Source organism: Sardina pilchardus, chromosome 1 (assembly GCF_963854185.1).
Source record: "Sardina pilchardus chromosome 1, fSarPil1.1, whole genome shotgun sequence".
Classification (NCBI taxonomy): domain Eukaryota; kingdom Metazoa; phylum Chordata; class Actinopteri; order Clupeiformes; family Clupeidae; genus Sardina; species Sardina pilchardus.
Window position 1 is genome coordinate 9,204,487 of NC_084994.1, and position 140,269 is coordinate 9,344,755.

A 140,269-nucleotide genomic window follows, 5' to 3' on the forward strand; every position below is an offset into this window, starting at 1 on the left:
ACTCGCTTGCCGCCCCGTTCTGGCTGAAGCAGGAGGCTATATGCCTACGACATTTAAACACAATTGGAGGCATTCCAGCCTACGAATTCAATTAAAAGTAGCCTAGGCTAAATCATCCATACCTTAAAAAATAACTGAATTTAGGCTACTTGGCTACTGGATAAGGTTTCCATCACAGCGTAGCCATACATTCAATGAATGAATGAAAGCGGCGCTCTGTCTCGTAATAAACAGCAGGTGGAAATACCGACACCCTTTTCAACTACATGAAACGTAATCGTGATCCATCAAATACCCCCCAGCTTTCAGTGGTCATCAGTCCTAACATTTAGCAATATATTTAGCTATTAAACTGTCCAAAATGTATTAAATCCCAAGCCAAATTGAAAATCTTTTGATTTTGATAGCCTACCGGTAGGCCTACATGTCTCACAATAAAACACGAGTGCAAGTGTGCCCCAAATAAAGCCCTCTGCTTTGTGCAGCCTAAGCAAATAAAATAATCTGGCCATCATTTGAGGATATACCTTAGTTAAGCATAGACTTTTGGTTTAGCATAGTACCTACTTTTAAACAAACACTTTTAAAATGTTTTATGTTAGTGCCATTTGCCTAGTTGTAAAACCTGCTATTTAACAGTTAACATTAAATGAAAGTTGCCTTCTCATGCATTTCATTTAGAAGATGACTGGCTCAGAGGCTGGCAGTAGGCCTACATGTCTTATCTACCCCTAGCCTCTCTTTTCACTTCTGAACTGAACTAAAGTTGATGCTAATTGATCGTTTTGTTATTTTCTCCAAATGAGAGAATCGATAAGAGAATCGATAAAGAACCGAATCGTTTCGCAGAATCGAAAATGGAATCGGAACCGGAAAAATCTTATCAATTCCCATCCCTAGTCCTCTTCCAGGTTTGTTTACCACTGTTCCAGTTGTTTTAAACAATTCCTCTGACCGTAGATATGGGCAGGTGTAGGCGAGTGGCTATTTTCTTGTAGCCGTTGCCTGACTTGTGAAGGTCAACACACATCTGCCTTACTTAAACGGTGTGTTCCTTTGTCTTTCCCATGTTGAAGAGAATTAGCCTCTGTGTCACATCATATTTATACCCCAGGGAAACAGGATGTTAAGAATTACTAATTAAATGTCCATGTACATACTCTAATCAACTTTGTAAACTACTGTAGAAATGACAGAAATACTTAAATGACATTTATTTCCTAGGAATTGTTAGGGGTGCCAATAATTGTGGAACAGGTAATTTTATGAAGAATAATTGTTTCTTAGTCAGGGATTTCTTTTTTCCCCTTACAATTCACTTCAGTTGAAGGTTGCATTTTTCTACAATTTTCAGTGTGAGAGTATGCTTCTACAATAAAAACTGAATTGATTTTATTTAGGCTTTTAACACATCTTAGCCAGGGGTGGAGGGCACTGTATAAGGTGCTTTCACACTGCACAACAAGCTGCAAATTTGTTGTCATTTTTGTGGCTCAGCCCGAGCTTTCACACCGGAGGCTGCATAACGAGTAGTACCACCCCTCCTCCGAGAGAGCTTCTGCTCCGGATGCAAGTTTCTCATTAATGTCTCCCATTGACGTCTGGAAAAATCGGTACGTAAAGAGTTTTAGACCATGCCTTAGGCCAGTGGTTGTCAAACTGGGGTACGCGTACCCCCTGGGGTACGTGGACCGATTTCAGGGGGTACTTGAAAAAATATCAAAATCCTATGCTTTCCAAACGTTTTTTATATCCCACGGAGGTAACTTAACTTCCGCATTTGCACTGCACATTAAAAACGTATTTTCTCCGCATTAACTAAATATTGGAGAGTGGAGACAGAGATGGTAAAGTAGAGCTTTACAGCAGCCTGTTGCAGCGCTGATTACAGCTCGGCGTCATAATAAATGTTGCTATTTGTCGCACGTAAACTACGACTAGCCTATTTGACAAAGAAAATTGCAATCGATGGATAAATGGCTGAAACGCAATGGGTTCACGCAGCAACAACAGAAACGTCAAAGGAGCTGCTGTCACCTGCTGTCGGGACAAGCTTTTCAGGTCAAGACACTATCATAGCAAACTAAAACTATCAGAGTTCGGTCAGAAGACAGTGACAGATGTCTGGGTTAGTTTGCGGGCATAGCCTATCCGGTCAAGGCAAACCAAGCTATTAAGACGTTGATGCCATTTGCTACAACGTATTTATTATGCGAGACTGGATTCTCAGCGTTGGTCTGCCTTAAGAGTACAGACTGTTTGTTGAAAATTATCGAAGACTGAAACTGTTGCTATCACATCTGATGTAGCCAGTTGCACTGATCATAGAGGAAGGTGGTTGATGTTGCCTCCCTGTCAGTCTCACATGCGTGCATTGTATTGCGGTGTATTGCCTATACGCAAAAACTGTATCGTAGTGTTGTCACGATACCAAAATTATGACTCCGATTCGATACCTGCCATAAATACCTCGATAGTCGATACTGAACCGATACCACGGTGAAATTCTAAAATATCTGAAAAAAAGATCAATAATGGTCTGGTTCGGTTTCACTTTAACCAGCTTGTTCCTGTCCGGGTTTTTTTTTTTAGCAAAAAAATTACACTAATAAAATTAATTATTATTATTCCCCAATATAGTATGAGCATAATCTCTTGTTTGTTAACATATTTGCCGGCCACTTTTCTTTAACATTTCCTGTAAAGGGAGTGGACAAGTTAGCCTACTTTAATATTTCATGAGTTTGATTGTCTGACTTTCAGAGACCATAATTTATAATTGTTATATCCAGACAATATGCTCAGTAGGACGCAAACCTCCACCAGGTGTAGAGAAATGTGAGTTTAATTTAATACACTAGAGTGCAGGTCAATTCTGGGCTCATCATAAAGTCACCGCACGTTCATTATTTTTTAGTCCATAGTTTTTTTATTGTTTGTTACAAATTACAAGTGTTAAAATTATAAGCAAGTTAGCCTACTACTCAGTGGGCCATCTGATGACGCCAACATGAGGTCTAGCTTGCTGAAATTAATGTTTGTAGCCTAGCCTAGTTTGTAGCCTAGCTCATATCTAAGAAATAATAAAAAAGGCAGACTACATGCCATGATAAATATTACCAGAACTGATTGAATGTTAAATAGATCGTTTGCAAGTTATACTAAAGTTACAAAATATCAGCGTGAACATTGAGTCATCTTGCAAACAGACAGACAAACAGCAAACCCCAATGAAAACATTAGCCTACCTCCGTCAAGGAGGTTTCTGCTTATGGTCGTTATGCCTCGTCAAAATTCAGTGTTGAAAAAATAGTTTTCCAACTAGCCTACAGGATACACCACACTCGTTTCACTTAGGCTATAGTTTGTGGATACGATTGGGGCTGATCATGGTGTTTTCAAATCACATTCGCTGACCTCTCGGTCTTTGAATTCGTTGTAAAGGTCGGGATGTCTGTCCGCAAGGTGCTGTGCGAAGTTGGACGTTGCCTGCATGCTTTTGTTTACATCTCTTGTGTCTTTGGGCTTGCCTTCACTGTCGACACATGCGAAATAGCTCCAGACTTCAGTTCGCCCGTCTATTTGATCAGCAAGCCGAGGACGGTCGGCAGGCGCTCCTGAACCTGTAGCCATCTCTCTCCCTCTCACTCACTCACAGCCTGCTGCGTGCACACACTGTGGCTGCGTGTGAGAGGAGAAAGTTAGCCACGCCCACTAGCCTCTGCGTTCAAGGAGCATGACTGATAGTTGGAGCAGCTTCTTGCAGAGACACGGAAAGTTATTTTTAATAAAGTATCGATACTAAAAACGTCAGAAATCGTATCGTTTTTTGCGTTAAGGCATCGTGATACCTTTCTAGTATTGGTATATCGTGCAACACTACTGTATCGGACCTTTTAAGCTCTCGCGGGCCACATACTGTATCAGACCCTTAAAGCTCTCGCGGGCCATATGAAATGATGTGGCGGGCCGCATCTGGCCCGCGGGCCTTGAGTTTGACACCTGTGTGTTAAATAGATGGGTACATTTTGTCAGTGCATGTGATAATTTCTGTGTTAGACATACTGTATCTGTTTGTCATTAAATCTGTCATTCTAAGTTTCTGTGGGATCTCTTCTAGGTGTTTCTGAACATCAACATGTAATGCAACAGAAGCTCCATGGAGACAACGATGACCTCAACCTAGAGACAGGAGACAAGCCTCATGGATGCACTCAGTGTGGAAAAGCTTTTTCATACAGAAACCATCTTTCACGCCACATGCTTGTACACACAGAAAAGAAGAGTCATAAATGTACTCTGTGTGGAAAAGGTTTTTCAGGCAGATACCGTCTTACACGCCACATGCTTGTACACACAGGAGAGAAGCCGCATAAATGTATCCAGTGTGGGAAAGGTTTTAAACGCAAGACCAGTCTTTCACGCCACATGCTTGTACACAAAGGAGTGAACATGCTACCCACACAGACAGAAGAGATGGCTCATAAATGCAGTGAATGTGGACAATCATTTTCGCTCCTTTCAAATCTTGAATCCCACATGCTGATTCACACAAAAGAGGAGCCTCACGAATGTGCCCAGTGTGGAGAAGCTCTAAGAACGTTCGCTCAGCTCCAGTGCCACACGGTGGTGCACATTCGTGCGGAGACGGACTTAAGCGCCGCCGGCTGTGCTGAAACTTACCCAGTGGGCCCTCGACCGCTGGTGCAAGGAGACAAGGAATGTGGTCATATGATTGATGAAGATGAAGAAAAGCCTTTTGCAGAGCTTCACTGTAGAACTGAAACAGACGCCACAGACCCCACCAATGACTCACTACAGACAACAGTGAAGACTGACTTGGCAGGTCCTTGGTCCGATGAGAACATGAGTCAACCGTTAAGTGCCTCCGGCTGGGCTGAAACCAACCCAGTTGGCCCGAGACCGCTGGTGAAAGAAGGAGATACAAACGACGAGGAATATGGACGTATGATTGGTGAAGATAAAGATGAAGAAAAGCCTTTTGCAGAGTTTCACTGTATAACTGAAACAGACGTCACAGACTCTATCGATGACACGCTACAGATAGTGAAGATTGAAGTGAAGAAAGAGGAGGATGAGCACGATTATCTGCTGGAAAGTAAGTCCTCTCAGATCCCCCTTTTTAGATGTGAATCCCATGTTTTAACCATGTTTAAGAGAAACAGCATGTTATCCATATCAACCACAGGAAACCGTGTTTGTTGCTACATCTGTTGCAAAGTTTCAGACCGTTCAGTGTGGACGCTTTTTATCGTTATAGTTGTAGTTATCGTTCCTGGTACGAATGCTCTTCAAGTGTATGTTTGGCGGAAATTGAAAAAAAATATGTTTTTCTGAATGAAAATACATCAACTAAGCCACGGAAAATATAAGGTGCTTTCACACTGCACAGCAAGCTGAAAATGTCATCTTTTTTGGGGCTCAGCCCGAGCTTTCACACTGGAGGCGGCATATCGGCAGTTTGTTGTATGCCGGGAATAGTCCTCCTCTGGGGGTACACTTATTGCCTGCTCTACTGCAGTTTCTGTTTTGACTGGAACAACGGCCATCATCTTGGTTTTCACGATGATTCACAATGAGATGAGCTCTTCTAAAACCTTGCAACTGCAACAAGCTAATGAATGCTTTGCGACGGCTTGCATTTGCGGGCAATGATGTGCAACATTTAGTTCACACCTCTGCAACAGTTTTGTCTCGTCGCAGATCTTTGGTGTGAATTGGATGTTACCTTTTTGATGTGCGATGGCTACAGTAGTTCTAATAGGTTGCAATATAATCCCTAACTCTAACTCCACAACAAATAAATAACTATCAGATATTCTTTGTCTTTATCACTGTAACAGTTCAATAAATCAACATACATGTTAAATAGATGTTCTAAAGTTGGGTACAACATTTGTCAGTGCATTTAATAATATCTGTGTTAGTCATACTGTATCTGTCTGTCATTGTAAGTTTCTATGGTTACTCTTCCAGGTGTATCTGAACATCCACATGTAACGCAACAGAAGCTCCATGGAGACAACGATGACCTCAGCCTGCAACTCAATGGAAGACCGCACCACTGCAGTTTCACCACCCTGACAGAACTTGAGAAACACCAGCAAACACACTCGGTGTGGGTGAATGGGAAGAAGTTTTGCGAAAAGCCACGTAAATATTCTCATTGTGAACAAACATTTACAACACCCTCACTAGTCAACAACAACATGCTTACACATACAGCAGACAGGCCTCATAGATGTACTCAGTGTGGAAAAGGTTTTTCATACAGGTCCAATCTTTCACAGCACATGCTTGTACACAGAGGAGAGAAGAATCATAAATGTACCCGGTGTGGAAAAGGTTTTTTACGCAAGTCCTGTCTGTCACGCCACATGACTGTATGCAAAGGGCTATGCACACTTACAGGAGACAGGCCTCATAGATGTACTCAGTGTGGAAAAGGTTTTTCATACAGGTCCATTCTTTCACAGCACATGCTTGTACACACAGGAGAGAAGAGTCATAAATGTACTGTGTGTGGGAAAGCTTTTTCATGCAGGTCCAATCTTTCAAGTCACATGCGTGTGCACACAGAAGAGAAGAGTCATAGATGTACTCAATGTGGAAAAGGTTTTTCACACAAGTCCAGTCTTTCAAGTCACATGCTTGTACACACAGAAGAGAAGAGTCATAAATGTACCCGGTGTGGAAAAGGTTTTTTACGCAAGTCCTGTCTTTCACGCCACATGACAGTATGCAAAGGCCTATGCACACTTACAGGAGACAGGCCTCATAAATGTACTCAGTGTGGGAAAGGTTTTTCACTCATTGCAGCTCTTAAAATCCACATGGTTGTACACACTGGAGATAAACCTCATAAATGTGCCCACTGTGGAAAAGGTTTTTCACATACTCAACATCTGAAAAGACATATGCTAGTACACACTGGACAGAAGCCTTATAAATGTGCTCATTGTGGGAAAGGATTTCTATACCCTTCAAGGCTTAAAGTCCACGAGAGACGGCGATGTTTTTCACACAAGTCCAGTCTTTCACAGCACATGGTTTTACACAAAGGAATGAACATGCTATCCACACAGACAGAACAGACAGCTCATAAATGTACTCATTGTGGGAAAGCATTTCGATACCTTTCAAGGCTTAAAGTCCACGAGCGGCTGCATACTGGAGACAGGCCTCATAAATGTGCCCACTGTGGAAAAGTTTTTTCACAAATTCGACATCTTAAAAAACATATGCTAGAACACACTGGAGAGAAGACTTATAAATGTACTCATTGTGGAAAAGCATTTCGATACCTTTCGAGCCTTAAAGTCCACGAGAGACTGCATACAGGAGACAGGCCTCATAAATGTACTAAGTGTGGAAAAGGTTTTTCACGCAGATCTAGTCTTTCACAGCACATGCGTCTGTTCGAAGGAATGAAGTGTCGTCCAAGAACAGGAACTCCTCCTGTATGTCACCAATGTGGAAGAAGTTTTTCAAACGGTTCAGCTCTTAAATGTCACATGCTAATACACACTGGAGAGAAGCCTCACAAATGTGCCCAGTGTGAAAGACCTTTCAGAAGATCCAGAGAGCTTAAATATCACATGCTTACCCACACTGGAGAGAGGCCTCATAAATGTGTTCAGTGTGGAAAAGCTTATACACAACGGTCGACTCTTAATAAACATATGTTAACACACTCTGGAGAGAAGCCTCATAAATGTGTTAAGTGTGGAAAAGCTTATACACAACGGTCATCTCTTAATAAACATATATTAACACACACTGGAGAGAGGCTTCATAAATGTGTCCAGTGTGGAAAGGCCTTTTCTATAATCTCTTGTCTCAAAACGCATATGCTCATACACACTGGAGAGAAGCCTCATAAATGTGACCTTTGCGGAAAGACATTCAGAGCATCCTCAAGCCTTAGATACCACATGATGACACATACTGACAAGAGTCTTCTTGAATGTGCTCAGTGTGGAAGAGCATTTAGGTCCCCTGAAATGCTTAGAAAACATATGCTAATACACAACAGGAAGTTGAAGTGTTATACATGTGTCCAGTGTGGAAAAGCATTTTCACACCCTTCAGTGCTTAAAATCCACATGATATCGCATACGGGAGAGAGCCCTCATCAATGTGTCCAGTGTGGAAAAGCATTTTCAACTCCTGCCACGCTTAAATACCACATGTTTACCCACACTGGAGAGAAGCCTTATGAATGTGTCCAGTGTGGAAAAGCATTTGTGCAACCTTCAAGGCTTAAAGCCCATATGGTAATACACACTGGAGAGACTCATAAATGTGTTCAGTGCGGAAAACGTTTTTCAGTAAGGAGTAATCTTAGACGTCATATGCTAATACATGCGGAAGAGAAGCCTCATGAATCTGTGCAGTGTGGAAAAGCATTTCTGACCCGTTCAAAGCTTTAAAAACGTGTGCAGTGTGGAAAAGCATTCAGAACAGACCGGACCCTAAGAAGCCAAATGGTCACAGATACTGGCAATAAATGTGTCCAGTGTGGAAAAGCATATCTGACACCTTCAATGCTTAAAACCCACATGCTAACTCACACTGAAGAGACGCGTCATCAATGTGTTCAGTGTGGAAAAGCATTTCTGACCCTTTCAAAGCTTAAAAAACATGTGCCGTGTGGAAAAGCATTCAGAACAGACCGGACCCTAAGAAGCCAAATGGTCACAGATACTGGCAATAAATGTGTCCAGTCTGAAACCTTCAAAGCTTAAAACCCACATGCTAACTCACACTGGAGAGAAGTTTGTTTTCATTTCTTTATGATGCATTCTTGTTTCATGTGGTTTATTAGCCATCTATAATCTAGGTTAGATTTACTGTGTTCAACTGGCATTTAACTTATTGTAGTTTACTTGCCTATTTGGTTTTACTTTGATGACATGTAAATGTATCATTTAAATTGATGACATGTAAGTGTATCATTTACTGTTTAATCAATGTAGTTTACTTGGCTATTTGGTTTTACGTGGCATTTAATTAAATTGATCACATTTAATTGTATACTTCACTGTTTAATAAATGTACAGTTATTTCACCATATCCCCCCCTCCCAGTCTCTGTCTCACACACATTTTTTTCATTATTGTTTTCATCAATTTATCTTTAGAAGGGACAGAATTACAGTATCATCCCATTGTATGGCGTTCGAGGCGGTTGGCTTGTCATCACCATATTAGGGGCACAATACTTTGTTTTCTCAGCTACTTGAATGTGGAAAGGGCATAATACTTTGTTTTCTCAGCTTGAATGTCATGATATCATGTTGTTGTAGTCTATGGCGTTAGTGGTAGCCACCCAGACAATTCAAGCAATATAAACTACATCTTCAGAGAGTTGATGATGTGGGGAAGTCATTTCACCTCCATTTTGAGGGGGAAGATTGTTGTTTCAGCTCAACCCCTCACAGAGGTGTATTAAAGGAACCGTAAGAAATGTATTTCAATTAATCATAAAATGGCCCTGATATGTCGCTAGACATTAAAGGTCTACTATGCAGGATTGGCGATTTCATCGCCGGTTTCGCTTTCACTTTTCATTTTCGCTAGTTTTATGCTTGCATATTTCTCTGCAGAGCTTCCCCTACAGCTTTAGCATGTATATTTGACAAAACTCCTCAATCGGTCAGTCTGCCGTGCCTTTTCATGAGACTTTACATGACACTTCCTGGAGTAGAGCATGGGTGCGTGCCCGGTGTCTCCTGAAGTTGCAAGTGTGGTTTTACCGCTACAGACCACTAGAGCGGCCAAAAAAAACACAGTTCGACCGGTAATGACCCATTTAATCATATATAACAGTATGGAACGAATTGATTAACTGAAAAACGTTGCATAGTATACCTTTAAGAGATTATGCTTGTTTCAAATAGAGATGTATTAAAGGAACACTCCACCGTTTGTTACCTATTAAACTACATTATTCCCTTAGCTAAGATAAGTTGATACACACCTCTCGTGTTTCAATGCGCGCACTCAATGGCTGGTGTGCGGCGCTAATTTGATAGCACTTAGCTAGCCCAGTTCATTCATTAGGATCCAAACAAAGATGAACTTAGAAGCGACCAAACACCTCCACGTTTTCCCTATTAAAAAAACAGTTAGGCCTACATGAGTAAGCGGAATAGCACTTGGTAGCACCTCGACTCGGCACAGTAATATCCTCCAAAGTGAAACTGAAACTCCAAGAGTGACTCGGCGCAGTACTTAATTAGTTAATATCATCAAAGTGCTCCCAAGTGCTATTCAGCCATAGTTATCCTTTAACCGCTTAGAAAAGCGCCACATTTTATTTCGTGTCACCATTGGTCGTGTAAGTAGCCTACTCTGTGTAATTATGTAACTCGTGAAAATTATTAATGTTGGGGATTTTTTTTGTATTACTTACTTACCTCTAGGTAATGTGTCACCTTATCATACAGTAGGCTACCATAGACTAGCTTTTTCACTGATCTTGCTCGTGAGTTTTTGTGCAGGCTGGACTGAGCTTGTTAACCAAACATTACATTACTTTTCAAATAAATACCACGCAGCTATACCAGCGATCTTACCCACCAAAAATATGTTTCAGTCTGCATTCTGTAATAATCTACTAACTGTGAAAATAGCAGACCCTATTTCGCCTTATTTAAAAAAAACGTATTTGCTCGTTTTATTTCATAAATGGACTACAACTACAAGTGACGTGACACCCTTCGACGACGTTACTCACCTAGCATGGTTTGTTTATTAGCCTGTTAGCTAGTTGTTTAGTTAGTAGACAATTACACTTACTGCCAGCTCTTGTGTGAGTAGGAGCACAACACAAGTTATCCCAACATAAAGGTAATTACCACGCGGTTACATCGATGCTTTGAGCGTGACTGTCACGCAATTTGACCCATTCGCACACCACATGCCATACTTGACATTTCTCACGCAAAATATTTCCCCATTCAGTGCGATATATATATTTTTTTTCATGATGATAAACTTTGGTCATTGCCTTGCCGTAGTTCGAGCTCTGATTGACTGACAGCAATAACCAATCCATCAGTCCTTTGTGTCTAAATCTCACCAACCACTGAAGACATCACGCAATATAAACCAATCAGAAGCAACGTAAGGCGGGTCTTGGCGCCTCTAACTTGTCTTTCAACACAACAGCGCCGACTCCGACAATTAGATTTAAAACGTTCTCCTTGCTAGTTTTTGTTCACAGTTGATTCGCTGTGTCTCCTTGATTTTCCAAGTTAACGTTAAGGCTGCTAAGTCTATCATTGTCCTATACTTGTTGCAGATTTGTGTAACATTTATTTGCCTCTTTCTTGATAAGTTCACACTTGAAAAATCGACTCTAATCTGAGCTGCCAAATGTCACGCTTTTGAGTGTGACAGTCAAAAAAATGTTCACGCTTGCCATTTTCTGAAACTTGGCAGCCCTGGTTATCACCATGTTACAAACAAACTCAAAACAATTAAACTGATCCTAAAAAAAAAAGTATGACCAGAAGCAATAGAGCTGACCTAAATGCATAGCATATTGAAGGCATTTAACTAAGTTCCCATGGTAGGCCGAGATATATTTTTTCTAAAAGAAAATTCCCTCCACTCCCGCTAGCCTCTAGGAATGCAACCACTAGATGGCGATGAGATTACTTTCCCTCCCTATGGTGCGACAGAAAGACGTAGGCATAATTACCTCGAAAGATAGCTTCTCTACAACCGAACATGCTAACTATGTATGTCCAACTTTGTTTTGCGCATATTTCATATTTGCCGTTTTAAACAGGGAAATTCACTAGACTACTACAGAAATCCCATTGAAATCTGCTGCGTTCCCTTGACAACAGGAAGTAAACAACGTGGGATGGCACTTGTGTACCGCTCTCTTGAGCATGGATCTACGCCGTCAACTTCTAAATGTGACTGTTTTTAGACTCCAGAGGGTTAATACCACCATCTACAGGCCGATGGGTATGCAGTCCTGAATGTACACATAAATCCATTTACTTTATAGCCCCCCCATGGATGAAATTCCACAGGGGGTGTCAGGTTAATCATACACATGAAATTTGGTGCAGTTCACAACATCTCATCTGAAGATAGGGGCAATTAAAGCAATATTACATTGCATTTTCAATTTTTACCATGGGGGTGCAAATCACAAATGACTGGTCATAAGCTAAGTTGATGCAAGCTCTTGAGACCAACATACCATAAACATTTTGTCATCCTCAGCGCCACGGTTCAGGTAGTTATGTAGGAAAAACTGTTATTTTTGGGCTTCGGGCGGGGGCAGCGCGGGGGTGGAGTGACCCCCGGGGACGAAACAAAATTTTTCCACAGAAGTCTACTGGGGCTACATGCCCACCAAGTTTCATGTGCTCCGGTGTTACGGTGTTCTGGGAATCGTTGACGAAAAATTCAGGATCGATGACGGGGAAAAAAGAATAATAATTATTTAAAAAAACTTTGACAACAACTATATGACCGCTTCGCTAGCTACGCTAGCGGCGGTCATAATTATTTATACAGTCGAAATGTTTTAAATGAGCTACACACCTTGTAGGAAATCATAAACTCAAAAACGAAGGGAGACTCGGCCCACCGCCTATGCTTCTTACGGAACCAGTCAAACTATCTGCTTTCCACCAGCAGGTCCTTCTACTGTATATTGGTGTAACCCACCTTAAAAGTGGTCTGAGTACAACAGTGAAATAAATATGAATAATAAATATAATGAATATTTCATATGAGTTTACATGATTTACATAAAAAAAAGACAATCATTCTCTTTTTGGTCAGCTCGAAAATGAATGCATTCTGAAAGACTTTTATTTTGACATACTGTAGTCATCCCCCATCTCCTAGGTGACGGGTTTGTTTTCGTAGAGACTTCATCTGCTTCACCAGAGAGAGACCAGCCAGACACCGAATTTGACTGCATCTTTCTGAATAACTCTCTTCTGAAAATAATAGTCTTTGCTCTATTCTACCTCTTTCCTTGACAAATTGTACTGGATCAGCTACCTTTTCCTTCTACATCTTTTTTCCATATCTCTTGAGGACCTTTTTGATATTTCCCAGTGAACTCCGGTGAGTTGAGGTACTCCGCTAGCATTTTGCTAGCGAGTGATCAGCACCGTTAGCAGCTAGCTGCTAGTACATAGGATGATTAGCATGCTAGACTCGCTGAGCTATTAAAAACCAGTTGGACATGTACTTTTACTTTATTGTTTTCTGTTACTGTAAGGATATTGTATTTATATATGTTAAGGATTACAATAGAAGTTATTAATGCATATATTGAATTATATGATTGTAGACTTAGCCTATGACCGTTGGTTGGTAAGAGATAGACGTTATTATTAGAATTTCTATAACGGATAGTTCCGGTCCTTGATTATGATTGGCTGAATCGCGTTCGATGCCGTTGTATATAGGACGATAAACACACACCTTGACCGCATTTCGTTCTATAGTAATGCGCTAGCACAAAACTAGCAGTGGCTGAGTCATAGATATAAAAGCTAGATACCGCATTGGCCGAGGAGTTCTATTAGTGGAATACGTAAACGCGGCGGCCATCTTGGTGGGGGCAAAACGCGTCATAATTGGAACGAACAGCTGGTGTTTCCACAGAGACGGTAAAAGGAAGGTGTTTCTCCCTCGCGGCATTTCAACAACGTGGGCTGTGCGGTCGATTGGTAAGTATTCAAGTCATATCTCTTGTCCTGAGGTCTAGTTTATGAATTAAATTATGTCTAGATTCCACCCTAATGTATAGTCTGCCGAAGTTCTCGTACAAGAACAATATGTCGAAATTTGTCAAACTAGCAACGGATTGAACAGGCTACATCAAGTGTAGTAGGCTAGGCTATAGTGTGTGAGTGTGTGTATGTTTAGCCTACAACAGCTAGTAGGCTAATGCCATGACAATGCTGACATGTGGTATTATTAACATCAGCTTGACTTGACTTGACTTGGCGAACTCCTATGATGATAGGCAACAGACATTTCTTAGGTAGGTCTATTTACAGTTTTTTACAATCACTTTGCTACTATTTTCAGAACCTTGATGTCATTTTTCACAACTCTAGACACAAAACTCACAACCAATGATCAAAATGCACATTTTTCAAAACTCTAACTCTTTTCTCAATTGCTTGGATACAATACACATACAACTTAGATCATTTGTTCATTCAACAAAACTCACCTGTTCAATATGATACAACTTAACATCAAAGTACTACTATTTCAAAACGCAATTCACACATTACATTTCAAATAAACGTCTATTCCTTTCCTTACAATGATCTAACTATCAATTGATACAACTGCTCAAAATGATAAGTAACTGTTGCATTACTCTTATGCAGTAGTATGGAAACACGAAACAGACACACAATCTTCCATGTTTACTGCAAATCCATGAAAGTTTCAAGATACTGTAACGAGATTCACTGTCACCAATTAGCGTGGATCATGAACCAATTAGACTACAATATCCATGGATGTAGCCTAATATTTTATATTGTGTCTGTAGTATTCTCTCTACTACTGCAGTACTTTTACAGAGATGTGTTAACTGTACTGTTCCTGTAGTACCATAATGAAACCTGTATCACCTATTTTGTTCTACAATATCTAATGATTGTACGAACAATGACACAATGAAACTATCGGTTGCTTGTGTACGGGTGATCTATAGTTATGTTTCAGTGGTATTTCACAGTAAATTTGTTTTTTGAACCAATGATTGTGCAATTGCAAGATTTCTTTGAAGATGTGAATGAACAATCCAATGTTTTGAACATTAGAGGGCCTGTGTTACAAGTGATAACCGTTTTGAGTTTTGTGTCTAGAGTTTTGAAAAATGACATCAAGGTTCTGAAAATAGTAGCAAAGTGATTGTAAAAAACTCTTTATCACATGTTTATATCGCTTTGATATCGCTTATGTATCTGTCAAGCAAGCACCAGAAAGGCATACTTTACATAACAGATGTAGCGGTAGCCTATTAAGTCCTAAACTACAGACAATTACGATAGTGGTTGATCATGTGGCATACAAAGCAGAAAAGAAGTATTTGTGAAATAGACAAATTTATTCCAGTCCCCCCCCCTCCCTCCCTCCAATAAAATTAAATAAATAAATAATATAAACAACAGAAATAAATAATATAATCAATAGAAGTAAATAAATAAAACATTCACTCCAACAAACGCACTCAATCACACATGTGTCTAAAACACACACACACACACACACACTCATTAGACTTGTAATTTGTACTGTTCACAATCATGCATCCACAAAACTCACTCACTCAGTCACTTACTCTCTCACTCAAACACACACACACACACACACACACTTTTAATCAATATCCTTGAAAAATAATTGTTTTACATAATTTCTTTCTTGTGTTGTTGCTTTGTAATTTGATCGTGTCCAATTTTGCAATATGATGCATGCGTAATTTGTAAAATGTTGTCACAATTAATTCAAGCAGCACAAAGTGGTGGTTGTCAATTCCGTGCTGACTTTCTGTTATGTGTTCTCCTAGGTGGAAGATGTCAGTGACCCCAAGATCAGCTCTCACCCACTGGTTTAAACACTGCTTGGTTTTTACTTCTGACAGAGTAATTGTCGAAAGGTTGTGCCGAAGAAAACGCTCTGCTGATCGAACCACAGTGACTGTGCCTGCAGAAGGGACCATGAGGCCACCTCTATTCCTCAGATTAAGGAGGTGGTAGCTAGAGTCAAATGATGAGGGTACAGCATCAGTGACTAAGCTTGTGCGGCACACATGGCAGTTAAGTTTCTTAAGCACTTGTCGGACAACAAAGCCAGAGATATAGACTAGGGCATTGTCTATGAGACTGCCGAAACGAGTGGGAAAGTAGCAATGGTCGGAAACAAGTGCAGTGAGGTTGACAAAAGGAGATGGTATGTCCTCAGTGTCCTCTGCTTCCACAGGAGAAGACATGTCTACTGCAGCGAGAGACACGGTGTCATCCTGCGCCGTGACATTGCCAGAGGTACCAGGAGACACCCCACATCGGACCATCAGGTGGCGGAAAATGCCTCTCAAGTGCGCTGCTGATGGATTGTTATTCCAGCCACCTAAACAAGGAAAGAGAGGTATACATGGGGGTACAGAGAGATTAATGCTGGTCAAGTCATTGTAAATAACACTGAGACATAGGCCTTAATTTAAAAAGTGAAAACACTTGTAGAGTTTTTTGGATAAAACGACCTCAAAGAAAATAGATTGGTAAACATTGCTTACCTGCTGCCCTGATGGAATTGAAAAGAAGTTCTAGGTGATCCTGGCTGAATCTATATGTGCAGATATACAGTTGGCTTTGAAGTAGTTCTGGAATCATCAGCATTATGGTGTCGATGTTGATGATGAATCCCAGGACAGATAAGCACCTTGCCAAGACAAATAATTGAAATTGAAAGTGTAACTAGAAACCAAAGGAAATCGAATGAGTTTTGCTATACAATATTATGTGGTTAGGCCTAAAGATTAATAGCAGTCCTTGAACTTGTATAACGAGTGAACAGGACATCACATCATGTAAGATGAACATTATACATTTAATTAAAAGCAATGTCATGACTTTCAAACACCTCTTCGTCCTGTGTAGGGGTTTCCCGTCAGTCAGTGACAATCTGATTAGAAATTGTCTGCAGTTTAGTAGGTACTGCACCCTCTCTGTCCAGTTCTGGGAGCCCAGAGGAGCTTTGTAGCCCTTGCCACGGGGATTGCGGCTGTTCATGATGTCAAACAACCTATCAAATATCTGAAGACAAACCCATAATAGTCAATTTTTAAATTTGTATATATATATATTTTATTAATATTAATATTGTATATTTATATATTTATGTATTTATGTATTTACATATTTATATATTTATATAATGTTTATATATTTATTTATTTATTTATTTATTCATATTTTCAATATTGTCACCTACGAAAGGGCCCCCATGTAACAATAGTTTGTGAACCACTGTAGTAAACAAGACATTACCTCTATAAATTCGGCTGTTGCCTCACAGTTCCGGAACTGTGGGTAGCCAAGGTCCCTCACTGTTCGCAGAGCCACTGCAACAGAGGAGCTCAGCGTTTGTGCTGCCAGGGCCACCTTCATTTTTTGACTCTCAAAATGTATATGTTTCTCTGTTATTTTGTTAGCCAGATGTAAACCAGATGATGACTGAAGGGTATTTAGGTGATTGATGTAGGTCCAGTTGATCTGCCCATTGCTGCTGTTAAGCGGACTGTATACTTTCAGCATGTTCCTGGCAATTTTGAGCATGTGGCATGCATCAAGTAATACAAACACCCTTTCCCCAGTCACTGGGTGACTGAAGTAACTTTTGATTGGTTGATAAGGGTCAGATTTGAGTTGGCATCCTAGCAAGTCACACATTTTCAGATTAGAGGCATGGCCATCCATGGTGAGACAAGTCACCTTTATGCCACAGCGATGCAGCTCTCTCATTGCGTGCTCTACCAATGGCTTTTGTGCATCGGGGGTAAGTACACTAGTGAGGTAGTAGGCAATTGGGGCCTTCCAGTGACTTCTCAGGCCAACTACCATCACAAAAAGAGCCTCAGTGGCAAGTTCACCTTCACAAGGCCCATTGCCCATATCCACAAAGCCACTCTTAGTGTTGGCAGAGTAATGATGGTACTGCTGTTGTTTCTTAATGGACATGGCATCCAACATTAAGCACACAGAGCCGTATTTTGCTGGGTCCTGCTCTTTCCTGCTTTTCAGCATTTCCAGCATTGGCATGTTAAGACCAGGGTTGGCATTAACAGATTGGAGCCATCTTAAAAAAAAAATAAATAGGAAAAGGAAAGAAAGATACAGTAATTTTCTGTGTATTGGCTACATTGTGTATAAGCAACTGGACTGTTTTATGTTAAGTTAAAAGAAACAAATTAATTGACACAATATTAGCTCTACCTTTGCAGTGTATGTGGATGTGGGAGGGAAAGATGTAAGTCTTTTCTCAGATAGTGATATGCTTTAGGGCCATGGAGGTAGAGGGTGAGGGCAAACTCTCTTTGTTTGTTTGTGTATGTGTGACCTGTTTTGGCCAAAAGGTCCACTGGGATATCTGAAAATCAGTTAGGACATGGTAGTTAACAGGTGCTTAAGGTGGATTTAAATTGAACCTAGATCATTCAGCCATTGCCTATTTTACCTGTATAGGCATCAAGTTTGTGCTTTAGATCCTCATTGATAAGACGTTTGTCCTCCAGTTCTTGTAGAAGCCCCTCTAGTGTACTCTTAGATCTTTTGTTTTGATCCTTGAGGTTTCTAACTTGTCTCTCCAGACACTGCACTCTGGAAAGAGCCTGATTGAGCCGGTCCTTTATGGCAGTAGGTGAGGATGGCAAGGCATACAAGTGGTCCTTGTAGGGGAAAAAATGGCTATAGTTGCAATAATGTTGTCATGCATGGATTTTCACTGTACATTTGCTTGGCACATGGGTGTACCAATACCTACGTTTACTGGTGAATGCTCCATTGTTGACATTTCTACGCCAGTGTGCATTTCTGGGATGACATGAAGGGAATCCACAGAGGTTTCAGCTGTGGTTGTTGTCACCAGCTATAGTGTTAAAAAAGTAAGAGCATTCTTATAGATTCTTAATAATTCTTATTATTAGTGTTACTATTATTGTTAGTAGTTTGTGTTCTCATTATTGATACTATATTGTTGACAGTACCAGTAGTATGAGTAGTAGTGGTATATGATCACAGTACTACGTTAACATGGGCAGGGATTAAACAACTATCAGATGGCCAGGCATATACAGCGGGGAAAATACACACTGGATGCTAGATGGTGACTGTGTGTGCAACCTTAAATTGTGGGGGTGAGACAGGACTGAATTGGGGTGATCACCATGGTTTGCTGTGAGCCATTCATTACAGCAGGCCGGGGTTGGGCCACCAGTGGTACTGGACTATAACACACACCTACTGGTACAGTTAGTCTCACTGGTTACCCACTGACTGGAGTGACCTCTCTGCTGTCTTTGTGTCTCAAAGTGCTAGTAGAGTTTTGCCTGACCTTATTTATTGAACTGTTTTGAAGTGATTGTTAATAAAAACCTATATTTTGGTACTACGTCGTTGTGTTGTGGTGTGTTTAGAGGGAATAGTAGCCATTAACCTGCCTCCGTTGCAATAGCAATACTAAAACAGATAGTCTTTCAATACTAAAACTCTAATCCTGATTGCCTAAGGTAATACCAATGTCTGGTGAAAATTTCATGCGAATAGCATCACTGAAAGTACACTTACTGAAAAACATGTTGGCGTGTTCAATAAATACTTTCCCCGCTGTATGAATTCATATTGTAGGCCATTTATCTTACCTAATTGAAAGTGTAATGTTTAACTAACTCATTTCAGTTCAAACTTTACCCTGTGATGGTGAGCTGGGAAAAAAAAAACTGATGGAACCGTTCCATCTCTGAGTCGGATAGTGTGTCCGGTTCTGTCAAAATCATCTTTTGAGAAATGATGACTGCACAGATATGAGTTCATATTGGCCTCAAAGCCTTCTATCCTCACAGCAACCTCCCATTGCCTCTTCACTTGCGGTTCTTTGGGAAACCTTGAATATGGGTTATGAAAACATCTGTGAGCAGTTCAAAAGGAAGTCTGAAATTGTGCAGTTAAACCCCTAGTGCTTCTCTACGTCAATCATATAGATAACTGAACTATGACTACTCATAATCAGAATCAGTTTTATTAGCCAGGTTTGCATTTAAACAAACAAGGAATTTCACTCCGGTTAATCTTTGCTCTCAAGTGCAACACTCAACAATAACATAAAAAAACCCCAGTAAGAATAGAATAAGGGCAGCAAGGCTATGTATAAGAATAAGAATAAATACAGTGTGTATGTTTAAAAATAAATAGATGCTATGGGTGGGATAGCAATTGTCCTGAGGGGGAGTGAGGCCTTGTGAGGCCTTGTTGTCTCTGTCAAGGTTGCCATGGTCATGGACACCCCAACAGGCACAAGCAGGACGCATGATGCAATATACATTTGAAAGAGGGTGGGAATAGTGCAGTATCAGTATAGACTGAGGTTTAAGATACAATATAAATATAATGCAAGGCAGTTCAGTGCAATGATAATGTATTAATAACAATAGCTTGGGCAGACAAACACACAGTACATAGGCCATACACTGCAGTTGTATGCACATTTCACATTTCTGCCATGAAACCCCGCCCCGCCCACACACACAATGTAATGCAATGTTCAGCATGATCGAGATAGATTACTTTATTTCATATACATACAAGTAAAAATAAATAAATGCATTTATACAACTGGATGTAAAGTCTCTTTACAAGTGTTTATAAACTGTAAACTGTGCATGGTCTCTCAGAATAAAACTCCTCTCACAGCACACGTGGGGCAGTTATTGTAAATAGTTATGGCAGTGCACAGGAATTATTTTCTAGTGGTCCTTGTTACAGTGAAGTTGAAGCAACCTCTGGCAGAGAACACTCTGTTGTCTGACCAGTAGCTCGTTGAGCAGTCTTGAGGCGTTATCCATATTGTTAAAAAGTTTTTGTAACATCTTCTCTCAACAACCAACTCTTGGGGCTCAAGTGTACTTCCAAGCAGAGCCAGCAAGTCTTCATCAAGGAGTCTTTTAATCAACTTGCCCTTCATCCAGTCCAGTTTGTTATCCAGATGTACACCCAGATATTTGTAGTTTGTAGCTAAGCATAAAAGTACATTCGAAATATCTCTATCACATAGTCCGACACAGTTAAATTTAAAGCAAAATGGTTGGTGTGATGCTGTCAACACAAGGCATTTAAAAAAAAAAAGTTCAAAGTGTAACATCCTGAGAAGGACATGAGCGAGTGTCCATCCAGTGTCCACAAGTGTCCAGACAAACAGTCCAGTGTACAATACACAATATACAAACATGCATGTATGAAGTCGATAGGTGTGTGTGCCTATGATTGTGTGAGTGTGAATGAGCATATCTGCACGCATACAGTATGTGGGATAATAAAGACGGACAACTGTCCTGGTTGAGAATCCTTATGTCCAGAGGAAGCAACCATAGTCCATTCTGTTAGTGTTGACCTTAAGGAAGTGAAACACTTTTCCAGACCTCAGTGGTGCAAACAGTCCTTGTTCCTGTCAAAAGTCATCTTCCTCAGGTCTGGCACAGCTTGATGAACATGGCCTGCAGGTCAGATAGGTCTGTGTGGGTGATACGCTCCGCTGAACAAACCAAACTCTGCAGTGCTCCTCTGTCCTGCATGCTGTTGATGTTGAGATGTTTCTTTAGGATGCTATCGACGAGGCCAGGGTAGATAGCGGGTAAGCCAACCCAGGCTACATTTCTTTACTCTTTTACAGAAAAGGCCACGTACCCCTTTATGTAATAGGTGAAGAAATGAAGAATAAAATGTTGAAATGTAACCTGCCTTCCTTAAACGATGGCCTCACTCGTACTCACATACCATCATGCCAGCTCGAACAACGTCGTGAAAGAAGCTTCCCTGGAAGAAAACAAACACACTGTTAGTATTTACCCTGGCTGAGTAAAGTCCTAGCAGCTCTGTGTTAACAACGCGCACAAAAGCCGCCCTATTACCCGGATCAACATTAAAATAAGCATAATTTTACAACTCATTATGACGGGTTTATTGTCCGAATGTGATCACTATTTTTAAAATATCAGAACGCATGATTAACGTTAACAAGGGCTAAGTTGCTAGTGACATCTAATGTTAGCATTTCAGTCACTCGTTTAGCAGTCAATAATTAATGTTACTACCTTATACCTTACATTTCAACTAAGCCTTACTCTGAAAAGCGTTCCTCCTCTTCACAAAGATAATTTCATCCTGTAGGCCTACATGTGTTTTTCTCAGACTTCAGAAGCTCCTCTGCTAAACGCTGCTCCATCGCTTGGTGGTGATTGAAAAGTTATGTTAACGTTAAGTAAATAAAAAAAATAACGGTTGATCCCGAATCTCCTCCTCCAACAACGTTTTGAGTGGCATGGTCCTTATGTGCTATATGCCTTAAAATCATTTGTATTATTATTATCATCATCATCATCATTATCATTATTATGATTATTATTATGATTATTAATAAAATATATATATTTTTTATTTTATCAGCACATTGGGGCTCACTTTTGATCCCTGCGAGATAACTTTTTGTCAAAACGATTTGTGATCTTTGGGACAAAAACGGACCTCCAACCGTATTATTTTTCAGAGAGGGTAGAATATCACTCTACCTGTGGAAAGTGATGCCCTTTGACCGGTTTTCTACTGTTCTTCGATTACTGCAACCGAGTGCTGTACACGTTTTAGTCATTTTGTTACTTTCTAGGAAAAGTTCTCCGTTCGTTGTAGCCAACTGATCTGGATGACGTATTCTACAGCTGCTGGCTCATTTCCCTTATATGGCTAATCCGGTGTTCGACCGTTACTATGCGACGTCGATTCATTTCCGATTCCGGTCGAATGCGCGCCCCGCGAATTTTTTTTTTACAGGATGGTAGTACATTTATAGACAAATACATAATAAATACATTGAGCAGATAGGCCTAATAAAAGTAAAATGAAATGCAACCATAAATAGTGTCAAACATTTTTATTATTAATTAATATTTAGGACATGCTTCAAAACACAGATAATCTTCAAACCAGACCATTTTTTTTCTTAGTTGGAAATAACAGTAGCCTGATCTTTTTGGGTAGGGATGCTGACAGTTAAAACACATTTAACTGTTTTTCCTGTTTGCTGGGCTGATTGAACTGCTGTACTGAATCAGAAGCCGCTGCACAGGGCATGACTCTCACAGCATCTGTAATCATACAAGCATAACAAAATGAGTTACGTTTTGGAAGCACATTAAGTACATAACTACCTACTTTAACTGAATGTCAGCAACATGAATATCAAGGTACTGCCACCAGCAGGCTGCTGTACTGGTGACACAATCCACCACCTGTAACAAGACAGCTACACTGGCTCCGCTTCGCGTCGTGCCTAACAACGCCCCTTAGCTGTTCGATTATACAGTATAACGCACGGCCTCTCGGGGCTTATTGCTTAAGTTTAGAGGTGCGCGCACACTAGCCTAGCCTGTGTGTGTGTGTGAGTGAGAACGGCACCTCTTCTCTCTCATTACCAGCGACGCTAATGTCGTAGTTTGATAGCTGATGAATTGTCCGGGTAGTCTGCCATACTCGTAAGCTTATTTGTTTGGTTACAATATTAATACTGATCCCCGTAGTGTATTACAACAATTTAATGTGATTTAGTATATAGAATTATATTTATAGGTATTTTCAAATGCAGATTGTTTTTTTAGATAGTAAATCAGATTTTGTTACTCTGTTCCAGCCTTGCATAGCATTCTTAGATTTCATAACTTTCAGGGCTTTTGAATAATAAAGGAAATAATTGTGAACCCCACTAAAAGTGGGCTTCACTTTTAATTAAAGGGTCACTGCACCCTAAAATAGGTTTTTTGAGCTGTTAATTGATTGAAAATACTCATAAGTGGTGAACTGTACTATTACCAGGGTTAATATTGACAAAAATCGTGTTTCTCGACAAAAGTAACATTTCGTCTGATTTTGTATTGGAGATATTGCTCTCTCGCGCATACTACCGTTTGAAAACATGCCATGGCATGTTGGTCCAAAATACTATTGGAATGATGACGTTGTCCTGCACTTCTAGTCCGACACTACGTCACCGGGTCGTTACAAATTAGGGAGAGGGGCTTAAATGATTAATCGACATGTGACACGTGCCAGTGGCATGTAAAATACATGTCACTGGATCATCGACATGTGCCACGTTCCAATGACATGTCACTGGCATCGGCATTTGACATGCCACTTCGGCATGCTCAGAGCGGTAGATTCAAGGAAACATTGGCGGACGTTTTCCAGGCTACTTCCATTGGCGTCTGCCTAACTTTATCAGCGGTAAGTAAACAAAAGCACGAAGATTTTTTTATTCTTCTTATATATATTTTATATATCAACTGTACCAGTATATACTGGTTGTGTTATTTGAGTTGTTTGTGTTGCTCGTTTAACTGTTATTTTGTATCTTAGTTGTGACCGAAATTTCAGAGCCATAACGTTACGTTAGCCTACAAAGCTAACCTTAGACGTGGAGGGAGGCTATCTTAAATGTTCCTATGTCAATAAGGAACGTCAGACAAATCACACTTAGTTAGAGCAACGTTAGATAATATATGGGGTTATCAAGGAGTTTGTATGAAATGTATAATCCTATTTACTGAACCTGATGGCGTTAGCTAATGTTAGCTAGTCAGCTCACGCACATTCGAAATGAGGGGGGAACCGTAACGTGATCTTAATCCATGCAATACATGGATACATCTTAATACATGTAATTCAGCATCAGATGTGCTCGTTATCAACGAGTTTGTGATTAAGTTATTGTTCTTCAGGTGAACAGTGGAACTAATTAATGGGATGACATTTGCTTTAGACCTGATGTAGCTTGTTAGCTTGCTAGATGGAAAGTTTCATGGCACAGCTGAACTTGTGATCTGAACATGACATGAACTTAATTCACAACGGAAATTTCTGTTATGAACTTCAGGCCAGGGAAGGTGTAGAAGCAAAAACTGTACTGTAGGTAGGCAACACTTGCGTGTCACTTGCCTATACTGTCCAGTCCTGTCCTGTGCCACTACCACTGTTCCAACTCGGGACAGTGAGACGAGAGCGTGGGATAGGGGCGCGTGTACAGTGCAGTACTACTTTTTGCTTCAACTGCTGTTGGATGTCAGGTTGCAGTCAATTTATTCTACATTGAATGTACACTGAGGTATGTATCACCACAGCAGGTCGATGTATTTGATGGAGTTATGTTGATTGCAATGATTATCTTGCAGATGCTTGATGCTGAAAGTGACGTGACAAGAGGACATTGCCTTTCATTAGGTAAGTGGTCCTTCTATGTTTCTTTCTTTTTCTTTTTTTTACCTTGTATGGATAACTGATGTGATGTGATGTGTGTCAGGTTAATGATGCTCTAAGGGCAGAATTTGGTCCATCCATAGAATAAGAACAATGTTTGCAATGATGTAGTCTAGTTAGCTGTAGTGAGTATGCTTTGATGTAGCTTGTTAGCTGTAGTTGGTATACTGTAATCTACCCCAAATGTTAATATTTTAAGTGGGTAGAGATGGTAATGCTTTTAAGTGGATATATCATCTCTCTCTGTAGCAGTGCCACTGCATTGGTTGACACCATAAGGGAATCGGTCGTCCTTGCCCGGAACAACTGCTCCACTTTACTGATGATATTGAAGGCCTGCGATGGACGGTAAAGGGTACCCCTCTTGAACTTCTTCAGTTGTAGCAGTACACTACATTTACTGTTAGCACAGTCATTGCTATTGTCTGTAACAGCATGCTGGCATTCCCCACAAAGTGAGTTACTGATTATTCTCAGTATTGTTCTCATTACAATAAGAAAAGTCTCTCCTTGTGTTGGTGAATGCAATGGCTAAAGTTCAATGATTTCTTATAGCCTGTCAGCAAATATCCTCAAAATAACTCAGAGATATTGTTGGGAATCACATTGTTAGTGTTGTTATTGTTATAGTTCATGTGTGGATAAGGTGTGGCACCCCCAACCAAACTTGAAGGGGTCGTCCGTGTATGGGTATGTAAAACTCTTGCTGGCCTTTTGCTTTGGTTTATGCTAATAACTTGATGTGGCATCTCTGAATGTGTTGTACCACACTGACTTTTACCTGCTCTCTCCATTTTCCACTGTGCCTGTACTTGCCTAGGACCAAGGATGCAGAGGACAAGAAGGGTGTGTAGTATGTAGTATGTAGTATGTGTAGTTTATGGTTTAGGTCCAAATGAAGGGACCCTCCAACATCTCCAACACCTCCTGTCACACCTCCTGTCACACCTGTTGACACACAGTTGTTGTTCAGACTTGGGAATCTGAAATGTTTTTCAGAATGTCTTTGCAAATCTAAATGGGTCTAAGCCCTCCTTTTTTGTAGTGAAAACCCAAAATGTATCATCCTTTATATCCTACTGTTAAGTGCTTTCTTGAAACAGTTGATTGAGTTACACGTGTGTTATCGAAACAGTGGGTGTCCTGAACAAACTGTTGAACAAACAAACTTTTAATATTTTGGCCGTTATTGATTGTTATTTCGTTATGTATTTTTGACATGTTTATGGCTAGTCTTAAAATTTTAGCCAACTAAAGCTGTGTAGTGGCCATTAGGCCTTCTTCAAAAGAAACTAATTAATAGATTGAATGCATTGATCTAACTTACTTTTAACGTATTAGCTGTTACTGGTTGCCATTGATATACTTATTTGCTAGATGTTTATGGCTTACTGTGTGTTCACACCGCGGGCGACTTGAGCTTCCAAAGATTCCGGAAGTCATTCATTTTCAATGGAAGCCAGCTTCTCTCAGCTGCCATCAGCGACCAATCCGTCGGCGTCGCGTTTTGGGCGTCTTGAGCGACCAGAGAAAGTTGAAAGTGGTTTAACTTTATGGTAATGAGCTATGACGCGGTTCAGCGACCAAACGACTTTCAACGAACATAGAATGCTACTACGTCAGAGCGGCCAGGAGCGGCCGAAGCTTCCCAGCTTCCCACGGCAACCCGGTCTCCTGGTGGAATTGTAACCCCTCTACAAAATATCGCGGCCGAGAATGTAAGCCTCTTGCATTATTTCAGCCAATCAGGGCCAGCGATGTGAAATATCGTATGTCGTCATGATTTGCCACCACAATTTGACTATAATACCAGGAGAGAGGTAGGTGTTTTGCTAGTAATTGTTTTACATATTTAAATTACATATGTATTTTTGTTGAAATATCATACGATCCACATAATGTTTTTGCAACTGATCAGGGCATGTAGAAAATTTGACAACCACGTTGCAAAATATTTTCTGAGCTAGTTTATGTCAAGTTAGCAAGCTAATACAGCAATAGATTTGGTTAGAATGGGCAGCTAGGCAAACGTATTAAAGTCCTTTGCTCTGTTTACAATAGACATTTGGTTTGCTTAAAATCAGAAAAGTGCTTCATAAGTCAACAGCAGAAGACTGTTTTAGGAAAGAAGTTATATAAACTAGTAGCCTAATGTTTACTTTATTTTGAAACCTTGCATTGGTGAACTATGAGCTACTTGATTGCTAGCACTCGACAAAGTTATACTGCTAGCATGATTGAAGTAGCCTAATAAGTAAATTAATTATTATCTTTATTACCACAAGTTTGTATGTGGCTTGTAGAAATTGCTGCCTTCAGTTAGCCTAATTAAGGCTTTTTCCAAGTATGAACAGTAATAGTCTGGGCTCTGTTTTCTTCTCCCATACAATGTTAAGTCTATGGGGGAAATGGTGATAGTTTTTAACTAATAGTTTAAAAAGTATAAAAGTTACAAAGTTGAAAAATATAAAGCACATATGGCATAAGCAAGACCTACGCAACAAAGTTTGAATGAAGTTTCTACGTTAAACGGTTGAAGCTGAATTGCGAGCGTTAGAAGAAGAAGTTTAATAATAACTAGAAATGCAATTCCAAGGAATTACCAGTGCATGAAAATGCAAAAATAGATAGATAATGTGGATATGGTTACTAAGGTGTAGCTAGGGTAAACATGGTGGTTGCATAGTTTACAGAGAGTTGATAGTGTGAAGGTAGACAGTTTAGAGCTGAAACATTCCAGTTCTAATGATTCCAGTGACTCCAGTTCTAACTAATGATTTCTATTCCTGTTAAAATGATAACTATGGTAACAATGATAACCAGGTTGATTGTTAACTTAGCTACTGATTTCATGCAGTTATGGTAAAAATGTTAACTATGTTAACTATGCTCACAGTGCTAACCAGGTTGCTTAGCTAACTTAACTGATGATTTCTAGCAATAATGCTAAAAATGCTAACTATGCTAACAATGCTACAATTGCTAACAACGCTAACCAGGTTGATTATCTAACTTAGGTGATGATTTTTTGCAGTTTTGCTAAAAATGCTAACTATGCTAACTATGCTAAAATGCTAACCAGGTTGATTAGCTAACTTAGTTAATCATTTCTAGCAGTTATGCTAAAAATGCTAACTATGCTAACATTTGCTGTTCTTTATTTTTCTCTTCCCATTCAAATGTTTCACTCTCATCTCTGAACTTTCTCCATCTTCCTCATCCATTTTTGTCTACATGAAGATGCCCGGATCTAGTTTCAAGATTTGTGTTGGTTGCCAGGCCAGGATGGCTGTGGCACAAAAGAAGTGTCCTTCGTGTGCCGTACAACAGCCGCACAAGCAACAAAAAAAAAATAAAATAAAAAAAATTATTGAAAAGCCCCCATCGGCCCAGAATGCAGGGAAGGTGCTGGATGGTGTCATTGTCGGTGTAAGTATATTTATTATTTTAATAATGCCTGTAAATAAATTCCAGAACAGTGGTCCCATCTCTTTTTGCTATATATTTAACATGTTTTATATTGATCAACTGTCTATCATAATTTGATAAGTTATTGAATTATTGCTCAGGCCTAACATAGGCTGACACACACACACACACACACACACACACACACACACACACACACACACACACGTAATAATAATATGTAATAACAAAGTTTAAACTGGGAGGGTAGTCCCCTGAGGGTGCTGCTGTTCCCTGTCTAGGCTTTCCATGGAGCTCATGGAAAGACATAGTCTGGTTTTCACCATACTAAACTCAATCTTTTAAGATTGAACATTAGTCTGGGGAGGCTGCGCCTTGTTTCTACTGCACAAGAGGCGTGATCAAGGACATCGTTCAAATGACTCCATTCGCAATTGCCATGAGCGGGGCTAGTTGGTAAATTAAACTTTTAGACGGTAGAATCGCAAAGATGTCCTTCTTCTGTTCCAGGGCAAGTTTTTGTTCTGTTTTAAAAGAAAACTTGCCTTTAAAATCTTCCAAAACAGAAGCGACAGCGGCATTGAGTGTGTACACAACTGCTGCTTTACGTCGCTTAAGTTTCATTATCGTCATGTCATCGGCCAGGACTAGAGTATGGCTGTTTCTGATTGGAGCCAAAGGTTCTGGCAGTAAACAGGGGAGATAGATCTGCTGGTTTCCAGCCTGAGCTTCCGGGCGAAATTCAAATTCCCCGGAAGTTCAGGCAGGGTTCACCCAGCCTAGGAAAGACAGGGAACTTCCTCTGAACAGAGTCATACTGCCAAATACAAATATGATTGGTTCTGAAGATATTTCTCTTGTGTATTTTTGACGGTCCTGACAGAACCATCAGTGCTTGAGAGCATCATGAAAGCACAAAACAATTGCACTAGGGTGTACTAAGTGAACACTCAAAATGATGTGTGCTGCAGAGACCCCTTTTCCTACTGTCAGAGTAAAAAAAATATATGTATTCTGTCCTCCCAAATCTGATTATCCAATGATTTGTTCTTGTTTTTTTACAGTTGCACAAACTAAAAGCCGTTGGATTTTACCCCCTGCTGCTCGTGGGCAAGAAAAGCAAGACAGGGTTCAAGGCGCAGCTCTTACACCTTGATGAGCAGCTGAATGCGGACAAGATGGAGGCCTTCAACGCAATGAAGGAGGTCTTTGAAAAACTCCTGAATTGTAAGTATGCTTTAAATTTCCTATTGTGATGCGCTATTTGGAACGTGCATTATTTTTCTATATACCGCACGGCTATGAAGTAGTTCCCTTCTTTTGGGCTTATAACACTTGAATATCAATTCGCCTATGTGAATGTAACGTTAAAAACAGCAATGTTGTATCTAAGACAGCGGCAATATAAACGAAAATGATAGTAGCAGTGGCTGGTGGTTGCACGAGAGTCGCCTGTATGAGTGAAGTGCATGGGCAAGCTTCCTGAAGGGGAGGGCAGTGTGACAGAGTACCATCACTACAGTTGAGTATGCACTATGACTGCCATACCAACAGGCCTGGCTTTTTGGCGTTGTGATCAAGCTGGAGACCCGAGTTCAAGACTGGGTGGGGTCACTGCTCTGTCCCTTCGCTACAGTCCTCCTGTGCTCCTCTCTCAGTCTCAATTAAAGATGAGGGGTGGGTTAAAAGCCAAGGCTGGATGATTTTCAGTACACCTAAAGTCTTTCCACACCAGTGGCAGCCCTCCGCTCGCCTTCAGCTCATCTGGACTCGCGCCAGTGGTGCTGCTGGGAACTCGCGGCTGCTTGGTGGGTTGCCTCACTTTCATTCCTTTCATTCCTTTCATACGGAACTAGCACAAAAAGACAGAAACACACTAAGTTCCAGCTGTACAGTGCAATAAATTTGGACTTTGGTTACTCATTCATTCATTCATTCGTTATCTGCTTAAAAGACATGATGTTACGATATCAACCTGGAGCTGTATTCTCAAAAAATGTTAGGGCTAAAAGTAGCTCATAACTGGTGAAATGAGGAGAAATAGGAGAATAATGGGTGTGTCAGTCCTAGAAAAATAGCTTTGAGAATACGGCCCTATACAGTGGGACCTTTCTTACACACTTTATATACAAACAACACACACACACACACACGCACGCACGCACGCACGCACATGCGTGCGTTTCTGAATTAGAGAGGTAATCTCATTCTATATATTATATATATATATATATATATATATATATCATTTGCCTTTTCTATCAAACTGTAATACATCCTTACTACCTTACTATTGTCAGTCTATAATACATATACTATACAAAATACTTTACATGTTTTATAATCAGTTGCAAGGCTATACCCAACTTTAACAAACCATTACCACTATTACCAGAGACTATATGATAGGAAGACACAATGCTTTTGGGGCCCATGTAAATTAGTGAGCATAAAGCCCCACTAGACGGACAGGAAATGAAATATTTTGCATACAGAAGATGTTACACTAACTCTCTTACATCTTCCCCACAAAATCATGGATACAACTTTTCTTCGGCTCAACCTCCCTGCCTTGTGAATGTTCTGTACAGTATGTACCCTATGTCTTGGAGTGTGCCCTTTGTCTGTCGCTACATAATGCTTAAAATGTCAAAACAGATCAACAACTTGTAAAATTGGTTAACATAGTGGTAGTTGTTCTAAAACTATTCGACTGTGAGTGCTCAATATACCCCCATCTACACGCCCTACCCTCCTCCCTTCCCTACCCAATACTCTCCATGCCCTCGTCATCTCCAGCCATCACCTTCTCCATCCTATATTTCTTATCATCCAAAACCTTGTCAAAAGTTCTGCATGATCAAATCACTATTGTCCACCTGCTAACCTCCCATCATCACTACATCACTCCAGTTCTTCATAACATTTGCTGTCAAATTCACAATAATTATCAAAACACTTCTTCTCACAGACAAAGCCTTCAATAATCAAAACCTTATCTTTCTTCATGACTTACTCATGCGTCCCACTCACTTCCGCGTGACATCCAGAAACAACCTTGACCTGGGTTGACAGTGACTTCACAGCTGCTGCCCTCACCCCATCTATATCATCCCTCAAGCAGGCTATCAAAACCAATCTATTCTGATTAACCAACCCTGCATTAGTGGCAAGTATGTTATAGCATTGACTCAGAATTTAATGTGCTGATGTTGGCCCAAGCCAGCTTTTTATTTTTTATGTACAGTATACCCACTAATTTCAATTAAACAGTCTATGACGAAGTGATGAAAGAAATATTGTGAATGATTTCCAGAAATTCATATCTTACCTGCCATAACTATTCAGGGTCAGTCTCCGGTCAGTTCTGTTGAAAAAGTGCAACTTTTATGACAATCTTCCTAACATTACTGAGCTGATTCACTCATGCTAGAAATATTTGCAATTAAACCATAGAGATATAGTTAATCTTGTTCATTAGAAGATAAATTACTGACTGCTAACAACAACGCTATGCTTGGTTTAAATACATGCTAATGATACGTATCTTTAAACGTGTGCAATAACTAGCTTAGCTAGCTTAGTTATAGCAAGCTATATTTACTAACAAATTATAGATTATGAGCTAGCAGTTTAACAGTTGTAAACTTTCAGGGTTGTACAGCAAACATTTATAGTTACTATAGCATAGATAGACGGTATTTTAAACATAATAAAAATAAGTATGTAAGCTTTTTGTTGAATACTTACTTTAAAATCAATGGATCAGCATGCAGCAATGCTCTTGGACCGTGCCTGCGGGGAAACATCTCGTGAGAAACGATATTTCACATCGCTGGCCCTGATTGGCTGAAATAATGCAAGAGGCTTACATTCTCGGCCGCGATATTTTGTAGAGGGGTTACAATTCCACCAGGAGACCGGGTTGCCCACGGCGTCCTTTACAGGGCGTCCTGAGCGATTTTGGAAGCTCAAGTCGCTCTTGGTCTGAACACACAGTTAGGCCTACTCTTAAAATTGTGAAGGCTGTGTGGTAGGCCTATATTTAGGGTGGCCACCTTCATCTCATCAAAAGAGCTGCAGAGGACACTGAACATCTCAAATACCTACGGTAACATAGTTGTCGAAATGTATGTGGTTTTTTTTATCTTATATTAATTATACAAGTCATACAGACATGAAAATTGCGGAGCCCAATAATGTACGTGATGCCCAGTAAGTAGCCTAGGTTAAGCGGCAATGTTAGAACTAGCCTACCAAAGAAGAATGGGCTACTATATTTCAGAACGATGTTTGTAGAGCAATTAAACTTGCAATATGTCATGGGCACTAATGTAAACATGCTAACCCACGTCATAGCACTTAAAATTGAACTCGTATTTGGTTTGTTTCGATGTTTCCCGTGTGTGACATGCCGTTACATGTCATTGGAACATGCCACATGTCGATTGATCCAGTGACATGTTTTTACATGCCACTGGCACGTGTCACATGTCGATTAATCATCTAAGCCCTACTGAAATTAGGACTGAAACGCCCCAACACCTGCTGCCCTGATTAGCCTACCTGTGATAAGCCATGTCTGCAGCACTCATTCCCAGATTGACACGAAATCACCATGGTTGATTGGTTGCAACAGTGCTGCACTTTCTCTCCAAATTTCAGAACGTCTCGCCCATTTTGAAAGCTGTTTTCAGAAATGTGAAGTGGGTGGAGTTATGGGGTGAAGTGACTCTTTAAGTATCAGCATTTTTTTTTTTTTTTTTAAAAAAGACTTTTGCAGATAACTGGATTTTCCAACGTATGCAGTCTAACTCCTTTCCAGGAGGTGGCAGTATTGAATTGTGTGCTTGGTCTGCCAACCAAGAGGAATTGCATTTACAAACATGTAGGCCTACTGGAACTACATGAGACTAGGGTAACAGAAACCGCTAGCTATAGGCGCAAAGTTCTCACGTAGCAGTCTTGTAAACTCCCAACTAGATTCGACTGGAACTTCACAAGTGGTGCTACGTGAGAACTTTGCGCCTAGCTAGCGGTGCTTCGTCGGCGATGAGGCTGAAAATAGTTCCAAGTAAAGATCTGCCCAGGTAATAGTCTCGTTCGATTTTGCATTATGATTTGTACTCGTTTTGAACACACGGCTCCCAAGATATATTTAGAAAAAAATGTAGACGTCTCGGTCACTTTTTGGAGGACGTGCTCACTGACACCCTTCATCTACAGCAACTGTTCTAAGCTAAAGCTAACATCGCTGCTCCCAAAGCAGGAGAATGCCCGGACGGATTTTAACCGGGTTTTTTTCACTGTTCTAACTCTGGGGGTGACCGAGACTAGCTTAATTTCATTTTTGGGTGGCGTATTCCTTTAACTAGGGTAATTACGGTAATTATGTTTCCAAGTGTTGAATTTTGTGGCCAAAGTTAAATCATTTGTCTCAATGTTAATAATTTAAAATGAATTATTATTTATTCAGATTTTTTAATAAGAACAAGATTTGCACTTAAATCCCAATGGGGAAATTATTTCCAAAATGTTCAATAAAAAACAGCATATTTGAAATAATTTCATGCCTTTTGACATTTCACAAAATAATCGTAATCAAAAATCGGATTTTGAGAAAAGAAAACATTTTATTTTTGGGCAAAATCGAGAACAGCCCTGCTCCAACATGTGCACTGGAATCCTCAGCTCCTAAACTGACCTGTTCCCTACAGACCCCGTGTCTCTGGCCCAGATGAAGAGGCTATCAGTGGTGCTGGTGAACTGCTGCAGACCACAAGGACGACGAGGGAAGGAGTGGGAGATGCAGACGCAGACCGACGGAGATGCAGAACAACCCGAGACTAGTAAGAAACCAGAAACCACACACACACACCAGGGTGGCCGCGGGTCCTTAAAACGTCTTAAAAAGTCGTATATAAATTTTCTTAAAAATAAGGCCTTTAAAAGTATTAAATTGTCTTAAATTCAGATTGCATGGGTCTTAAATATTTGTATCTCATGTCAGCGAGAAAATGCGGGCAATCTGTTCTGCTAGGTAGGTCGAACATTTTTCTTCCGGAAGCCTATGCGCTGCGTTGTCTATGGTAAGTAGAGTGTGGATTGGGCCGATTTTTCCTGTCCGCGATCAACCCGCGCCCGACAGAAGTGATCAAATCCGAACCGAACCCGACAGGCATTAAGATATTTTTGTCTGAGTCCGACCAAGCTCAACACACTTAAAATCACACTATTTTCACAGGCATACTTATGACACATGTGGATATTGCTTGTGTGTAAAGTCCGATTGTATCAATCTGGGTTTCAATCACGTGATTATTATGACGCGCCACGGCGGGACGATTTGAGATGGAGGGCAGGAAGTAAACAATCGACCACCGTCTACCGTTGCAGACAGTCTGTATTGTACTGATATAGACCCAATAAAAGAAGGCAATGAAGCCAAATTGGCCAGAGGACGAAAAAATAATCCTGCTAGAGGAATACAACAAATGAAAAACTATATTGAAAAGCAAATTTGGCTCACATATAATGGTAAAACAAAGAAATTGGGAGGAAATCGCCGCAAAAGTGCAAGACGTACGGTGGTGAGATGGTGGCTAGCTACACGAAGTAGGCTACAACAAAGTCAGAAAATCTAACGGTTATGGCCAAGAAGGAGATGTCCTGCCTTGGGAGTGAATCAAATGGAAAAGGTACGTTTTTTTAAAAAAAAAACGCTTACGCTATGTTCATTAGCTGCATAGGCTACAAAAGATGACGTTAACTATCTAGGCCTAACTCATGCTTAGGTTGCCCATAAAAGTTATTGTTATACAGACTTGGTAGGCCTAATTGACATAGATCATTCTCTTCTTAATTTGTCTTTTGTAATCAGTAATGGCGATTACATTTTTCTCTAACGAACTTTTAACCTGATATTGCTTTCATTCTTTATGCTATGGATATGAATTATAATAATAGCCTATGATCAGCCGTTAACGTTAGCTAGTCAACGTTAGCTAACTGACGTCCGTTTAAAACTTGCTGGCTTATAACCCGATTCTGGTTACCTAATGTTGGGCCTGCTAACGACGTTTATTCCATAATTATGAATATATTTTATTCAGGGGGTGTCCTAGCTCCAGCTGCAATGGTCGCTGACATGCATTGGACGCACCCAGTGATGGGGAGTGCTGGTGGACAGGATCTGCGCGTCCTATCAGAAAGGTAGCCAATATATTTTCAGTTGAGTCTAGCAGCTAATTAAATGCGTTAGTGACCGTAGTGTTATGACTAACCATCAAAACCTTCTGCAGTGAGTCAGACCTTCGGCAGTGAGCCAGTCAAAGAAATGAGTGAAGCGATAGTGCCCGTCATCCTGTCTATCCTCCGCCAGCCCAGCGTAAAAGAGACGGAGAGCGGAAAAGTAAGTTATTGATGCTACTGTGTTTCCTATTAAAATGTTAAGCCTACATATTATAATCCTAAACATATTGTATCAAATACAGATGTTCTCACTAAGTCGGCATATGCGATTTAGGCTTGGGTGGACTGGGTAGACCCAGGCCTAACTTTTGTGCTCACACATAATGTCAAACAAACTTATACCCCGCTGGCCCCTTCGCACATTTCTACATCTCGTTGCAGTGCAGCTACAAGCTAAGGTCACCAGACCTAATTAGGCTCTTGTTTCCTTTTCTTTTCATTACAGGAACAACGACGAACCATTGAATCAACAGAGGACGTGTTGGCTCTCCAATAAGAAGTTTTGCTGTATCAGAGATGTAGAAATAGATACATTGCTTCAGAAAATTAGAAATAGATAAATTCGAAATAGAAGTTACATTGACATTGACTGACGAGGTCCTTCCATTTAATAAATACTATTCGTCATTAAATGTGTATTGCCATTTCATTTATGACATGCAATCAAATGAGTCGGACTGACTGTGATTCATAATAGTGATTTAATCATCTTCTGCAATTTAGTTGTTGACCATGGCGTAGCGCTCAGTGGATAGCCTAGGCTTGCAGTACTGTAGCCTACGTCGTTCATTGACTGCACGAGTTTTGCACAGACTGCAGTTATAGCTCTCCTGTTGTATGGAATTGAAGATTAACACAATGATATCACTCACAACTAATAGGCTAGCCTACATATTTAAGTCAAACAGCCTCAGGCCTACAATTTAGACAACTTGCCTGAGGTCTGTCCCCGTTCCTGAAAGGTGTTTCTTTCATCCAGAAGAGGCGCGTCATGCGTGCTTTCAGGCCACTGTGCCACAACGTTGATTATCTTGCTTTCGTGATAACAAATGAACTGTATTGATGTATTTATTATTTATAAATTAATGATCGCCAACAGGCGTTTGAGACGGTGCATAGACGTTATGAATTATTACGCTGCAGACTGTGTGGAAGACGTCTGCCACCACAGACTGATCCTGTTGCATTAAAAACAGATAGTAGCCTATACGTCTGGTAGCGCACAGTTGCGGAAAGTACGGTGGTCCAACTCGAGACGGTAAGATAACTCACAAATTGACTGCCGGTGAAATCAGTAGCCTGACCGCGCATCAATGTATCAACGGGGGAATATACGGGTCAGTGTCGGCTGAATAGGCTGTAGGCCTATACGTTCGTTATGATGAATTGGACTCGGACATATTTTGATTACGCCCTAACTGATAGCCCCAAACTGTTTGTGCAAACGATTTAATGGTCCTTAAATCAGATTTTAAGGGAACATGTTAACTGAAGGTGCTTTGTGCAACCGGCCCCTGATCCAGCTATTTCAGTCCCTGCCCTCCATTTGAATTTCGAACGCTATTTTCGAATTTTGAAGTAGCATTGTGACACAGAGTGAAACCAAGCTATTGAAAGGCATTCGGAACGTCAGCACAGATAAGCGGAGCCATGAGCGCACACAGAAGGAGCAAGAAGTGCACGTTAGAACAATAGGCCGGACACGTGTAATGTGTAATTATTTACATTATAGGCTACTGACATTTCTGATATCCATAACAGCAAACTTTATGCAGATTATGGCCTACTATTCATATTACAACTCCACTTCTTAAATTCAGCTGTCTGGTTGAAGCCTCAAAATATTGTAAACAAAGTAGCAGGCTAAGCTTATCATACTCTACTGGTTGGACTGTTCAGTTTCCCCACATGTGTTTAAGTTTCAAGGTAAGCTAATACTTTTTCTCCTTGGGACAGGCCCTTTTAAGTCTTGGAGTTGAAAAACATTGGTATTGGTCAGTCAACTTGAATGCAAGAGTTTTAATCAAATGTCTGCAGCATAGCCCACTAATGATGCTAACCGAATTTAACAGTAGGCCTAATTTAGCTAGTAGTCTTCTGTGCGTCAATGCGTTCACGATTGTGAATATTTTATTTGGATTAAATGTGCATGTGGAGGGCGGGTGTCCATTGAGCGCGCACGAGAGCGGGCCAAGGAGAATGAGTTTACTACTGTTTGGTAATTAAGTTGCACGCATAGTCTACAAAAGTTGCAGGAGAAGTTGATGCTTCTACCCGAGCAGCGTCAGGTGCATCAGTGCGACCACCGACCGTGCTTCCAGAGATGATCTCGTTGGTTTTCATGGAGTCAGACAGCCGCGGTGTGCACGGAGGGGAGGGGGTGTGTGTGTGTGTGTGTGTGTGTGTGTGTGTGTGTGTGTGTGTGTGTGTGTGTGTGTGTGAGAGAGAGACAGACGCGTGAGTGACAGCATTTCAAAATAAATAAATAAAAGAATAACGAAACGCAATATTACTGCCACAAATTTGTCTATGTGTGGGAAACACTGAAGGCAAAACATGAGTGTTTGAGTTTGTCAAGTTGTTCTTCAAGTTTGCGTGACATTTCAACTATGTGTTTAGCAATTGTGTCGTTGGACAAAGGGATAGCCTTCAATTTAACTGTGCTCGTCTCGTCGAACATGTTTTGTTCCGCTACAATTGAAGTTCCGAAAGTTCCGATCTTTTTTTTTTAATGGACTATGGCAGATGAACATTTTCATCTGATTGATGATACAAGCGTTTAGATGACCTTGTTTGAGTGTGTTTTGTGAGATGGAGGTGCATTCTTGTAATTATCAATAAGGAAATCTCACGTTTTTCACGTCAGCTCGTGCCCCACCTGGCATGTCTCTGCACCCTAGAGTTTGAGAACCGCTAACTTAGATTAATTTAGGAACTGTGGTAACTTGCTTACTCATGTTGTGTTTCTTCCTCCTCTGCCACACCAGCATTCCAAAGAAAACAGTGCACTACAATAAACAGCTCCTAAACCGACCTGTTCCCTACAGACCCCGTGTCTCTGGCCCAGATGAAGAGGGTATCAGTGGTGCTGGTGGACTGCTGCAGGCCACAAGGACGACGAGGGAAGGAGGAGGAGATGCAGACGCAGACCAACGGAGATGCACAACATCAGACTGAGACGAGTAAGAGGCCAGAAACCATGAATGATGTGAAGAAAGACGAGTTTGTCCCGAGTGTGATGGTGAAAGAGAAGAAATATGGTCATAAGATGCCATGTCAAGATGAAGAAGAAAAGCAGTTTGCAGAGCTTCACTGTAGAACTGAAACAGACGTCACAGAGTCCAACGTCACCTGCAATGAAACGCAGACAAAACTGGAGAAGAAAGTGGAGGATGTAACAGATTATCAACTGGAAAGTAAGTTCCTTCTGGTACCCCTATCTCACAAATCTTAAAAGTGATATATTCAGAGATTTTTGGTGGGCTATTTTCTGTGTGCATAGGTGTGTGTGTGTTGTGAGGTTTATTATGTGTGTATTTTGTATGCAGAGGATGCAGAGTATCCTGGATCCATTAAATAACCGGCCTTTAAAAATGCCTGCCTGCCTCTATGGGAATTTAACATGGTGGTTTAAGAACATTTATTTATTTCCGATACATTGCAAAAATTAGTGTCCTTAAAGCAGTGGTTCTCAAACTTTTTTTTTCATTCCCCACTTTGATCAAGGGGGCTTTCTCGAGCCCCACCTGTCCATCATCGCTCTATAGAAAGTATAGGTCAAGCTCAAAATTGTCATATTTATAACGTCACTTGCTAAATATACATCAGTAGGCCTAACAAATAACAGTTAGGCTACTAAAGATAAATATCAGTTAAAAAATAGAGAAAATAAAAATCTAAATCAATGACCAATAACGTCAGTTTTTTGTCATTGACAAGGTGTCAATCCTTGCTTAAAAAAAAAAACTGATTTCCAATAATACAGCAAAAGGGCCAACTATATGCTACCATTGTGTTATAAATGCAAGTTCAACACTCTCACAACCTCGTTCAAAATCTTATTCAGGTCAAGCCTTGACGCGAGCGCTTCCCTGAATGAAACAGTCCGTCTGTTGCGCATCGGGCACTACCCTCTTTATCACGACGATAGCATTTCTTTTACCTGCTATCGTCTGTGCGCCAACCGAGCAAAGTCCCTCACAGTTTTCCCATTTGATGTCATGTTCTGCCAGGTAGACTAATTGTTGAGATCAATGTTGAATAGTTCATCTGCAGTGGCCCTACTTCTGACATACTCGCAGAATAGAATATCTTCGCCCGCTGTCAAGTTAACAAAGCGGACATAAGCAATAACTAAACCACCTTTGTAACTGGGTGGCCTTGTCCACTTGCAAGGCAAAACATGGGTGTTTGCGTTTGTCAAGCAGTTGTTCTTCGAGATCGCAGAACAGCAATTGTGTCGTCGGTAGGGGTGCAACGGATCATCATTGATCCGTGATCCGTACGGATCAGTATCTTCGGTTCGGCACACACATGATCCGCGGATTGATTTATAATAATTATTAATAATAATGTCCGTGTGTTCTTTTGAAGTTACATGCGTGTCCACAAGGCATGCTTCTAGTCCCTCCCTGCTTTGCTCCCCTAGCCTGCCTGCGCGTCTTTTCTGCTCTCACACACGTTATTAGCGGTCTTGCCATAACCAGCAATACATGCTGCTAGTTTAAGTGCTGATGTGGCTGCATAGCAGCAACACAATAATAGCCTAATATCAAGTTCGTTTGTGCACACTTACATCTCAAGTTTGTTGCGCACCTACCTATGCTATGATATTTAGGTAATTTAGGCTTAGCCTACTGTTGGGTTCAATGTCAGCAATAAGCTACGCAACCTTGGCTAACTTGTACATCTGGAGATAGCTTGTGCTCACTAAAATCATAAAGGAGAGCATTGCAAGACACTCATCTGTTTTATGATCCCAGAAAGATTTTCTTCGACTTGTTAGTTTTATTAACAAGTATTTTATCTAATGAAATATCCTTGTCATCATGCACTATATCCAACTTATTTTCTCAAGAATAAAACCGTGAGACTGAAGCCTAATTACCCTCACGTTATTTCTTAAAGCGACAGGGACTCAATTACACATACCTCCTATGCGCACTCCTACACACCACATTAAAGATAGCTAAATCAGTACACAAATGAAATGACTAAACATTTGTAGCTACTAGTAATTATGCAGATTGTGTGTGGAGGGTCAAGCAGAATCTTGGATGGCCAATATGGTGTGAATGATCACACAATATTCAATATAGGCTAAGGTGATTAAACACCAAATCAACTAAAATTGTAAAAAAGCATCGAAAAAGTCATTCTTGACTTAGTATCGGTATCGAAACAATAATTTTGGTATCGTGACAACACTAGCCTACTTTAAACACATGCTGAAAGTGCTTGAGCCGTTACAACATCCCGTCAAAGACAAAACTATGTTTATTTGTCTTGTCTTGTCTTGTCTTTTTTTTTTTTTTTTTTGGCTGATCCGAAAAATGATCCGATCCGTGACTCTTGATCCGAGGAACGATCCGAACCGTGACTTTTTCGATCCGTTGCACCCCTAGTCGTCGGACAGATAGCCAAGATATCCTTCAATTTTACTGCGCTCGTCTCGAACATAGACGGGGTTTTTTTGTTTCCGCGGCAATTAAAATTCCGACATCAATCATTTTTTTCGGACTATGATTCCAGGACAGACTAACATTTTCATCTGGTCAATGATAGGCCTACAATAGTCTAGATTACCTTGTTTGTGTTTGTTTTGTGAGATGGAGGTGCATTCTCGTAATTATCAGTAAAGGAAGGCACAGGCTTTAAAAAGAAATCTCTGGGGTTTTTTTTACGCTGCTCGGGTAAAAGCGTACATTTGTTTTGCATGTATTCATTGTAGACTATGCATGCAGCTTTTCCAAAAAGTGTAGAAGTAAACCCCCTCACCTTGGTCCGCTTTCTGTCGTTCTCCTCTCTCATACGCGCTCAATATGCGCTCCTCAACACATTTAGTCCCAATAAAACATTCACAATCTTGAAAGCAATGACGCATAGAAGACAACTAGCTAAAGTATTATTAAGTCCGGTTAGCATCATTAGCATGCTGCACACATTTGATTAAAACTTTTGCATTCATGTTGACTGATCATCTCAATACCAATGTTTCCCAACTCAAAAGGAGAAAAAGTATTAAACACACATGGGGAAACAGTCCAACCAGCTATGCTACTTTGTTTACAATATTTCCAGGCTTCAACCAGACATCTGGATTAAAGATGTAGAGTTGTGGAGTTGTAATGGGAAGTTGTAGAGTTGTTAATGGGAATGGCTAGCCATTCCCATTAACTTCCCGTTACTGTGCTAACGTTAGCTAGCTAGCTCGGTTAACAGGTAAAATTAAATGGTTTATTACGTGTCCGAAAGTGTGTTTTATTGGCATCACACACAAGCAACGACAATAGAGAAAAGTTTGACGGAAACTAGGGCCATCATCTTGATAGATTCGCAACGAGATGAGCTTTTCTAAAACCTTGCGACTGCGACTAGCTGCGACTGCTGCGACTGCGACGGCTTTGCGACGGCTTGCAACTGCAGGCAATGAAGAATTAATTCACACCTCTGCAACAGTTATGTCTCGTCGCAGATCTTTGGTGAGAATTGGACGTTATGTTTATGATGTGCAATGGCTACCGTAGTTTTAATAGGTTGCAATATAATCCCTAACCACTAGATGAGAGAGTTTCACAATGAAATTTTCTCAAGCTTCCTCAATATCCCTGTTCTGCCCTCTACCCCCAGCGCCTTGCCAGGGTCGACAGATAGATAGCTAACCTGAACATATAGCCAGCTCTTATGCTAATTCGTTTACACGTTTGCTTAAATGAACATAGTCTGATAAACATATATTTACACATACCAACGATGCTTTCGAAGGCCAACTTGAAGCTTGAAGACATAAACAAGAAGTGCGGAGCACCACGCTTTCTAATCTAACCAGTGTGAAGACTCTAATGATAACGTCCAAGGCATATGACATCATCAGATACAGACACGCATTTGTAAACACAACCAAGTTACCAATTTACGCCACAAGGTGGCAGAAGTGGACCATTAAATCTTCCTAAAACATGGAATTACAGTCACTGAACACAAAGTAAACACATGAGGCAGAACAATCCCTTTAAAACAGATTGTTGTTTGTATGCAACTTGAACATACTTGGACTAAATAAACCACTGTAAATAATCTGAAACACTGGTTTGTCTCACTAACTAGCCACGACGCTAACCAGTTGAGCTAGCTCATTGACCACTGTTTTCAATGAACGTATCCTGCCTGTCACTCAGCCGAAACGCTAGGTGTGTGACCACGCCTCCTGGGCAAAATCTCAGGAGGCATATTTCACGTGGTGATATGTTCGGTGGAAATGCAGTGTTATCTAACTCCATAACTAGTAAATAACTATCAGATATGCTTTGTCTTTATCACTGTAACAGTTCAATAAATCAACATATGTTAAGAGTCATTGCACGAGAAAACCAGGCAAAACCAGCAGGAGGTAGGAAGATGGGGGTCGGCCAAATCGGCTCATACTTTGTATATGTGATAAGTATGTGGAACTATGAACAGCCATATACTTAAAACCCTCAAACTATTTTTTGTTGTGGAGTTCTGGGGCCCCTCTCAGAGAACCTCAAAAATCCAACAATTCATGGCTGAAAATGACTGAAATGGCCATTTCTACCCTGATTATCCTGATAAAGATATGAACATGAGCTTTATGTTTCCATAGAGCTTAGGTAGAATAGTTTTAAAGACCAAAAGGTGCACTAGGGGGTTATCTGCACCACTGAAAGCAGAATTTTCATCCCTCTAAAATTGGTCATTTTTAGGAGGCATTATCTCACATTCGCAGTGGCTTTGGTGGATGGTTTTACTGTTGCTGGACAGAGGAACATCTTCTGATTCAAAAACAATTGTCGTCTAATTGGGCCACACATAATGTGCGCCGTGCCAGGAGGGTCTTTACGGGGTTTTTTCGGGTTTTGGAGTATAATAAACCAGGTAATAATATCTCACTATAGGGTAATTTATGGTCAATTTTTGTGTCACTGTATGACAAATTGTTAAAGAAAGCTTTAATTAACTAGAAAAGCACTCAAAGAGTGCAGACCTCTGCATGCATTGATGTTCTTGGTTGTCATACATTTGAAACTAGACTATTCAGATCGCCACCGAGTGGCCATACCATGCCATTACATCGCAAACATCTGGCATTACATCTGTTTGTGATGTAATGCCATGGTATGGCCATGTGATGGCGATCTGAATATGGTTTATCATAGGCCAAAACATGACAAATCCTGCTTAAGACCCTCCTGGCACGGCACACATTATGTGTGGCCCAATTAGACGACAATTGTTTTTGAATCAGTAGATGTTCCTTTCTCCAGCAACAGTAAAACTATCAACCAAAGCCACTGCGAATACGAGATAATGCTTCTTAAAAATGACCGAAATTTAGAGGGAGGAAAATTCTGCTTTCAGTGGTGTAGATAACCCCTCGGTGCACCTTTTGGTCTTTAAAACTATGCTACCTAGGCTCTATGGAAATATAAAGCTTATGTTGATATCTTTATCAGGATAATCAGGGTAGAAATGGCAATTTCAGTCATTTTCAGCCATGAATTGTTGGATTTTTGAGGGTCTCTGAGAGGGGTCCCAGAACTCCATAACAAAAAACAGCTGGAGGGTTTTAAGTATATGGCTGTTCATAGTTCCACATACTTATCACGTATACAAAGTATGAGCCGATTTGGCCGACCCCCATTTTCCCACCTCTGCCTGGTTTTCTCATGCAATGACTCTTAAATAGATAGTTCTTAAGGTGGGTACATTTTGTCAGTGCATGTGATGATTTCTGTGTTAGACATACTGTATCTGTTTGTCATTAAATCTGTCATTCTAAGTTTCTGTGGGATCTCCTCTAGGTGTTTCTGAACATCAACATGTAACGCAACAGAAGCTCCATGGAGACAACGATGACCTCAACCTGGAGACAGAAGACAGGCCTCATAGATGCACTCAGTGTGGAAAAGCTTTTTCACGCAGAGACCATCTTTCACGCCACATGCTTGTACACACAGGAGAGAAGAGTCATAGATGCACTCAGTGTGGAAAAGCTTTTTCATGCAGATACAATCTTTCATGCCACATGCTTGTACACACAGGAGAGAAGAGTCATAAATGTATCCAGTGTGGGAAAGGTTTTTCACGCAGACACCATCTTTCACGCCACATGCTTGTACACACAAGAGAGAAGAGTCATAAATGTATGCAGTGTGGGAAAAGTTTTTCACGCAAGCCCAATCTTTCACGCCACATGCTTGCACACAAAGGAGTGAACCCAGTTGGCCCGAGACAGCTAGTGAAAGAAGGAGATACAAATGACGAGGAATATGGTCGTATGATTGGTGAAGATAAAGATGAAGAAAAGCCTTTTGCAGAGCTCCACTGTAGAAGTGAAACAGATGTCTCGGACGCTATCGATGACACGCTACAGACAGTGAAGATTGAAGTGAAGAAAGACGAGGATGAGCACGATAATCTGCTGGAAAGTAAGTCCTCTCAGATCTCCCTTTTAGATGTGAATCCCTTGTTTTAACCATGTTTAAGAGAAACAGTATGTTATCCATATCAACCACAGGAAACCGTGTTTGATGCCACATCTGTTGCAAAGTATCAGGCCTTTCAGTGTGGACGCTTTTTATTGTTATGGTTATAGTTATAGTTATCGTTCCTGGTATGAATGCTCTTTAAGTCAGTCAGAATCAGTCATTTGCCAAGGTTGCCTAAGCGGAGTCTTTTAAGGGTTAAGGAGCAGTGATCGGCAGTAACGCGTTACTGTAATCCGATTACTTTTTTTCAAGTAACGAGTAAAGTAAGGGTTTACAATTGCAAAATCAGTAATTAGCTTACTGTTACTTTCCTGCAAGCCGGCTGCGTTACTGCGTTACTAAACTGTGATTTTAATTGCTTTGTGAAACTGTCTGGTGACAATCAGTATAACGTGCAACGCATTGCGAGAGATGTAAACAACAGACGAGACAACAGAGTGAGGGAGAGAACATGACCATGCTGCATTTAATAGCCTACATGAGGGGGTTTTCCTAACCTTTTCCCATAGTTCGGGACTTGGACTTCTTGCTTATCTTTACTTCACTTTTATTCTTCTTTCTACTTTCATTTAATTCGATGACTTGTGCTTTCCCCTAGCTTTCACCCTGGACTTATGCTTCAACTCAAATGTCTTTTCAAATTCGAAATTGAGGTCGTTGACGTTCGAACTTGTTTTCGGTGGACAGGGTTAAGTTTGTACCGTCGGAGTCTTTGCGAGACAATGAGTAAAATGTCCGTAAATAATAGGTAGAGCCAGTGTCATCTGCGTTCGCTGTAGTCGCTTTCAGACATAACCCCTGCAGTAGCCTATGAAGTTTGCTAAACGGAGGTCCGACCCTTCTGTTAATTATACAGAATCTATGTGTGTTTGAGTGAGGGGTGGGCAGAATGCGGCCGCTGTCTCCGGGCTTACTGTTTTTGTTTTACCACCGACAGCGCGCCCATTCCGAATGTTGTTGCAACAATGCAGCATGTATTCTGTTACATCCGCAGCATCGATGAAAGACTGGCGTGTGACATGCAGGTTAACTGCTCAGCAGTGATGCTCTTTGCTCACATGATCTGAACGAATTCACGTTCTTTATTTACAAATGTGTTGCATGCAGTTCATAGTTCACAGATCTCGTCTATGCGCAACACTGCATTTGATTCTATTTTATAGGATGGAATATGCAGAAAGAATAGAATTAGGCTGAAAGGTAAATTGCTTTATGCATATTCAGGTTGCAGAGCCTAGCTTGTGTGTTTTTGAAGTAACTAAGTAAAGTAATTTGTAAAGTATCTATTTACTTTTAGAAAAAAGTAATCAGTAAAGTAACAGGATTACTTTCTTGGATGAGTAATCAGTAATCAGTAACGAATTACTTTTTACAAGTAACTTGACCAACACTGTTAAGGAGTGACACATAAGGTGCTTTCACACTGCATGTCGTCTTTTTTGCGGCTCAGCCGAGCTTTCACACTGGAGGCGGCATATTGGCAGCGTGTTTTACGCCAGGAATAGTCCTCTTCTGGGGGTACACTAACAGATATTTGGTGCGAATTGGTAGTTATGGTTTTTTTTGTTGTTTTTTTTGTTATCAACTGTTTATTGAGTTTCATAAACGGGGGAGGGGGGGGGGTGGCAAGACGGTTACATGAAAGCTAGATAGTAAACCATACACATGGTAAAAGAGTGGAAATAAAAATAAGTAGAAAATAGAAAATATAAGATCATTACGTTTTTACAGAAAAAAAAAACCACTCAACAGCAATATGTATCACACATTAAGGCAACTCATTGCACAAGGGGCATGAGATCTTGGACCCTGCATATTAATGCCTCCCATTTTTGCAGGGTGGTCATCTGGGCCTTATTCAACCGGGCAGTATGATATTCTAAATTTACAATGCTATCAAAATAGTTTATCCAAAAACGTTTAAATGGTATACAAGGGTTGATCCATAACTGTAAAATAACTTTCTTAGATGCCTTGAAACCTGCCATCAACATTTTCTTTTGGATTATGGAATATTCAAGGTCTGACTCTGAGTCATCATTCAAAAGACAAATGTGTGGTGTCCTGGGGATAGTGATATCAAGTAGCTGTGACAGTTCCTCCACTACTGGTAGTTATGTTTTTGATGTGTGATGGCTACCGTAGTTCTAATAGGTTGCAATATAATTCCTAACCACTAGATTTCACAACGAAATGTTCTCAAGCTTCCACAATATCCCTTTAACACTTGGAGGTCCTGGGCCTTTTCAGGCACTTTGAGGCAGTCAGCTATACCTCCAGATTTTTAAGTTTTTCATCTAACTAAAAACATCTATGCAAAAGTGACACATATGGTTACATTCTAGAGGTCCTCCACAATAATTATGTGAGAGTAAAATGGATGTAATGAAATTACTTTTTATTATAATTCAGTGTAAGTTCACAACTATTTAAGAAATCAAAGGTAAAAAAGACACTATAAATATATCGAGCTAAGACTTTTGAAGTTTGAACCTTGAAAACAACAGTGTTGGCTCCATATAAGTAAAAAGAACATTTAAAAATGTTATGTAGTTTTTCTACAAATTGGAAAAACGCAGCTGTTTTGCATCGTTTTGGCCGATAGTCCAAACGAATACTGCAAACGCATAGCCCTAAAACGAATCGATCTGAAACCGGGTCCCAGAGTGTATAAGTTCGAAAACGCAGCCCAGAAGTTTGCACTGGTTTCCTTATTTACCTCAGCCAAGGAGGTATATGTTTTCATCGGGGAACGGCGTTTGTTTGTTTGTCTGTCTGTCTGTCTGTTTGTTAGCAAGATAACTCAAAAAGTGATTGATGAATGTCGATGAAATTTTCAGGGAAAGTTGGACATGACCCACGGAAGAAAGGATTACATTTTGGGACTTATCTGTAATTCCGTCGGGATTCCAGAGGCATTTATGTATTTAACTTAGGCGATCTGAATAGTTTAGGTTCAAATGTATGACAACCTAGGAAGAACAATGCAGGCGGAGGTAGCTGCGCTCTCTGAGTGCTTTTCTAGTTTGGGATTTGGGTTGCCAAGTGTTAGCCTCTGACAGAAGGTTTGAAATTGAAAGTAAGTGATTGTGTATGTGTATGGTGTATTTCATACATCATACAGTGTTTACCCTAGGATGTCTTTGAAGGTGCGGGGGCCAGGACCACGGCTCAGGGACCCCGACCCCAAAAGGAGGGTACGGGGTATTTGAATTGAACATTTACAAAAAACACCCTAAAATTGTGACAGTACAAAATAAATGTATAAACTTTAGTCTTAAAATACCTGTAACAAGAATAACCTGTAGAGCTGGCAGTTTACAAGACAGTGAGGGAGACTAAACCAACCAAAAATCAACCAACCAACACCCCCAACACCCCCAACCCCAGAGTTACCAATCTCACGCCATACTGTGTGCAAGAACACATTTTAGATTTTAGGTTAAATATAATTTAGAATTTAGAGGAATGGCTAAAACATTATAGTGGCAAAGCTTGCAGGATGGCTCAGAGCATTTTATTTTCCTGGGTTTTTTGAAAAACAAGTTAGAATGGCAAAAAATATTAATCAAAGCTTGCTTGCAGCGTGGCATTTTATTTTCCTGGCTAAAATTATTGATGGCAAAGCTACTTAAGTTTATATCGCGATTGGCGGTCACTCATCTAAAATCTTAAATAGCTCAGTGTGTACCTCACTCATATATTAAGCTACCTGCTTGCCAATTATGAGGGCAATGGAAAGTGAAAATCTCGCACAGTCCAGTCGAACTAAATAACAGTTGAAGTAAACAACTCAAATAACGAATTCCAATTGCCACTCCGCTGCTGCTGGGGCTTTTGCGAAATGCAAATGCGTGAAATACAAGCATTACAATATACTATAGCTTCTGATAATGATAACGAAATAAATTGTTTATTTTAACACGGTGGAGAATGACGCATTTGGCACTTCAGTGTTGTAGCCTCGCAAGAAATTAGAGCTAGAATGTCCTAGTCGTAACAATAATAATTTGTTTGGACTATTTTCTTCTTAAACATTATTAGGCTAGGGCCTACATGTTTTACGTTCGTCGTGCCTAACAACGCCATAGCTGTTCAATTATACAGTCTAAACCACGGCCTCTCGGGGCTTATTGCTTAAATAACACATTCACGTGACGTTGCAAGGGCTGGGGAATCGACAGTCAAGTATGCAAGTGAAACTGCGCTCCGCCCGGACGCAAAGACAACGGAGAAATGTGTAGACAGAGACAATTGATCAAATGGCTCAGTATCTTTGGTGTTGATATATTTGATTACATAGGCTATGCAAATTCTGAAGGTGTGGCGGCAGAAATTAAGGTGCGGCGGGCCGCCACGGTAAAATGTATATAGCGGAAACCCTGTAATATGGCAACCTGTTAGATGTCAGACTAAAAGAAAATGAATGGATCAGTGATTTTCCTATGAATTATGATGGCCATGCAAATTACGAGAGTTTTCAACTCTCGGGACAACAAAACGGGAGGGCGGCAGGAGATGACCTCAAAATACGAGAGAAGCCAGGGGTAAACGGGAGTTTTGGCAGGTATGCTAGCCTTCCACCCATGAACTGTGAAAAATAGTTTTCACCTCGACGTTTCATTAACACCTCTTCCCCTCCGTTTTTGGTGATTTGGTGAACTGAAACAGCGCCACGTATAGGCCTGGAATATGAAGTAGCGTGTTGAGTCGTATTGAGATGGATCCGTTTGGACGCAAATGTTCTTGAAACGCTGCCGGGGAAACGGAGGGGGGGAAGATCGTTTTGGTGCGTGTGGACGTGGCCTTAGTGACTGTCTCTTTCAAATGCAAATTAAGTTGAATGGCCTGCTGCAGATGAGAGGACTGAAATCCTAGGATTTTCTTTTATTGTTTTTGCAAAGTGCCATTGGTACATTCTCTTTTAAAACATATATTTGGAAACTAGTTGATTAAAGGTTTCTAATGGTGTCACTTATATGTTTCTAGGACAAAAACTAGCAAAGATTGAGATGTTTGGTACAGTTTTTCAAATCCCCAGGGGGGGATTTAGACTCCAGAGGGTTAAACAGATTGTTGTTTGTATGCCACTTGAACATACTTGGGCTAAATAAACCACTGTAAATAATCTGAAGCACTGGTCTGTCTCACTAACTAGCCACTATGCTAACCATTTGAGCTAGCTCATTGACCACTGTTTTTAATGAACGTATCCTGCCTGTCACTCAGCCGAAACGCTAGGTGTGTGACCACGCCCCCTGGGCGAAATCTCAGCAGGCATATTTCACGTGGTGATATGTTCGGTGGAAATGCAGCGTTATCTAACTCCATAACTAGTAAATAACTATCAGATATGCTTTGTCTTTATCACTGTAACAGTTCAATAAATCACTATACATGTTAAATAGATGTACTTAAGGTGGGTACTTTTTGTCAGTGCATGTGAATATCTGTGTTAGTCATACTGTATCACTGTATCATGTCTGTCATTGAATCTGTCATTCTAAGTTTCTATGGTATCTCCTCTAGGTGTTTCTGAACATCAACATGTAACGCAACAGAAGCTCCATGGAGACAACGATGACCTCAGCCTGCAACTCAATGGAAGACCGCACCACTGCACTGTCTGCAGGAAGAGTTTCACCACCCTGACAGAACTTGAGAAACACCAGCAAACACATTCGGTTTGGGTGAATGGAAAGAAGTTTTGCGAAAAGCCGCGTAAATATTCTCATTGTGAACAAACATCTACAACACCCTCACTAGTCAACCACAACATGCTTACAGGAGACAGGCCTCATAAATGTACTCAGTGTGGAAAAGGTTTTTCATACAGGTCCAATCTTTCACAGCACATGCTTGTACACACAGGAGAGAAGAGTCATAAATGTACTGTGTGTGAGAAAGCTTTTTCATCCATATCCACTCTTTCACGGCACATGCTTGTACACACAGGAGAGAAGAGTCATAAATGTACCCGATGTGGAAAAGGTTTTTCATACAGGTCCAGTCTTTCACGCCACATGCTTGTATTCAAAGGACTATGCACACATACAGGAGACAGGCCTCATAAATGTGCCCACTGTGGAAAAGGTTTTTCACAGATTCAACAACTAAAAAAACATATGCTAGTACACACTGGAGAGAAGCCTTATAAATGTGCTTATTGTGGAAAAGCATTTCGATACCCTTCAAGCCTTAAAGTCCATGAGAGACTGCATACAGGAGACTGTCCTCATAAATGTACTAAGTGTGGAAAAGGCTTTTCATGCCGATCCAGTCTTTCACAGCACATGCGTATATACAAAGGAATGAATTGTGGTACAAGAAGAGGAACTCCTTCTATATGTCCCCAATGTGGAAGAGGTTTTTCAAAGGGTTCAGCTCTTAAAATCCACATGCTAATACATATTGGGGAGAAGCCTCATATATGTGTCCAGTGTGGAAAAAAATTGACAACAGCCAGTAATCTTAAAAAACACATGCTTACCCATACTGGAGAGAAGCCTCATAAATGTGTCCAGTGTGAAAAGGCTTTTTCGATGATATCTAGTCTCAAACGCCACATGCTCATACACACTGGAGAGAAGCCTCATAAATGTGACCTTTGCGGAAAGACATTCAGAGCATCCTCAAGCCTTATATACCACCTGATGACACATGCTGACAAGAGTCTTCATGAATGTGCTCAGTGTGGAAGAGCATTTAGGACCCAAAAAATGCTAAGAAATCATATGCTAATACACAATAGGAAGTGGAAGTGTTATAAGTGTGGAAAAGCATTTCCATACCCTTCAGTACTTAAAATCCACATGATATCGCATACGGGAGATATCATTTAATTTGTATACTTCAAATTAATACATTTAATTGTATACTTCACTGTTTAATAAATGTACAATTATTTCACCTTATATCCCTGAGTCTCTGTCTCACACACATTGTTTATTATTATTATTATTGTTTTCATCTTTAGAAGGGACAGAATTACACAGTATCATCCCATTGTATGGCTTAGAGGCAGTTGGCATGTCATCACCATATCGGGGGCACAATACTTTGTTTTCTCTGCTCAACTACTCGAATGTTGAAAGGGCACAATGCTTTGTTTTCTCAGCACAACTACTTGAATGTTGAAAGGGCACAATACTTTGTTTTCTCAGCTACTGGAATGTCATGATATCATGTTGTAGCCTATGGTGTCAGTGGTTGCCACCCAGACAATTCAGTAAGGGATAATCAACGACGCGCCGTGCGTTTCTAGGAAAATAATGCACGTTCGAAGTGGTAATAAGGTAACCTGACTCTCGCCAGATCCTTGTAGTTCACTGAGCTTCACACAAGGATCTGGGACTTCTAGATAGGAGACGTACTGCTGAAGGCAGGGCCTTGTAAAACATCCTTGCATGTGATTTGATAAACCACTTGTCCGTTATCTTGAATGACGAGCTAGGCTACTTCAAGCTCTTGCCAAACACGGTCGGAAGAAGAGTGAAAACATCCTTGCCACCAATAAATGTCTTCAAAACCATTCTCTGTTCATCTTTTAAAGAATGAATACTCGCAAAGAACTGAAACACTTTTGGAATGCAGTACACAATCTGACAAGCAAACTTTTGCAAATCCAATTCACACTATCACCTCTATTGTATCTCTTTGGTACAGATCCAGATCACACTTTAGACCCCATCTCAAATAAAAGAATTGGTATAATTGCATATGTAGCCAAAAAATGCATACTGCTCAACTGGAAACAAGCTACAGCACCCACAATTAATATGTTTAAAACAATAATGAACGATACAATGCAACTTGAACACCACACATACCACTTGAAAGGTAAAGGGGATCTTTTTGCTCAAACACTGGGACCTTTAATAATCACCTGACACCTCATTTTGATCCATTATATGACCTATATCCATGTTTACCTGTCTCTATTTTCTTTTCTCTAAATTAGGACATTAATAACACTAATACACTTGATTTTATTTTATTTTACTGTATTTATGTATATTATTTTTATTTTATTTATTATGTTTATACTTTTGTTTTTCTCCCAACTTAAGCATGCACCAATATTTGTAATACTTTAATTTCTCCCTCTCAGTTACTTATGTGTTGTTGTGTTTGTGTATGTAAAATGAAAATTCAATAAATAAACAATTGAAAAAAAAAGAATGAATACTCGATAGATTCGACAAAACGGTTGAAATAGCAATCAATGTCAGCACAAGACTCCTCGCTGCGTGCCGCCATTGTTGTTTGAATCAAACACTCGCTTCGGCGCTCCTGATTGGTTCATCATTTTTTGCTCCCTGGAAGGAGTTTGGATTGCCCTCGAGCATGGAGGTATTATAAGAACTGGAGAAAGTGAACAAGTCCCGCCCCCATTCATTTCAATGGGAATGCTAGGCTAGTGAAAAGTGCCAAAATTGAACGATTTTTTCAGGCTACAACATGGCGTTTCAAGGGGCTTGTTTCCGGTGCCGTTTTACTTAGCCAATTAAAGGGATAATCCGGAGTGAAATGCACTTTAGATCAATTTTTCGGACTATTGGGAGTACATACGTTGAGTTGACACCAAAATCATGTCATTCGGATGTATTTTGAGAAAGTTCGAGTTCACCGTTTTTAGCCAAAACTCGTTAGCCTGGAAGTGACCGGGGCAGGTCCTTTCGCCACTACAAAACGCTATTTTTATACCTCTTCTACTGTTCCAAACAACACTACACTTACGTGGTAGTGAGTAGAGGGTCCCTAAAGCCAAACCGAAGTATCCCCACGTCTTTATGTGGTCGGATAGAGAGTCCAGAATGAATTTAATCGAGTCAGTACCTTTCCGGAAATGTTAGTAAAGTGTTGTTGAAGCGTTGCGCAGCTGCCGCAGCGGCATTTCCGGAAGGTACTGACTCGATTAAATTCATTCTGGACTCTCTATCCGACCACATAAAGACGTGGGGATACTTCGGTTTGGCTTTAGGGACCCTCTACTCACTACCACGTAAGTGTAGTGTTGTTTGGAACAGTAGAAGAGGTATAAAAATAGCGTTTTGTAGTGGCGAAAGGACCTGCCCCGGTCACTTTCAGGCTAACGAGTTTTGGCTAAAAACGGTGAACTCGAACTTTCTCAAAATACATCCGAATGACATGATTTTGGTGTCAACTCAACGTATGTACTCCCAATAGTCCGAAAAATTGATCTAAAGTGCATTTCACTCCGGATTATCCCTTTAAGTGCCAGGTTACTGACTGACGTAAGGTACAGAAGGAGAGCTCGTGCCCACACTAAACTCGTGCATGAGCTGAGAGTGGAACAGTCACCAATCAGCATGTGGAGAAATCGGGAGAAATGGCACCGGACATGATGTATTTCTGAAAAATGGCGACGAGGAAATGCCTTGCTAATCGGCGAAGCTAATCCGTCAAATCCTGACCCCCTGCCCTCGAGCCCAGACCCTTGTGTGGAGCTCAGCGAAACGCCTCTGGTGGAGCATGGCGGAACTACAAGGGTCTGGCAAGAGTCAGGCTAGTAATAAGGACCCGACGCCGCAGGCGGAGGGGACTTTACACTTGGATAAGTGCATTATTTTCCTAGAAACGCACGGCGCGGAGTTGATTATCCCACTTATACCACTGCTACTATCATTTTCGTTTATATTGCCGCTGTCTTAGATACAACATTGCTGTTTTTACCGTTACATTCAAATTGGCGAATTAATATTCAAGTGTAATAAGCCCAAAAGAAGGGAACTACTTCATAGCCGTGCATTTATAGAAAAATAATGCACGTTCCAAATAGCGCATCACAATCGGAAATTTGACCAAGCAGTGGTATAAAGCAATGTAAACTACTGTACATCTTCAGAAAGCTGATGATGTGGGGAAGTCATTTCACCTCCGTTTTGAGGGGGAAGATTGTTAGCAGGCTGGAAGACTGGGGGGGCCTCTCATTTGTAGTTTATACGTCCTCCCTCGCTCCTTGCCTCGATCCTCACTGATCTACATAAAGAAAGATAGACGAAGGAATAGACTATCATTGTTAACGCCCCATCATTCTTTATATAGATTAGTAAGGATCGAGGCCCGAGAAGCGAGGGAGGACGTATAAACTCTAAAACTCTTCAGCTCCATGGGTGTTTCATCTTCCGGGAACTCGCCTGCCCCCTTCTGTTCTGTCAGGGTTCTATATGGTGAAATTGACACAAACATGTAGCCTAACTGAGTCTTTTTTTATTATTATTATTATTATTAGTAGTAGTAGTAGTAGTAATTCTGCATGTACAATAAACATGGCTCAAAAATATACATACTGTAAGATATCCATGTAGCCTACTGATCATCAGGTTAAAAAAACAAACAAACAACAAACACACATAAATAAACATATACTAGGGCTTGGATAGTAAATCAGACTGTGTTCTGTTCCAGCCGTGCATAGCATTCTTAGCTTTCATAACTTTTGAATAATAAAGGAAAATAATTGTCAAACCTAATAGAAGTGGGATTCACCTGTAAGTATCTGCATTTATAAAAACTGCATGAGTTTTCCAATGTATGCAGTCCAACTCCAATCCAGGCGGTGGCACTATTGCATTGTGTGCTTGGTCTGCCAACGAAGGAATTTCACAAACATAGGCTACTGGAACTACAGGGGATCGCTTCGTTCGTTCAGCAATGCTACATTTCGCGGAAATAAATACTGTTTGAAACTTAATGTATGCGTAGCACTGTTGCTTGAGGTAGGCTTAAGCTATGTGTAATTCTATATAACTTCGGATCGGATGAGATCGTCTTTGGCGGACTAAGAAGTGACTGAAGACATTCTCTGCTGAAGCACACCCGTTTGGCCTGGCTGTGATTATGAAGGAAGAAGAGGAAAATGGTGATATGATTACACGTCTAGATGAAGAAGAAAAGCGCTTTACTGAAACTGAAACGGACATTGCAGAGTCCAACGTCATGTACAATGAAACGACACAGACAACAATGGCGAGTGATTCGAAGAAAGAAGAGGATGAGCACGAGTATCTGCTGGAGAGCAAGTCCTCAGACAGCAGGGGTGGGAGACAACAGGGTCAGTATTTGGAGGGTTCGCTTCAGCCAGTTACTATTATTTGCGTTCTGTGTGGGTTGGCAAGGTATGACATGACATTTTAGCAGATGCGAAGCAAGACCTAAACCCAATTATCAGTCCACTCATAGTATTGTGTAGGCTATGAAGACGATTTTAAAACGCACAGGCTAGTACTTCACATAGCCTAGTCTTGATTTAAACGAAATAAATGTGTATGCAATGCTTTCCTGCAACATTGACATGCAGTGCATGCTGTTGATTTAAGAGGCAGGGTGCAGTCGAGGCAAAAGCCAAATATCTAACAACCTTCTGTCCCCCCTATATCGGTCATCAGTGATTGCCTACAAATGCCCCACTATTTTAGCCTGATTACCATCGACTTTCAAAGGCTCTGCAAGACTTTAGTCTGACCAACAGCCTGTGCTGCTAACACGGTTTCTCCAAGCGCTGGTTGACCCGCCTCCTTTAAGTGCCTCGATTTGCTACTGGTCGATGTCAGAATGCGGTTTGCCGAGTTTAAACCAATAACAACACTCTTTCCGCTGCCTTGAACACGCCTCTACCCAGAGCCGTAAGAGCTGCTCAACGTTGATTGGTTCTCGACCAAAGGGGGCAGTTCCGCAGATTTCGGGAACTCAGAAATCCTTCCCGGTTAGCAGTTGACCAGACCAAAGCCATCGATATCTCAAAGTTGCGACAGCCGTTGACTTCCATGTTAAAGCCAGATTAGAGCGGTCACGTGGTTAGTGGGTAGACTCAGTAGTTCCAGAGAATGTCTAATAAGGGGAGAACTGCCACTGTCGTTATACTTCCGGTTTTGAAATGGTTGCAGTTCCACGCTGGTTCCATTAGAGGCGCTACATTTGGAGTGCAGAATGCATGGCGGTCTATGGAGCAATACCCCTCAAAATCCGCTTTTCTCAAAATATAATTTTTTGTCAATGAATTTGAATGTTGTTTTCGAAAGGGGATGCAAAGAAATTGCGTATTGCGTGGTGTTTGATTTTTTAGAGTCACTTGTTTGCTTTAAAACGTCTTTTAAAATGTAAATGACGTCATACACTCAAGCTTCATTAGCAGAATGCTAGCGTGGTATGGGCAACAACAACTCAACCTGTAAGAAATCGGAAGGACATAAGTACTCGTTCATTCAACTTTTGACCTATAACCAATGTTGAACTTGCAAAAACTACAATCAAATCTGAGATCTCTCAACGACAATTGGGTGAAAGAGCCAACTTTAGCCGTCTAGCTCCATAGGCTCCCATTCATTCTGCACTCAGGCGACCGCCCCCAGTGGAATTTTGGTGGAACTGCAACCAAAAGTCGTTACAATGGGACTTAATAGCGAGTGGCAAGGCTCTCCGTAGACGGGCTCTGGTAGTTCCCTCGGTCCCTGGTTTACTACGGGATTGACAGCAGCGATCGCATTAATATTTATGGTAAATACTCGATGAAAATTACTATAAACTGCATTTCCACATACATATTACTCAATGAAAATGCATTATTATGCACACGACTATAAGTCATGTAGAAAAGTCTTATTGTAACACCTGAGATATTCATTCATTCTCAATGGAATAGTTCCCGGATGTGCCGCCATTGTTTGTACACGGGAGTCAATGGTAGTGTCGCAACTTTGAGATGTCGATGGCTTTGGACCAGACCAGCGACAGAAACAGCCTGAAGGCGTTACGTCACTGGGAGGGCGTGCCAGGCTACCACTATTTTGCCATTATTGTCTAAACACAAAACACTTTTCTTCATATACCCTGCTGAGTGATTGGCATATAATCATTGCTACGTCATCTAGGCTAAAAGGTGTTGATGGCATGACATTTGGCATACACCGTCTAGTCTACTGCTCAAACATGTGTACCAGAGTCCTCAGTAAACCGACCTGTTCCCTACAGACCCCGTGTCTCTGGCCCAGTTGAAGAGGGTATCAGTGGTGCTGGTGGACTGCTGCAGACCACAAGGACGACGAGGGAAGGAGGAGGAGATGCAGACGCAGACCAACGGAGATGCACAACAACCCGAGACCAGTAAGAGACCAGAAACCACACACACACACACTGACTGTGTTAATTGGGCAGAACTTAGATCAGTGGTTCTCAAACTTTTTCTTTCACTCCCCACTTTGATCATGGGGGCCTTTTCGAGCCCCACCTGTCCCCCATCACTCTAAGAAAGTACAGTATTAGGTCAAGCTTTAAATGGTCAAATTTATTGATGGGTCATTCCATGTCAGTTCAACCAGAGTGCACGCACTTGCGTCTCAAAAAATCTGAAAAAAATACTATGTGTACCTATGTTACCCAGGAGACACTTTGTACATTTTCTTTGTGCTAAGATCAATACTTTCCAAGTTACAGACAGTTTTACGGGGGGGAGGGAGGTGTCATTTTTGTTCTGCCTCTTTTTTTTGTCAAAGTTCACAAGCTCATTGCTCAAGAACTAAAATATCTTGAACTAAATAAGAGGCTCGGATTTTGCAGGATGATGCATAAGTAGGAATAGTATGCAGTAAATTCACCACAAGTAGTCTGGATGATCCTGCATGGTCCTGCATGTAATGGTTTACTATTAGCTGCCTGCGTTCATTTGCCTGGCCACCCATCCCGAGTCAGTAAATTAAGTTTACGTTGCCCGCTGCGAGAAGCGGCAACGCACCTGCAGTTAAATTGTCTGAGCAGTCACAGCCACGCACGTTAAAATTACGATATAAACGGTAGAGGACTGTATCGTACGATAGACATTTTTCTGTCATACAACGATATATACCGTAGTATCGCACAGCACTAGCCACATCTGTTGCAAAGTATCAGGCAATTCAGTGTGGACGCTTTTTATCGTTATGGTTATAGTTATAGTTATCGTTCCTGGTATGAATGCTCTTTAAGTCAGATAAAATCAGTCATTTGCCAAGGTTGCCTAAGCGGAGCCTTTTAAGGGTTAAGGAGCGACACATAAGGTGCTTTCACACTGCACAGCAAGCTGCAAATTTGTCGTCTTTTTTGCGGCTCAGCCCGAGCTTTCACACTGGAGGCGGCATATCGGCAGTTTACGCCGAGAATAGTCCTCCTCTGGGGGTACACTTATTGCCGGCTTTACTGCAGTTTGAATGGCATGGTATCTGTCAATGTGCCGGCTTTTCTGTGAGATTGGCGACGCGAGTTGTGCGACCCACAATGGGGAGATTTAAAATCAGCAAACAGCTGAGCACAACATAACATAGCACAGCTATGGCTAGCCATTCCCATTAACTTCCCGTTACTGTGGTAACGTTAGCTAGATAGCTCGGTTAATAGGTAAAATTAAATGATTTATTACGTGTTCGAAAGTGTGTTTTATTGGCATCACACACAAGCAACGACAATAGAGAAAAGTTTGACTGGAACTAGGTCCATCATCTTGATAGATTCGCAACGAGATGAGCTTTTCTAAAACCTTGCGACTGCGACTAGGTAATGAATGCTTTGCGACGGCTTGCAACTGCAGGCAATGAAGAATTAATTCACACCTCTGCAACAGTTATGTCTCGTTGCAGATCTTTGGTGAGAATTGGATGTTATGTTTATGATGTGCAATGGCTACCGTAGTTTTAATAGGTTGCAATATAATCCCTAACCACTAGATGAGAGAGTTTCACAATGAAATTTTCTCAAGCTTCCACAATATCCCTGTTCTGCCCTCTACCCCCAGCGCCTTGCCAGGGTCGACAGATAGATAGATAACTCCTCTCCAAAAACAAACCACGCAGACGACATGTTCCAATTCAGTCTTTATGAAGTTGTTGAAGGAGGGTAAAACTGAGAAATGAAAGTACAACATTTCAATATAAGAAATTACAGCTAATAGAAAATAGCAAGCTAATGTCAGCGACACCAGAAAGCTAACCTGAACATATAGCCAGGTCTTATGCTAATTCCTTTACAAGTTTGCTTAAATGAACATAGTCTCATAAACATATATTTACACATACCAACGATGCTTTCGAAGGCCAACTTGAAGCTTGAAGACATAAACAAGAAGTGCGGAGCACCACGCTTTCTAATCTAACCAGTGTGAAGACTCTAATGATAACGTCCAAGGCATATGACATCATCAGATACAGACACGCATTTGTAAACACAACCAAGTTACCAATTTACGCCACGAGGTGGCAGAAGTGGACCATTAAATCTTCCTAAAACATGGAATTACAGTCACTGAACACAAAGTTAACACATGAGGCAGAACAATCCCTTTAAAACAGATTGTTGTTTGTATGCAACTTGAACATACTTGGACTAAATAAACCACTGTAAATAATCTGAAGCACTGGTTTGTCTCACTTACTAGCCACAACGCTAACCATTTGAGCTAGCTCATTGACCACTGTTTTCAATGAACGTATCCTGCCTGTCACTCAGCCGAAACGCTAGGTGTGTGACCACGCCTCCTGGGCAAAATCTCAGGAGGCATATTTCACGTGGTGATATGTTTGGTGGAAATGCAGTGTTATCTAACTCCATAACTAATAAATAACTATCAGATATGCTTTGTCTTTATCACTGCAACAGTTCAATAAATCAAAATATGTTAAATAGATGGGTAAATTTTGTCAGTGCATGTGATAATTTCTGTGTTAGACATGCTGTATCTGTTTGTCATTAAATCTGTCATTCTAAGTTTCTGTGGGATCTCCTCTAGGTGTTTCTGAACATCAACATGTAACGCAACAGAAGCTCCATGGAGACAACGATGACCTCAACCTGGAGACAGGAGACAGGCCTCATAGATGCACTCAGTGTGGAAAAGCTTTTTCATACAGAAACCATCTTTCACGCCACATGCTTGTACACACAGGAGAGAAGAGTCATAGATGCACTCAGTGTGGAAAAGTTTTTTCACGCAGATACCGTCTTTCACGCCACATGCTTGTACACACAGGAGAGAAGAGTCATAAATGTATCCAGTGTGGGAAAGGTTTTTCATGTAGACACCATCTTTCACGCCACATGATTGTACACACAAGAGAGAAGAGTCATAATTGTACTCAATGTGGGAAAGGTTTTTCACGCAGATACCGTCTTTCACAGCACATGCGTGTGCACATAGGAGAGAAGAATCTTTCAGGCCACATGCTTGCACACATAGGTGTGAACCCAGTTGGCCGGAGACAGCTGGTGAAAGGAGATACAAATGACGAGGAATATGGTCGTATGATTGGTGAAGATAAAGATGAAGAAAAGCCTTTTGCAGAGCTCCACTGTAGAAGTGAAACAGACGTCTCAGACTCTATCGATGACACGCTACAGATAGTGAAGACTGAAGTGAAGAAAGACGAGGATAAGCACGATTATCTGCTGGAAAGTAAGTCCTCTCAGATCTCCCTTTTAGATGTGAATCCCATGTTTTAACCATGTTTAAGAGAAACAGTATGTTATCCATATCAACCACAGGAAACCGTGTTTGTTGCCACATCTGTTGCAAAGTTTCAGGCCTTTCAGTGTGGACGCTTTTTATCGTTATGGTTATAATTATAGTTATCGTTCCTGGTATGAATGCTCTTTAAGTCAGACGGAATCAGTCATTTGCCAAGGTTGCCTAAGCGGAGTCTTTTAAGGGTTAAGGAGCAGTGATGGGCAGTAATCCGATTACTTTTTTCAAGTAACGAGTAAAGTAAGGGTTTACAATTGCAAAATCAGTAATTAGATTACTGTTACTTTCCTGCAAGCCGGCTGCGTTACTGCGTTACTAAACTGTGATTTTAATTGCTTTGTGAGACTGTGGTGACAATCAGTGTAACGTGCAACACATTGCGAGAGATGTAAACAACAGACGAGACAACAGAGTGAGGGAGAGAACATGACCATGCTGCATTTAATAGCCTACATGAGGGGGTTTTCCTAAACTTTTCCCATAGTTCGGGACTTGGACTTCTTTTGCTTATCTTTACTTCAATTTTATTCTTCTTTCTACTTTCATTTAATTCGATGACTTGTGCTTTCCCCTAGCTTTCACCCTGGACTGATGCTTCAACTCAAATGTCTTTTCAAATTCAAAATTGAGGTCGTTGACGTTCAAACTTGTTTTCGGTGGACAGGGTTAAGTTTGTACCGTCGGAGTCTTTGCGAGACAATGAGTAAAATGTCCGTAAATAATAGGTAGAGCCAGTGTCATCTATGTTCGCTGTACTCGCTTTCAGACATAACCCCTGCAGTAGCCTTCGGTTAATTATAATTATAATGAGTGAGGGGTGGGCAGAATGCGGCTGCTGTCTCCGGGCTTACTGTTTTTGTTTTACCACCGACAGCGCGCCTGTTCCGAATGTTGTTGCAACAATGCAGCATGTATTCTGTTATATCCGCAGCATCGATGAAAGACTGGAGTGTGACATGCAGGTTAACTGCTCAGCAGTGATGCTCTTTGCTCATTTCACATGATCTGAACGAATTCACGTTCTTTATTTACAAATGTGTTGCATGCAGTTCATAGTTCACAGATCTCGTCTAATGCAACACTGCATTTGATTCTATTTTATAGGATGGAATATGCAGAAAGAATGGAATTAGGCTGAAAGGTTAATTGCTTTATTAGGGTGGTCCTTATATGGGGTAAAAAAAAAATTGGGGAAATGTTCAACTCTCACCCCCTAAATGTGTTCGTATATCAATAAAAACACACGGTGCAAAATTTTAAACCATTCCTACAATATCTAGAGGTTGCTCAAGGCCTTTGAATATTTCAATCAGAAAACTTGGTTATATCCATCATAGCAGCCAGCTCAGGGCTAACAATGCTCTTTCAGGCTGTTTTTGTAGTTTTGAAAGTAGAAGGTCCATCCTGCAGATTGTTCACAGCATATTTCACATCACTCATCAGTAATCAGTACTATCTTCAGAAGCAGTTAATGTTAGTATTTAATTCATCAATTGCTCCTCTCGTTGTGCTTGTTGTAGCCTGTTGTGTTCTACATTTTTCTTTTGCATTAAGTGCAAACTATGCAAGTATCAACTATGCCCATACACCCACAATGTCCTTTTTCTCTCTGGTCTCTGGTTTCTTCTGGATTCTTCTTTCTCCCTAACTCTGCGGAGCAGTGAGGGACTAGGTGGCACTTCAGCCGTGGATGGGAGAGCTGTGCTCAACCACTGCCACTGCCCCCGCCCAGTTTTTTGCTACTGTCGGGGATCGAACCGGCAACCCTCCGGTTACAAGCCCGAAACCCTAACCATTAGGCTGCCGTTGCCCCTAATGTTGCCTGTTAAGAATGAGTGCATCTCAATGTGCAATATCAAACAGGTCTCCTAACTCGTCTATGAAGGCCTCTACATTGGACTGCTGAGTCTTGTTTTTTTGCTACTTTTCCTGTTTTTCTCTTGCCACTTCAGTTTCTGCCATTTGTCATATTTGTCAAGTGTTTCCAGTTGCTTTATGGCATATCCCATAATACGCAAATGTGTTAAACTTTAAAGGTCTTGAGCAACCTCTAAATATTGATTAATTTTGATAAAATGTTGCCCATTTGTTTTTTTTATATATTGAGAGCATGACATTTTAAAAGTTGAAAAATAAGGACCACCCTATGCTTTATGCATATTCAGGTTGCGGAGCCTAGCTTGTGTGTTTTTGAAAAGTAACTAAGTAAAGTAATTTGTAAAGTAACTATTTCCTTTTGGAAAAAAGTAATCAGTAAAGTAACGGGATTACTTTCTCGGATAAGTAATCAGTAAACATTTTCTGGTTTCTAATTAAATCTATTTCATCTTTAGCTCAATGGTATTGTTGTTTTTTACTTGCAAGATGAATTATAGTCATTTAAGTATCTACATTTCCGATTCATCAATCTACCCTAGTTTTGAATATAAGTTTATTTTAAGGAAATGCCATAAATCAAAACTTTTTTAATACAGTGATCATTTAGACTGTCAAACATTGTCAAAAAATATAATTGTTGGATATTTTTGTAATTTGTACCTAATTTATTGGCAAAAATATTTATGTGATGGTGATGACACTGCAGCCCTGGTAATGACAGTTTGATGTGATAATGACAAATCACTGATAGTAAACTAATACAGTGATCATCTAGACTGTCCAACATTGTCAAAAATACATAATAGTTTGATATTTTGTAATTTATACATCATTTATTGCCAAAAATGTGTATTGTGATGGTAATGACACTGCAGTTCTGGTAATGACATTTTGCGGCGGTGATGACAAAGCACTGATGAAATGTGCTGGTAATGACATTTTTGTCAAAAAATAGCTTTACAAAGCAAAGATGACTAAGCAAGTGAAGCTAGCTTTCTGTGTGTAATGTACACAATTTAACTATTAAAGTGACAGAAAATAATCAAACAATGTACAATACATGCACCATTGAGATCAATATGTTTTGTCCCTACCCTTGCAATTTCAGTGATTCAGTGTTTTTAGTGCCAGCTGTGGTTAGTCTATACAAAACAAAACACATTTCTCAATAGATCCCAATGGTGCATTTTGCCCAAGAAAGATTTGCATAAGACAAGTGTAGCACCCTTCAGCTCTTTTTAAGACGACTCAAATTGGTGTTTTGTGAGTCAGCTCGCTCCCCACCTGGCATGTCTCTGCGCCCCAGAGTTTTAGAACCGCTAATTAAGCGTTATCGCACGAGTGGGAGTGGTGTTGGCCTTTTATGCAACAGTTCCATTGCCAACACAAAAAGATACCAGAGTGCATTTTTAGGACGGCTAATTTATTATTTGCCATTGTTTGTTTTTAGCCCAGTTCCTCCTCTATGCGAAGTAGGCCTAGCTCAGAAAGCGTGTGGTTGCTATGCAACTGTTAAATCAAAGAACATGGAATGCTGTCTCTGGTTAAATCAAAGCGAAGAATCAACCGTCTCTGGATACATTGGCGGAGTGATTATTAGCTATGAAGAGTCACCAGTGGTGATATTGCTTAATATCACCACTGACAGAACGCGTCTCGTCCAATCAGATAGGCCTATTGCTAAATCGTTCGACCGGACCTAACTGTTGTATAACTTTGATTAGTTTACCGTAGGAACTGTGGTAACTTGCTCACTCATGTTGTGTTTCTTCCTCCTCTGCCACGTCAGCATTCCAAAGAAAACAGTGCACTACAATAAACAGCTCCTTAACCGACCTGTTCCCTACAGACCCCGTGTCTCTGGCCCAGATGAAGAGGGTATCAGTGGTGCTGGTGGACTGCTGCAGACCACAAGGACGACGAGTGAAGGAGGAGGAGATGCAGATACAGACCAACGGAGATGCAGAACAACCCGAGACCAGTAAGAGACCAGAAACCACACACACACACACACACACACACACACACACACACACACACACACACACACACACACACACACACACACTGACTGTGTTAATTGGGCAGAACTTAGATCAGTGGTTCTCAAACTTTTTCTTTCATTCCCCACTTTGATCAAGGTGGCATTTTCGTGCCGTCCAGCCGAGATGTAGAACAACCCGAGACGAGTAAGAGACCAGAAGCCATGAATGATGTGGAAAATGACGAGTTTGGTCCGAGTGTGATGGTGAAAGAGGAGAAATATGGTCATAAGATTCCATGTCAAGATGAAGAAGAAAAGCCGTTTGCAGAGCTTCACTGTAAAACTGAAACAGACGTCACAGAGTCCAACGTCACCTGCAATGAAACACATACTAAACAGGAGAATAAAGAGAAGAAAGAAGAGGATGTAACAGATTATCAACTGGGAAGTAAGTCCTTTCTGGTACCCCTATCTCACAAATCTTAAAAGTAATGTATTCAGAGATTTGTGGTGCGCTATTTTCTGACTGCGTGTGTCGTGTGTGTGTGTGGGTGAGTGTGTGTTTTGAGTTTTATTATGTGTGTATTTTGTATGCAGAGGATCTAGGCCTGTCACGATAACAAATTTTGCTGGACGATAAATTGTCCCAGAAATTATTGCGATAAACTATAATATTGCCGTTCTGAAAACCATTTTTATCTAATACTGTATAATGATAAAGGCATAATAATGCAGGTACACCTTTTCAAAGACCAATAACTTGTATTTCTAAACAATATGGAACTGGAATGGGAAGATATGTTTTAAATATCCACAATAAATGAACAAAACAACCAAAAACAATCAATACAATGGACTCTCAGTCTCTACTAAGTGTTGCGTCTGTTCCATGAGGTGGGATTTGAGGGCCAGTTCACAAATTGAAACGTGACATGCAACAGGGGGCTTAGAGTGACAGTTGCTAAGCCTTATGCACAGAGCTAAATGTCATCATAGCTGATAAATTATGCAGTCAGCTAAACATTTGAAACTTGTCCAAAACGGCATGAACCCAGCATCTGCACGTCACATAAAACACAAATTGAAGCAATAAGTTGGTCATCGGATAATCCTACTGCAAAGCCTTTTCATAGGCATGCTACGTTTATGACATATATCGTTGATTACGAACACATTTCATCACAGCTGACAATTAGCTTACGACATTTTAAACAGAGCTGACGGCTGTTTTGGCTGATTCTTGAGCTCTCGGAGTGCAGAATTGCGCGTCTTTTTCAGATGGTGAACAAACGTAGCTTGGCTATAAGCATGATTTTCTGAACTGAGCATTATCACTAATTTTACCCCCATACCTGTCGACGACTGAAAATAAAATGTGATAACTAAGCTACAACAGAAAGCCTCTTGAGTGTGCTTAGGCTAATCGCCATAGCCTCGTCTAGCCTGTTGATGAATGAATGTAAGAAAGTAAAGTTGTCCGTCATGTTATTGAAAGATACATGTGGCTGACAAGTGACTGACAGGAGGGTTCACTCCTCGTTAGGTTGCGCTAAAGAACCGAGGGGGGTCACCGATGCACCGGGGTGGTTATCCTCTCTTTGGTAGAGAGAGAGACGAGAAAAACAATCAAGCATGAAAATGGAAATCATCGCGGCCGCAAAAGTTATCAAGCTCTTTTTTTTTATCATGCGATTAATTGATTTATTGAATATCGCGACAGGCCTAAGAGGATCCTGGAACCGTTAAATAACTGGCCTTTAAAGATAAAAATCTGCCTGCCTCTATGAATTTAAAAACAAGAGAATGCATGCACATCTCAGTAGTACAGGTGCTGGACCAAAAAGAAGTGAAAAGAAATGATAAAAGTCAGCACACTTATATAATCTCGCGTTTATTTAGCACAACATTTCGGACCAAGGTCCTTCATCAAGGTGCAACACAGAATAAGTGCAGGGGGAGGTGTATGTGGGAGGGGGTGTGTCACTCAATTAGTAAATTATAATATATAAATACAGACGATGCAACAAGGGACATCTTGACCCAAAACTATCAACAATCAAGAGTCACCATATCAACAATGACAGTATATATATATTTCAATATTATTACTGGACAAAAAATCCAACACATGGACTGTATTAGGTTAATAGTCGAGAAGAAACAAGAGCTCTTAAAGTCTTTGATCATAAAAATACAAATACATATGAAACCAGAGAAATCAAAGAACAACAGACCTCTAGCATAACCTATAGGAATGGTTTGATGTCAAATTCTTCTTTAAGACCCGCTGGAGACATAGTATTCAGCATATGTGAATCTTCAAAGCGAAATCAGTCGCTCTGCGCACAACGTTATTTTGAGAAAATCCACAATAAACAAACATCCGGGTTAAAATATTGAAATTTTTTATGAACGTTTTCGCCTAATTTGAGAGTATATACAGTCTACGGTTTCATATCGTGAACTAATTTCACGGAAAAACATACGTCTTGACTGTTAAACCCAGCGAAGATTCAACACATTTGCGGTCATTCCCGTTGTCCACGCTGCTTAAAAAGTTGATTTTCTCCTCTTCTGGTATCGTGACAGGAGAACCATGTCAACTTTGGATGCGGTTATCTTAACGATAGTTTGTGTAATACCCTCGATATTCAGTACATATCGTTGGAAAGCTTAGTTTATGGTCGTTCACATGAGCACAATAACTTAATTTTGTACATTTTACTGAAATACGGATTTCAATGTTGGACTTCCTGCTTTCAATGATGTAAAAATCATAATTTTACATGATTGAAAGCAGGAAGTCTTATTCATGGGTTTCATTGAAACCTGTATTTCTACCATGTCAAGGCAAACTGAGGGAATGATGCATGACCATTCAAAAACATGACTGTTTTTCTAAAGATAGAAAGCTTAATGCTAATCGATGAAGTTTCCCTTTAAAGGAGCCTGATGTCAGTGAGTTGTGAATGAGTGGCTAGCGACAGTCTACGAATCGTTTTCATCTATGGAGTAAATGAGCGATGGTGTATGAATCATTTTCATATCTATGGAGTAAATGTTCAGCGCAGATAAACGGCTAGAAGCTGGGATAAAGCTATAGCAACCAAATTAGAGTTTGTGTTTAGTTTCAACTTTTGGTAACTGAATTAAGATGCAACTCCTCGGACTGTATCTTGTAGTGTTTGAACCACACATAGACTATTTTGTGGCGCTGTGCCACGGATTCAACACCGGCTGCCACATATTGCGCTTCATTATTTATTTTATTTTTTTTTTACGCTGCTCGGGTAAAAGCGTACATTTGTTTCGCATGCAGGTGGGGGCAGTCACTCCGGGCCCACGGGTGCAGGGGGCCCACCTTTGGCCAAATCTATCTTGCCGAATTGTTTTATTTAACAATGCTTATTTTTACTGATTGCTGGATGATACTAAAGATGCCGCTGGTCCGTAGAGTGCCCCCACAATGGGACCCCGTCTGTCATGCCCTTGTAAACTGCATATTAAATAGCCTGCAACAGGCATTTTCCCTCTCACGCTACACTGTCGCGTTTTAAAAGCGAAACTGATGCACGACCGGTCTGGGTTTTCTGAAGTAGGCTAGCCTAGGCTACAGGCTGCATTTAGCGTATTACAGAAAATCAAGTGACTTAAGAAGATCTATATACCTATTTAGAGTCAGGAGCATACGCTTACGATAGCCTGGAAGCCTCTACTCTATATCCGCACACGGAACATGTCAGTGTTGCAAACACACAAAATAGGTACAACTTCAATAGAGACAAGAAGGTAGGCTAGGTTAGCAGGAGATTACCTAAGCCTACCTGTAACTCCTCAAATTATGCCCAGGGTATTTTATTTAGGTTGCATACATGTTGGCTACGTGTGTTTTATTGACATGGGTTTAATTTGGCACAGCATACCATCAAAAGCAGAAGATTTTTGGTTTGTTTTGGGGTCTAATTTACTCTTAGACTGTTTGATTATATTGCTAAATGTTTGGACTGATGGCCACTGTAATAAGGGGGTATTTGATGGTTCACTAATTATGTTTCAACATGTTGAAACACTGTCGGGATTTGCACCCGCTGTTTACGCACAAGGCAGTCGTTCATTGTGCGCTGTGTTGGTTATTATCCCATTATATATCCCATGGTGCTTTTTCCAGTTAGCCTATTAGCCTGTTTGATGCTCATTGAGCTCAATGCAAATCAAACAGGCTAATAGGCTAACTGGAAAAAGCACCGTGCCCATCTCTAGTTGTGGTGAAGAGTATATGATGATGTGGGGCTATTTTAATTCCAAAGGCTAAAGGAACTTAATCAGGATGCACAATATCCTGGATCCATGAAATAGCTGGCCTTTAAAAATAAAAACATATAAAAAATCCTCCTGCTCCTATGGGAATTTAACATAGGGGTCAAATACTAATGCCCCCTGTATTTAAGGAAGAACATTTATCTATTTACGATACATTCTTCAATCACAAAGAAAATTAGTGTCTGATTGAGCGGTTTGATTTTTACTCTTTTTAAAAAAAAATAAAATAATAATAATTAAGGCATTACAATCAATTCTCATTGATCCTCTTTTTAGTCAACTTTAGCATGGTATATCAAATACTGAACCCACTGTATAATCATATATTCTAATCCTCTGGTGTTTCAGGGTCGGCTATTGAATGTTATTTAATAAAATGCCACTAGTCTGGCAATCACCAGACCAAGCTCAATCTATTCAAATTGAACATTAGTCTGGGGAGTCTATGCTGTATTTTTGCTGCACAAGAGGCATGATCATTGGGCATAGTTCAAATGACTCTGTTTGAAGGACTATCCAAATCCGCACAATCAGAATAATGATTCGGGTTCGCCTGGTGGATAAGCTAGTTTGTGATTGGTTCCAGCAAACGAGGACAGGAAGAGGAGAGAAAAATGTGCAGGTTTCCAGTCTGAGCTGCAGTGCGAAATCCAATCGGCGGCAGATCGGGCTGGGCTTACCCAGTCTAGCCCCCTCCCCCGCATCAAAATAAAATAACAGGGGTAAAACATTGTTACAGCCCCAGTGTATGCAAATAACTTATTAAACAAGTAAATGCATAGCAAAACGTCTTTCCTCAGCAGATAATATGAACGCAGACAGAATCCTGTAAGATTGTTGCTGCACGTTTTTTTTTTTTTTTTTTTTTTTTTTAAATGGCCCAAAACTGAAGCCTTTAAAATATTTGTATTCAATTCTAATGTTGTCATCTTTCTCCTTGCCCTTGATTTTTTTACAGAACACCCACACGTAATGCAACGGAATATCGATGAACGGAATGATGAACTCAATGTGCAACTCAAAGGAAGACTGCACCACTGCATGGTCTGCAGGAAGAGATTCACGACCTTGACAGAACTCGAGCAACACCAACAAATGCACTTTGTTAGCATGAATGAAAAGGCAGATAAGCTTAAAAACTCTTTTCAGTGTCCCCAGTGTGGAAAAGTGCTTAAAGGTTCATCAAATCTCCGACTGCACATGTTCATACATACTGGAGAGAAGCCTCATAAATGTGTCCTGTGTGGAAAAGGTTTTACACAAATGTCAAAACTTCAACTCCACATGGTTAAACACACCGGAGAGCGCCATAAATGTGACCAGTGTGAAAGCGCTTATGCACAAATATCAAATCTTCGACGCCACATGTTTAAACACACTAGAAATCAGCCTCATAAATGTGTCAAGTGTGGACAGTTATTTTCGCTCATTTCAAATCTTGAATCCCACATGCTGATCCACACAAAAGAGGAGCCTCACAAATGTGCCCAGTGTGGAGAAGCTTTTAGAACGTTCGCTCAGCTCCAGTGCCACGCGGTGGTGCACATTCTTGCGGAGACGGACTTAAGCGCCGCCGGCTGTGCTGAAACTGACCCAGTGGGCCCTCGACCGCTGGTGCAAGGAGATACAAATGACAAGGAATATGATCATATGATTGGTGAACATGAAGAAGGGCCTTTTGCAGAGCTTCACTGTAGAACAGACGTCTCAGACTCTATCGATGACACGTTACAGACGACAGTGAAGACTGACTTGGCAGGTCCTTGGTCCGGTGAGAGCATGGATCTACCATTTAGCGCCGCCGGCTGGGCTGAAACCAACCCAGTTGGCCCGAGACCGCTGGTGAAAGAAGGAGATACAAATGACGAGGAATATGGACGTATGATTAGTGAAGATAAAGATGAAGAAAAGCCTTTTGCAGAGTTTCACTGTATAACTGAAACAGAAGTCACAGACTCTATCGATGACACGCTACAGATAGTGAAGATTAAAGTGAAGAAAGAGGATGAGCAAGATTATCTGCTGGAAAGTAAGTCCCCTCAGATCCCCCTTTTAGATGTGAATCCCATGTTTTAATCGTGTTAAAGAGAAACAGTATGTTATCCATATCAACCACAGGAAAACGTGTTTGTTGCCACATCTGTTGCAAAGTTTCAGGCCGTTCAGTGTGAATGCTTTTTATCGTTATTGTTATAGTTATAGTTATCGTTCCTGGTATGAATGCTCTTTAAGTCAGATAAGTCATTTGCCAAGGTTGCCTAAGCGGAGTCTTTTAAGGGTTAAGGAGTGACACACAAGGTGCTTTCACACTGCACAGCATGTTGTCTTTTTTGCGGCTCAGCCCGAGCTTTCACACTGGAGGCGGCATATCGGCAGCGTGTTTACGCCGAGAATAGTCCTCCTCTGGGGGTACACTTATTGCCTGCTCTACTGCAATTTGAATGGTATGGTATCCGTCAATGTGCCGGCTTTTCTGTGAGATTGGCGACGCGAGTTGTGCGACCCACAGTGGGGAGATTTAAAATCAGCAAACAGCTGAGCACAGCATAACATAGACAGCTATGGCTAGCCATTCCCATGAACTTCCCGTTACTGTGGTAACGTTAGCTAGCTAGCTCGATTAACAGGCAACATTAAATAGTTTATCACGTGTCCGACCGAAAGTATGGTTTTTTTGGCATCACACACAAGCAACGCCAATAGAGGAAGGTTTTTGCTTTGACGGGAACTAGGGCAGAGACACTTATATATGAGGGGACACTGCACTGGAAAAATCGCCCATTGAAATGCATGGGCTAACTTCGTAACGCAAAGATGGCGGGTGTTTACACCGGTTAGCACATGTCCCGCCTCTTTCAGTGCCGTTGCTCCAATCACTTTGCCGATCCTTGGCGGTCACGCATGCGCAGTCCAAGATTACCAGTAAGAAGAAGGCTTTTTAAGCGTTAATTTGATACAAAAGCATAAAACCTTTTCAGCAATTTTAGTCTGATTTTCATCGTGATTACAAACATGTGATTTTTATGTCCCTTACACCTCTGACCATGGACATCCAGCTCTCTCCCCATTCGTTTAGATAGGGCCTGGTCTTGTTACGGTCAAACTCGCTGCCCGACCCCATGGCCAATATGGCTGCCGAGTGACGTGACTTGCTTTAAAAAGACTTTGACTAGGGCCATCATCTTGGTAGATTCGCAACGAGATGAGCTTTTCTAAAACCTTGCAACTGCAACTAGCTAATGAATGCTTTGCGACGGCTTGCAACTGCAGGCAATGAAAAATTAATTCACACCTCTGCAACAGTTTTGTCTCGTCGCAGATCTTTGGTGCGAATTGGGTGTTATGTTTTTGATGTGCGATGACTTCCGTAGTTCTAATAGGTTGCAATATAATCCCTAACCACTAGATGGGAGAATTTCATAATGAAATTTCCTCAAGCTTCCACAATATCCCTTTAAAACAGATTGTTGTTTGTACAGATGGTACGGGTTGAGAATGCTCCTTTCTTTCCCGCACATCGGGAATCCCGAAGCATCGGGACTTTGCAACCGCAAGGGGGCAACATAAGACCGCCCTAATAAAATGAAGGTTCGGCTCATACCGGAAAACACGGAAAAACCCGAAGACACCGCGCTGGTGACAAGCGGAGAAAAGAGACATCACGCTCGGCATGTCAGATTGCAGTTTCAGAGTTTTTGAATGTTTTACAGCCTACCTCACAGCTGGCTCTCTCACTCGACGTAGCCTATAACTCAGTCAGTCCAGCAGAGATGCCAGAGCAACGTTTTGGTCAATGGAGAGGGAGAGAAATGCTCCGCATATCCATCTCATTTAATCCGTCTCATTTAATCATTAAAATGAAGGTGATGACTGGCGAAATTATAATCAAACGACGTTTCAATAAACCATTGTTGAAATTAATGAAAATGGTTTTAGAAGCCTTCAATTCAACCTGAAAGACTCGATAGGCAACCTTAGATTAATTAATTAATTTAGGGTGACCAGATTTGAGTTTGCAAAAAAGAGGACACTTCAGTGGGAGGCAGGGGGGGGTGTATTTGTATGAATGCACCTATGAACACGTGCATTCATACAAATGTGTCAACATACATGGTGATATATGATAATGATCTTTATTGGCAGGCCCAACACTAACAGAAAAACACTGCCTCAAAAGGCTATTTTGAACACTTGTAGTTGAAAGTTTTAGATGTGCAAAAACAAACTATACATTTGTAGGCTATACGATGTAAAGTATATTCACAACAATGGTAAAACAAAAATAAGAAAAAATAAAACCTAATTGCACAAAAAAAGTTGAAAAGTTGTCCAATGGCTGATACTTTTCAGTCCTCCTAAACTGCCTGCTTTGCAGGTCAGGCACTCAGCTTCGTATTGATCTCGACCGAGACGAAAACATGGAAATTAGGCCTACGTTTCAATTCGTCAGTGAACTTGCACTTGCGTTTCGGCATGGCTGAAGATGCCGGATAGTTTTGCGCGTTGTCAGTGGTAAACAAGGAAGTGTGCGCTGATGAGGTGAATAACCAATTAAATGTTTCGGCCGAGAATATCGACCAATGACGGTAGCTCTAAGGTCAGGCTCTACACTTCAACTTAATGCAAAGCGAACTGTAGGGGGAGGGCGTGACTATGTGAATGAAAGAGAGAGCAATGCAAATTCGGTGAAAACACGTTAGGCTAGAATAACAAAATCCCGGACGATTCTGAAATTCCGCCCGGACACATTTTTAGGTTTCAAAAAGAGGACATGTCCGGGCAAAAGAGGACGTCTGGTCACCCTAATTAATTCATTACGGTTACAAGACCGCATTTCCGTGAATAGGCTATTACTGTCAAGGCGAAGACGAAAGAGATGGACAAGATGGACATTTAGGTTACATTTATGCTAGGAATACTTAGAAATGTGTAGGCCTATAGGCTATTTTAAAACGGAGGCATGTTCATTTTAACCGGCGACGCTGGGTAGCTTACCCAGCACTTTATCACAGATTTTGTCCCCACCACTTTTGACAACTGAAAATAAAATGTATTTAACAGAAATATCTTTAATAGGCCTACATGCCTATCATGTCACTTTACTTATAACCGTAGGCTACATGCATGGAGAAGATCGCGCATTTTGTAACATTGTAACAATGGATGGTCAGATATGCGATAGGGCAGTGAGGGTGATTCATTGTAACCATCGACTAGTAGGCCTAGCTCCGCAAAAGAAGTTTCTAGCAACTTAGAATATATGGATCTCGTTATGCATGTTCATGTTGATTCAGAGATAGACATAGACTACCGTGGGCTACTGTGCGTCAATATAACAGCATTTTATCATGTGGTGAATTAATGACCAACGTCAGTTTAACATGTCGGAACTTTTGATCGGCGTTTCAAGTGCATGCCGCGAATAAATGAACTCGACTGACTGAATCCTTTTATGTGGCACACGCCTTGCATTCTAGGAATATCGCCGCCATTTGGTAGCGCACTGAACGTAATATCCATTCATTCAGATGCACAAGACAAGAAGCAGAAATATAGTAGCGATTTATTCTTTTCCTCTTGCGATCGTAGGTTGCACTGTTACACCCCACTACACAGCAACATACGACCAAGAAGGCAAAAACTAAGTAACAGGAACACACTAAAAGGCGGGAGTAAATCCATAGTAATCCATAGTAAACTAAGGAGTGAAGCTGCCAATGTGGCTGTGCCCGCGAAGTTTTGATGTCATGATCCCGAGCCCTAGTGTCAGGAAGTGTCTGTCGAGAGAGAGGGGGGAGGGAGGCAATCGTCCTCAATGCCGCATATAGGTAGGCTATAATGTCTAGTGAACTGGTTAGACAAGTGTGGGGGAGGGGGAATGATCGCACAAGACAATTGCTCTTCATGAAATGGGTAGTCTCACAGACGTTTGTCGATGTTTAAACGTAGCCTACTACATCACTTGCGAAATCGGACGTGGCACATAGAATTATTAGGCTACTGGATTTAATATAGCAAGTCCATAGCCTTTGTTCATCCTATATTAGCCTATATTAAAATGTAATGTGCTGCGGGGAAGCATTGGGGAAGTCAGTTTAAGTTGTCCTGTAACAATTTGCCTCTTATTATAATCAAGAGTATACAGCCACTACGCACATAATAGCCTAGGTTACGGGCGGATGCGAGCAACCCCATGCAAAAGAAGGCCTTAAGTTAACGGACTGAAGGCCTGTTTACATGTCAAACATGCATTAAATCTAAGAAACGAAAAACACAAATATCATGTATTGTGTCGTAAACAGTTAATGACTTCGTGGCCACTATGCGCAACTGCATCGCGTAGTGAGCTGAAGGATAGGAGGACCGACACTTATTAACACAAAGCTTTGTAAAGCACTAACAACCACCCCTCAAAGTTCATTGTCCATAAGTCCAAACAATAAGTATAAAAATCCGACAATCCAAAACGATAATGAGATCTCCCAGAAACGAAAAACAAGTTTGTTGAGTAGCCTAGTCCTTCCAACAATCTCAGCTTTTGCGTTTGTTAGATAAAAGACATCCTGTCCTGCTGTATTCCAATGAGAAAAAATCATCCACAAGGTAGGCTAAGGGTCACTGTAATGCAGCATGCAGGAATCTATATACGCACAAAACGAATGAATGGGGATATCGCCCAAAACGAATGAATGGGTTGGGAGAGTCGTCTGGCTGTGTCAGCAGACTACAGTCGGTCTCGAGGGGTTAAATAGCGCACGTACTTGAATTTTAATCTGAAGAAGACCACACGGTCGAAACGTCATTCCTTTGTGATAAAGAAAATAAAATCAAATCAAAAAAGAAGGATTTCAAGTGTGCGAACCTTTTTCCATTTTTTTATGATTTAGCCTACTCTTGTTCTGCACCTTGACCGGGGATGTGCACAAACTTTTTTACTAGGCTACACTTGAATTTTAAACCAACTCTTCTCTAGCCTATATCCTATAGCCATACTTTAATAATCAGATGTTATGCTCATTTTTGTAGGCTACACCTCACCGGCAAGCACGCACGCAAATGCTGCTTGTGCACATCTACAATATTGGCCAGGCTATATAGAATAGGCTTTTAGGACTGTATTTTGCCTTCGTGCAACTTTAGTTGTGCTCAATCTAAATTATTGTCAGTAAGGATAGGTCATATTACCAAATGGCGAACCTCGAAAATTATTTAGGATATAGAGCCGTGTCCATTAAGCATGCAGTTATTTTTTAGGCTATTGTTTTATTTGAGTGTTTTTGTCTACCATGGCAAACATAGTTGAAACGTTCGCTCTAAACTTATGTATTTCCAATCGGCTTTCACAATCAGCTACAGCTGCGCGGCGCAGCGCAGATGATCTCCATGAAAACTTGCAATGTCTTTACAGAACTGCTTTCACTTCCCGGAGTCGCGAACGCAACATGCACAACAACCGATATTTAGCAAACACATGTATTTCCAGCTCTCAAAACCGATGAGGTCCAGATCTCAGTGGCCTCATAGCTGCCTACAGCCATGCTTAGTAAGCCTAATGATAGCCTAATAGTTATGACATTAATAGCCTATCATGTCGGAATGGCACGTTGTTTGAAAAAAAAAGTTAAATAGGCCTAGGCCTACCGCCGAGTGGGGATTTGTCGGAATGAACAGCGGATACCAGCTGGGTTGTAAAACATTCGAAAACTCTGCAACTGCAATCTGACATGCCGAGCGTCTGTTCAATACGGAAGAAGACTTTAACGTATGACTTAGCCGAAACGTGAAGAAAAAATACGAGGACTGACCATCTCGTTTCTCCGCGTTTCCCCCAATAACAAATTTGCCAAACACAATTCGGGAGAAGCAGCGGACAGGAGCGCCACCACAAGCAAGCACTTCTAGCCCAAATTAACATGACAACGTTGCCTATGACTAAAGTGTCTAAGTAGGCTAGTCCTACTAATATTACATTTGATTGGTAGCATGTTTGTAGCGCGCCAGTTTACCCATCCCCTACATCAAAACAGCTTAGAATCAATCAAAGAATCAGCTGTGTCGAGGCTGTAGGCGATTTTCTATAACCATTTCAACTGTCAATTTCAACAATGGTTTATTGAAACGTCGTTTGATTAATTTCGCCAGTCATCACCTTCATTTTAATGACTAAATGAGATTAAGGAGTTGACTATTGACGGATATGCAGTCTTCATCATTAAATGCAGCTGAAATGCGGGATGAAACTTTCTGCCACCTGGTGGTTGTTTGGGTACATTGCCTTAGCCTCGAAAAAAATCGGCTTGACAGCCTGCGGGATCTCTTCGGGAGTCCCGCGGGAGAAGGTGCATTCTCAACCCGTACCCACTGTATGCCACTTGAACATACTTGGGCTAAATAAACCACTGTAAATAATCTGAAGCACTGGTCTGTTTTGCTAACTAGCCACTAAGCTAACCAGTTGAGCTAGCTCATTGACCACTGTTTTCAATGAACGTATCCTGCCTGTCACTCAGCCGAAACGCTAGGTGTCTGGCCACGCCCCCTGGGCGAAATCTCAGCAGGCATATTTCACGTGGTGATATGTTCGGTGGAAATGCAGCGTAATCTAACTCCACAACTAATAAATAACTATTAGATATTCTTTGTCTTTATCACTGTAACAGTTCAGTAAATCAACATATGTGACCCTGTAAAGCGGAACCGGTCCGGACCGGAACCGGTCGTTTCGGTAAAATTTACTAAATTAAGTTATTGTGCTCACGTCAACGGCCATAAACTAAGCTTTCCCACGATATGTATATCGAGGGTATTACACAAACTATCGCTAAGATAACAGCATCCAAAGTTGACATGGTTCAAAATGTCACAACACCTAATGTTAGCCTACTTTACAATACTTTTAAGAATGACTGTGTTTTTCTGAAGAGGTGGTGCGCGCAAGGCAGGTCTCTCCTAAAAGCTAGCCTGTGGCTGTACGTCTTTTCCCCTTCACACACTCCTAACACACTCTGTTAATAGCACATGCGCAGCAGTGCTATTAACAGCGAGACATTGCTGCTAGTTTAAGTGATGCTATTGTAGCACACAATTATAGGCTAATATCAAGTTGATTTGCTCACTTGCATCTCTCAAATGTGTGTTGCTAACCTATCTAGGCTATGGCATTTAGATCATTTAGGCCATAGATATATTGTCAATATATGTATCTATGCATTTAGGCTTACTATTGGGTTTAACATCATTATTTTCTCTCACGCATTTCTTAAAGTGACAGGCTCTCAATTACACCTACTGTAGCCTACACAACCACAACTGTTTAAAAAAAAAATTGCAATCATCTGTGGATGTAAATATATCATTTTAAGTAGAAATACTATATCGGGATATATATCGTTATCGTGGTATAGAATTGCCTATATCGGGAAATAACTTTTTGTCCATATCGCACAGCACTAGTTCACGATATGAAACTGTAGACTGTATACAGTCGAATTATGCGAAAACGTGAAATTCAACATTTTAATCCGGAAGTTTGTTATTGTTGATTTTCTCAAAATAACGTGCGCAAAACGATTGATTTAGCTTTGAATGGTCACATAAATAGATAGTTCTTAAGGTGGGTACATTTTGTCAGTGCATGTGATGATTTTTGTGTTAGACATACTGTATCTGTTTGTCATTAAATCTGTCATTCTAAGTTTCTGTGGGATCTCCTCTAGGCGTTTCTGAACATCAACATGTAACGCAACAGAAGCTCCATGGAGACAACGATGACCTCAACCTGGAGACAGAAGACCGGCCTCATAGATGCACTCAGTGTGGAAAAGCTTTTTCACGCAGAGACCGTCTTTCACGCCACATGCTTGTACACACAGGAGAGAAGAGTCATAAATGTACTCAGTGTGGAAAAGGTTTTTCATGCATATACTATCTTTCACGCCACATGCTTGTACACACAGAAGAGAAGAGTCATAAATGTACTCTGTGTGGAAAAGGTTTTTCACGCAGATACCATCTTTCACGCCACATGCTTGTACACACAGGAGAGAAGCCGCATAAATGTACTCAGTGTGGGAAAGGTTTTTCATGCAGAGACCATCTTTCAGACCACGTACTTCTACACACTGGAAAGAAGAGTCATAAATGTATCCAGTGTGGGAAAGGTTTTTCACGCAAGTCCTATCTTTCACGCCACATGCTTCTACACAAAGGAATGAACTTGCTACCCACACAGACAGAAGAGATGGCTCATCAATGCAGTGAATGTGGACAATCATTCTCGCTCATTTCAAATCTTGAATCCCACATGCTGATCCACACAAAAGAGGAGCCTCACAAATGTGCCCAGTGTGGAGAAGCTTTTAGAACGTCTGCTCAGCTCCAGTGCCACCTGGTGGTGCACATTCTTGCGGAGACGGACTTAAGCGTCGCCGGCTGTGCTGAAACCGACCCAGTGGGCCCTCGACCGCTGGTGCGAGGAGATACAAATGACAAGGAATATGATCATACGATTGGTGAACATGAAGAAAGGCCTTTTGCAGACCTTCACTGTAAAACTGAAAAAGACGTCACAGACTCTATGGATGACACGTTACAGACGACAGTGAAGACGGACTCGGCAGGTCCTTGGTCCGATGAGAACATGGATCTACCTTTAAGTGCCTCCGGCTGTGCTGAAACCAACCCAGTTGGCCCGAGACCGCTGGTGAAAGAAGGAGATACAAACGACGAGGAATATGGATGTATGATTGGTGAAGATATAGATGAAGAAAGGCCTTTTGCAGAGTTTCACTCTATAACTGAAACAGACGTCACAGACTCTATCGATGACACGCTACAGATAGTGAAGATTAAAGTGAAGAAAGACGAGGATGAACATGATTATCTGCTGGAAAGTAAGTCCCCTCACATCCCCCTTTTAGATGTGAATCCCATGTTTTAACCATGTTAAAGAGAAACAGTATGTTATCCATATCAACCACAGGAAACCGTGTTTGTTGCTACATCTGTTGCAAAGTATCAGGCCGTTCAGTGTGGACGCTTTTTATCGTTATAGTTGTAGTTATCGTTCCTGGTATGAATGCTCTTTAAGTCAGATAGAATCAGTTATTTGTGTAGAAAAGGAGAATTTCTCCACAACCAAGGCACTCTAAATGATTTTAAAATGTCTTTATTAAACTGACATGTCCAACATGGACCTAAAAATGCCCACGCGTAGCGGCTGGGGCCTTCATCAGGGCATCAATCTTTAACACAACGAAATAAAGTGACGTGTCGTGCGGAACGCATCTCAGATTGCAGCCTAACTAACTCACAACACAGAATACATTTACCACAAGCATGTAGTTAAGTAAGGGGATACATCTGAGTAACAGTATGGTGAATGATGCCCATAGTATCAGTAGCCTATACTATAGCCTAGCAGGGGTGTCCAAACTACGGTCCGCGGGCCAACTGCGGCCTGCCAAGCACTTTAATGCGGCTTGCCAAGGATTGATTAGTTTATCATAGATCCAGCTCGCCACGCACTAATTTTCCCAGCAACGACGTTGTCGTTAACGTTACAGCAAACTGCTTTAGGTCTTCTTTTAGAGAATGTTTGCAATGTCAATGTCAAAACAGCATGTGATTATATTGTAATCTCCATTGCAGCAGATCTAATTTATGTTATGTTACTCATTTGATTGGGAACGCGTTGAGCACGCACAAAAGGGAGAGAGAGCGCCGCTGGATCCAGCTGGCTTGTCATTGTTGATTACTGATATCTCCTTTTTTTATTAGACACGTTTAAAAGGAAAAACGCGAAGACAACAGTAGTTCCACTCCTGAGGGCATAGCCATAGTCACAATAGCCACTGAATGGAGCCGGCAAGAGCCTTAACGTGACAGTGCACCATTTATAAATTAATTAAACAGCATTATATTAACCGTATTTAACTAAATTATTATCATTAAAATAACATAACAATAACATACAAATGCTATCTGGCCTATGCTTAGAATGTTAAAAGGCTACATATGCCTTAATGAGCTTCTAACAAAAGTAGGCTAATATTGATATAAGCATATCTATATCTATAGCTATATGTCATGTTTTGGCCCTTCAGCTGAGTTAAAAATGAAATGGCAAAACAAAACAACGAAAACTTGATTTTAAAAAAAAAAATAATAATAATTAAGTTGTTTAGATGAGTCGACTAATAGAAAAATTTGTCGAAAGATTAATCGTTAGAAAATCGTCGTTAGTGGAAGCACTAGACTGGAACTATGGCCATCATGTTGGTTTTCACAATGATTCACAATGAGATTAGCTTTTCTAAAACCTTGCAACTACGACAAGCTAATGTACGGAAGCCCTGAACCGCAAGTGAAGGAAAAAAAATTGAGATGCTATCTTGTTATTTCGAGATAATATCTCGTTATTTCAAGATAATATCTCATAATTTCGAGATAATACACATATGTTAAAAATTTTTACCTTAGTGTGTTATCTCGAAATAACGAGATAATATCTGAAGGAAAAAACAAATAAAAAAAATAAAATCTTATTTTTTTTTTACATATGTGTATTATCTCGAAATTATGAGATATTATCTTGAAATAACGAGATATTATCTCGAAATAACAAGATAGCATCTCAAAAAAAAAAATTCTTCACCTGCGGTTCAGGGCTTCCGTACTAATGAATGCTTTGTGACGGCTTGCATTTGCGGGCAATGATGTGCAACATTTAATTCACACCTCTGCAACAGTTTTGTCTCGTAGCAGATCTTTGGTGTGAATTGGATGTTACGTTTTTGATGTGCGATGGCCACAGTAGTTCTAATAGGTTGCACTATAATCCCTAACTCTAACTCCACAACAAATAAATAACTATCAGATATTCTTTGTCTTTATCACTGTAACAGCTCAATGAATCAACATACATGTTAAATAGATGTTCTAAAGTTGGGTACATTTTGTCAGTGCATTTAATAATATCTGTGTTAGTCATACTTTCTATGGTTACTCTTCCAGGTGTATCTGAACATCAACATGTAACGCAACAGAAGCTCCATGGAGACAACGATGACCTCAGCCTGCAACTCAATGGAAGACCGCACCACTGCACCGTCTGCAGGAAGAGTTTCACCACCCTGACAGAACTTGAGAAACACCAGGAAACACATTCGGTTTGGGTGAATGGGAAGAAGTTTTGCGAAAAGCCATGTAAATATTCTCATTGTGAACAAACATTTACAACACCCTCACTAGTCAACAACAACATGCTTACACATACAGTAGACAGGCCTCATAGATGCACTCAGTGTGGAAAAGCTTTTTCAAGCAGATACCGTCTTTCACGCCACATGCGTATACACACAGGAGAGAAGAGTCATAAATGTACTCAATGTGGAAAAGGTTTTTCATGCAGATACCGTCTTTCACGGCACATGCGTGTGCACACAGGAGAGAAGAGTCATAATTGTACTGTGTGTGGAAAAGGTTTTTCAAGCAAGACCAATCTTTCACAGCACATGCTTGTACACACAGGAGAGAAGCCGCATAATTGTACTGTGTGTGGGAAAGCCTTTTCATTCAGATACCGTCTATCACAGCACATGCGTGTGCACACAGGAGAGAAGAGTCATAAATGTACTCAGTGTGGAAAAGGTTTTTCATGCAAGGGCAATCTTTCACGCCACATGCTTGTTTACAAGGGGCTATGCACACATACAAGAGACAGGCCGCATAAATGTACTGAGTGTGGGGAAGGTTTTACACGCAAGGCCAATCTTTCACAGCACATGCTTGTACACACAGGAGAGAAGAGTCATACATGTACTCAATGTGGAAAAGGTTTTTCACACAAGTCCAGTCTTTCAGACCACATGCTTGTATGCAAAGGTCTATGCACACATACAAGAGAGAGGCCGCATAAATGTAGTCAGTGTGGGGAAGGTTTTTCACTCATTACATCTCTTGAAATCCACATGGTTGTACACACTGGAGAGAAACCTCATAAATGTGCCCAGTGTGGAGAAGGTTTTTCATGCAGATCCCGTCTTTCGCAGCACATGCATCTACACAACGAAATGAAGTGTCGTACAAAAACAGGAACTCCTATGTGTCACCAATGTGGAAGAGGTTTTCCAAACGCTTCAGCTCTTGAAAAACACATGCTAATACATTCTGGAGAGAAGCCTATATGTGTCCAGGGTGGAAATGATTTTGCAAATGCCAGAAATCTTAAAAAACACAAGCTTACCCATACAGAAGAGAAGCCTCATAAATGTGCCCAGTGTGGAAAATCTTTCTTAACAACCACATATCTTAAACACCACATGCTTACCCACACTGGAGAGAAGCCTCATAAATGTGCCCAGTGTGAAAAATCTTTCTTAACAACCAAATATCTTAAACATCACATGCTTACCCACACCGGAGAGAAGCCTCATAAATGTGTCCAGTGTGGAAAAGCTTTTAGATATCGGCCAAATCTTCGTCAACATATATTAACACACACTGGAGAGAGGCCTCATAAATGTGTCCAGTGTGAAAAGGCTTTTTCGCTAATGTCTAGTCTCAAAAAGCATATGCTCATACACACTGGAGAGAAGCCTCATAAATGTGTCCAGTGTGAAAAGGCTTTTTCACGAATGTCTAGTCTCAAAATACATATGCGCATACACACTGGAGAGAAGCCTCATAAATGTGACCTTTGCGGAAAGGCATTCAGCGCATCCTTTAGCCTTAAATGCCACATGATGACACATACTGACAAGAGTCTTCTTGAATGTGCTCAGTGTGGAAGAGCATTTAGGACCCAAACAATGCTAAGAAAACATATGCCAATACACAATGGGAAGGGGAAGTGTTATGAATGTGTCCAGTGTGGAAAAGCATTTCCACTACCTTCGGTGCTTAAAATCCACATATCATCACATACTGGAGAGAGCCCTCATAAATGTGCCCAGTGTGGAGAAGCATTTGTGCAACCTTCAGCGCTTACAGCCCATATGGTAACACACACTGAAGAGAAGCCTCATGGATCTGTACAGTGTGGAAAAACGTTCAGAACAGACCGGACCCTAAGAAGCCAAGTGGTCACAGATACTGGCAATAAATGTGTCCAGTGTGGAAAAGCATATCTGACACCTTCAATGCTTAAAACCCACATGCTAACTCACACTGAAGAGATGCGCCATCAATGTGTTAAGTGTGGAAAAGCATTTCTGACCCGTTCAAAGCTTAAAAAACATGTGCAGTGTAGAAAAGTGTTCAGAACAGACCGGACCCTAAGAAGCCAAATGGTCACAGATACTGGCAATAAATGTGTCCAGTCTGAAACCTTCAACGCTTAAAACCCACATGCTAACTCACACTGGAGAGAAGTTTGTTTTCATTTCTTTACATGCGATGACATTCTTGTTTCATGTGGTTTATTAGCCATCTATAATCTGGGTTAGATTTACGGTGTTCAACTGGCATTTAACTTATAATTGATGACACGTAAGTGTATCATTTACTGTTTAATCATTGTAGTTTACTTGGCTATTTGGTTTTACTTTACAATGAAATGTGATCAATTGAATTAAATGCATACTTCACTGTTTAATAAATGTTCAATTATTTCAAAGGGCACAATACTTTGTTTTCTCAGCTCAACTGCTTGAATGTTGAAAGGGCACAATACTTTGTTTTCTCAGTTCAACTACTCGAATGTGGAAAGGGCACAATACTTTGTTTTCTCAGCTACTTGAATGTCATGATATCATGTTGTTGTAGCCTATGGTGTTAGTGGTTGCCACCCAGACAATTCAAGCAATTAGCCTAAACTGAGTCTTTTAAGGGTTAAGGAGTGACACACAAGGTGCTTTCACACTGCATAGCAAGCTGAAAATGTGTCATCTTTTTTGCGGCTCAGCCCGAGCTTTCACACTGGAGGCGGCATATTGGCAGTTTGTTGTATGCCGGGAATAGTCCTCCTCTGGGGGTACACTTATTGCCTGCTCTACTGCAGTTTCTGTTTTGACTGGAATAGTGCTGCCGCGATTATTCAACATATTCGACGTATTCGAATATGAAAATAAGTCGACGCCAATTTTTGTTAGTCGAATAGTCATTTTGCCATTGACCCCCCTATTTATTTTTGGTCTCCCTTCTCTAACGGCTGTAATGTTTAACTCTTGAGAAGCACAATGACTGTCGTTGGATGTTCAACAGGCTACTTAGACTTGATGTGTAACTTAGGCAGTAACTTGTTGGCAATAATGTTTTAAACACCCGCAGCATAGCCTGTGTGCTTGCAGGATCCATTAGGCAGGGCTAAGCGGGGGGGCTGAGCTAATAGGCTAGTCGACTATGACTAATATGGTATTGTGAAAATTGCGATAAATAAAGTGAAGAGGGTGTCTCACGCTGACAACGCAATGGCGTGTCGTTTATTTATTGATAAATAAAACCGTTGAAACAAACAGGATGCCGCCCATGATATCGACAATCAAGGTGCACGTCATTAAAGAGACGGCATCTTTAAAACTAAAAAAGTAAAGTGACGTGTCGTGCGGAACACATCTCAGATTGCAGCCTTACTAACTCACAACACAGAATACATTTACCACAAGCATGTAGTTAAGTAAGGGGATACATCTGAGTAACAGTATGGTGAATGATGCCCATAGTATCAGTAGCCTATGCTATAGCCTAGCAGGGGTGTCCAAACTACGGTCCGCGGGCCAACTGCGGCCTGCCAAGCACTTTAATGCGGCTTGCCAAGGATTGATTAGTTTATCATAGATCCAGCTCGCCACGCACTAATTTTCCCAGCAACGACGTTGTCGTTAACGTTACAGCAAACTGCTTTAGATCTTCTTTTTAGAGAACGTTTGCAATGTCAATGTCAAAACAGCATGTGATTATATTGTAATCTCCATTGCAGCAGATCTAATATACGTTATGTTACTCATTTGATTGGGAACGCGTTGAGCGCGCACAAAAGGGAGAGAGACCGCCGCTGGATCCAGCTGGCTTGTCATTGTTGATTACTGATATCTCCCTTTTTTTAATTAGACACGTTTAAAAGAAAAAACGCGAAGACAACAGTAGTTCCATTTCTGAGGGCATAGCCATAGTCACAATATCCACTGAATGGAGCCGGCAAGAGCCTTAAAGTGACAGCAAAACAACGAAAACTTGATTTTTTTTAATTTTATTTTTTTAAGTTGTTTAGATAAGTCGACTAATCGAAAAATTAGTCGAAAGATTAATCGTTAGAAAATTGTCGTTAGTGGAAGCACTAGACTGGAACTACGGCCATCATGTTGGTTTTCACAATGAGATGAGCTTTTCTAAAACCTTGCAACTCTGACAAGCTAATGAATGCTTTGCGACGGCTTGCATTTGCGGGCAATGATGTGCAACATTTAATTCACACCTCTGCAACAGTTTTGTCTCGTCGCAGATCTTTGGTGTGAATTGGATGTTACGTTTTTGATGTGCGATGGCTACAGTAGTTCTAATAGGTTGCAATATAATCCCTTACTCTAACTCCACAATAAATAAATAACTACAGATATTCTTTGTCTTGATCACTGTAACAGTTCAATAAATCAACATACATATTAAATAGATGTTATAAAGTTGGGTACATTTTGTCAGTGCATTTAATAATATCTGTGTTAGTCATACTGTATCTGTCTGTCATTCTAAGTTTCTATGGTTACTCTTCCAGGTGTATCTGAACATCAACATGTAACGCAACACAAGCTCCATGGAGACAACGATGACCTCAGCCTGCAACTCAATGGAAGACCGCACCACTGCACTGTCTGCAGGAAGAGTTTCACCACCCTGACAGAACTTGAGAAACACCAGCAAACACATTCGATTTGGGTGAATGGGAAGAAGTTTTGCGAAAAGCCACGTAAATATTCTCATTGTGAACAAACATTTACAACACCCTCACTAGTCAACAACAACATGCTTACACATACAGTAGACAGGCCTCATAGATGCACTCAGTGTGGGAAAGCTTTTTCATGCAGATACCATCTTTCACGCCACATGCTTGTACACACAGGAGAGAAGAGTCATAATTGTACTGTGTGTGGAAAAGCTTTTTCATGCAGATACAATCTTTCACGCCACATGCTTGTACACACAGGAGAGAAGAGTCATAATTGTACTCAATGTGGAAAAGGTTTTTCATGCAGATACCGTCTTTCACAGCACATGCGTGTGCACACAGGAGAGAAGAGTCATAAATGTACTGTGTGTGGAAAAGATTTTTCATGCAAACCCAATCTTTCACGCCACATGACTGTATGCAAAGGCCTATGCACACGTACAGGAGACAGGCCTCATAAATGTACTCGGTGTGGGGAAGGTTTTTCACTCATTACAGCTCTTAAAATCCACATGGTTGTACACACTGGAGAGAAGCCTCATAAATGTGCCCACTGTGGAAAAGGTTTTTCACAAATTCAACATCTTAAAAAACATATGCTAGTACACACTGGAGAGAAGCCTTATAAATGTACTCATTGTGGAAAAGCATTTCGATACCTTTCGAGCCTTAAAGTCCACGAGAGACTGCATACAGGAGACAGGCCTCATAAATGTACTAAGTGTGGAAAAGGTTTTTCATGCATATCCAGTCTTTCACGGCACATGCGTCTGTTCAAAGGAATGAAGTGTCGTCCAAGAACAGGAACTCCTCCTGTATGTCACCAATGTGGAAGAAGTTTTTCAAACGGTTCAGCTCTTAAATATCACATGCTAATACACACTGGACAGAAGCCTCACAAATGTGCCCAGTGTGAAAGATCTTTCAGAAGATCCAGAGAGCTTAAATATCACATGCTAATACACACTGTAGAGAAGCCTCACAAATGTGCCCTGTGTGGAAAAGATTTCAGATCATCCAATAAACTTAGATGCCACATGTGCACGCATGCCGACAAGAGTCATCAATGTGTCCAGTGTGGAGAGGCTTTTACAACACCCAGTAAACTTAAAAAACACATGCTTACCCATACTGGAGAGAAGCCTCACAAATGTACCCAGTGTGAAAAATCTTTCAAAAGATCCAGAGATCTTAAATATCACATGCTTACCCACACTGGAGAGAGGCCTCATAAATGTGTCCAGTGTGAAAAATCTTTCAAAAGATCTAGTGGTCTTCAATATCACATGCTTACCCACACTGGAGAGGGGCCTCATAAATGTGTTCAGTGTGGAAAAGCTTTTACACAACAGTCGACTCTTAATAAACATATATTAACACATACAGTAGACAGGCCTCATAGATGTACTCAGTGTGGAAAAGTTTTTTCACAGAGACACCATCTTTTACGCCACATGCTTGGACACACTGGAGAGAAGCCTCATAAATGTGTTCAGTGTGGAAAAGCTTATACACAACGGTCAACTCTTAATAAACATATATTAACACACACTGGAGAGAGGCCTCATAAATGTGCTCAGTGTGGAAAAGCATTTCTGGCCCCTTCACATCTTGTTACCCACATGCTCATACACACTGGAGAGAAGCCTCATAAATGTGACCTTTGCGGAAAGACATTCAGAGCATCCTCAACCCTTAAATGCCACATGATTACACATGCTGACAAGAGTCTTCATGAGTGTGCTCAGTGTGGAAGAGCATTTAGGACCCAAACAATGCTAAGAAATCATATGCTAATACACAATAGGAAGTGGAAGTGTTATAAATGTGTCCAGTGTGGACAAGCATTTTCACACCCTTCAGTGCTTAAAATCCACATGATATCGCATACGGGAGAGAGCCCTCATCAATGTGTCCAGTGTGGAAAAGCATTTCCAACCCCTGCCACGCTTAAATACCACATGTTTACCCACACTGGAGAGAAGCCTTATGAATGTGTCCAGTGTGGAAAAGCATTTGTTTCACCTTCAAGGCTTAAAACCCATATGCTGACTCACACTGGAGAGAAGCCTCATAAATGTGTTCAGTGCGGAAAACGTTTTTCAGCAAGTCGTAATCTTAAACGTCATATGCTAATACATACGGAAGAGAAGCCTCATGAATCTGTGCAGTGTGGAAAAGCATTTCTGACCCGTTCAAAGCTTTAAAAACGTGCGCAGTGTCGAAAAGCATTCAGAACAGACCGGACCCTAAGAAGCCAAATGGTCACAGATTCTGGCAATAAATGTGTCCAGTCTGAAACCTTCAACGCTTAAAACCCACATGCTAACTCAGAGAAGTTTGTTTTCTTTTCTTTACATGTGATGCATTCTTGTTTTATGTGGTTTATTAACCATCTATAATCTGGGTTAGATTTTAGATTTTAGATAGTGTTCAACTGGCATTTACCTCATTGTAGTTTACTTGCCTATTTGGTTTTACTTTGATGACATGTAAATGTATCATTTAAATTGATGACATGTAAATCATTTACTGTGCAATCAATGTAGTTTACTTGGCTATTTGGTTTTATTTTGCATTTCATTAAATTGATTACATTTAATTGTATACTTCACTGTTTAATAAATGTACAATTATTTCACCATATCCCCCCCTCCCAGTCTCTGTCTTACACACAATTTGTTATTATTGTTTTCATCGATTCATCTTTAGAAGGGACAGAATTACACAGCATCATCCCATTGTATGGCGTTCGAGGCAGTTGGCTTGTCATCACCATATTGGGGGCACAATACTTTGTTTTCTCAGCTACTTGAATGTGGAAAGGGCACAATACTTTGTTTTCTCAGCTTGAATGTCATGATATCATGTTGATGTAGTCTATGGCGTTAGTGGTTGCCACCCAGACAATTCAAGCAATATAAACTACTGTACATCTTCAGAAAGCTGATGATGTGGGGAAGTCATTTCACCTCCATTTTGAGGGGGAAGATTGTTTAGTTTAGTTTAGTTTATTGGTTTTGTTTGACAGGGACCATGCATAGAATAACTTCTATACCAGGGTTAGCTAAATAGCTAATTTGCACCTGTAGTCCCTGGGCAGGATGTTCAAGCACAGTAAAAACACAGACAGATGAAAAGACAATAGAATTAACATTACAAGTAAAAGAAAAACTAAATGAAAAACAAATAGCCTGATTACCATCGACTTTCAAAGGCTCTGCGAGACTTTAGTCTGACCAACAGCCTGTGCTAACACGGTTTCTTGCCAGCGCTGGTTGACCCGCCTCCTTTAAGTGCCTCGGTTTGCTACTGGTAGATGTCGGAAAGCGGATTGCCGAGTTTAAACCAATAACAACACTCTTTCCGCTGCCTTGAACACGCCTCTACCCAGAGCCGTTGGAGCTGCTCAAAGTTGATTGGTTCTCGACCAAAGGGGGCAGTTCCGCAGATTTCGGGAACTCAGAAATCCTTCTCAATGAGCAGTTGACCAGACCAGCAGCAAAAGCCTGAAGGCGTTGCGTCACTGGGAGGGCGTGCCAGGCTAAAAAACAAAGGTCAATGATCACAAGTTTGATTGTCTTTGAGCCATGTCTTCAAAGACTTTTTAAAATCCCTAAAACTTAAAGAGTCTCTGATATGGAGTGGGATTGAGTTCCATTTTCTAGTTGCTTGATATGAAAATGATTGGCCAAAAGTGGTCTTTTTAAATGTAGTGTAACAGTCACCTCTCATTGCAGCCCTAGATACCCTAACATTGTCTCTACAGAATGACACACATTGCTTAAGTGGTGGTGGTGCAAGATCATGGGTTAATTTGTACATCAGACACATGTCAGAGAAACAAATAAAATTGTCAAATGTTAACAGTTTTTTTATGATAGTACAGTGGTGATACTTTCTTGGTTTCTTATCAAACACTTTCACAGCCTGTTTGTATAGGGAGTAAAAGGGTTTCAGAGTGGTCACCCCTGCCTGAGACCATCTTGTAGCACAATAAGACAAATGGCAGAAAATCATTGAATGCATAAACAGTTTAGCAGCATGTAAGGGTAATTGATGTCTTATATGTCTAAAAGTAATCAAACTCACTCTGACATTTCTGGATATCTTTTTAATATGCTTTTTAAAATTTAGATTGGAATCAATAATTATGCCCAGGTATTTGAAACTGTCAACTATTTTAATCACCTCTCCTTTGACATGTCAGGTTTTTGCTGTGCATTTATCTTTTTAGAGAAATACATAGCAACTGTTTAACTAACATTGAGAGTCAGACAGCTACTAGTTAGCCAATCTGATACTTTATTTAGGACTGCAGTAAGTTTTAGAGCAGCCTGTTCTCTATTTTTAGCATGCGTATAAATTGCTGTGTCGTCTGCATACATTTGAATATTGACATCTGGGCAAATCAGAGGCAGGTCATTGATATATAAACTAAATAAAATTGGTCCTAAAATTGATCCCTGTGGGACTCCAATGGAACTGTTGGCAAAGGAAGAGCATACATCATTAATTCTGGTGGACTGCTTCCTTGAGTACAGATAAGACTCCATCCATGTCAGAGCTTTAGTGGAAAAATTAAACTTGGATAACTTTGACAACAGAACATTATGATTTACAGTGTCAAAGGCTTTTCTGAAATCAAGGAAAACGTCACCAACAACACCCCCATTATCAAGGCTGGATTTAATTTGTTCAATAAAGTAACAGTTTGCGGTCTCAGTTGAATGGTTCTTTCTAAAACAAAATTGCATAGGGTGCAGTGTAAAATTATGAAGGGTCAAAGTAACAATAATTAAATATAAAGTAAATTACAAAGTAAAATGTCATGTAAGTCATATCACCAAGTATCAAATTTAAATATATCAACGATTATTAATGCCTAATCTAATTTAAAGTTTAAATCAATGTCATTTGAATTTTGAATTACATTAAACTTTAAATCAATTGAATAAGAAGTTGAATTAATTTGAAGTCATACATCACATTTACATTTCCCTGTTGTTCTCATTTTGAATGAGACTTAAAATTTTAGCCTCATGCAATTCCGTGCGCCACCATTTAATTCGAACGCCTTTACTTCAAACTTTGGACTTTGGAACTTCAAGGTTGTATTGTCACCTGTCAATCATGCTATGTCCCCCGCCCCCCGCCCATCCACTGAATCTGAGTTGATTTATCAGGTCTTTTGTAAGACTCACTCACTCCGGGCGAAATTATCACCACGTTGTACACTGTACACAGAGGTGGGAGTAACAAAAAAAAAAAAAAATCAATGGCGGTGGCTCCGGGGGTCGTAACTGGAAATATTAAATGTGAATAAAGGTTTCTTGACCACTTTTAATGGCTTATTTTGATACGGTTTATTGTTTATATGCTAAACAAATGTGTTCAGGACACACTATCATTGAAGGTTAGCTTGTTAGCTTGTTAGCTTGTTGACCCATTATAACCAATTGAAAACTCATAGCAAGCTAGGCGACTAGATAATTAGCACGCTGATATGAACTGTGGTGTTTATGAATTGTTGTCAACATGAAAATATTCAAACGGATTTTTGTGTGTATGCCACTTGAACATACTTGGGCTAAATAAACCCCTGAATGTAATCTGAAGCACTGGACTGTCTAGCTAACTAAACACTAAGCCTAGTAAGCTAACCACTAACCACTAAGCTAACCTGTTGACCACTGAGCCGAAACGCTAGGTGTGTGACAACTGGACAACACCCCCTGGGTGAAATTTTAGCAGGCGTATTTCGCGCAAAGACAGTAGAAGATCTCGCATGGTGACATGCTCTGTGGAAACCCAGCGTCAGACGAAGGACGAAGGCTCTGGTGATGGTGATGAAGTGGGGGAAACTATTACTAAAGAACTGATAAATCGACTCAGATTCAGTGGATGGGCGGGGGGCGGGGGACATGGCATGATTGACAGGTGACAGTACAACCTTGAAGTACCAAAGTCCAAAGTGTGAAGTAAAGGCGTTCGAATTAAATGGTGGCGCACGGAATTGCATGAGGCTGAAATTTTAAGTCTTATTCAAAATGAGAACAACAGGCAAATGTAAATGTGACTTCAAATTAATTCAACTTCTTATTCAATTGATTTAAAGTTTAATGTAATTCAAAATTCAAATGACATTGATTTAAACTTTAAATTAGATTACATTTAATAATCGTTGATATATTAAAATTTGATACTTGGTGATATTACTTTGTAGCCTAATTTACTTTATATTTAATTATTGTTACTTTGACCCTTCATAGAAAATGGCCCTGATTTAAATGGTCCATCAACTGGTCGCACACTATTCTTTCACTCACTTTAGAAATGACAGGTAGTACTGTATACTGATAGGTCTGTAGTTGGTAACATCAGTTACATCACCAGCCTTGTAAACGGGAGTTATTGCTGCTGTCTTCCAGGCCATAGGAAAACAACTATGTTTAAAAGACAAGTTAACCAGATGAGTAATTGGAGTGGAGAGGATACATTTATACTTCTTCACAAATGCACAATCACAACCAAAAACATCTTTAGCCTTTGAGTTCTTAAGGTGGCCTATGGTTTTAACTATAGAGGATTCTGTGACCTCAGATATGTTAAAAAGTGGGAGATTATCATTTGGTGGTGTAATGCACTTCTCTCTGGGTCCAAATCCTTTTGCTAAGTCTTGCACAGAATCGATAAAATAATTATTAAACTCAGAACAGATTTTGACTTTATCTTGTGTTAAAGTGCTCTGTACTTGTAGCTCAAGCCCCTTATCTTTATATGATCCTTTTTAAGGACCATATTAATATTTTTCCAAGTTTGCCTGCTATTTCCTTTGGAGTCCTTGATAATGTTGATAAAAAAAAATTGCTTTTGATTTTCTCAGTTCTTTTACAACTTTGTTACGCAATTGTTGAAAGTTTCTCCTATCATGGGCTAACTTAGACCTAACTGCAGTTTTTAATGCATAGTTTTTAATGCATTGTTGTTTCAGCTCAACCCTTCACAGAGGTGTATTAAAGGAACCGTAAGAAATGTATTTCAATTAATCATAAAATGGCCCTGATATGTCGCTAGACATTAAAAAAGCATGCTTGTTTCAAATAGAGATGTATTAAAGGAACACTCCACCGTTTGTTACCTATTAAACTACATTATTCCCTTAGCTAAGATAAGTTGATACACACCTCTCGCATTTCAATGCGCGCACTCAATGGCTGGTGTGCGACGCTAATTTGATAGCACTTAGCTAGCCCAGTTCATTCATTAGGATCCAAACAAAGATGAACTTAGAAGCGACCAAACACCTCCACGTTTTCCCTATTAAAAAAACAGTTAGGCCTACATGAGTAAGCGGAATAGCACTTGGTAGCACCTCGACTCGGCACAGTAATATCCTCCAAAGTGAAACTGAAACTCCAAGAGTGACTCGGCGCAGTACTTAATTAGTTAATATCATCAAAGTGCTCCCAAGTGCTATTCAGCCATAGTTATCCTTTAACCGCTTAGAAAAGCGCCACATTTTATTTCGTGTCACCATTGGTCGTGTAAGTAGCCTACTCTGTGTTATTATGTAACTCGTGAAAATTATTAACGTTGTTTTTTTTTATTATTATTATTTACTTGCCTCTAGGTAATGTGTCACCCTATACAGTAGGCTACCATAGACTAGCTTTTTTTTAAAAAAAATTTAAGTATATTTTTTGGGCTTTTATGCCTTTAATGATAGGACAGTAGAGAGAGACAGGAAGTGAGTGGGAGAGAGTGTTGGGGTGGGATCCGGAAAGGACCACGGGGCGGGAGTCGAGCCCGGGTTGCCGGCGTGCGGCGGAGGTGCCCCAGCCAGTCGCGCCACGGCTGGGGCCTATAGACTAGCTTTTTCACTGATCTTGCTCGTGAGTTTTTGTGCAGCTGCTGAGCTTGTTAACCAAACATTAGGGGAGAGAGGGGTAAGATGAGCCGAGGGGTAAGGTGAGCCATACCCTTTTTCTAGGATACGGTAAACAAATGTAATTCTATGACAGCATTCTAAGGGGGAGGGGACCATCTCCTAACATCAGTAGAGAAGGGAAGAACATGGAAAATTTGGTAAAAAATATATTTGGAATAATGTGTTTTTTTGCTCTCTGAGTGAATTCCATGTTTGTCCAGAAGTAAGATGATTTAGGGAAAACAAGAATAAAACAACATTTAGACACATTATATCTGAGATGGTGCCTTTACAAGCTATATTATGAGGGCTAATCAAAATGACAAATCTTAACTTGTGATGAGAAGCATTTTTTCCCGAAATGGTGCTATGGGGTAAGATGAGCCTTAAGAGGTGAGGCAAGTTGAGCCACAAAAAGCCTGACAATATCAGGCCTATATTTTAGCATCAGGCTTTTAAATTGCAGTTTAGTTTATTTTTGATAAGGATTACAATATGATATTTTAACATATGAGAATAATGTACAATATTATATTTTAACATATTTATGAGAACACGATAATATAGTCCATGCATCCACCATATATCCCTTTTAAACTTTAAATGGATTTTAAGATAAGTTTAAAGGCTGAATTGGTTGACATAGCTTTTACAGGTCATATTTCGTGTTATGAACAATGAAAGACTAAATAAAACAATCTTTTACATGAGTTTTTGCTCTGGCTTATTTTGCCCCACACATTGGCTCATCTTACCTCTTGCATGGGGTAAGTTGAGCCACTTGACCACTTTTTTTCAAAAGGGCATATCACTGGGTCTATAAAATGTTTTGAATGTTTTTTTAAAAAAACTTTTTTTTTCAAACTATATTTAAAATAACACTTTTTATAGCAAAGCAACCACTATAATTACATAGGCCGCGTTCAGACTGCAGACGAATCTGATTCAAATCTGATTCCTTCTCATATCCGATTTTTAGGGCTGACTGTTCACACTGCCTTTAGCAAGTGTCCAAATCGGATATGGCTCTGTTCAGACTGGGTCACATTAGTAACAGACCTGACAGGTTGCTGTAGCAACGAAAACAAACATTTCTGCCATCAAGAGGCAATACTTGCTAATTTGGTGTGATTAACATAGAACAATACAACTAGGTGAGTGTTCATTGAATGCATGCATATGTGCGCATTTGCGCGACAGAAACCGAAACTAATCAGTGGCAAGCTCCGCTTCAAACTGTTGGAAGGCTATTTAATTATTTAACGGCATTTAATAGAACAATGTGGATTCTTGCAACTTCCATAGAAACAGAGCAGAGACTGTATAATGCTCTATTTAGCTTTGAGTATTGTTAAGTCATGTTTACTAATATAACATGGTCAAAAGACATAGCCGTAACGTTGCTCCACAACTCGAAATAGGTGGGCGGTCATGCAGGTAAAGTCACGTCACGGACAGTCAAATCCGATCTGAGTGTTGGGAGCTGTTCAGACTGAGACGCATCTGTCCATATCCGATACGAATGCGATATGAAACTACCTCCTGGATGTGGTTTGCAACCGTTTTGCAAAAATCGGATTTCATGTGCGGAGTGATTATTTGCACCCGGGTGTAAATAGTGGAATGGAGGCATTTTCTTATTTGCACCCAAACCGGAAATGCGTGCTATCCAACATAGCGGGACCATCTTGGCAGGAGATGGCCTACCTAAATCTAACAAGTTAGGATTATTAAAACTATATTTGAGATGGTAAAGTGGTGCTAAATTTCCACAAACTTTATTCAGTGAACGGGTAAAGCCGTCCGTTTGCAAGCACAATCAAGAAACACGATCTTTTTGTTTTGTTTACCGTTACCTAGCAACCCCAACAAGTGAGACAATAATTAGTATTCTACCCTTCTTCTTCGACGGGGCGCAGTACAGCGGTAAAGTGGCTGCTTTATCATGCTCGGGGTGCTGGGTTCGAACCTCAGATTAATTTTTTTTTTTTTTTGCCTGCCAAAGTACGCACCATGACTTCTTTTTTCTTAGATGACGTTACCTCGCGGCAAATAAGAGTTTGTGCTTTTTGAACCTGTCAAAGATTTACTGGTTTTATTTCAGTTATGAGTAGAGTTAAGTAGAAGTAGGCTTCAGTAGTTGTTAGAAAGGTTGTGTTTTGACTTTGAGCCCCCAACGCTGCCTGGAAGGCGCTTAGGCGTGGGTTAAGGTTAAGGTTAGGGTTAAGGTTAGGTTAAGGTTAGGGTTAAGGTTAGGAGTAGGATTAAGTGTTTTTAAGTCAACAGTGGCAGCGCTGCCTGGAAGACAACTCAGAAAACAACTCTTTAAAGTAGCTTGTCTTTGATGAAGCTACCACATGACCACTCATTACCCTAATATTTGTATAATCACTTCCAAGTAACCCAGACATGGCAAAACAGCTAAAAACTGTTCAAAACTATTAGGCCTAGCCTACTGTAGAGCTGGTAAATACACAGGCCTATTGACAGAGAACATGGATGTTAGACATCGGGTGTAAATAGTATTGTTGATTATTACACTATTTACACCCGGGTGTAAATAGTAATGTTGATTATTACACTATTTACACCCGGGTGTAAATAGTAATGTTGATTATTACACTATTTACACCCGGGTGTAAATAGTAATGTTGATTATTTGCACCCGGGTGTAAATAGTAATGTTCATTATTTACACCCGGGTGCAAATAGTCTCTGCCTTTCATGTGACCTGTCACTGTTCAGACTTCAAAAGTGACATCCGATACAAATCTGAATGGGCTAAAAATCGGATTTTGGCTGGCAGTCTGAACGCAGCCTTAGTAACAACCTAGCAACCACTTCCATAATGACACCCTGGCAACCACCTTAGCAACCCACGTGGTTTCCCTAGCAACCAACTTAGTAACCACTTTTTGTAGAATAGTCCACTTTATTTAGCCTAGCAACACCATAGTAATCACTGTAAGTACCCTAGCATAATCTTAGCAATACTTTCCATGCACTGGTATTTCCTTCAGGAAATGCTTTTCTAGTTATTATTATTATTACTAGTAGTAGTAGTAGTAATAGTAATAGTAGTAGTAATTCTGCATGTACAATAAACATGGCTCAAAAATATGGGCTACATAAGAAATCCATGTACAAGACATCAGGTTCAATAAACAAACAAACAACAAAAACACAAATAAACAAATACTAGGGCTTGAATAGTAAATCAGACTGTGTTACTCTGTGCATAGCATCCTTAGCTTTCATAACTTTGGAATAATAAAGGAATAATTGTCAAACCCAACAAAAGTGGGATTCACTTGTAAGTAGGCCTATCTGCATAATAAATAACTGCATGAATTTTCCGATTTATGCAGTCCAACTCCAATCCAGCCGGTGGCAGTATTGCATTGTGTGCTTGGTCGGTCTGTGCTTGTTTGTAACATGTAAGTTTACTGGAGCTACACGGGACCACTTCGTTCGTTCAGCAAATACTACATTTCGCGGAAATAAACACTGTTTGAAGCTTAATGTAAACGTAGCGTTGTTGCTTGAGGTAGGTTTAAGCTATGTGTAATTCGATATAACTTCGGATGAGATCGTCTTTGGCGGACTAAGAAGTGACTGAAGACATTCTCTGCTGAAGCACACCCGTTTGGCCTGACTGTGATTATGAAAGAAGAAGTATAGGAAAATGGTGATATGATTACACGTCCAGATGAAGAACAAAAGCCCTTTGCTGAAACTGAAACGGACATTGGCACAGGCAACAATGGAGAGTGATTCGAAGAAAGAAGAGTATGAGCACGAGTATCTGCTGGAAAGTAAGTCCTCAGACAGCAGGTGTGGGAGACAACAGGGTCAGTATTTGGAGGGTTCGCTTCAGCCAGTTGCTATTATTTGCGTTCTGTGTGGGTTGGCAATGTATGACATGACATTTTAGCAGATGCGAAGCAAAACCTAAACCCAATTATCAGTCCACTCATAGTGTTGTGTAGGCTATGAAGACGATTATAAAACGCACAGGCTGTACTTCACATAGCCTAGTCTTGATTAAAACGAAATATATGTCTATGCAATGCTTTCCTGCAACATTGACATGCAATGCAGTTTAAGTGGCAGCTGGGTGCAGTCGAGGCAAAAGCCAAATATCTAACAACCAGTGGTGTATAGTTAGCTGTAGTGGGTATACTGTAATGTACTTTAGTTAGTTGTAGAGGGTATACTGTGATCAACCCCAAATGTTAATTTCTATCCTTGCCTATTTTTAAATGGGCATACTGAGTAGTCCCGCGTATCACGTAGAGACTACACCACTTCTAACAACCTTGTCTGTCCCCCCTAGATCAGTCATCAGTGATTACAAATGGCCCACTATTTTGCCACTATTGGTCTAAACACAAACACTTTCCTTCATATACCCTGCTGAGTGATTGGCATATAATCATTGATACGTCATCTAGGCTAAAATGTGTTGATGGCATGACATTTGGCATACACCGTCTAGTCTACTGCTCAAACATGTGTACCAGAGTCCTCAGTAAACCGACCTGTTCCCTACAGACCCCGTGTCTCTGGCCCAGATGAAGAGGGTATCAGTGGTGCTGGTGGACTGCTGCAGACCACAAGGACGACGAGGGAAGGAGGAGGAGATGCAGACGCAGACCAACGGAGATGCAGAACAACCCGAGACCAGTAAGAGACCAGTTTTGTCTGTGTGCATTTTCATACCTACTTTACATCATCTCCTAGGCTATAGGCTAAAATTTGTTGATGCCATAACAAGTGTCTGCTGCTCCAACATGTGCACTATAGACCTCACCTCCTAAACCCACCTGTTCCCTACAGACCCCGTGTCTCTGGCTCAGATGAAGAGGGTATCAGTGGTGCTGGTGGACTGCTGCAGACCACAAGGACGACGAAGGAAGGAGGGGGAGATGCAGATACAGACCAACGGAGATGCACAACACATCGAGACCAGTAAGAAACCTGTTTTGTCTGTGTGCATTTTCATACCTACTTTACATCATCTCCTTGGCTATAGGCTAAAATGTGTTGATGCCATAACAATTGTCATACACTGTCTACTGCTCCAACATGTGCACTGGAGACCTCAGCTCCTAAACCCACCTGTTCCCTACAGACCCCGTGTCTCTGGCCCAGATGAAGAGGGTATCAGTGGTGCTGGTGGACTGCTGCAGACCACAAGGACGACGAGGGAAGGAGGAGGAGATGCAGATGCAGACCAACGGAGATGCAGAACAACCCGAGACCAGTAAGAGACCAGAAACCATGAGTGATGTGGAAAATGACGAGTTTGGTCCGAGTGTGATGGTGAAAGAGGAGAAATATGGTCATAAGATTCCATGTCAAGATGAAGAAGAAAAGCCGTTAGCAGAGCTTCACTGTAGAACTGAAACAGACGTCCAGACAGAGTCCAACGTCACCTGCAATGAAACGCAGACAAAACTGGAGAAGAAAGAGGAGGATGTAACAGATTATCTTCTGGGAAGTAAGTTCCTTCTGGTACCCCTATCTCACAAATCTTAAAAGTAATGTTATTCAGAGATTTTTGGTGGGCTATTTTCTGTGTGTGTGTGTGTGTGTGTGTGTGTGTGTGTGTGTGTGTGTTTCTGATGTGCGATGGCTTCCGTAGTTCTAATAGGTTGCAATATAATCCCTAACCACTAAATGGGAGAATTTCACAATGACATTTTCTCAAGCTTCCACAATATCCACTTGAACATACTTGGACTAAATAAACCACTGTAAATAATCTGAAGCACTGGTCTGTCTTGCTAACTAGCCACTAAGCTAACCAGTTGAGCTAGCTCATTGACCACTTTTTTCAATGAACGTATCCTGCCTGTCACTCAGCCGAAACGCTAGGTGTGTGACCACACCCCCTGGGCGAAATCTCAGCAGGCATATTTCACATGGTGATATGTTTGGTGGAAATGCAGTGTTATCTAACTCCATAACTAATAAATAACTATCAGATATTCTTTGTCTTTATCACTGTAACAGTTCAATAAATCAATATATGTTAAATAGATGTTCTTAAAGTGGGTACATTTTCTCAGTGCATGTGATGATTTCTGTGTTAGACATACTGTATCTGTTTGTCATTAAATCTGTCATTCTATGTTTCTATGGTATCTCCTCTAGGTGTTTCTGAACATCAACATGTAACGCAACAGAAGCTCCATGGAGACAACGATGACCTCAACCTAGAGACAGGAGACACGCCTCATAGATGCACTCAGTGTGGAAAAGCTTTTTCACGCAAACACCATCTTTCACGCCACATGCTTGTACACACAGGAGAGAAGAGTCATAAATGTATCCAGTGTGGAAAAGCTTTTTCACGCAAATACCATCTTTCACGCCACATGCTTGTACACAAAGGAGTGAACATGCTACCCACACAGATAGAAGAGATGGCTCATAAGTGCAGTGAATGTGGACAATCATTTTCGCTCATTTCAAATCTTGAATCACACATGCTGATCCACACAAAAGAGGAGCCTCACAAATGTGCCCAGTGTGGAGAAGCTTTTAGAACGTTCACTCAGCTCCAGTGCCACGCGGTGGTGCACATTCGTGCGGAGACGGACTTAAGCGCCGCCGGCTGTGCTGAAACTGACCCAGTGGGCCCTCGACCGCTGGTGCAAGGAGATACAAATGACAAGGAATATGATCATACGATTGGTGAACATGAAGAAGGGCCTTTTGCAGAGCTTTACTGTAAAACAGACGTCACAGACTCTATCGATGACACGTTACAGACGACAGTGAAGACTGACTTGGCAGGTCCTCGGTCCGATGAGAACATGGGTCAACCGTTAAGTGCCTCCGGCTGTGCTGAAACCAACCCAGTTGGCCCGAGACCGCTGGTGAAAGAAGGAGATACAAATGACGAGGAATATGGACGTATGATTAGTGAAGATAAAGATGAAGAAAAGCCTTTTGCAGAGTTTCACTGTATAACTGAAACAGACGTCACAGACTCTATCGATGACACGCTACAGATAGTGAAGATTAAAGTGAAGAAAGACGAGGATGAGCACGATTATCTGCTGGAAAGTAAGCCCCCTCAGATCCCCCTTTTTAGATGTGAATCCCTTGTTTTAACCATGTTAAAGAGAAACAGCATGTTATCCATATCAACCACAGGAAACCGTGTTTGTTGCCCCATCTGTTGCCAAGTTTCAGGCCGTTCTGTGTGGACGCTTTTTATCGTTATGGTTATAGTTATATTTATCGTTCCTGGTATGAATGCCCCTTAAGTCAAATAAAATCAGTCATTTGCCAAGGTTGCCTAAGTGGAGTCTTTTAAGAGTCATTGCATGAGAAAACCAGGCAGAGGTGGGAAGATGGGGGTCGGCCAAATCGGCTCATACTTTGTATATGTGATAAGTATGTGGAACTATGAACAGCCATATACTTAAAACCCTCCAGCTGTTTTTTGTTATGGAGTTCTGGGACCCCTCTCAGAGACCCTCAAAAATCCAACAATTCATGGCTGAAAATGACTGAAATTGCCATTTCTACCCTGATTATCCTGATAAAGATATGAACATAAGCTTTATATTTCCATAGAGCCTAGGTAGCATAGTTTTAAAGACCAAAAGGTGCACCGAGGGGTTATCTACACCACTGAAAGCAGAATTTTCCTCCCTCTAAATTTCGGTCATTTTTGAGAAGCATTATCTCGTATTCGCAGTGGCTTTGGTGGATGGTTTTACTGTTGCTGGAGAAAGGAACATCTACTGATTCAAAAACAATTGTCGTCTAATTGGGCCACACATAATGTGTGCCGTGCCAGGAGGGTCTTTAGCAGGATTTGTCGTGTTTTGGCCTCTGATAAACCATATTCAGATCGCCATCACATGGCCATACCATGGCATTACATCACAAACAGATGTAATGCCAGATGTTTGCGATGTAATGGCATGGTATGGCCACTCGGTGGCGATCTGAATAGTCTAGTTTCAAATGTATGACAACCAAGAACAACTGTGCATGCAGAGGTCTGCACTCTTTGAGTGCTTTTCTAGTTAATTAAAGCTTTCTTTAACAATTTGTCATACAGTGACACAAAAAATGAGATATTATTACCTGGTTTATTATACTCCAAAACCCGAAAACCCCCCGTAAAGACCCTCCTGGCACGGCGCACATTATGTGTGGCCCAATTAGACGACAATTGTTTTTGAATCAGAAGATGTTCCTCTGTCCAGCAACAGTAAAACCATCCACCAAAGCCACTGCGAATGTGAGATAATGCCTCCTAAAAATGACCAATTTTAGAGGGATGAAAATTCTGCTTTCAGTGGTGCAGATAACCCCCTAGTGCACCTTTTGGTCTTTAAAACTATTCTACCTAAGCTCTATGGAAACATAAAGCTTATGTTCATATCTTTATCAGGATAATCAGGGTAGAAATGGCAATTTCAGTCATTTTCAGCCATGAATTGTTGGATTTTTGAGGGTCTCTGAGAGGGGTCCCAGAACTCCACAACAAAAAAGAGTTTGAGGGTTTTAAGTATATGGCTGTTCATAGTTCCACATACTTATCACATATACAAAGTATGAGCCGATTTGGCCGACCCCCATCTTCCTACCTCCTGCTGGTTTTGCCTGGTTTTCTCGTGCAATGACTCTTAAAGAGGAATAATGCAGGATTGGCGATTTCATCTCTGGTTTCGGTTTCGTTTTTCGTTTTCGCTCGTTTTATGCTTGCATATTTCTCTGCAGAGCTTCCCCGACAGCTTTAGCGTGTATATTTATACATATATAGGCTATATATAAATATATAAATTGCAAGCGTGGTTCTTCTTGTTCCTTTCGCGTCTCTGACTTCCAGATGTAAACAGCAGACGATCGTTTATCAGAAAGTTGCAAGGTTGTAATAGCGGAGAGGGACACTAGGGGCGGGAGGAAATGTGACTGTTTTCGATAAAACTGGTCAGTCAAGCAAAACAACGATTTCTAAGCGATTTTGTGACTATAAAAAAGTTGCATAGGGTCTCTTTAAGGGTTAAGGAACGACACATAAGGTGCTTTCACACTGCACAGCAAGCTGAAAATGTGTCATCTTTTTTGGGGCTCAGCCCGAGCCTTCACACTGGAGGCGGCATATCGGCAGCGTGTTTTATGCCGGGAATAGTCCTCCTCTTGGGGTACACTTATTGCTGGCTCTACTGCAGTTTCTGTTTTGACTGGAACTACGGCCATCATCTTGGTTTTCACGATGATTCACAATGAGATGAGCTTTTCTAAAACCTTGCAACTGCGACAAGCTAATGAATGTTTTGCGACGGCTTGCAACTGCGGGCAATGATGTGCAACATTTAATTCACAACTCTGCAACAGTTTTGTCTCATCGCAGATCTTTGGTGTGAATTGGATGTTACGTTTTCGATGTGCGATGGCTACAGTAGTTCTAATAGGTTGCAATATAATCCCTAACTCTAACTAGGAACTAGGGGTCTGTCACAACAAATAAATAACTATCAGATATTCTTTGTCTTTATCACTGTAACAGTTCAATAAATCAACATACATGTTAAATCAGGGGTGGGCAACTAATTTAGCCAAGGGGCCACATGAGACACTGGAACTGTTGCGGAGGGCCGGACCCAAAACGCCAAACTCAAAACACCAAACTCAAGCCTGAACTCAGTTCTGTTCAATCCTATTCTGTTCTTGTACAACATTAAGGGGGTATTCACACCTGCCTTGTTTAGTTCGATTAAAACGAACTCAAGTTCGTTTCTTGCTTGGTTCGGACCTTTTTGACTGGTGTGAATACAATCACTCGAACTCTAGTGCGGACCAAACAAGCGGACCGAGACCCAGCTGAGGAGGTGGTCTCGGAGCGGTTCCTATCGAACCCTGGTGCGGTTCGTTTATGGTGTGAAAGCAGACCGACCTCGATCCGACCCAGTTACAGAAATCTACCTTTTTTGGATTTGACGAGCTCCCATAGTTTTTGCGCATTATGGGAAATGTAGGATAGCTCCGTGACGCACAACAGCTGTAAGCAGCAGTGGGCTAACGCTTTTTTGCCAACAATAATTTGATTTTGCATCTCCTACCCGTCCCGTCTTCCGTAGGCCTGCTGTTAGCATGTTGGACACACATGAGAGCTCTTCTCGGCTGTTTTGTTGCACGTCTTCGTCGTTGCAAAATTACGAGCATGATATTGTTAAACTTGCATCAAACGGTCTTGACGCTCAAGCACTTCTGCAAAGCTTTAACTGTATAAACTATATTGCTAGGATAATAACGAGTAGCCTACAGCACGCAAACATAGTATTTACGTGGGCCAACTTTGACTTTGGCTTCCTATTCTTCACCCGACCTACACGTTTACCAGCCAATGGTTGAACGACCTTAGCACATGTGCTTTTGTTTATAAATTCTGGTCCGGTTGCAATTAATCACGGTGTGAAAGCGAACCGCACTAAAAAAGAAAAAAATAAAAAAATAATTGGTCCGGACCAAGTAAGTGAACTAACGGACCTTCCTGGTGTGAATACGCCCTAAGTAAATCGTATGGTTTTGGTTACTAGGCCTACTAGTAAGAGTAGAGATGAAAATGTTAGGGAGACCAAGTAAAAACGGCAATCATAGCCTTGTTTGACATTGACATGTTGTTGTTTTTCAGTATACAAATGTAAAAAAAAAGCTTCTAATGCTAGGCCATGAAAATGTTATGGAGTCAGTAGCCTACAAACTTATCCCTGTGCCACCATTATTTCAAGCAATATTTCAAAGACCATAATTTAAATTAACTCTGACAACATAATTTAAATTAGACTATGAAAATGTGGAGCAGAAAATAGTAGGCTAGTTAATCAACATTCACGAACGAATTTTGAGAATTAAAATTTGCTTTAACTTTATACAAAATTGGTCAAACTCGCCATGTGTGTTCAGCCGGCTGCTTCAAGCAACCTGTGGGTAGTAGGCTGTATACTAGCTTTGCAGATAAACTCAAACATATTTTGGTTACAATGACATTGTTATCCGATTGTAAACTGTCTATCTGTCAGTACCGTTTTGAAATCAACACCTCCTATCGCCATCAATCAGCCGCAGCATTCTGACTACTGTTGCAGTGGTCGGCAACGCCGACACCGGAGACACAACTCGGAGGGTTATTGCGCCGATGTAAAGGCAACTTCATTTGTTGACGCAAAACTTTATTCACCAGCACATCGGTGAGGGTGTTTACGTCGTATGCATCCACGCTGGCACAGACGTATGGGTGTAAAAATAGCAGTCACTTTCAAAATAAAAGCAGCGATGGTGATTTGCGTGCATTATCTCTATGCTAGGCACTTGACTGCTGTTTTTCCACGGACCTTACGCGGGCCGGTCAGGGAAAGCCTGCGGGCCGGATGTGGCCCGCGGGCCGGATGTTGCCCATGTATGTGTTAAATAGATGTTCTAAAGTTGGGTACATTTTGTCAGTGCATTTAATATCTGTGTTAGTCATACTGTATCTGTCTGTCACTCTAAGTTTCTATGGTTACTCTTCCAGGTGTATCTGAACATCAACATGTAACGCAACAAAATCTCCATGGAGACAACGATGACCTCAGCCTGCAACTCAATGGAAGACCGCACCACTGCACTGTCTGCAGGAAGAGTTTCACCACCCTGACAGAACTTGAGAAACACCAGGAAACACATTCGGTTTGGGTGAATGGGAAGAAGTTTTGCGAAAAGCCACGTAAATATTCTCATAGAGAACAAACATTTACAACATCCTCACTAGTCAACCACAACATGCTTACACATACAGGAGACAGGCCTCATAGATGCACACAGTGTGGAAAAGGTTTTTCACGCAGAGACCATCTTTTACGCCACATGCTTGTACACACAGGAGAGAAAAGTCATATATGTACTGTGTGTGGGAAAGCTTTTTCATGCAGGTCCAATCTTTCAAGTCACATGCTTGTACACACAGGAGAGAAGAGTCATAGATGTACTCAATGTGGAAAAGGTTTTACACGCAAGGCCAATCTTTCACAGCACATGCTTGTACACAGAGGAGAGAAGAGTCATAAATGTTCCCGGTGTGGAAAAGGTTTTTTACGCAAGTCCTGTCTTTCACGCCACATGACTGTATGCAAAGGCCTATGCACACGTACAGGAGATGGGCCTCATAAATGTACTCGGTGTGGGAAAGGTTTTTCACTCATTACAGCTCTTAAAATCCACATGGTTGTACACACTGGAGAGAAGAGTCATAAATGTACTCAGTGTGGAAAAGGTTTTTCAAGCAAGCCCGGTCTTTCATACCACATGCTTGTACACAGAGGAGAGAAGAGTTATAAATGTACCCGGTGTGGAAAAGGTTTTTTACTTAAGTCCTGTCTTTCACGCCACATGACTGTATGCAAAGGCCTATGCACACGTACAGGAGATGGGCCTCATAAATGTACTCGGTGTGGGAAAGGTTTTTCACTCATTACAGCTCTTAAAATCCACATGGTTGTACACACTGGAGAGAAGAGTCATAAATGTACTCAGTGTGGAAAAGGTTTTTCAAGCAAGCCCGGTCTTTCATACCACATGCTTGTACACAGAGGAGAGAAGAGTCATAAATGTACCCGGTGTGGAAAAGGTTTTTTACTTAAGTCCGGTCTTTCACGCCACATGACTGTATGCAAAGGGCTATGCACACTTACAGGAGACAAGCCTCATAGATGTACTCAGTGTGGGAAAGGTTTTTCACTCATTACATCTCTTGAAATCCACATGGTTGTACACACTGGAGAGAAGCCTCATAAATGTGCCCAGTGTGGAGAAGGTTTTTCATGCAGATACCGTCTTTCACAGCACATGCGTGTGCACACAGGAGAGAAGAGTCATAAATGTACTCAGTGTGGAAAAGGTTTTTCAAGCAAGCCCGGTCTTTCATACCACATGCTTGTACACAGAGGAGAGAAGAGTCATAAATGTACCCGGTGTGGAAAAGGTTTTTTACTTAAGTCCGGTCTTTCACGCCACATGACTGTATGCAAAGGAATGAAGTGTCATACAAGAACAGGAACTCCTATATGTTACCAATGTGGAAGAGGTTTTCCAAACGGTTCAGCTCTTGAAAAACACATGCTAATACATACTGGAGATAAACCTCATAAATGTGCCCAGTGTGGAAAAGATTTTGCAAATGCCAGAAATCTTAAAAAACACATGCTTACCCATACTGAAGAGAAGCCTCATAAATGTGCCCAGTGTGAAAAATCTTTCTTAACAACCACCTATCTTAAACGGCACATGCTTACCCACACTGGAGAGAAGCCTCATAAATGTGTCCAGTGTGGAAAAGCTTTTAGACATCGGTCAAATCTTCATACACATAATATATTAACACACACTGGAGAGAGGCCTCATAAATGTGCTCAGTGTGGAAAAGCATTTCTGGCCCCTTCACATCTTGTTACCCACATGCTCATACACACTGGAGAGAAGCCTCATAAATGTGTCCAGTGTGAAAAGGCTTTTTCGATGATGTCTAGTCTCAAACGCCACATGCTCATACACACTGGAGAGAAGCCTCATAAATGTGACCTTTGCGGAAAGACATTCAGAGCATCCTCAAGCCTTAGATACCACATGATGACACATACTGACAAGAGTCGTCATGAATGTGCTCAGTGTGGAGGAGCATTTAGGACCCAAACAATGCTAAGAAATCATATGCTAATACACAATGGGAAGTGGAAGTGTTATGAATGTGTCCAGTGTGGAAAAGCATTTCCATACCCTTCAAAGCTTAAAATTCACATGATATCGCATACTGGAGAGAGCCCTCATAAATGTGCCCAGTGTGGAAAAGCTTTTAGACATCGGCCACATCTTCATCAACATATATTAACACACACTGGAGAGAGGCCTCATAAATGTGCTCAATGTGGAAAAGCATTTCTGCTCCCTTCACATCTTGTTACCCACATGCTCATACACACTGGAGAGAAGCCTCATAAATGTGCCCAGTGTGGAAAGGCATTCAGTACATCCTCACATCTGAAACGCCACATGCTCATACACACTGGAGAGAAAGGCGGAAAGGCATTCAGAACATCCCCAAGCCTTAGATACCACATGATGACACATACTGACAAGAGTCTTCATGAATGTGCTCAGTGTGGAAGAGCATTTAGGACCCAAAAAATGCTAAGAAATCATATGCTAATACACAATAGGAAGTGGAAGTGTTATAAGTGTGTCCAGTGTGGAAAAGCATTTCCACTACCTTCAAAGCTTAAATACCACATGTTTACCCACACTAGAGAGGGCCCTCATAAGTGTGTCCAGTGTGGAAAAGCATTTCCAATCCCTTCAGCGCTTAAAATCCACATGATGTCGCATACTAGAGAGAGCCCTCATAAATGTGTCCAGTGTGGAAAAGCATGCAGAACAGCCACAAGACTTAAATACCACATGTTTGCACACACTGGAGAGAAGCCTCATGAATCTGTGCAGTGTGGAAAAGCATTTCTGACTCGTTCAAAGCTTAAAAAACGTGCGCAGTGTCGAAAAGCATTCAGAACAGACCGGACCCTAAGAAGCCAAATGGTCACAGATACTGGCAATAAATGTGTCCAGTCTGAAACCTTCAACGCTTAAAACCCACATGCTAACTCACACTGGAGAGAAGTTTGTTTTCATTTCTTTATGATGCATTCTTGTTTCATGTGGTTTATTAGCCATCTATAATCTGGGTTAGATTTACTGTGTTCAACTGGCATTTAACTTATTGTAGTTTACTTGCCTATTTGGTTTTACTTTGATGACATGTAAATGTATCATTTAAATTGATGCATGTAAGTGTATCATTTACTGTTCAATCAATGTAGTTTACTTGACTATTTGGTTTTACTTTGCATTTCATTAAATTGATTACATTTAATTGTATACTTCACTGTTTAATAAATGTACAATTATTTCACCATATCCCCCCCTCCCAGTCTCTGTCTCACACACAATTTTTTATTATTGTTTTCATCGATACATCTTTAGAAGGGACAGAATTACTCAGTATCATCCCATTGTATGGCGTTCAAGGGGGTTTGCTTGTCATCACCATATTGGGGGCACAATACTTTTTTTTCTCAGCTACTTGAATGTGGAAATGCACAATACTTTGTTTTCTCAGCTTGAATGTCATGATATCATGTTGTTGTAGTCTATGGCGTTAGTGGTTGCCACCCAGACAATTCAAGCAATATAAACTACTGTACATCTTCAGAACGCTGATGATGTGGGAAATCATTTCACCTCCATTTTGAGGGGGAAGATTGTTGTTTCAGCTCAACCCTTCACAGAGGTGTATTAAAGGAACCGTAAGAAATGTATTTCAATTAATCATAAAATGGCCCTGATATGTCGCTAGACATTAAAAGATCATGCTTGTTTCAAATAGAGATGTATTAAAGGAACACTCCACCGTTTGTTACCTATTAAACTACATTCCCTTAACTAAGATAAGTTGATACATACCTCTCGCGTTTCAATGCGCACACTCAAAAAAACAGTTAGGCCTACATGAGTAAGCGGAATAGCACTTGGTAGCACCTCGACTCGGCACAGTAATATCCTCCAAAGTGAAACTGAAACTCCAAGAGTGATGATTTTAACTAATTAAAGGTATACTATGCAGGATTGGCGATTTCATCGCCGGTTTCGCTTTCACTTTTCATTTTCACTCGTTTTATGCTTGCATATTTCTCTGCAGAGCTTCCCCTACAGCTTTAGCGTGTATATTTGACAAAACTCCTCAATCGGTCAGTCTGCCGTGCCTTTTCATGAAACATTACATGACACTTCCTGGAGTAGAGCATGGGTGCGTGCCCGGTGTCTCCTGAAGTTGCAAGTGTGGTTTTACCGCTACAGACCACTAGAGCGGCCAAAAAAGAAACCGTTCGACCGGTAATGACCCATTTAATCATATATAACAGTATGGAACGAATTGATTAACTGAAAAACGTTGCATAGTATACCTTTCAGTACTGCGCTGAGTCAAAGTGCTCCCAAGTGCTATTCAGCCATAGTTATCCTTTAACCGCTTAGAAAAGCGCCACTCGCCACATTTTATTTCGTGTCACCATTGGTTGTGTAAGTAGCCTACTCTGTGTAATTATATAACTCGTGAAAATTATTAATGTTGGGGATTTTTTATTATTATTTACTTGCCTCTAGGTAATGTGTCACCCTATCATATAGTAGCCTACCATAGACTAGCTTTTTCACTGATCTTGATCGTGAGTTTTTGTGCAGGCTGCTGAGCTTGTTAACCAAACATTAGGGGAGAGAGGGGTAAGATGAGCCGAGGGGTAAGGTGAGCCATACCCTTTTTCTAGGATACGGTAAACAAATGTAATTCTATGACAGCATTCTAAGGGGGAGGGGGACCCTTTCCTAACATCAGTAGAGAAGGGAAGCACATGGAAAATTTGGTAAGAAATATATATGGAATAATGTGTTTTTTTGCTCTCTGAGTAAATTCCATGTTTGTCCAGAAGTAAGATGATTTAGAGAAAACAAGAATAAAACAACACTTAGACACATTATATCTGAGATGGTGCCTTTATAAGCTATATGAGGGCTAATCAAAATGACAAATCTTAGCCTAACTTGTCATGAGAAGCATTTTTTCCCGAAATGGTGCTATGGGGTAAGATGAGCCATAAGAGGTGGGGCAAGTTGAGCCACAAAAAGCCTGACAATATCAGGCCTATATTTTAACATCAGGATTTTAAATTGCAGTTGAATTCATTTTGATAAGGATTAAAACGTTGTTTTAGAATTTTCAAACGAAAGGGCCGACAAATAGTACCCTTACGATAGCTTTCATAACTTTGGAATAATAAAGGAATAACTGTCAAACCCAACAAAAGTGGGATTCACTTTTAAGTAGGCCTATCTGCATCATGATCTGCATTTATAAAAACTGCTGAATTTTCCGATTTATGCAGTACAACTCCAATCCAGCCGGTGGCAGTATTGCATTGTGTGCTTGGTCGGTCTGTGCTTGGTTAGTAACATTTAAGTTTACTGGAGCTACACGGGACCACTTCGTTCGTTCACCAATGCTACATTTCGCGGAAATAAACACTGTTTGAAGCTTAATGTAAACGTAGCGTTGTTGCTTGAGGTAGGCTTAAGCTATGTGTAATTCGATATAACTTCGGATGAGATCGTCTTTGGCGGACTAAGAAGTGACTGAAGACATTCTCTGCTGAAGCACACCCGTTTGGCCTGACTGTGATTATGAAAGAATAAGTATAGGAAAATGGTGATATGATTACACGTCCAGGTGAAGAACAAAAGCCCTTTACTGAAACTGAAACGGACATTGCAGAGTCCAACGTTATGTACAATGAAACGACACAGACAACAATGGAGAGTGATTCGAAGAAAGAAGAGGATGAGCACGAGTATCTGCTGGAGAGTAAGTCCTCAGACAGCAGGGGTGGGAGACAACAAGGTCAGTATTTGGAGGGTTCGCTTCAGCCAGTTACTATTATTTGCGTTCTGTGTGGGTTGGCAAGGTATGACATGCCATTTTAGCAGATGCGAAGCAAGACCTAAACCCAATTATCAGTCCACTCATAGTGTTGTGTAGGCTATGAAGACGATTATAAAACGCACAGGCTGTACTGTCTAGGCAATGCTTTCCTGCAACATTGACATGCAATACAGTTTAAGTGGCAGGGTGCAGTCGAGGCAAAAGCCAAATATCTAACAACCAGTGTATAGTTAGCTGTAGTGGGTATACTGTAATGTACTTTAGTTAGTTGTAGAGGGTATACTGTGATCAACCCCAAATGTTAATTTCTATCCTTGCGTATTTTTAAATGGGCATACTGAGTAGTCCCGCGTATCACGTAGAGACTACACCACAACCTTGTCTGTCCCCCCTAGATCAGTCATCAGTGATTACAAATGGCCCACTATTTTGCCACTATTGGTCTAAACACAAACACTTTTCTTCATATACCCTGCTGAGTGATTGGCATATAATCATTGCTACGTCATCTAGGCTAAAATGTGTTGATGGCATGACATTTGGCATACACCGTCTAGTCTACTGCTCCAACATGTGCAACAGTCCTCAGCTCCTAAACCCACCTGTTCCCTACAGACCCCGTGTCTCTGGCCCAGATGAAGAGGGTATCAGTGGTGCTGGTAGACTGCTGCAGACCACAAGGACGACGAGTGAAGGAGGAGGAGATGCAGACGCAGACCAACGGAGATGCAGAACAACCCGAGACCAGTAAGAGACCAGTTTTGTCTGTTTTGTCTGTGTGCATTTTCATACCTACTTTACATCATCTCCTTGGCTATAGGCTAAAATGTGTTGATGCCATAACAATTGTCATACACTGTCTACTGCTCCAACATGTGCACTGGAGACCTCACCTCCTAAACCCACCTGTTCCCTACAGACCCTGTGTCTCTGGCCCAGATGAAGAGGGTATCAGTGGTGCTGGTGGACTGCTGCAGACCACAAGGACGACGAGTGAAGGACGAGGAGATGCAGACGCAGACCAACGGAGATGCACATCATCAGACTGAGACCAGTAAGAGGCCAGAAACCATGAATGATGTGGAAAATGACGAGTTTGGTCCAAGTGTGATGGTGAAAGAGGAGAAATATGGTCATAAGATTCCATGTCAAGATGAAGAAGAAAAGCCGTTAGCAGAGCTTCACTGTAGAACTGAAACAGACGTCACAGAGTCCAACGTCACCTGCAATGAAACGCAGACAAAACTGGAGAAGAAAGAGAAGAAAGAGGAGGATGTAACAGATTATCTTCTGGGAAGTAAGTTCCTTCTGGTACCCCTATCTCACAAATCTTAAAAGTAATGTATTCAGAGATTTTTGGTGGGCTATTTTCTGTGTGTGTGTGTGTGTGTGTGTGTGTGTGTGTGTGTGTGTGTGTGTGTGTGTGTGTGTGTGTGTGTGTGTGTGTGTGTGTGTGTGTGTGTGTGTGTGTGTGTGTGTTTTTGATGTGCGATGTCTTCCGTAGGTCTAATAGGTTGCAATATAATCCCTAACCACTAGATGGGAGAATTTCACAATGACATTTTCTCAAGCTTCCACAATATCCACTTGAACATACTTGGGCTAAATAAACCACTGTAAATAATCTGAAGCACTGGTCTGTCTTGCTAACTAGCCACTAAGCTAACCAGTTGAGCTAGCTCATTGACCACTGTTTTCAATGAACGTATCCTGCCTGTCACTCAGCCGAAACGCTAGGTGTGTGACCACACCCCCTGGGCGAAATCTCAGCAGGCATATTTCACGTGGTGATATGTTTGGTGGAAATGCAGTGTTATCTAACTCCATATCTAATAAATAACTATCACATATTCTTTGTCTTTATCACTGTAACAGTTCAATAAATCAACATATGTTAAATAGATGTTCTTAAAGTGGGTACATTTTGTCAGTGCATGTGATGATTTCTGTGTTAGACATACTGTATCTGTTTGTCATTAAATCTGTCATTCTATGTTTCTATGGTATCTCCTCTAGGTGTTTCTGAACATCAACATGTAACGCAACAGAAGCTCCATGGAGACAACGATGACCTCAACCTAGAGACAGGAGACACGCTTCATAGATGCACTCAGTGTGGAAAAGCTTTTTCACACAGATACCGTCTTTCACGGCACATGCTTGTACACACAGGAGAGAAGAGTCATAAATGTATCCAGTGTGGGAAAGGTTTTTCACGCAAACACCATCTTTCACGCCACATGCTTGTACACAAAGGAATGAACATGCTACCCACACAGACAGAAGAGATGGCTCATAAGTGCAGTGAATGTGGACAATCATTTTCGCTCATTTCAAATCTTGAATCACACATGCTGATCCACACAAAAGAGGAGCCTCACAAATGTGCCCAGTGTGGAGAAGCTTTTAGAACGTTCACTCAGCTCCAGTGCCACGTGGTGGTGCACATTCGTGCGGAGACGGACTTAAGCGCCGCCGGCTGTGCTGAAACTGACCCAGTGGGCCCTCGACCGCTGGTGCAAGGAGATACAAATGACAAGGAATATGATCATACGATTGGTGAACATGAAGAAAGGCCTTTTGCAGAGCTTCACTGTAGAACAGACGTCTCAGACTCTATCGATGACACACAGACGACAGTGAAGACGGATTTGGCAGGTCCTTGGTCCGATGAGAACATGGGTCAACCTTTACGTGCCTCCGGCTGTGCTGAAACCAACCCAGTTGGCCCGAGACCGCTGGTGAAAGAAGGAGATACAAATGACGAAGAATATGGTCATATGATTGGTGAAGATAAAGATGAAGAAAAGCCTGTTGCAGAGTTTCGCTGTATAACTGAAACAGACGTCACAGACTCTATCGATGGCACGCTACAGATAGTGAAGATTAAAGTGAAGAAAGACGAGGATGAGCACGATTATCTGCTGGAAAGTAAGTCCCCTCAGATCCCCCTTTTAGATGTGAATCCCTTGTTTTAACCATGTTAAAGAAAAACAGCAGGTTATCCATATCAACCACAGGAAACCGTGTTTGTTGCTACATCTGTTGCAAAGTATCAGGCCGTTCAGTGTGGACGCTTTTTATCGTTATAGTTGTAGTTATCGTTCCTGGTATGAATGCCCCTTAAAGTCAGATAGAATCAGTTATTTGCCGAGGTTGCCTAAGCGGAGTCTTTTAATCATTGGCTGCCAGCCATTTTCAGTGCAGAGCGCTCCATACTGCTAGACGTTTTACAGCATTTTGACCGTTTTTCCAAGATCCACCGAACAGTGAGCTTATGACTATGTAAACACCAAAGGTACCAAATGAAAGAGTAGACTCTTTTCTGTCACCAGGTTAAAACGGTTAGTTTCTATCGTTTTCCGTTCTTTAGTAATCGTCAGTAGAACATGGGTTGGTTTTGCTAAAAACACCTGTTTTTAATCAAAAATAGTATGTCAACCACGATTGCACTGTTATCTCGTCAGTCTCGTCAAGGTTGCTAGGGACTCTGATGGTCGCTATAGACTCTGAACAGGACGGTAGACTTAGCAAGCTAGCACTAGCAAAGTTGTTGTTAGTCTATAGCAATATTCAATGTAAATGCATCATACCGTTCACATGTTTATCATCCTTGATGTAAGAAGTAAGCATATTTATTCGCTGGACCACGTGCAAACTAGATCCACTGTGGTCGATCTTTCTATGTTAGCTTGCAGTATGTCTCTGCATGTTGTCTCTACAGGCAAATACTAATCATTCAAATGGCACTGCTGCCATCTAGCGGTTCGGATCGCTAGTACAGTCTGTTTACAAGCCTGAAACTCTGCCAGATCGTTCCCAAGCCCACCCATGAGCCCTCCCCATTGAAAAATGCAATTGACGTCAATGGCAGTTAAGGTATATGTCTAAATTGACGTTTAAAGACGTCAAAGGCAGTGAATGAGTTAAGGGTTAAGGAGTGACACACAAGGTGCTTTCACACTGCACAGCAAGCTGAAAATGTGTCATCTTTTTTGCGGGGGGCTGAGCTAGTAGGCTAGTCGACTCTGACTAATATGGTATTGTGGAAATTGCAATAAATAAAGTGAAGAGAGTGTCTCACGCTGACAACGCAATGGCGTGTCGTTTATTTATTGATAAAAACAACCGTTGAAACAAACAGGATGCCGCCCGTGATATCAACGGTCAAGGTGCGTGTCATTAAAGAGATGGCATCTTTAACACAGAACGAAATAAAGTGACGTGTCTTGCGGAACGCATCTCAGATTGTAGCCTAACTAACTCGCAACACAGAATACATTTACCACAAGCATGTAGTTAAGTAAAGGGATACATCTGAGTAACAGTATGGTGAATTATGCCCATAGTATGAGTAGGCTATACTATAGCCTAGCAGGGATGTCCAAACTACGGTCCGCAGGGCAACTGCGGCCTGCCAAGCACTTTAATGCGGCTTGCCAAGGATTCATTAGTTTATCTTATTATACGGCTCTTCACAATGCAAGTAGAACACTCCATTGACTTGAATGGGATTTCCCAACGTTCTACCGGTCATTATTTCTTGATAGATGACCGCTCCGAAGGTATAATGACCGCTGCCAATGGCAACGGGTTCACTCCGCTAGTTGTTGCGGAAGCCACGAAACGGTAGCCAAGTCATTGCTAAAGACACATTGAGAAGAGTTTCTTTTCTCGTTTTGGCAAGTAGCCGTATAATAAGCGGGATAATGTATAGAACGCAGGTCATTATCGGTAAATAATTCCCTTCAGGACGAAGCAAAACCCCTCCGCTGCGCGTCGGGGTTCAGTTCATCCTGTCGGGAATTATTTTCCGATAATGACCGGCGTTCTATACATTATCCCTTACATAGATCCAGCCCGCCACACACTAATTTTCCCAGCAACGACGTTTTGGTTAACGTTACAGCAAACTGCTCTATAAGCATGTGATTATATTGTAATCTCCACTGCAGCAGATCTAATTTACGTTATGTTACTCATTTGATTGGGAACGCGTTGAGCGCGCACAAAAGGGAGAGAGAGCGCCGCTGGATCCAGCTGGCTTGTCATTGTTGATTACTGATATCTCCTTTTTTTTTATTAGAAACGTTTAAAAGACAAAACGCGAAGACAGCAGTAGTTCCACTCCTGAAGGCATAGCCATAGGCACAATAGCCACTGAGTGGAGCTGGCAAGGGCCTTAAAGTGGCAGTGCACCATTTATAAATTAGTTAAACAGCATTATATTAACCGTATTTAACTAAATTGCTATCATTAGAATAACATAACAATAACATACAAATGCTATCTGGTCTATGCTTAGAATGTTAAAAGGCTACATAGGCCTTAATGAGCTTCTAACAAAAGTAGGCTAATATTGATATAAGCATATCTATATCTATAGCTATGTGTGACCATTCAAAGCGAAATCAGTCGTTTGACGCACAACGTTATTTTGAGAAAATCAACAATAACAAACTTCCAGGTTAAAATGTTGAATTTCACGTTTTCGCATAATTCGACTGTATACGGTCTACAGTTTCATATTGTGAACGCATTTCACAGAAAAACATACGTTTTGACTGTTAAACCCGGCGAAGATTAAACACATTTGCTGTCATTCCCGTTGTGCACGCGCCGCTTAAAAAGGTGATTTCTCCTCTTCTGGCATATCCTGACAGGAGAGCCATGTCACCTTCGGATGCGGTTATCTTAGCGATAGTTTGTGTAATACCCTCGATATACATATAGTTGGAAAGCTTAGTTTATGGCCGTTCACATGAGCACAATAACTTAATTTAATAAATTTCACCGAAACGACTGGTTCCGCTTTACAGGGTCACATATGTCATGTTTTGGCCCTTCAGCTGAGTTAAAAATAAAATGGACACAACAAAACAACGAAAACTTGATTTTTTTTAAAAAAAAGTCGTTTAGATTAGTTGAATAATCGAAAAATTAGTCGAAAGATTAATCGTTAGAAAATTAGTCGTTAGTGGCAGCACTAGACCGGAACTACGGCCATCATGTTGGTTTTCACAATGATTGACAATGAGATGAGCTTTTCTAAAACCTTGCAACTGCGACAAGCTAATGAATGCTTTGCGACGGCTTGCAACTGCGGGCAATGATGTGCAACATTTAATTCACACCTCTGCAACAGTTTTGTCTCGTTGCAGATCTTTGGTGTGATTTGGATGTTACGTTTTTGATGTGCGATGGCTACAATAGTTCTAATAGGTTGCAATATAATCCCTAACTCTAACTCCACAACAAATAAATAACTATCAGATATTCTTTGTCTTCATCACTGTAACAGTTCAATAAATCAGCATACATGTTAAATAGATGTTCTAAAGTTGGGTAAATTTTGTCAGTGCATCTGTGTTAGTCATACTGTATCTGTCTGTCATTCTAAGTTTCTATGGTTACTCTTCCAGGTGTATCTGAACATCAACATGTAACGCAACAGAAGCTCCATGGAGACAACGATGACCTCAGCCTGCAACTCAATGGAAGACCGCACCACTGCACCGTCTGCAGGAAGAGTTTCACCACCCTGACAGAACTTGAGAAACACCAGCATACACATTCGGTTTGGGTGAATGGGAAGAAGTTTTGCGAAAAGCCACGTAAATATTCTCATTGTGAACAAACATCAACAACACCCTCACTAGTCAACAACAACATGCTTACACATACAGTAGACAGGCCTCATAGATGCACTCAGTGTGGAAAAGCTTTTTCATACAGACACCATCTTTCACGCCACATGCTTGTACACACAGGAGAGAAGAGTCATAATTGTACTGTGTGTGGAAAAGCTTTTTCATGCAGATACCATCTTTCACGCCACATGCTTATACACACAGGAGAGAAGAGTAGATGCACTCAATGTGGAAAAGGTTTTTCACACAAGTCCAATCTTTTACGCCACATGCTTGTACACACAGGAGAGAAGAGTCATAATTGTACTGTGTGTGGAAAAGCTTTTTCATGCAGATACCATCTTTCACGCCACATGCTTATACACACAGGAGAAAAGAGTCATGAATGTAATCAATGTGGAAAAGGTTTTTCATGCAGATACCGTCTTTCACAGCACATGCGTGTGCACACAGGAGAGAAGAGTCATAAATGTACTCAGTGTGGAAAAGGTTTTTCAAGCAAGTCCAGTCTTTCACACCACATGCTTGTACACACAGGACTATGTACACATACAAGAGAGACACGTCATAAATGTACTCAGTGTGGAAAATGTTTTTCATGCAAGGGCAATCTTTCACGCCACATGCTTGTATACAAAGGGCTATGCACACATACGAGAGACAGGCCACATAAATGTACTCAGTGTGGGAAATGTTTTTCACTCATTACATCTCTTGAAAAACACATGCTAATACATACTGGAGATAAACCTCATAAATGTGCCCAGTGTGGAAAAGATTTTGCAAATGCCAGTAATCTTAAAAAACACATGCTTACCCATACTGAAGAGAAGCCTCATAAATGTGTCCAGTGTGGAAAAGCTTTTAGACATCGGCCAAATCTTCATCAACATATATTAACACACACTGGAGAGAGGCCTCATAAATGTGTCCAGTGTGAAAAGGCCTTTTCGCTTATGTCTAGTCTCAAAAAGCATATGCTCATACACACTGTAGAGAAGCCTCATAAATGTGACCTTTGCGGAAAGACATTCAGAGCATCCTCAAGCCTTAGATACCACATGATGACACATACTGACAAGAGTCTTCTTGAATGTGCTCAGTGTGGAAGAGCATTTAGGACCCAAAAAATGCTAAGAAATCATATGCTAATACACAATAGGAAGTGGAAATGTTATAAGTGTGTCCAGTGTGGAAAAGCATTTCCATACCCTTCAGCGCTTAAAATCCACATGATATCGCACACTAGAGAGGGCCCTCATAAATGTGTCCAGTGTGGAAAAGCATTTCCAAACCCTTCAGCGCTTAACCCTTTCATGCACGCATTATGAAAAAAAGTGTCTAGATTTTTTTAGTATTGATTTTATTACTCTATATGAGCCCAATATTGAAAATCAGTTGGAATTTTTTAAAAATATGCTTTTATATAGAAGTTATGTTATTGTCCACGTATGTGGACAGTGCGCAACAAAGGGGTAAAAAAGGATAAAATGTAATGACAGAAAATGTGGAAACTATGGCCCTCTACTTCCTCCATACTACCCACCCAGCCCTCTACTACCCCCATACTACCCACCCACCTCTCTACTACCTCCATACTACCCGCCCAACCCCTCTACTACCCCCATTATTGCTCACCCACCCTCACCCACCCCTCTACTACCCCCATATTACCCACCTCTACTACCACCACTACCCAACCACCCCTCTACTACATCCATACTACCCACCCCTCTACTACTAATCCACCCACACCTCTAGTACTCTCATACCCACCCCTCTACTACCCACCCAACCCTCTACTACCCCCATATTACCATACCACCTTGGTATTACCACATGTAATTAGGTCATTATTTATAAATATGTTTACCAAATGTTTGTTTCTTTGTAATTTAAAGCAATTAAAATCATATTTGAAAAAAAAAAAAAAAAAAAAGTCCTAGTTACAAAATCTAATTTTTGGCCATTTAACTCCTCTGTTGCGCAACGTCCACATACGTGGACAGTTACTTTTTAGGGCCTACAAACTCTATTTTACATCCGATTTAATTTCTGAAAACATAGAGTTGTTCAACACACTCTCCTGTACTGCATAATATTTTTTTTTACATGATTTTGCCTTCTTGAGTACTAGCTTTTTACAGATATGCCTGGAGCATTCGGCATATGGCCATTACTGTCACTCATGTTGAATTGATGATGTCATCAAGCAGTCAATATTCCAAATATAAGATGATACATATTGTTAATATATTGCCAAGGACCTACTAAAACTGCCCTGAAGTGGATTGGTGTATATCAACATGATAAATAAGTAGAAAACAGAGTTAAAGTTACTGTCCACGCATGTGGACGTTGCGCATGAAAGGGTTAAATACCACATGTTTACCCACACTAGAGAGGGCCCTCATAAATGTGTCCAGTGTGGAAAAGCATTTCCAAACCCTTCAGCGCTTAAATACCACATGATATTGCATACGGGAGAGAGCCCTCATAAATGTGTCCAGTGTGGAAGAGCATGCAGTACAGCCACAAAACTTAAAAACCACATGTTTACACACACTGGAGAGAAGCCTGATGAATGTTAGCCTGGCACTCCCTCCCAGTGATGTAGCCTAACACTTTCGGCGTTGCTGTCGCTGGTCTGGCCAACTGCTCATCGGCAGGATTTCTGAATTCCCCAAAACTGTGGAACTGCCCCCTTTGGTCGAGAACCAATCAACTTTGAGCAGCTCCAACGGCTCTGGTTAGAGGCGTGTTCAAGGCAGAAGAAAGAGTGTTGTGATTGGTTTAAACTCGGCGAACTCCTTTCTGACATCGACTAGTAGCAAATCGAGGCACTTAAAGGAGGCGGGTCAACCAAGCGCTTTGGAGAAACTGTTGAGAACAGGCTCCTGGTCAGACCAAAGTCTCGCAGAGCCTTTAAAGTCGATGGCAATCAGGCTAGAAGAATGTGTCCAGGGTGGAAAAGCATTTGTGCAACCTTCAGTGCTTACTGCCCATATGGTAACACCAGTGTTGTAGTCAAGTCACTATGCCTCGAGTCCGAGTCCAGGTTCGAGTCTCCAGTGTCCGAGTTCGAGTCAAGTCCAAGTCATTAAAAAAAATGTTTCGAGTCCAGTCCAAGTCCAGTCCACCGCTCATCCGAGTCAAGTTCAAGTCGAGTACTTTTGGTCAAGTCGAGTCCAAGTTCCGCACTAAAGTAAGCATAGCCTATAAGGTTGTAAACTAAAAGCTAAAAAAGTCCTAATGGCAGTCGCTATGAACTTTCATACAGGGGCGTCTGCAGGAATGAATGGTAAGCAAACTGTAAACACAAAACTCATGGGCAAAGTCGAGTCTTCGCCTCAATTTTCGAGTCTGAATGCTTTGAATGTTCGAGTCCGAGTCCCAAGTCCGAGTCATTCAGTGCTCAAGTCCAAGTCAAGTCAGTCCTGGACTCGAGTACTACAACACTGGGTAACACACACTGGAGAGAAGCCTCATGGATCTGTTCAGTGCGGAAAAAGTTTTTCAGTAAGGGGTAATCTTAGACGTCATATGCTAATTAGGGCTGTCAAAATAACTGATTAATTTAGATTAATTGATTTGAGATAAAATAACTGATTTGAAAAAATTAACGCAGATTAATCGATGACCTTTGACCCGGAGCCATTCTAGTCAGTAACCATTAGACCGTAAAATGGGGAGACGAAAATGTGCTGCCTGGATCATTTATTGGAACATTTACTTAAAAAAAAAAAAACGGCCTGACGGTGTTAAAAAGAAAGTGTTGACTAAAACAAAGTCCTCTGCAATGTCTGCAGCACAGAATTTGCATATCACCGGAGTTTGTCAACTCTTAAGTACCACATTACTGCAAAAAAAGAATAAATCATAATCTGTAGATGATTTGCAATTAGTTTCCTGACAGTCAATGGCCACTGACTAGTTAACTTTCTCTCCTCTCTCACACACAGTATCAGAAGGAGATCTTTCTGATTTTTGGTCTCAGTCACAGACATTCTTCTGATCTCTCTTATTCTTAATTTGGGTTTGTTTTCATTTCTTTACTTGTGATGCATTCTTGTTTTATGTGGTTTATTAACCATCTGTATTCTGGGTTAGATTTGCTGTGTTCAACTGGCGTTTAATTTACTGTAGTTTACTTACCTATTTGGTTTTACTTTTTACTTTGATGACATGTAAGTGTATCATTTACTGTTTAATCAATGTAGTATACTGGGCGATTTGGTTTTACTTTGCATGCAATTAAGTTGATTGCATTTAATTGTATACTTCACTGTTTAATAAATCTACAATTATTTCACCATATATCCCTGAGTCTCTGTCTCACACACATTGTTTATTATTATTATTATTGTTTTCATCTTTTCATCTTTAGAAGGGACAGAATTATACAGTATATCATCCCATTGCATGGCGTTAGACGCAGTTGGCTTGTCACCATATCGGGGGCATAATATTTTTGTTTTCTCAGCTCAACTACTTGAATGTGGAAAGGGCACAATACTTTGTTGCTACTTGAATGTCACGATATCATGTTGTTGTAGCCTATGGCGTTAGTGGTTGCCACCCCAGATAATTCAAGCAATTCTTCAGAAAGCTGATGATGTCATTTGCTAGTACACAAGGGAACAGATTAAAGAGGAGGTGATGAATATGTTGAAAGTCAAAATGGTAATAAAAAAGGCTTTTAATTTGATCGAATACTGGGATAAATGTATTGATTTAATTTAAAGGTGAGTCAATTCAAGCAGCATTAATATGGTGAAGAAAAATAGAATACTTTTTTATTGAATGAATCATAATCTGTAGATGATGTGCTATGAGTTTCATGACGGTCAATGGCCACTTAACTTTCTCTCCTCTCTCACACAGTACCAGAAGGAGATCTTTCTGATTTTTGGTCTCACTCACAGACATGCTTCTTCTCTCTCTCATTCTTATGACCTCTGCCAGTTATGTTTTCATCAGGGACCGGCGTTTGTCTGTCTGTTTGTTAGCAAGATAACTCAAAAAGTAATGGATGGATTTCGATGTCCAATGTTGACTCACATTACACATGCAGTGTGTGGACAAATGTCATATGAAATTATTGATAATTAATTATATTTGAGCATTTTAAATGTATGTGCATTAAGAGCAGAGGTTGATCAGAGTCAAATTCCTTGTTACAAACCAGGCCCTGTAACTCGAAGTACATGCTCTTAGACCTTATACGCATATTTTAAGCCTATCGTAAAAAGACAGGCGTGTAAACTCAAATGATTCGCAAGTCTACGTGTAACGTAACTTAAGACAAAAGTTACGACTGCTTCATATCACACGCATCACTGTCGTAAGTGTCTGAACAACCTAGGATAACCTAGGCTACTGTCGCTTGCATTTGTGCTAGCCCTCCTGCATTCTCTTCGCCTCCGTTATTTTAGCAATCATTCGATGAATTTTCAGGGAAGGTCGGAAATTACCCAAGGAGGAAACGATTACATTTTGGAATGATCCGTATCACCGCCAGGATTCCGGAGGCGTTTATGTATTTAGCTTAGTGGTGTAATGGCATGGTATGGCCACGTGGTGGCGATCTGAATAGTTTAGGTTGAAATGTATGACAACCTAGCAGGCAGAGGTCAACGCTCTCTGAGTGCTTTTCTAGTTTTGGGTTTGTTTTAATTTCTTTACATGTGATGCATTCTTGTTTCATGTGGTTTATTACCCATCTATAATCTGGGTTAGATTTATTTTGTTCAACTGGCGTTTAATTTACTGTAGTTTACTTACCTATTTGGTTTTACTTTGATGACATGTAGGCCTAAGTGTATCATTTACTGTTTAATCAAGTAAAGTAGTTTACTTGGCTATTTGGTTTACTTTGCATTTATCCCCCATATATCCCCCCCTCAGTCTCTGTCTCACACACATTTTTTAAGTATCGTTTTCATCTTTAGAAGGGACAGAATTATACATAATCCAATATGGCGTTAGAGGCGGTTGGCATGTCATCACCATATCGGGGGCACAATACTTTGTTTTCTCAGCTCAACTACTCGAATGTTGAAAGGGCACAATACTTTGTTTTCTCAGCTCAACTACTCGAATGTTGAAAGGGCACAATACTTTGTTTTCTCTGCTCAACTACTTAAATGTTGAAAGGGCACAATACTTTGTTTTCTCTGCTCAACTACTCGAATGTTGAAAGGGCACAATACTTTGTTTTCTCTGCTCAACTACTTAAATGTTGAAAGGGCACAATACTTTGTTTTCTCAGCTCAACTACTCGAATGTTGAAAGGGCACAATACTTTGTTTTCTCTGCTCAACTACTTAAATGTTGAAAGGGCACAATACTTTGTTTTCTCTGCTCAACTACTCGAATGTTGAAAGGGCACAATACTTTGTTTTCTCTGCTCAACTACTTAAATGTTGAAAGGGCACAATACTTTGTTTTCTCTGCTCAACTACTCGAATGTTGAAAGGGCACAATACTTTGTTTCCTCAGCTCAACTACTCGAATGTTGAAAGGGCACAATACTTTGTTTTCTCAGCTTGAGTGTCATGATATGTCGTTGTAGTCTATGGCGTTGGTTACCACCCAGACAATTCAAGCAATATACAGTTTTTCTCAAATGCTAAAACACAAAAGCCAATCCTCTAAACCAAATGACCAGTTGTCTAAACACATTTACTAAATCTAGCCTCAATTTTTCACTACCATAAACACATTTCACATGAAGACACAATTCACAAAACACAATCCTCCGTTCTCATAAATCTAAGCACATTTTTCCTTGCTAAAACACATGTTGCAAAACATATTCTCAAATGAAAGCTCATGTGATGCAAAATGCTTGCCACAGTCAGCAATAACTGAACACAATGAACACACCTGGCGTCATTCATTACACACCACGACTCAAAAATGAAGACACTTGTTGCTAATGTGCACAGTGGCTGTGGTGTGTGTGTGTGTGTGTGTGTGTGTGTGTGTGTGTGTGTGTGTGTGTGTGTGTGTGTGTGTGTGTGTGTGTGTGTGTGTGTGTGTGTGTGTGTGTGTGTGTGTGTGTGGTGTGAATGAAGAAAATAAAAGAACTTCACACCCTGATCACGTTTTCTGTTGTGTGCCATAGATTCTGTTTTTTGCCTTGAGTTGTGTTACAGTAGTGTACTTGGAGAATTTTCTGTACTCTTCATATGAAACTCACAACTGTAAATGAAGAGCTCTTCTCCAAAACGCTATAAATCCATTTTATAGACATTACTGTACTGTAACAAATCATGTTACTTTATTTACCTACAGTAATTGTGTGTTTCAGGTAATAAAAATGTAGTTGTTTTGTTTTTATTGAGTAAAGATAAATTACTGTAACTAAACATAACCCAATACCGTTTCACTGAGATTACTTGAAAAACAAAATTTAAAAACTATATTTATGAAAATGTATTAGTAAAATGGTGGATATAGCGTTTTGGAAAAGAACTCTTCAAATGCCTAATCCTCTGCAGAGATCTAAGAAGATCCGTTACTCTAAAGTTTTTAAAACTATGCATTGGCAGTTATGAAACAAAGAACCTTCTCACAAATTGAGCATTGTGTTTTCAATTGTTTTGCTGTAGTGTGTAATGATGTGTATAGTGTTTACATTTTTGAAAGCTTTGAGCTGCTCTTTTGGTGTGAAAGTTTGAGTTTTGATGTGAGAAGGTGTGGTTGTGCTTATGTAGCTTTAGAAAAGGGTATTGTGTTTAGACATTGGGGAACATGGAGGAAACGTTTGTGAAATGTGTTTTAGCATGTGAGAAAAACTGTAAACTACATCTTCAGAAAGCTGATGATGTCGGGAAGTCATTTTGAAGAGGATCACTGTTGTCTCAGCTTAACCCTCGGGTCTACTTACCACGGCTGCCGCTACAAACGTGTCGGATAAAAAATGTCTAACGTTACCTGAAAGAGCTTGTTATGAATCCGAAATATGTTGTGAAATATGTTGTCAGAAATAAAACAAGGATTTGTATAGGAGATGCCTTTGAAAGATGGAGACGGCTGAAAACGGAGAAGAATTTGCAGACAGACGCCAATGTTGTTCATTTGCTCCTGGACAGGTAAGACGTTTGAAGACAGGTAAGACAGAACAGGATGGTAGGCAGAGAAAAAATACAGCATAACATGAGGAGAGGGAGGAGAAAAAAAAAGAGGCAACCCTCAGACTATGCTCCTGTGATAGAGAACAGTGTGGGGGCAGGAAAAAAACACCTCAGCACATAAGCACATAATCAACACGCATTAGGCCTACATCATCGCAACATAAAAACTTGCAACTGGGGAGGGGGAGGGGTAGGGGGGTGGAGGTTTGCCCGGCGCAGGTAGCAGCCATCTGGTCCTGCAGCCATAAGCCCCTTTCACATTCACCGAATTTAACGCTAAATCAGCCGAATTTAACGTTAAGGCTGTTCCTTTCACATTGACGACACGGGGTGGGGAGTCAACCCGCCTCGGCAATCCAACCCGTCTCGGGGGGTAGTATCAGAGCCGAGCCGTGTTGAATATGAAAGGAACAGAGGTCAACCCCGCTATTAGGGGTGTGTGACTGATGACGTATTTGGCCAGGCAGGAGGTTAAAATACAGGAAACACACAAGAGACTAGGATAACTTTAGCTGCTGTGTCCATAGATATATGTGTGTCCAACAATCACGTTTTTTATGCTGAGAGTGCCCTGAATCTCCTTTTCTCAGCACTTCGGTCAAGTGTTTATTGTTGCTAGGTTACCAAAACCGTCTGCTGCGTCTTTTTAGAAAGTTTGCCTAATGATAGCTAACTAGCCAACGAGCTAACTGTCAGAGCAGAAGTTGTTCAGGACTCAGCACACTGAAATATGACTTCGACAGACAAAAGGACCTCATTTGGCATTCAAATAACATAACAAGTGGCAGTGTTGGGAAGGTTACTTTAGAAATGTAATGTGTTACAGTTACAAGTTACCCTGTTTAAAATGTAATAGTAGTGTAACTATTTGAATTACTTTTTCTGAGTAACGTAACTAATTACTTTTGATTACTTTTTGATTACTTTTCTGATTTTTTAATGATATATATAGTCCCCAAATCCATGCGAAGATTTTGGCCTTGGTCTACAGGCTGCCGAGCAGTTCTGTACAAGCACACCAGGCAGCAAGGGCATTCAATACATGAATTAGGATCACATTTTTTGTGAGGATAATATAATGATAATCATAACACGTTTACAGGCAGGCATATAGGCCTACGCTGATGGCGTTGTAGACGTGATAGAGCCTATCAGAAGGTCCCGTATCTATGGCTACTATGGCTGTGGAGGGAAACGGTTCTTTTTACATACAATATTCTTTGCAAGGTTTTGTTGACAATATTGAGATGTAATTCAAATTGTAATTTTGAAGAATTTCAAAAGTACCTGTAATTGAATTACAAATGTTTCTACAGTAACTGTAATATATTACTGTTACATTTATTTTGTAATTAAATTACGTAACTCAATTACATGTAATGCGTTACTCCCCAACACTGCAAGTGGCCCGCCATCATTTGGAAGCTAAACCACGTAGAACTAGCATGACAGTTGTGTTTATCAGTTTATCTCCGAGGTCCAAGGCATGCTTAACGTCATTGTTCACTCCCAAATTGCGTGTGACGTGCTGCTAGGCAACGCCTCCCATAACTCGCCTCTGAAACCGGCTTCAGACAACCCCGGGACCAGAACACGTCTACCTTTCACATTGCGAAATCCCCTGAACCCGCTATTTCTTAAACGCTAATGTATCGTTTCTGAATGTGAAAGGGGCTATAATAGAGGCGCTGGTCACACACCCGCTTTCAGGCGGGGGGGAGTGAAGCGTGGAAGGCGTGGGATGGGGGAAGGGTGGATGAAAATGAAATGCATATGTGACCCTGTAAAGCGGAACCAGTCGTTTCGGTAAAATTTACTAAATGAAGTTATTGTGTTCACGTGAACGGCCACAAACTAAGCTTTCCAACGATATGTATATCGAGGGTATTACACAAATATCGCTAAGATAACCGCATCCAAAGTTGACATGGTTCTCCTGTCAGGATATGCCAGAAGAGGAGAAATCACCTTTTTACAGTTTTTCTCAAATGCTAAAACACAAAAGCCAATCCTCTAAACCAAATGACCAGTTGTCTAAACACATTTACTAAATCTAGCCACAATTTTTCAATACCATAAACACATTTCACATGAAGACACAATTCTCAAAACACAATCCTCCGTTCTCATAAATCTAAGCACATTTTTCCTTGCTAAAACACATGTTGCAAAACATATTCTCAAATGAAAGCTCATGTGATGCAAAATGCTTGCCACAGTCAGCAATAACTGAACACAATGAACATACCTGGCGTCATTCATTACACACAACGACTCAAAAATGAAGACACTTGTTGCTAATGCGCACAGTGACTGTGGTGTGTGTGTGTGTGGTGTGAATGAAGAAAATAAAAGAATTTCACACCCTGATCACCCTGAGTTTTCAAGAGTGTTGTGTGCAATAGATTCTGGTTTTTGCATTGAGTTGTGTTACAGTAGTGTACTTGGATAGCCTAGAAATCTAGATGCACCCTAGTGGCCAAAAATATTTTTGCCTATACATTTCTGTGTAGTTTGGCTTGCCAGACTAGTACTTGGAGAATTTTTGTACTCTTGATATGAAACTCACAACTCTAGATGAAGAGCTCTTTTCCAAAATGCTATAAATCCATTTTATAGACATTACTGTACTGTAACAAATCATGTTACTGTATTTACAGTAATTGTGTGTTTCAGGTAATAAAAATGCAGTTGTTTTGTTTTTATTGAGTAAAGATAAATGACTGTAACTAAACATAACCCAATGCAGTTTCACTGAGATTACTTGAAAAACAAAATGTAAAAAATATATTTATGAAAATTCATTAGTAAAATGGTGGATATAGCGTTTTAGAAAACAACTCTTCAAATGCCTAATCCTCTGCAGAGATCTAAGAAGATCCGTTACTCTATGCATTGGCAGTTATGAAACAAAGAACCTTCTCACAAATTGAGCATTGTGTTTTCAATTGTTTTGCTGAAGTGTGTAATGATGTGTATAGTGTTTACATTTTTGAAAGCTTCGAGCTGCTCTTTTGGTGTGAAAGTTTGAGTTTTGAAGTGAGAAGGTGTGGTTGTGCTTATGTAGCTTTAGAAAAGGGTATTGTGTTTAGACATTGGGGAACATGGAGGAAACATTTGTGAAATGTGTTTTAGCATTTGAAAAAAACTGTAAGCGACGCGTGCACAACGGGAATGACAGCAAATGTGTTGAATCTTCGCCGGGTTTAACAGTCCAAACTAAATGTTTTTCCGTGAAATGCGTTCACAATATGAAACTGTAGACTGTATACAGTCAAATTATGCGAAAACGTGAAATTCAACATTTTAACCCGGAAGTTTGTTATTGTTGATTTTCTCAAAATAACGTTGTGTGCAAAACGACTGATTTCGCTTTGAATGGTCACATATCAGTATACATGTACGTGTGTGTGTAAGAGGAGTTGCTTAGTCCATCATCCCAATCTAGGCACCTCAGTCCGCAAGTTGGAAGCGATAACATAGCATATTGCCATGGAAACAACCTTGGTCAGGTCCAGGGCAGAGTCAACATTCCTTGGGGGGTAGGGGTGGCAAGAGCGTCTCGCTGCAGTGATCATCAGGGGCAGTTGCTCCAGTAGAGGCCTCGGTCAAGGCCGGTGCTGGCAGGGGGGGCAAAAGCAAGATAAGATTTGATTTGTTTTGTCTTGGGCGAAGAGTCAAAGGCGAGGAGCCACATTCCTTTACGTGGCTACTCTACAGTATGTCCCAGACTGGCTGATTGCTGCACCTGGGCCCGGTGTTGGTCTCACAGTTCAGTCTCTCTGCACACCCCACCTGTGAGAGCTGTCTGGTTGGCTTGTGCTGCAGCAGGCCAGACGAAACCATACTCTCTCACACACACACACACACACACACACACACACAATGGGTGGCGTGGTTTATGGGGGGGGGGATCGGTTCATATCATGCGTAATGCAGCCTCATGTCCACGTGTGACCTCAAGGCCTCATCACACTGCACACACACACACACACACTACACACACACACACACACACACACAGACACACACACTACACACACACTACACACACACACAATGGGTGGCGTGGTTTATGGGGGGGGGGTCGGAACCGTTCGGTTCGCTTCTCTGGGTTTGGGGCTTGTGTGCGTTGGTTTTGATATGATGGTTCATATCATGCGTAATGCAGCCTCATGTCCACGTGTGACCTCAAGGCCTCATCACACTGCACACACACACACACACTACACACACACACACACACACACACACAGACACACACACTACACACACACTACACACACACACAATGGGTGGCGTGGTTTATGGGGGGGGGGTCGGAACCGTTCGGTTCGCTTCTCTGGGTTTGGGGCTTGTGTGCGTTGGTTTTGATATGATGGTTCATATCATGCGTAATGCAGCCTCATGTGCACGTGTGACCTCAAGGCCTCATCACACTGCACACTACACACACACATACACACACACACTACACACACACACACACACACTACACACACACACACACACACAGACACACTACACACACACACTACACACACACACACACACACACACACACACACACACACACACACACACTACACACACACACACTGCACACACACACACACACACACACATACACACACACTACACACACACATACACACACACTACACACACACACACACTACACTACACACACACACACACTACACACACACACACACACACACACACACAAACACACTACACACACACACACACGGCATGCACTATGAAACCCATTACTTTCAATGGTTTGGCCAGGCAAGAACTGATCTGCCGTTGCGCTCAGTATAGCGCACCGCCAGCGGCATTTTTGCCACTTTTGACGCTCTTGCGCGAAATTTGAAATATGGTGAACTTTGACCGCAGCGCGCTGTAGTTTGTGCGCGGTGTTTTGCGCGGAGCCCAGCGGTAACCACAGCAAAAATCGTTAGAACGTTACCTCGTCCAAGAGAAATGTAGACAATTCTGCCCTCAGCATGGATAATCATATAACCAATGTAAAATTGAAAAGTTTAGGCCAGTAAAGGCCACATGCTTACACACACTGAAGAGGAGCCTGGGATATAGTCAGTCTGTAGAAGCTTTTTCACAAATCTCTACTCTTAAAGGCCACATGCTTACACAAACACTGAAGAGGAGCCTGGGATATAGCCAGTCTGTAGAAGCTTTTTCACAAATCTCTACTCTCACAGGCCACATGCTATTTCACACTCGTCAGAAGCGTCACTTCCACCTTAAATATCGTTTCCAAAATCACTTTGAACGTGGATGGACTCTTATTGGGGTGAACAAATCACTTCACTTCGGAATCACTTAGGAAGAAATCTAATACCACCTAATTTTCTGAATATTTCATGTGGGATATGTTGCCTAAAGCTAGAACTGTTGTTTAAGAATGATTTTAACCACTTGATTCTTTAAAGTAGCTAGGCTACTATTGAGTCGAAATCAATTGTAACTATCCGTCTCAGACATCTTTTGTGATTTCTGAGTGAACTCTCTTCCTCCATAGTCAGAGTTGATTTGATTTCTTCTTGTAATGACTCTCTATATCCTATGGTCATTGAATATGCTGGATATGCACCTAGCACGCTCTCCATTTTTTTGCAAGAAATAGCCTAAACTTATGTGCCTCATAATGAATTCAGTTTAGCCTGGCAATCCTTGGTTAAATCTTCCACACATTCATATTCTATGTCAGAAGGAGCATTCGAAATATGTAGCCTAGCCCTATTAAATATTTAACTGAAGATTTGATGGGGATATTGTGGGCTTCTGGTAGATTAGGCCTATTACACTGATGGATAGGCATTAACTCGCATTTATTTAAATTCAGTTTCAAGCCAGAAGCTTTAGAGAAAGACTGTAGTCTCCAAAATTGTAGGTGTCTCAGCAAGACGTTTCATACATTTTTTTTATGTAAAAAGAAGAAGAAGAAGAAGGAAAACAGTTGTATTATCAGCTGATGGAATCTCCCTATGCAGTCGAACTCCATACCAGGTGGTGGCAGTATCGCATGGTTGTGTGGTTGGTCTGGTTTGCTGCCAACCAAGAGGAATTTAATTTACAAGTTTACAAAAACCTACTCCACGCATAGACAGTAAACGAAACTACACGGGAAAACAACAATGCTATCGTGGAGATAAACACTGTTTGACGCTTAATGTAAACGTAGTCTTACATATTTCATTGTGCAATGTTGCTTGAGGTTCGCTTGTGCTGTTTGTAATTCGAAATAACTTCGTATGAGATCGTCTTTGACTTGTTAACAACATGGATCTCGGACTGCTGTTAAACTCCTCTGACTGTGAAGTGATTGAAACACACCCGTTTTGCCTGATTGTGATTAAGAAAGAAGAAGAAGATATAAAAGAGGAGGAATATGGTGTTATGATTTCACGTCCAGATGAAGAGCAAAAGCCCTTTACTGAAACGGAAACGGACATTGCAGAGTTCAACGTTGTTTACAATGTAACGACACAGACAACAATGGAGAGTGATTCTAAGAAAGAAGAGGACGAGCACGAGTATCTGCTGGGAAGTAAGTCCTCAGACAGCAGGGGTGGGAGACCGTATGGAACATCAGGGGGGTCAGGATTTGGAGGGTTAGCTTCAGCCAGTTGGCATGGCGTTTGGCCGCCCACATGTTTTGAAAACATGACGTTACGTGGTAGCAACGCCCGGCACCAGTTTTTACATGCTGATTGGTAGTTGACGACTCATGTACTAGACGGTGTTGGGCACGAGCGCCCTCGCGCGTCCATGTTGATTAAGCATTCTCGTACAGTGTTTCCCAAACTTTTTTCCTGGGGACCCATATTTTAAAGTCAATAGACATTTCCATGACAAAATAAAGGTGGATCTGACCATTATTTAACATTAATCATGATATTGCTGTTTTAATCTATAAATTGTATTCTATTGTTATTTCAGAACTCGTAGGCCTACTGCCATTTTTGATAATAGGCTGAGTGGTCAGGCCTCTACTCAAGTTTTAAACAATGAAAATCAATAATCAATGTAATTGACCCAGCAATATTAAAATAATAAGTTGTGCTGGACATTAAGATGTAGCCTAGGCTATATATAAAAAAAAAAACGTAGGCTAGCCAGCCCATTTCTTTTTCTTTTCGATATTCAATTGAACCAGCATTTTTTGAAACAAAAGGGGGCAGCCGTGGCCTACTGGTTAGGGCATGGAGGTATTTTATAAGAACTGGAGAAAGTGAACTAAGTGCCAGGTTACTGATTGATGTAAGGTACAGAAGGAGAGCTCGTGCCCACACTGAGCTTGTGCATGAGCTGCCACCAATCAGCATGAGGAAAACGGCACCGGACGCAATGTATTTCTGGAAAATGTCGATGAGGAAGTGCCTTGTTAATTGGCGAAGCTAATCTGTCAAATCCTGACCCCCTTGGTTAGGGCTTCCAGCGGTGCGATCCCCGACCAGTAGGAAAAATGTGGGTAGGGGGAGTGGTTGTGCACTGCTCTCCCACGGCTGAAGTGCCCTTGAGCAAGGCACCCAACCCCTCACTGCTCCCCGAGCGCCGCTGTTGGGCAGGCAGCTCACTGCTCCGGGTTAGCGTGTGCTTCACCTCACTGTGTGTTCACTGTGTGCTGTGTGTGTTCACTAATTCACGGATTGGGATAAATGCAGAGAAGCACATTTGTGAAGTCACACAGTGATGTTGGACAATCCATATTTAGCCCTATGGATTAAGAATAGGATGTGACTGAAGTTCACGTGGGGGGCAAGGCAGGTGTGGGGGTCGAGGCAGGTGAGATGAACAAAGCTGGATCCGCACACTGAGCGCCACGTTTTACTGTTTTTAATCACGTCACGTTTCGGGCGAACGCCACAGCATCTGTCATACGCTGTCTACTGCTCCAACAGTCCTCGGCTCCTAAACCGACCTGTTCCCTACAGACCGCATGTCTCTGGCCCAGATGAAGAGGGTAACAGTGGCGCTGGTGGACTGCTGTAGACCACAAGGAAGACGAGTGAAGGAGGAGGAGATGCAGACGCAGACCAACGGAGATGCAGAACAACCCGAGACCAGTAAGAGGCCAGAAACCATTAGTACACACACACAAAGGGGTGGCACGGTTCATGAAAAAACAACTGATCCGTTCGGTTTGCTTCTCTCGGTTCGGGGCTTGTGTGCGTTGTGCGGTTTTGGTGGATATTACAACGCGAACCCAGAGCTTTCACATTTATCCACCTCTTTTTTGAAAAGCATTGTTTACAGTGTTGGAATTCACCGTTTTAATGTGGACAGAAGGGCTAAATGGAGAAATATTTATGTGTTTCTGGATTTGCCCGGGTTAGTGTAGACAGGGCCTTATTGTAAGTGCTCATGGTAACTCTAGGTCTCTATGGTAAGTCTTCATTCTAATTATAAGTCTCTATGGTAACTCTTACAGGTGTATCAGAACATCCGCACCGAACACAACAGAAGACACATGGACAGAATGATGAACTCGACCTGCATCTCAGAGGAAGGCTTCATCACTGCACTGTGTGCTGGAAGAGTTTCACAGCCTTGAGAGAACTTAAAAAGCACAAACAAACACACTCTGTTAGAGTAAGTGAAAAACAGAACACTGGTGAAAAGCTTCATAGATTAAATTGTGAAAAAACATACTAGCACACACTGGAGAGAAGCCTCGTAATAGAAACAGGGTGTCTGACAAAAGTTCTCTCAAAAATGTGGCGTTGCATCGTGCTGCTCGTGTCGCTTTAGTCAGGACACTCCAATTGAAACCAATGTAATTAAGCGGATTTTATCGCTAATGTTCGCTCGCATTGCATCCGGTTAGGACTAGGTGTAAGAGACTATATCTATTTCCAGTGTGTCTGGTGTGGCAGAGCTTTCTCACACTTTTCAAATCTTAAAAGCCATAAACTATTAGTCCATACATTTACAGTGGAAAAGCTTTTTCAGAACTTGCAAATAGGAGGCTGAAATGGGAGAGATACATTTCGCATATTGCCCACGTTGCCTGCTTTCGCTGTGTAGACTATGAAAGTGAGCAGTACGTCGCTAGCATTGCTTGCATGCGTTGCTCACGTTCACTCTGTAAGAGAAAAAAACACACGAGAGAGGAGCCTCATCGCTGTGCCCAGTGTGGAAAAGGTCTTTCAGTCATTTCACGTCTTAAGCAACACATTGTAAGTCAAACTGGATAGAAGCCGCACAAATGTGTCCTGTGAGAAAAGGATTTAGATCGGCCAGAGAGCTTAAAGCAACACTAAGAGGAGTTTTTTTGTACCTTAAAATAATGTTTCCGAAATCATTTCAGTGGTTCATCAACTCGTAACAGGATGAACGGCATTTCTGCATTTGCTTCGCAGCCCTCTATCGCCTATTACCTATGTAAGTTTACCAGATCGGGTAGCAGATCTGTAGTTAAATGGAATGAGACATTAAAAACGACAAATTATACTTGCTTCGATGTCGCAATACATCATAGTTTCGTAAAATCATGTAACATACTCTACCTTGTCTGTGGACATCGTTATTTGCTGGACAAACAAATAGTGTGTGCGCGACAGAGGAAAAGTGCTTTAGTGATTCTTTAACACCGACGTCCGAACACACCCGGGAGAGATGCCTTATAAATGTATTCCGTGTGGAAAAGGTTTGTCACCAATGACAAATCTTAAAGGGACACTTCACCGATTAGCATTAAGCTTTGTATATTTAGAAAACCAGTCATGTTTTTGAATGGTCGTGCATCATTCCCTCAGTTTGCCTTGAGATGGGAGAAATACGGATTTCAATGTTGGACTTCCTGCTTTCAATGATGTAAAAATCATCATTTTACATCATTGAAAGCAGGAAGTCCTATTCATGGGTTTCATTGAAATCCGTATTTCTCCAGCCTCTGGCATTATCTGCAGCCTCTAATGTCTGTGCAATGTTTCCGTGTTACAGACTGCAGTCAAATGTCTGCCAGCATTATCTTTGCAGCAAGGCACGGCAAAGCGTCTCGTCACAAAAGCGGTAAGTGTTTTATCCTGTATAGTCTACAAGTGTATAATAGCCAACAAGCCAGGCATGCTTGCTTAACTAAGCCATGACTCGTGACTTTTCTCCATTTCAATACAGGCATCCTCGCTTAACTAAGCCATGACTCATGACTTTTCTCCATTTCAATACAGGCATCCTCGCTTAACTAAGCCATGACTCGTGACTTTTCTCCATTTCAATACAGACAGCTGTTTCCAACAGGCTGCTGTGTGACGATGAGCACTGGATGCCTAATATGGAAAGCCTTCTCGCCACGAGGAGAGCGGATCTTACAGCGGAACTTATTGCTGATCTTTCAGCGGAACGCGCTCGAGTTGCCCAGCTGCTCGCTGAGAACGCACTGTTGAAGGCCGACCTGTCAGCCAGCAGAGCGGAGATAGACAACCTCCGACAAGAGATGCAGCACCTGAGCGAGACCAGTCGGAGGGAACTGCTCGTGCAGGAGATGAAAGCTGAGAAACCAATCCCCGGACGTGCCGTAACACCTGCACCAGAATTGGACACTTCAGCGTTGTCAGATTGTCAGACGTCTCCATTGGCCCTTTCCTCTTTCATCCACACCATCCAAATTCAGCATCAATGGCCAGACGTGAGCTTGCGTTATTTTGGGCCAGAAGACCATGCTAGACTCCACCAGCAAAGCAATGGCCAAGTGGGCAGATACGGATGCCTGCTCTTCAGGTACATCATCTCGGAGGAGGACTACCACACCTGGAGCAAGACCACAAACTGGGGTGGCGCTAGAGGTAAACGAGCACTGCCTCAAAACGTGAAGGTCTTTGTGGTGTCCACGCTGAAGCGACACTTTCCTGGCATGAACAGGGGGAGACTGAAAGAGTGCATAGACAAGATCAACGAGTTCCTGCGCACTCCACGCAGGCATTCCCAAGTGTAACAATATTATACAGTTCATCATTTTAATTAAAAAAAAAAAAAACTTTATTACCTTTGGGTCATTCCACGTCAAGTCAACCAGAGCGCACGCACTTGCGTCTCAAAAAAATCTGAAAAAAATACCATGCGTGCCTATGTTACCCAGGAGACACTCTGTAAAATGTTTTTGTGCTCAGATCAATACTATTCAAGTAATTAAAAAAAAAAAAACTTTATTACCTTTCTGACTTCATCTTTAGACCTGTTATTGAAAATATAAGGAGTAGAAAGCACAAATACAGAAATGCACCTGGACCACAATACCCACAATCCCCTGCTGCTCACCATCAACTTTCACTGGACTACACTACCCACAATCCCCTGCTGCTCACCACCACTCCCACTGGACTACACTACCCACAATCCCCTGCTGTTCACCACCACTCCCACTGGACCACAATATCCACAGTCCCGATGCTGCAGAGAGCCATCGCCTATGCAATCACTTATCACCTGCAGTCTCCCCAAATGCGTTGGACATTCTCCTCATATTCATTTGTACTATGGAATGCCTTTGGATCTACACTTCTCAAAAATAAATTAAGGGAACACTGGTTCATAGGAATATAGCATCAAGTCAGTCACACTTGTGGGATATTGATCTGGCCAGTTACAGTCATGTTGGCACCCCATGCTAAAGTTGACTAAAAAGAGGAATATAAAATCATCTTTTGGAAATTGACCTTAATGCCTTAAGTAATAAAATTAGAATATGTCCAACCTTTAAGGACACCAATTTTCTTTGTCAATGAATAATGTATCATAAATAAATAAATGTTCCTCCTTAAAATACTAGGGTCATAAGTGTTAGTACCCCTTTGTTAACCCTATGTGCTCAATTAAAATATAAAAATATGTTTATTTTTAAAGGCCACTTATTTCATAGATCCAGGATACTATGCATCCT

The 140,269-nt window shown here is 41.0% G+C and overlaps 2 protein-coding genes and 4 long non-coding RNA genes across 9 annotated transcripts; 4 read left to right on the forward strand and 2 right to left on the reverse strand.

Annotated features, from left to right (window-relative positions):
* Nucleotides 1-21,530: 21,530 nt before the first annotated feature.
* On the reverse strand, nt 21,531-22,496 carry LOC134098595 (uncharacterized). The gene is made up of 3 exons (XR_009941095.1): nt 22,372-22,496; nt 21,928-22,030; nt 21,531-21,619 (listed from the first exon to the last, which is right to left on the reverse strand). It is a non-coding gene; the product is annotated as an uncharacterized LOC134098595 (long non-coding RNA).
* A 1,392-nt stretch (nt 22,497-23,888) lies between these two features.
* Nucleotides 23,889-26,034, forward strand: LOC134097764 (uncharacterized). 2 transcript variants are annotated; one of them, XR_009940952.1, is made up of 5 exons: nt 23,889-24,079; nt 25,024-25,072; nt 25,358-25,456; nt 25,739-25,798; nt 25,929-26,034. It is a non-coding gene; the product is annotated as an uncharacterized LOC134097764 (long non-coding RNA). The 2 variants fall into 2 exon arrangements; XR_009940947.1 differs by lacking the exons at nt 25,739-25,798; nt 25,929-26,034 and having other exon boundaries at nt 25,358-25,552.
* Nucleotides 26,035-28,274: 2,240 nt separating this feature from the next.
* On the forward strand, nt 28,275-52,425 carry LOC134087223 (zinc finger protein 493-like). The gene is made up of 6 exons (XM_062540627.1): nt 28,275-28,537; nt 29,602-29,764; nt 34,255-34,386; nt 38,836-39,204; nt 44,830-45,456; nt 51,046-52,425. Exons 1-6 carry the CDS (start codon nt 28,343-28,345, stop codon nt 52,356-52,358), a joined length of 2,799 nt encoding a protein of 932 aa, XP_062396611.1. The 5' UTR covers nt 28,275-28,342; the 3' UTR covers nt 52,359-52,425.
* LOC134063891 (uncharacterized) lies at nt 29,976-32,467 on the reverse strand. 2 transcript variants are annotated; one of them, XR_009936221.1, is made up of 4 exons: nt 32,410-32,467; nt 32,288-32,332; nt 31,869-31,904; nt 29,976-30,389 (listed from the first exon to the last, which is right to left on the reverse strand). It is a non-coding gene; the product is annotated as an uncharacterized LOC134063891 (long non-coding RNA). The 2 variants fall into 2 exon arrangements; XR_009936217.1 differs by having other exon boundaries at nt 32,288-32,459.
* Nucleotides 35,156-36,436, forward strand: LOC134063981 (uncharacterized). Of its 2 annotated transcripts, XR_009936236.1 has the most exons (4): nt 35,156-35,235; nt 35,650-35,749; nt 35,839-35,948; nt 36,234-36,436. It is a non-coding gene; the product is annotated as an uncharacterized LOC134063981 (long non-coding RNA). The 2 variants fall into 2 exon arrangements; XR_009936232.1 differs by lacking the exon at nt 35,156-35,235 and having other exon boundaries at nt 35,335-35,749.
* Nucleotides 52,426-56,176: 3,751 nt separating the features above from the next.
* LOC134076256 (uncharacterized) lies at nt 56,177-116,545 on the forward strand. Its single transcript, XM_062531257.1, has 9 exons — nt 56,177-56,593; nt 58,510-58,641; nt 61,292-61,954; nt 65,751-65,882; nt 100,574-100,705; nt 100,859-100,990; nt 101,154-101,522; nt 102,179-103,096; nt 115,584-116,545. Exons 1-9 carry the CDS (start codon nt 56,380-56,382, stop codon nt 116,543-116,545), a joined length of 3,654 nt encoding a protein of 1,217 aa, XP_062387241.1. The 5' UTR covers nt 56,177-56,379.
* Nucleotides 116,546-140,269: the final 23,724 nt, after the last annotated feature.

What these genes read in the sequence shown, in the direction of transcription:
- LOC134087223 (XM_062540627.1), top strand. Translation starts at nt 28,343, where the DNA reads ATGAAGATGCCCGGATCTAGTTTCAAGATTTGTGTTGGTTGCCAGGCC. An exon ending in CTTTGAAAAACTCCTGAATT is followed by an intron (nt 29,765 to 34,254) that starts GTAAGTATGCTT and finishes TGTTCCCTACAG; the next exon opens with ACCCCGTGTCTCTGGCCCAG. An exon ending in TGCAGAACAACCCGAGACTA is followed by an intron (nt 34,387 to 38,835) that starts GTAAGAAACCAG and finishes TGTTCCCTACAG; the next exon opens with ACCCCGTGTCTCTGGCCCAG.
- LOC134076256 (XM_062531257.1), top strand. Translation starts at nt 56,380, where the DNA reads ATGAAGGAAGAAGAGGAAAATGGTGATATGATTACACGTCTAGATGAA. An exon ending in GCACGATTATCTGCTGGAAA is followed by an intron (nt 61,955 to 65,750) that starts GTAAGTCCTCTC and finishes TGTTCCCTACAG; the next exon opens with ACCCCGTGTCTCTGGCCCAG. An exon ending in TGCAGAACAACCCGAGACCA is followed by an intron (nt 100,706 to 100,858) that starts GTAAGAGACCAG and finishes TGTTCCCTACAG; the next exon opens with ACCCCGTGTCTCTGGCTCAG.